This window comes from Platichthys flesus, chromosome 12, assembly GCF_949316205.1.
Source record: "Platichthys flesus chromosome 12, fPlaFle2.1, whole genome shotgun sequence".
Classification (NCBI taxonomy): Eukaryota; Metazoa; Chordata; class Actinopteri; order Pleuronectiformes; family Pleuronectidae; genus Platichthys; species Platichthys flesus.
Window position 1 is genome coordinate 7979443 of NC_084956.1, and position 117897 is coordinate 8097339.

The following is a 117897-nucleotide window of genomic DNA, read 5'->3' on the forward strand; positions in this document are numbered from 1 at the left end:
ACATTATGTTCCAGGCAATGCCACACAGTAGATTCCTACTCATGATGTGAGTTAATTCACTTAATATGTCTTTAATGGGGGGGAGGCTTTTCTTTGTATAAAATGGTTTCCACACTGACCATTATCTGAAATCAAGCCTAATGATGGCTCCAGTTTATGATAATGACCATTATCACACAGACCACCATCACGTCTGCCAAATGATCAAATGATCTTGCATTTCTTACTTGCACTATGAATTCGTTAGTCATGTAAATTTGAACCCTTGATGAAGCCCACCCCCCCCATTTCTCCTCACGCCCTCCTGTATATTATTAGACGTCTGATGCTGTTGTTCAGACCTTATATTGAACTAAGGCTGCTTCTGAAGTTGTTAACAGCATATAGAAGATCATCTCTGCCCTCATCAGCCCTTAATGGACCCAAAAGAGAAAGGGAAAAACAAGCAGGAACCTCGCAGCATCCTTAGTTAACATAGTCATCAGCTGCAGTATGTATAGGTAACGCTGAGGCAATAATAATAATTTGTAATAACACGCTGGCTCTCGGTGTCTGATGCCACATGAATCCTTTGAAGTGCAGACTGTTGATTACTGTAAATGAGAGCTGTTTCAGGGTGGATTGTGGGTAATTATATGCAGTGCACCCCAGGGAGCAGTGCGAGGACCCAGGGGACAGTGGTTCCACAGGAGAGTGAAGCACAGACAGAGCAACACATGCTGGGCCACCGATTCCCAGCATGAAACAAGTCAACAGGCCTGTCTTTTATTTCTAATGTCTGTGATTTACATGAAAGAACCACTGTCACCCAACCGCAACAGAGTGTTGTATACCGCGGTTTGATTGACAGGATTTCATATTTCACATGTCCCCGCCACCGCACCGCCACCCACCCCCTCACACCCACCCCTCCACTCGCTCCCTGAACAACTTGATGATGATTGCAGCATTATAACATAGAACATATTGTCAGTGAAGCCACTGTGAAATGTAACTCCTCTGTATTTAGCAAGTGATATATATACATATGTATGTAAGTGTGTGTGTGTGTGTGTGTGTGTGTAAAATGCAGATATGGGGTCTTTTAATAAAAGTGACATGCATGTTTTATTTATTAAAATTCTATTTATTTAATCAAATAAAGAACTTCTTAAGGGATGAAAAGTGCGCAAAAGTAATTTTCTTTAAAAAAACAAAAACATATTGTGATATCACAAAATAAAACCGTCTTTATACAAGATTCCTTCTGTGGAAATCTGTAAGTAGTTGGTTCTATATAACAGATAATTAACAATTACACAATTATAATAATATAAAATCCGTCCTCGTGGAATAAGTGGCAAATAAGCATTTTCCAGAATGTCCATACTACATTACAGTGTGTCATTGATTGTTTAAACAGCTTGTTTTTGCTAAATTCAGGGGTTAAAGTCCCCAATTTCTCCTAAGTACATATTTTCTTTAATTGTTCTTATCTGTCACATATACATTGAAAATTGAATTCAAATTAGGATGCAATGTGAGGCAAAGTTTCCAATCATGCTGGGAGCCCTGCAATCTCTTTCTCTTCACTTGAGCTCATTTCTCCACTAATGACTTTGCCCTCTGATGCAAGCCAAGGGATCATCAAAGGCCCTTGAAACAAAAAGGGAAATATAGCAATTACTGGGACTTTCATCGGCAAGAAAGAGATTAAAAACCCTGTGGTTGTATAAGCACCCGAGAAAGCAAACCGAGATCTGTTTCACTATTAAATGTATATTCAAGCACTTCACTGCAGACGTTACTCATCATCAACGTGCTCCTCTTCCTTTCGCCACCTTAATTCCTTTTTTCTTTTTTTTTTTTCCCAACGCATGATAATAGAATCAGATGTATTATGTATTACTAATCACATGATAAAGGCCTGTGGTGCTAGTAATGCATGTAGATTCCAAAATGCTGTGCATGTACAAGAAAAGTCATTGCCTTTTTAACAGTGGCCTGAGGGAATGGAATTGTCCCTTAGCCTCCATAACCATTGACACAAAAGGTCCCCAAACAATTTCAAATTACTGCTTTATTTCTCTCTCTTATATAATCCACCCACATTATTAAATCTACCACCTTCTGGGACTTTACTGATACAATAATATTACAGTGCTAAGATGTTTACATTCGAGACCGCTAGCTTTCCTTGTTATAAACATGTATGCCCTCAGGACTTGTACAATACGTATGCATACTACTTGGCCTAAATGAGGCGCGGGTCATTTTCTTTTTAGGAGGGGTCAATATTACCTCAAGCGGTAGGGGCCACGGCCGGCGCTGTAACCTGACTGAGCAGAAAATGGCTCCTGATCCTCACAGATGAGATCTATTATACATTAAACATGCTTGTAAATATTCACTAGTCAGACCATTCAAATGGAAAATATGGTTTAGGTCAAAGGTCTATGAAAATGTTGTCTCCAGAGGAGGTCCCCTTAGAATAGAGGCAATGATGATAACAGGGAGAAACACCCATAGGGGACTGGGGAGAACATTAAGAGTTGTTTTACATGTTTGACTGTGGGACAGCAATGATACCAGGGAGATAAATGATGGGCACTTATCAGACTGGACTGACCTAGAGTTATGAACCATGGCTAATGGAATGTAACACTCCCATCAATTATACACAGACGGGCTGATTTACAATGAATTAATGTCCAGTAAAGTTTTCTTTCAAGCATTTTATTAGCATGCAAAAATAAAAACAAACAATTAGACCACACAAATATTTGGAGCACACCCTGAACAGGTTGGCTTGCATTTTTTCAATATGACAATACTTATTGAAAGCTCTGAATAGCAAAGCACAAAAGGCACAATGTAATATGTGGACGTCAGTGTTATTAGTGCTTCGTCTCGCTGACAGGATCACATGGCTCGAAAATTATTTCATCATGTTCAAGTCCAACTGTGGGACTACGGTGTTATCTTCTATTTTTGTCTCTCTCGGCCGTATATTTCAGAGGCCAGGAACAATGTAGTCTGACAGACATATTCTTTATGAGGGGCTCGTGGTCTCTCTAATTTGACACAGTTGTCAGAGATAAAGCTCCTTAGAGAGTGTGGCCATGCTCTGGGTAAGAATGGGGATTAAATTAACACCCCCACCTTCACATCCTGTGACCCCAATACCGGAGAATAAAACATACATGGTGATTCACTTCAACACCCCACATCTCCCTTCCAACTTCATCACCGGATGCTTTTGATTTTTACTGCTAAATAAAACAATAAAGCACCGCCCTGCTCTCTAATGCTGAAATCAGAATTTACCAAGATTGTGCATTATATAAAATTAATAAAATTGCTAAAATATATATTTTTTTACAATTTATTTAAAATGTCATCAGCATTTGAATAAATAATGCTATTTGTCAACAAGCGTCTTTACTGTAAATGTGGCTGCTGAGAGTGAAATGACACCTCACACAGCCTACACAGTGTGACAATACACTCCCTCTCCTTGGTAGTTTCCTATCAAATGACCCGAGCACACAAAATCAAATCAACACTGGAATGGATCATATCAAATTCTAATGAAAACATAATGTGCTCTTAAAATGTGTGTCGGCCCGGCAGCCAGTCATCCAGAGAGTCTCCCCCAGATGACGTGATGAATAGGGAACACCGATCGAATATGCATCAAAGTCGAGCTCATGATTTATGTAATAGCAGTCACTTGGACACTGATTAGCTGCTCTGTCAAGCGTGTAATACGAGAGGCACAACCCCTGGTTTATCAGTCATTTATCTGAAGTGCGTCCTGATATTATCACTGGATCCTAATGTCATCATTATGCCGCACAGCATGTGCAGGCCAGTGTGTCATGGTGCCGGCGACACTGCCTGTCAGGAGTTCAAGCCTCTTCATTTGCAAAGTGCTCAGACATTCATAGCACAATGTCAACAGTAAAATAGAGAAGCCACATCATATCAGAGATGGAGGGACAGAGGCACAGAGGTGCACTAAATAAGTGGGCACAAGAGGGTACAGCCAAATTCTGTCACGTCTTTGCGGCGGCAGCATACGATGATCGGGCTAATTCTTTTGAGGGGAGTGGAATAACAAAGTGCCAAAGTAGAAAGAACTAAATAACAGGTTGCTTTTTTCCTGCCTCCTTCATGGTTGGATTTGGAGAAACAGACATAACATCTACTGTACACTGGGTACACACATTGAGAACACCCGGACCTCCTCCATGTGCAATATGAGGCCCACAGAGCCATTTCCACTGATTAAAATGCACACTCACACGCGGCACTGTGTGAGAGGCTGGTGGTGGTTCAGTCTGTCAGGACTTTCCTGCTCTCGTAGAGAATATCTGATATCATAAATGACTTCAACTCCTCCCACGCCAACTCCAGAGTGAGATTGCGAACACAGGAAAAGAGAGCAAGACACAGACAGGCGGTGTATGACTGAGCTGTGACAATCATGCATTACCGGACGGACAAAAAATGGCTAATAAACAATTCTGTCATTCTGACAAAAAAAGGTTGGGGGTTGTTATTCTCACAAACATCTGGCGCTGTACACTAAAAGGAAGCTGTGCAACGTATAAGTCTATCAACACCTCACACAAACAAAAATTATGAGGGAAACTGAAACAGGAAAAGGAGCTCTTTGAGTCTCAAACAAAAGATATCAGCCCGGCTGCCAGCACAGACAGGGCACCACACCTTGGCAATGATGCTGCTCACAATCAAAGGAACAGTCGTCATCAGTGGTGCCGTGTTTTTAAAGGATATCTTAAAAAGATTGAAAATATATGTCAGTATGGAAAACAATGAGCCTGGAACCTTTAGTATACTGAGTTATGTCATTCACACGCACTCCAGAGTGTTTATTTCACCACGGCACGGCCAAACTATTTCCTGTTTTTAAAATAAATTATTTGCACTCATCAGTATAAATATATATGACTGTACAAACAAAATGCAAAATGTGCAAAACAGCCTTGATGTGCCAGCCCTGATTAAAATGAATATTCACAAAAAATAAAGTATGAAAAGCAAAAGCTGTCTTTAAATGCATTTAGAATTGCACATGTGAGACTTATTTTCCTACTTGTAATAAAGCAAACACAAAAACATTCAATGTGACTGCCACATTCGATAATTGTCTGGCCACTGACTGCAGCATTAAAATGATTTCAAACAGTATGGCTCAGAAGATCCAGCAGAGGGGGCTGCTTACTGCAATCATATGCTGATTAATTGAGCTTGATTCTCCCCATGCTGGGAACATAAGTTGTCCCACACTGTAGGCTACATGTTGGTATGTGGGTAAAGGTTACGCGGCTTTATGGAAGTCACCTTTTACCACAGGTAGCCCTTCACATCATTTTTGATGAATATTAAGAAAACAGTGATTTTCTGATTATCCCTCATCAAGCCTATATCAAACTAGGTTATGTTCATTTTTATTAATTGTGCATGTTGCTCTCTAATTAGCTAATGAGAGACAAAAAGCAGGTTTAGAGCGGAAAAATGCAAATGACTCTTAGAAAATAGCACAAAAAAAGTAAATGGCAAGGCTGAGAATCATTCTTCATTGAAATGTCAGAGATAAATGGCTCAAATGTCACATCAATTAAAACGGGGGACAGTTAGTAGTTCATTAAAGAGAGAGCCATATTGCACCGTCGGGTACCGTTGCCAACCCTTACTATCTGGGGCAGACTGGCAGCGGGTCCAGATGGCACGGAAATCCTCACAGATTTCAAAATGGTCTCTGCAGGGGTGGCGTTTTCTCCCCCTCTCCCACCCTCACCGCTGAGATGGGGTGTGGGCCACAGGCCCACGCCGGCCTACACATTCCAAACGGAGGCATGCAGAGAGCTGAAGGCACCGCAGAAATAAAAAAATAAAGCAGTAGAGGACAACAGATACTTTTAAACAATACAAAAGAGGCCACACACGTGGTCCTAATGACTGAAATATGGGCTTCAACTGAATCTATGGCAGCTCCAGGCAAAACAAGGCAACTCCCTCTCCTGTAAACTGCAAACAACTCTAATGAATGGATTGTGCACTGACTCATAATAACACACTGACTGTATTAGCTGATAAAATGTTAGGGTCACTAGGTTTTTCTATTCACTAACATTATGCCTGGGACTGTTTCACTGGGATGTCGTCACCATGGAGATACAGAATTGGGTAAATGAATCACAATCTGCATTCTTGCATTTTTTGGACTATTGTAGAAATATGAAATAAAACAAATAAAACAAATATCTACATCCCCATCATTACCAGTGTTCTATGAAGTCCCACTGATGGACCAACATCCCAACATGAAACCGAGGAGACAAGTCTTCAGGGTCTGTCCCCAACAGGGGGCGGGGCAGAGACTCTCTATTGACCAATGGCGGAGCGAGAGCGGACTGGTCGGCCTCGCGATTGGCCGCCACGACCACGCTGTGTGTGGAAACAGGAAGAGGATCCGGTCACGTTTGTTTTGGCTGGAGGATGAAACGCGCATCGCACGGACACGATGGGAAGGACGTCACTGTAAGCTACAGAGCTAACACACGGTTTTAAAGTTCCTCTAACAACAGTTATCTTAAAGTAAAAACTATAAAAAGCGACCCGTATGACGTTAAAACACCGAAGCGGAAGTGTGTGGTTCTCCCTCTCGTGTGTTTTCGTACTTTCACCCACACTCTTACTATTAACCCTCATTTTTAACTTGCTTCAAAACACTTACACGCTCCGAAGGGTTTCGAACCAACGCGTGTCTGCGCTTCGGCTAAAATGTAAAAACAACAACACGATGATGACACATGTTGCGTTTGTCTCCACACCTGCGCTCCCTGCTCCATTAATCCCGCAGGTTTGACCAGGAACTAGTCTGACGAGAAACGAGTCACATGATTGACGAGCACGAGGCCGCTGCCAGTGTTGTTGTGTGTGTGTGTGTGTGTGTATGTGTGTTTTTTAAACAACGCACGAGCTGCTTATTGTTTGTTGATCCTCAGCGTGAAGAAGGAGCCGGCCCGGCTTCTGAACCAGACACTTTGCACTAGTTTACCGGGGAACTGCACCAAAACAAACCATGATGGCATTATTTGTAATCAGTGCAGAGGCTATTAGCCGGGGCCATTATTGCCAAAGTCCATTATTCCACGTATGAGTCTATTACCAGCTTGCTAAATGGCAGGCAAGTGTGTTGAGCGCTTATCCAAAGTGCACTGTACCATTGTTTGGCTCAGAAATTTTCTCGCCTTTATTGTCAGTTCAGGCAAACCCCCGATGAATACAGTGAGAGAGCTGCAAGACTAGAAACAAGAAAGTTGAAGGAGACGCATTTGTGATCGCACACCATGACAGATGTGGTGTGTGTGTGTGTGTGAGAGTGAGAGAGAAGAAGTGGTGGAGGTGGGGGGTAGCAACTGAAAGTCTAAATGAAACACTGTAAATGCATGACTACCATTTTATCACACAACCCCTTTGTTTAATCTAAAAATAAGTGTTATCCATTCTTAAATTAAAAAAAGTGCCACAAGACCACATTGTTCAATGGAGCATTTTTATTTTTATTTGTTGTTTTATCTTTCCAACAAAAATATTCTTAATTATAGGTTGTTATTTAAAAAGGCAGACTCAAACAGAAATGTCCGGGACAATTTCCTAAAGCTTAATATGATGTCTTTAAATCGCAAGAAAATTACTTGTTATATTTATTTTGGGTTGATATCCCCCCCAAAAAATAAATTATTACTCCTGAGACAAAGAGTGAATCCTCACGCTGGCGATGATTGAAAGAGGAAATGTTTAGTATAAACTCTCGGTAAAAAAACTGGAAGCAAATAGATGTGTTGATTAGTAAACTGATTAATTGTTTCAGGTGTAACAAATCTCCGGGACTGCGTCTAATGAGTGCTGCATGTTGAAGTACATTGTCAATTTCCTTCTGAGGTGTTTTCCTCATGTGGATAACCACAGGAAGTTTTGCCTCAAGAATCTTTTAGGCATAAATTATCAATATTAGGGAAGAATGACTGTGAAGTCTGTCAACATGCTGGAGCTGGAGTGTTGTTTCAAATGTGTAGCTTTTGTAATCAAAACTAGTCAAATTATGGATTTAATACTTAAATCTTTTTCATCTTATTTAAAGCTGAATGTGTTATGTTGATAGTACATAACAGCATGTTTAAAAAGATCAGTTTGGAGATGGGGAAACTCTATTGCACGTTTTTCACTATTATGTGATATTTCCTATACTAAAGAATTAAATGATTAATCAAGAAAACAATGTGCAGCTTAATTAATAATGAAAAACCATGGTTAGCTGTGGCTCTTCATATGTCTCAATTATTGTACAAACATACGTGTTAAAAAATTCATGAATGTGGATTTCAAGCACTATTAAAAATAATAAAAAAAAGAGAGATATTGTGTTTGTACCCTTTGGACACTTTTCAGATCAAGGTTCCATGAAGGAAAGGTTTCCTCGGTTGAAACTTACAATCAATGTGACCTTTATTTATTATAACCCCCATCTCTCAAAAACTCACATATAACATAGTCAATCATCTCTCCTTCCCTCAAAGTAAAAATAAAAAAGGAACTGCTGTCTGGTTATTGCCAGTATCCATCTCAGTCGTCAGAAAAGCTGCACGTTTTTGCTGTTGTTAAGGGCTGGAAACCAGAATCCCATCGGAGTTGCACCCTAAGGAACAAATTTAATGCTAGAAAAACATCCCGGCCATCAACCAAAAATGACGGATTGAAAATAATGTCGAGCTATCTTGGGAATCCCCCACCAGACAAGGGAACAGACTGCATTGTTTTTCTCATTTATGTGATATATAGAACAGAAAGAGGGGAAAAAATGGGCGATTTATTGGTTAGATAGGCGTATTCTTTTCCATGCACAAAAGAAATATTGGATAGTAATGTAGGGATCAAGTCACATCATGACATTGTTTGGAGGCTAGGTGTTCAAATATGTAAGTCATCATCCGTTGGTGGGCTGCTAGGTTTCCAATAGATCATTCAATGCAAATGTGTGTGGGAAATTGTGAAAGTTGCCACATGAATATGTCAATGAACACCGTGTAATTTGTGCTTCCTTAGCAGGGCAGCGCGATGAAGAAGCAGAGGGAGAGCCAGTGCACTCAGAAGACCATCTCATTGCTGAGCCCCCTGGGGACGATCCAAGTCAGTGGATGTGAGAATGGTGTGCACACCATCCAGATCCTAATGGATGTCGCACCTGCTGAAAGGTACTGTACAACAGCCGGGCTGGTGACGTGATAAACAAAGGTGTGAAATTTACAGGCAGACAGAATCCACTCCTGTGATGGAGTGCCACCATTCCTCATTGGAAGCAGGGCATTTTTGTAGATCCCACAAGAAATATCCCGGAGAAAGTTGGGCAAATATGAGCAGGCACTAGAAATATGAGGGGCACTAGAATACAGTTGGGCTGGAAATTAGATTTCTGATGGCATGTGGTTGTGATTCTTCCTGCAGTATATTTGAAATTTCAGAAAAATAACTTGTTTATTACCCACAAGGGAGTTGATTAGAGCTGATGTCTGTAGGGTCAGCAAAGGCCATGGGGAGCATGGACTGTTCCCTCCTGTTTATTTATGTTGCCTCAAAGTTGAATGCAGTAGTCTTGAGTGTCAAGCGACACTCAGAAATGTAATATGTGATTGCATTTCATGCCCTGCCCATCCCTCAAAATTGTTAGAATGCTGACAGTCTTACTGAAGCGATTGAAACTGATTAAACCCGGCATTAATAAGTACTTATTCCTTATTTTTACAGGTCCACATCCTACATCTCAGATTAGTTTTGATTAGATTGAAATTAAATATCCATGTATCGCAGATTTGCATTTGACAACCTTGAACGGTTTGGGAAATTAAACCATTTTCAAATGCAGCCGGATAGGAAGTTATCCTTTTGAAAATGTATGTTCAAATTCTAATTTATGTAAACCCATTAATGACCTTGTATATTATACCTCAACATGTGTTTCCTCCCTGACTGTCTGCTATTTCCTAAAATTCATCAAGCAGTAAAAACATTCCTCTTGTTGTTAATGAGTTGAAGTCTGAAAATTAATAATATGGAATTTTGATTATGGAAGATGTCCTGTAACCATGCGCAAGCACCTTTTTCCGTCTCCTCGTGAACAGGGTTTAATTTGTGTGTTCAGGTTCAGTAGGAATATGCAAATGAATTTAATGATTCGCATCACTAGATCATTTCTCAGTTTAATATCATTTGCGGTGTCGGTCATAAATGAAGCCTCGATCACATCGCGGCCCGTACGTTCTCGAAGGTGTGAGCGGGAAATTACTGAAGCAGATGTTGAGAATTTTTTTATCACAACCAGTTGAATACGGTGTCATTGTTGTAGGACAGGGGAACTAGAGCCACCTCAGATATACGGAGCAACGCAATGTAAACAGGCATTAAGGGAGGCGAGATAAAGTGACAAAATATGGGCTTATCTTTGCAACTGGCTTTACATGTAGATCTCACAAAAGCCTGCCTGTAGCGGTAATAGTTCAGATCAGCCATTTCCATTGATTTATTTATGACATACTAAACAAGGCTCTTTTCAGCTTTGGATGTGGGGTGGCACAGGCTTAGGAAGTCAGTGTGATAAATGATCTCTAAGAGCATATTTTGGATAAGGGAGATAGATAACGTCCATGCCTGGCATAACGTAACGGGAGACCCGGGGTAGATATTTGTGACCGAGCCAAAGCTTTACAGGCTCGTGTGACCGTGTTTGTTTTGCACAATTCACTATTGGCTGGCGTTTCTCAGCAGAAGCAGCAACAACAGCATTTGAGGCATTGATAGATAGTTATTGATAAGCACCATTATAGCTACATAAACGCCCTTGAAGTATTGCCTACGCACCATGACCGTCAGCTCTTTCTAATAGAAACGTCTCAAGCCCCTTTTGCTTCCTAACTGATCTTAGGAACATTTCCTGAAATCAACCTCCTCTGCCAGTCTAACGACAGCCCTGAAGGCACCATCAGATGAACAAATTCATTACATCTCAACAACCCCTGTTGGGGCCCTACGCACCAGCCTCCCTGTTAACCGCCTTTCCCCCCTCTTTAGTTTTTAGCATGGCCTCAGCGTTCACAGAAAAATGATACGCATTTTGTTTACAGGAGATTACTATTATCTGAAATATGATGCTTCTCGCCTCCTTCATACAGAGCACAGACACATAATACAGAGGAAATCATAGAGCACTTTTTTATTAGGGTGAAAAATGAAAAAAAGGGCTGGACTCCTGCCCCAAGACATTTTGTGAGCATATTATTTTACAATGCTTTGATCAATTTGTCTGTCAAGCTGGCTGAGATGTGGGGGAGCAGGAAAAAAGCAATTTAGCTTGTGAGGTCCTCAATAGAAATGTACTACAGGAGCCTGTGTATGACATGTTGCATTAGAACCTGACTAGCCTTTATTGCCTGATAATGTCGCGAGGCAATGCTGATATCAATCACCCTTTAACAGCCAGATGTGTTTTTATGAAAAGAAAAAAAAAATGCATGCAGCATTTCTTGGAAAATAATTGATTTAATTCTGAGCAGAGGGATTTCTACTTTTAACAACATCAAAATATTGTGTTGTGGGGAAAAAATAAAGAAAAACCGTGCCCAAAATGTGCTAGAAGCTAAAAATTGTTAAGAACAGACTCTTTGCATATGCTCCTATAGAAAATTGTAATTAATTTTACACGGATAAGCATTCTGTCTCATTTGCATATAAATATAAACAATATATTTGTGCATCTGAATTCCCAGCACACCCGAGTCACGTGAGCTGCCTAAAATCCTAAGTGGCTAAAACCAAAAATTATCATTATATTTCCCAGGCTATAAATCCCCCCTTTTTTTCTCTGACACAAAGCCTTATAAATCTGTGTCTGATTCTTCACAGTGCACATTGTTTTTAGTTAATGATTTTCATCTGTTTGTTGTTGCTGTGATAGCGGGGAAATGCACCATATGCTCCGGCAAAAGACAAATGATTAGCAAATGAAATTCTGGACAGCTGTCTGACTGAAAGTGTTTGGTTGATAGCATTCTGCTACCATAATTAGCTTAAGCTTTGGGTTAATTAACTTTCTACCTGGATATGCATAATAATAGCATTCTGCAGAAAGCCAAGGAGCTTTCAGTATCTCAGCAGCGAGGCATGGCGTTTTATTTTGTATTTCAGCTGCATATTTCAATTTCAAGAGGCGATTTAGCTCGGGAGCATCGTCAAATATTGTAGATTTGACTCCTCAAGCCAGATAATTCTGAAACAATAGGGGCGTATTATGTGGCAGAAATGCCATTTCTGAATGTAATTAAAGCGGATGAAAGCAATCACCAATTTTTAAACGCTTTTGTCTAGCACGAGGCCTACTTGTAAAAAAATACCCATCAAGAGGAGAAAGGAGGCAAGAGAACCCCCAAGTCCTTATATAAGAGGCCTTTGAGACTGAAGTGAAGTACAACAGTAATTAGTCTTTTGTATGAATTTGCTGGCCATGGTCATGATTAGTTAAGGATATGAGAGGACTGCAGGACTGCATTGCTCTTAAGGAGGAGGGTGTTAAAGTCTATTTATCACCAGTTATCCTCACAGCTTTCCATTATCACCGACAACACTGGATGGGGGCCTGAGAAAAGCCTAATTGTTCTGAGGTGGAGTGTTTTCGTGTCGAACCTGTCACCCCAGTCGCACTGGCATTCATAAGCAGCCAGACATTTTCCATATATCCAGTCCTAATACCCAAGCTGTCACAACAGCTTTTACACACTACTACCAGCGCTGGTGTGAAATATCTGAGGTGATGCATTTATCGTTTTTCTCACACTTGTGTAGTGTTGTGAATCAATGTCCTGGTTCACACTGAATAGCGGAATGGTAAATGTGTTCCCTGTTTGGGGCCTGTTTACATGATGTGCTCACACACCAGGAAACAACAACTTTTTTTTTTCCACCATTATAATTTCCCTCTGTCTTCCTCTCCGTCTCTCAGCCGTTCTCGCTCAGTGGGTGTGTTTATATTTAGTCTCACATGTAATTTTAATCAATTTAAATTATTGTGTTTCAAGATATATAGACACAACCGTGTGCTTAAGAAACTGCTTGCATTTGTAACTAAAATGCTTTGTCATACAAACAGTGCTCTGCTGAGATATTGAATGAAATCATCAATAAGGCAGGGAGAGACGTTTTGACGTGGTCCCTTTAGAAATGGTATGAATAATTCATTGTGTAATGATATTCAGATGATTTTTGTTCTATTTTTTACTGCGGCCTTAGAATATTGTTTTGCATGTTGTGAAGTGTAGTACTCAGCTGCGCATTCATTAAGGTGGTGCTCCCACTGGCCCTTGGACCCATCTGTGCTCTATGTTTATGCCTCCGTCTCTCGGGACCATCCCAATCAGCCTGCATGTGCCATTTCCTGTGTAAACCAACACCTGTGTAACACACTACCTGTAAACCGCCCATGTAGACGAGACACTGACATTCACTCAGATGAAAATCTGCAAATGTTGTGGTTTCCCAAGCAGACCCTCCAGGGTCAGGACAGGAGCCGAGCGAGAGTTAGCTCTCACTGTCGAGCCGCAGCCAAAAGCAGCTCCTGCACTTTCTGTTTTTTTCCTGTTGTTGTTTTAAAAAAAAAAATTCCTCCCTCCCTGCTGTCGACCGGGAAGTTTTTCAAGCACGAGGGTTGTGCTAGTTTGTTTTAGAACTTGATTGGATTCTATATCTGCAACATGCAGAAGTGTACAGTGTGTGACATACTAACGCAATATGCAGAGAGATGATTCTGCTCTGACATCTTGGAAGGGGAGTACGAGTCAATTATGCCCAAGTGTTGTTCTTGCTTATCTTCCTGCGGCACCAAACAAGGATTTAGTCAAGGATTTAGGGGTGAGGGGGCGGTGGTGGGGATCATGGTAAGCGGTTCACAACAAAACACTCAAAACTCCTGGGAGCGGGCACTGATTTAAAAATAAATTACAGAAGACGAAGCGCTAACACTCAAGGGCCCTCAGCAGTGCTGGCGTACACAGGTGAAGATTAGCCTCCTCGCTAATCAGAGGAACAAGGCAGTAATTTGCTCTGAACACAGACAGTAATTAGGACTTGGTGACACTGGATTCCCATAATGCCTTTGTGCTTGACGTGGTCAAATTTTGACAGAGGCTATCCATGCAGGGTCACTGTCCCCCCAGTCTCTCGGCCCTCTTCAGTCGAGGCTCTAAAAGGTCCCTGCAGTTACAGGCGATCCCTAATGTACTTTGTGCCTCCCTCACTGGCTCCTTACCATTCGGGTAATTGGAATCTCTTACTGTGGCACTTGAGAATAGGGGCTAAAAACGCTATTTGAAACTGCTCAGTAGTCTGTTGTAGATAAACATTGCTGCGTCGGGGTGTGGATACACTACATAATGGAGTAAGAGTTAAGGCTCTAGTAATACATGCCTTCACTGACTCCTGTGGCTAGCCAGTTGGGAGCAGACCTAATTGTTGTGTGCTTTGTTGCCTCCTGTACTGTGTTTTACCACCACCTTTATGTGTCGGAGTGAGTGTTGTGGCCTCTTCGGTGGACATTCGCTAATAAGAGTTGTTGGATATCTGGAGAGCAGGTTATACGGCCCAGTTGTTTTTATTTTGAAACTGCGGAGCACAAAAAAAAACACGTGCGCCCCACAACAGAATGAGAAGCATTCCTTACAGCTTACCACTCGGAAAGCTCTCCACTTTACTGCTGCAGTAGCTAGATAGGCATCTGAATGATCTTCAAACGGTTGAACAAGCCGCATTGAGCAAGTGGCTTACAATTGTATCACAGCCTTTGGCTCGGAGACCATCAGGATCTTGACATTCATAGAGACATGCTGTATTTTTTTCCCTTTTTAGACAGTCATTTTAGGCTTTTTTCATGCTCTCTTGAGTCTTTGACGTCTGCGAGTTAAGTATCTGGAGCTATAAGGCTGAGGAAAATATTGGACTGCTCTTGGCCTTTTCTATTTCATCCTCTGACCCGCCGTGTTACCCATGATCGGTGAAGGAGAACTCTGGCAGGCTGTGTCAAAAGTGACAGCCGATCGAGTCAGGATGAGCGCCATCACGCTTCACAGGATGGAGGCATGAGTTCTGAGTTTTTCCCCTTTTTTGTGCAATATACCATTACACCCTTCGCCAGATTCCTTTCAATTAGATCCTGTGCTTAACCTGTTCCATTCTTACGACTGCGGCTGATAGAAAAAGTCTCACTGAAGTCTTGTGCAAGCGCAGATACACAATATGTTAAAGAAAATTGACAAATTTAATGTCAGCTCTTCCTTTTTTCCCCCTTTGTCTCCTTTGATTGTTTCTTCCAGGTTGAATGAAATAACCTCCAACGTTATATAAATGCTCAATTCATTCTTTATATTAGAGTTGGAAAATAACTAGGACTCCAAATGACTCCCACTTTACGCTGCAATGATTTATGGTAATTGGAAATTGATTGTGACAGGAGCACAATATTAGAAATTTTCTCAAATCACAATCTTCTATCAAGGGAAATATTCTTTTTAGTGCAGCAGGTCCTGGCTACTTTGAAATTAGTTTCTTATTTCCTTACTTGTGATGAAATGTGATGAACTTCTGAAGGACATGGAAAAAAAAAAAAGTATGATTTTTTTTTAACCAGTCAAAAAAAATAAAGAATAAAGAAATTGTTTATTCAAACTTAAAATCTCTTGCGCCACATTGTTATTAAAAATCATGTTTATAGTCTCTGCTAATTATAATTCTTAGTTTTTATACAGGGGATGGCAGTTAACTTTAAGACAATATAAAGATCGTGCCTCCTCTGAGAGTTTCTTTGTAATTAGCTCCACATTTATTACACATCTCTAATCTCTCATTTGAAGGGCAGACTTTCCAATGTGCCAGTCTGGACTCTGGGAAGATTCATGTGATGCTGCTTGATTTGTGATTCACTGAAGCCTGAAGCGACTGGAAATGTTGCCAGTGCAGGAGCTACATCTCCACTGCCCTGCATGCTCTTTAAAAACAATCCCCCATCGCGGCTAGAGGTGACAGACTTCAGCCCGACTGATGTTGTTCCTCTTTTATTTATTTATTTCGGTTTTGTTTACTGGCCATAACATGTACTGCATTGCATTAACTTTTACTACTGTCAATGTTGTATCACTCAAAACACCTTTAAAGCAGGCGCATCCATATGGGGAGGGGGGTGAGGGGGGTTGAGGGAAAAATTAGCCATGGTGACAAGTCTGAAGTGTGAGCTGGAGGTCAAAGGTGCCAAGCCTTAAGCAAAGGTGCTCTAGCCTTTGTCCGGTAGATTGTAAGGGCCTGCGGGTCCAACAGGAACATTTCCACACACAATATCCCCGAGCTGTCAGTGTGCAGCGGCTGGAACATCCTCTCAGAGAGAAAGAGGGGGTGTGTGGGGGGGGTAGTGGGAGGAGGTGGAGGGAGGAGGCGCATTGGGGTGGAGGGGATGGGGTGGTGGTAGTGGGGAGGAGGGTCGGGCGGGGCGGCGGGGGGGGCAGAGAGGGAACAGTGGCCTGAAGATCCTTGCTGAGAGAAAGAGGGATGGGGGGATGGTGGGTGGGTGTCGGGGGTGTCGGTGGTGGGGAGCCAAAAGAGCTGGAGTGGGAGGATAGAGAAATAGAGAGGGGGTGGGGGGTGGTGGAAGAGGAGGGGAGGGATGGAAAAGGAGAGACAATGACAAGTAGGGGCTGGCTGGGCACTCACCCATGCCGACAGAGATTGCCATGAGCCATGGCCATTGTTTGAGCCGGTCTCAGCGCAGGACCCGCCAGTGGGTTTCCGAGTTTTCACCACTCAACTATAAACTGCTGCGCGGGTTTATTTAGAAATGAGAGTATTTACACCTTTCACTGTATTTACACCCACTGTTAAACGGCACCCGGGAGACTTCCATCGCGCCGCTACAAACTAGCGGGCAGAGCGGCTCTCTGAAAAACTGACCTGCTCAGTCATAACACTCCAGTAAACCTCAACTTCACATGTCCAATATAAAACGCTGCTCAAACTGTGACCTGCAGAAGTGTAAAAACACTTCAGGGCCGTGTTGTTACGGCGGGCAGGAGAGAGACGGTCTGTGTGTTTAACAAAGTAAATGTCCATTATTAATACCGTACAGGATAAGCCAATTTTGAAAAAGGGGCACTTAAATGGTGATATTATTTATTTATAAGTCCTGTACACCAGTTAATGGAATTGGCGGCCTGCTTTAGATCCACAACACAGCTTGAGGTCCACTTTGCAGTAATGCACATGCTAAGAGAAGACCTTCCCTGTTGGGTCTTTAAGTGTCAAATATGGGTCAGTCTGCTTGCATTGACCTGGGGGGTGGTCAGCAGCGGAGAGAAATTCAGCTGTTAAGTGATGCCAACTCAACCATCGGCAAATTCCTCCAAGCATCTACTCTTGCTAAGATGCGCGTCCAAGTGCAGAGCTTTGCTGGCCAGCACTGCTCTGGCCAAAAAATCCATTTATTCTTGTCATGAACTATAAACTAGACTCAAGCAGAGTTGAAACTGTTGTTAACGCTGTGCTCTTAACTTTTTTTTTTTTCTTTTTTTTTTTTTCTGGAAACAGCTGCAAGACTTTTGAAAAGTCTCTCACTCGTGTTTTTCCAGGAACTGGTTCTGCTTGTTTTAAGTTGGTTGAAATAAAGTGTTCTCGCTCGTCCTGTACGACTCGACGATGTTTTCTTTCATATTCTATCAAGCTGCACTTCGTATATATACATATATATATATATTTCTACTGTAAAAAAAAACGTCTGGATTAGTGTCTATTTTCTTGGACTTCTTTCTGTCTTTCATAGCTCTTGCATTCGTCACCACTGAGTGACAGGAGCGGAGCCAAAGTGCGTAACTTTAGATTTTAAGCACGTCTTGATTAAAAACTTTTGTGTCACTCAGAAAAATTATGTCATCTTGCATCTGTGTCACCCCGTGGCGTGTTATTACACTCTCGTGACACATTTTAGCGCCGTTCAACCAGGAATCGGGTATTATGATTGCTCCTCTGATCCCCACCTCACCTCCCCATCCTGCCTTGTATCCCTCACAGGAGCGCCGGGGCCCCCCTGAGCTGTGTGGTCAACGATAGCCCGGCAGAAACGAGCCCCGAGTTGCAGCGCGGCGTCGAATGGCTCCAGGCGTACTTCAGTGAGCCGCGGACCACTGGGAGGCTCCCGCTCCCTGCCTTTCACCACCCCGCCCTGCAAGGAGGTCTGTCATGGATAAATATTTGCAGAGCCATGACTGGGATCAGGCTTTCACTCTTAATTGTCAGTTACATCACTTACACTCACTGGCTCACTGTGTTATAATGAAGTATTTTATGGCTGAGAGAGAGACGGCGAGAGCGAGCGAGGGAGGGAGAGAGGGAAAGCGAGTGAGTGGGTGAGTGAAGGAGAGAGAGAACAGAACACAGAGCTGTAACTTGGTTCAGTAATCTGTGGCAGCTCTTACCACGCGTGTTAGTCTTGGCAAGCTTTTCCATGATTCTTGGCACATTCTTTGAAACTGATCGAATTCCACTCTTGACATTTTCAGACAGGAAGCTCTTTTTTTTTTTTCTAATGAGAACATGTGAATGGTGGTAAAGTTTGAATGAGCTTATTGTTGCCTTGACCAGTCACCTAGGGCGAGTAAAATGAAAGCAACCCCAAAAATTGACAATTAGTGTCCTTTCAACTGGAAGTGATTGAGGGCGCCGAGGAAAGAAACGAGGAATTAATTATCCCTCCAGTTTTTTTTTGTTTTTTTTTTCCGGAGACAAACAATAATCGCAGCCCGACAACTTCTTTTTCAATTTTTTCAAATCATAAAATGATCACGCTTGTGCCGTTTCACGAACAATTCCGGTCGGTTTCTTTGTCACGCCGAGACGTTCACCGCATCTTAACTTAAAGATTCTCACGCGTGCTCATTTAAAGTCAGCAGCACACCTACACAGGAAAGAAAATATACTCTAATATATGCATTTAACAATTGTGCTTCTCTTCCTCTGCAATCAGGCCTGAGCTGCTCTCTAATTTCATGCAGATCTGCAGTGCTTGAGTGATGGCATTTTCAATGAGCAGGTACTCCATCGAGACCCTGTATACAGCTATGAGTCCCACGCTCCCGCGAAGGCAATGCAGAAATACATCAGGACCAATTACGATATCAACTTTCAGTGTGATTCCCTTCGCCACCAAGTGCTTGTGTACCAGCCCCAGGCTCTTTCAAATCGCATCTCATCTGAAGTCTTTGGGGTTTTAATTAAATTTCAGGATAGATGGAATTCTTCATTAGTACCTGATCTGAATAGGTGATTGTGCTGTGTTCCACCTCTCTCCCTCGCCTGTTGTTTTGGGGCTCAGTAAATACAGGGTTTAGGCTTCGATTGCTCTCGGTAGTCAGAACCATAGGCCATGCCCGTATAAAAATGTTAAATGTGAGCATCAGGAGTATTTGTCTTGTGAGAGAGGAAAATAGAGGTTTTTTATCATTTTTTTTGCTTGTTGATTCACAAATATTAAGGATTCAGGTTTTTTTCTGTACAAATTCCGACTCGATCTCGTCTCCGGTGCCGCCGCTTGCCTGGGAACAAAATACAAGTTTAATCAGGTCATTACAATCTGTGACAAGCAACTTTTGTTTGCTCAGTTATCTTGTGGGAGAAGCGGAACGCGACAGCGCTCTCACAGCACTTGTCATGTTATATTGAGTTGTGACCTTCACTTGAAGTGTTGCCATGTTTATTTACACATTTCTGACAAAACAAGCCACTTTTCATATTAGCTGTCACAATATACCTGAGCAACAGAGGTGACATGAAAGGAGACGCGAGTTGCAGTTTTCTATACTGTCTGACTGATTGTCATGCGCGACATCACACGCAAGTTCGGTCGACAGGGGTAGAGGGATGGCGAGTGTCGTGCTCTGTGAACATGTGTATGTTTGTGTGCGTGTGCGTGCACTCACGTTATCCCCCCCCCCTTCAGAAAAACACAGACACCATTGTGAGTTCTTAAAACGATGCATATTCTTATCTCATTAATTATACATCCATATGTAACAGACGAGAGGATCTTAGTCTCGGTAAGCGGCACGGGGAATGTGCGGGGAGGGGGCCAGGCAAACGGGGGGGATGGGCGCTCTTCAAAGCCCAAATGACTGTGTTCCTGCAGGAGCCTGAACCTCCCCCTGTGCACAGCACAGGGCGAGATGAGACACTCACCAGGACTCGTCCCTGTGATGTGGAGAGGAATTAGGGAAATGAACGTTTTCAGAATATCGAATAATCAGAGAATCATCAGCACCCCGTCAGCCTTCAAAAGTATGGATCCCTCAAGACTCAAGAGACACTTTGACTGGGAGTCAAAGTCTTCCCTCCCATTAGACACAAAGGATAATGAGGTAGCTGTATTTCCACTATTGTCTTTTTATTCTCACAGCCATGTATGAGGTGACTGTCAGCTGGAAGTCATCTCTGCAAATCTATCATTAGCAGGGCTGATGGAATTCAGTTCACAGTTCTTTCTCTCGCTCTCTCTCTCTCTAACTCAAATTGCCCTCATATACCAAATTATGAGCAAATCCATCATACATGTCAATATTTCATAATCACTAGAACCGTTCGATTTTACTCCGGGTCAATCCATCTCTGCCGCTGCAGTGGCCCAATCACCTGGCCGCCTGCTGGGTAATGATCTGTGACACAATTATGGGATGTCTGTAAACATGTAAGTGGTTCCTCTCAACTTTTATTTAAACAATTGACATCACTGCAACCCGATCTAAAGAGGGTGCTGACCCCAGACACACAATATTAGGCTCTTTATGAAGTATGGGGCTCGGGGACTGCTCTCCAAATCATTGCTGGTCACCTCGAGTGACCCACATGAAGTCTCTGTCACTAACGCTGATGAGGGCAAAGTTCTTTGACCTCTGCGCGGGAGATGAAGGCGCCGACACTTGATTTGTCCAGAACTGTTGGAGATGTGAAATCTTCCAGGAGAAACAGCTGCTCGCGATTTGTAGAAGGTGCAAACGGCACCGCAGCTTGTTGCTCGGGCGGCTGGTGACACCAACTCTGGTTGTTTGTCAATAACGTGTTCATCAGCGGGGATTTGTCCTCAGCCATCGCCAGCCCACCCGTGACAAAGCGATATCAATGTGTACCCGCTGCACATCATGTGGCCAGATCCGAGCTTTATGAGGGTGAATAATGCATAAAAGAAATTTCAGGGGTGTATCTTACCTCCTCATAACATTAAGTCTGTCTGCGTAAGAGCCCGTCATCTCGTTGACAGCGTGATTATTACCTGAAAAATTATTAAACAGTACCTACGGGCCCTGTTCAAGACAAAGAACTCACATGGGTGTGCATCAATCAAATGTATCCCCTTTAGGTTTTACACTTATTCCCCCCAGTTTAGGCAAATTGCCTTGTTCGCGTGGCTTTGTGTAGCGGAGAGTGACTATAAGGTAGCGAGGGAGCCTGGGGAGCAAAGGATGTTCACTCTGTAGAAGAGAGACAGGGGTGTGACATGTTTTCACACAATGCCAATTTAGAGGGATTTCTCATAGATCACTTGTCATGTGCTCTCTTAGACCATATAAATGAGAGAGAATGGGAGATCACTAATTGAATTTTCATGACTGAGTACATGTATATACTGGAAGAAATTCACCCCCTCTTGATAACGAGACTATTGTTCCTTATCTTGCTCTCTGTGCTTTAAAAAAAAAGAGGGGAAGAAGATGTTGTTCGCTCGCTACATGAGCTCGGTGCATCGGTGTCTTAAGGTTTCGAGACGCTTCAAACACTTCTCCCCTTTTTCTTTGGCAATCAGACACAGAACAAACATGCCTCTCAGTCACTGCCTGGTAATCCAGAAAAAAAAGATAGTGCTAGTGCTAAAGTGCTAATGAAATCAAAGCCGTTAATGTGGTCGGTTAAGCTGCGGATGATTTGAAGAATTCTGCCATTTAAGTGAAGATGATATAATGAATCTACTCTGAATAGAAAGCAATTAAAAGGACAAATTGGTCTGATTAACCTCAAAGTCATCCCACTGCCACAAATGGTGTGCAACATTCAAATTATTATTATTAAAAATCTGGAGCAGATTTGCAGTCTTTTTGGCCTCTCTTAATCCCTTTAAATGAAGGAGCGAACTTTTTTAATTTTAGCTGTGACCTTTTCAAAGCATAACCTAGATTTGTCTGCCATAGAAATAATTTTCTCCCATCAGCTCCTGTAGCATGCTAATACTGGTTCCGAGGTCAAACCGGGGGACTTGGGTGCATTTGGTTGTTTAATGAGTATTGTAAAGAAGAGGGAAGACGGCACTCGTGCAGATCACCTCTGACGAAGCCCTGCACCTCAAACACGTGTTTGTGCATAATGGGAAAAAATTATGAAGTGGATCAAAATGTAGAGATGTGTCAAACTTGTTATGATTTAAAGTGAAAACACTGGTTTATTTCCGACGTGTATAATCCACCTCGCACTAAACTCGTGTCAGTCAGCCGTCTCTGTTTGATTAAACCAGGGGCGCTCGCCTGTTCTCTTCTCTCCTCCTGTCTCCCGCTCTTCCCCTCCATCCTCTGCTTTGTGGGGAAGACGCGTTCACCAGCCGCGTGCTGCACGTACTTCAGACGGATGTGAAGTTTGGAGAGACAGTCTCGTACCAACGCCTCGCCGAGATGGCGGGAAACCCCAGAGCGGCGCGAGCGGTGGGAGGGGCCATGAGGAGGAACCCGGTGAGTGTGCTTGACATTGATTGACAGGCTTCTCTGTTCCGAACTTGCCTTATGTTGGACAGGGAGGGTGATTATGTTTTAGTTTAATTTGATTTTAATGGTTACTGCGTCTTTATGGGTTGTGTGCATTAGTGGACAAACAGTGGAGCTGCCTATAGTCAGAAGTTAATTAGTAATTTAATATGCATAATAAATAAGGAATTTAATAAGACGCACAGGAGACACCATGAATGACTCACCTACAGTATTAAACATAGAGCTCCGACAATTAAGTGACTGGCTGAAAATTAATCTACTGGCATTTTTTTATATTAATAATTTGATTAAATACTTAAAAAAGTGAGGATTTGCTGCTTTTCTCTGTTTTATGTTAGTAAACGGAATCTTTTGATTTCAATTTGTTGGTGATAAAAAGAAGAACATTTCAGATTATCACCTCGGAAACTGTGATAGGTGTTTTTTTTATGTTTTATAAACCTAACAGTTAATTGAGTATGAAAATAGTCGTCAGTTACGGCTCATATGAAATAATCCTGCGATGTAAATTTTCATCTGCGAGCGAGACACAAAAAGTTGCAATAGATTTAAATGTCTTATGTCAAATATTTCTGCTTTAATTTCATATAAGTTTTGAAAATGGTGGATTGATCAAAGTACAGAAACAAATAAATAGTTATGAAATCTTTACTTTCTGTTATCAAATAATTACTCAACATCGAAACTACATCAAAAAATTATAATATATAGAAGAGAGGCACTCGATGCAAAAGACAAGTTGTGACATTTCCCATTAAAATGTGTTTTTAAGAGTCCTCCTCGGTGCAGTACATGTATTGTGAAGTGTAGGTGTTCGAATACGTGCGATGACGAAACCGACGCCTCCCGCTGAGAAGTGAAACTCTACCTCCAGCGTGATTTTAAGCCCACACCTTTTGTTCCCGTCCTCTCAGAGTCTTTACTGTAGATGTTCACTGCAAAGCTCTCCGATTCTTGCAGGAAACCCGGCCCGGCATCATTTTGCCCGTGAATCCACTGTGTACAAAATGGAGGGCTAGAGGGCAAGTGGTGTGTCTTCTTTTGATCACCCCCTTTGATCAAAGCCCGTTTAGCTCTGCCCATGTAGTGCTGTGGGCACCACCGTTGTGCTCTGTGAGGCAGAGGAGTCTCCTTGAACAGAAATGCAGCCAGTGAGATGTTCTCTCTCATATGTGCAGTGAAAGATCTTGTGTACCACCTCACACTCAGCCCTGTGTTTTCCCTTCCGACACCGCTTTGCGATTAAAGAAGGGAAGTAATTTATAATGACAGAGTGGGTTTATAACACAGAGTAGATACAGACAAACCAGAAAAATAGCAATTTGCTGCATGTTTTCCACACTAGCTTCTCAACCTACTTCATGCATTACATTAGCCATTGGCATTGCTTCTGGATGGCTGTCGAGTACTTCTCCGTCTTGTGTTTTACAGACATTTCTTTCCTTTCGTCAGGGAGGCTGGGAGCCTGAGCCCTCAGCTCCTGATACAGATCCAGAGTCAGATTGTCAGTGTCAATTACTTGTCAGAAGCGCTGCTCCGCTCGGGCTTCAGCTGTGAAAAGCTCAGTGTGTTCAATCGATCCTCTCCTCTCTGTGGCACTTCTTCTTCACCAGGATTTGAGTATTGATAAGCCTGGTGTAGTGCTCTTTTCCCCCCAAGTGAAGAGGCAGATCCGAAGGCCTTGAGGGTACCCAGCTCTCCCTCCAAACCCGGGGAACAGTATTGATCCGAATACTGGAGCAGTATTTCTCTGTCTGCAAGGTTAATCTGGGGCTCGGAAAGTTTTATTGCTGTTGATATGGGAGCGGGTTTAATGATGGATTTGAACTGAAACACACTGCACGCCCCAACTTTTCTCTCTAAAAGGCTGGAGGTGCCGCCATCGAGTCAGGATAACTCATTTAAATTGGAGAAATATCGTCACAATGCACAGGAACAAAATGAGGGAAACATTAAGAACATTTTACAAGAAGCATTTGCTGTGATTCTTTCCAACCGTTGCCGCTCTCCTTGTTCTGGATTCACAATGATCGAAGTGTTCTGGGCTTGCTTGTTTAATCTTTCTCCAGCCATTTAGTTTACAAAGAACTCGGGACCCCCCTGGCATTCGTCTGCAACAAGAGTAAACGCTCCACCGACTTCCTCTTTTTAATGATCACAGGGTTATCAGATCTTAATGTTGACACCCTCTCGATTGAATATTCATCCTGCTGGTGTTTTTGCCCATTAATTTTTGATTGCTTCTTTGCTTTACACTATTAAAGAGTAAAAAACATTTATACCCAAAGACTGAGCCATCACCCTGAATGTGGATTTGTGCAGGATCAAACCAGACACCTCTGGTGTGGCACTTTGTTTTCATGCAGTGCATGAACATAAAAAGCAGAGAATAAAAGTGCAGCTTCATATTTTCTGCATGTTAGTTACTTTTAAGTCACATCGTTTATGTGGTAAATCTAAGATATTGTCATACGTGTGTAGTTCCGCTGCCAGCATCTCCAGCTGCTGTGGTGCAGTGACAATAAACGTCAACCAGAGAATAAGACGGCAGTTGATTTTTAGAGTTCCAATAATATTTTTATTTTTCTACTGAGGCATCGTAACATATTTAAATGTATACACAAAAAAATGTCATAAATTGAAAAATAGTTGTTTTAATAAAAGCAAAATCAAACCATTTGAAAGAGTGTCCGAAAAACATTCTTGCATAATATTTGCTAAAGTTGCACATGTTTATTTCCTCAGAGCTGCATTCCTCTCCTGTCTGTTTGTGCATGTGCCAGGTTCCTCTCCTCATTCCCTGCCACAGAGTCATTTCGAGCAGTGGACAGAGTGGGCCGTACATGAGCGGCAAGGGCGACCATCTCAAACAATGGCTGCTCACCCATGAGAGGCAGAGAGGGGAAGGCTAAAGCATGACAGGCCAACTGTCCTTCATTCAGTCCACACTCACACACACACACACACACACACATGTTCTCACACAAGGCCAGTATTTTTTTTTTAGGAACACAAAACAGGTCCATAAAGTTTAGCGTGCTTGGCACACACTATGGAACAACTGGAGCTTGTTGTAAATATTCATTTTATACTCCTTTTTTTTTTTAAATCTAAGAATAGAGATGCTGCATTGTTAATGTGATACAGAGTTGTTGCAGAATTAGAATGTACAAAAATAACTTAAACAGAGAACAGTAGGAATTACAAACATATGCTCCCGTGGGTCTCTGTTGCCGTTTGCCAGATAGTGCTGGAATGGTTTTTCTAAAGAATTATTATTCCCTTAAAAATATGTCTCTTGCATTGTTGTTGTTGTTGTTTTTTTTTTTCCTAAGCAGAATTAGTCTTTGTACCTCTCGTTGGTTTTTTAATTTCCTGCCAAGTGAATGCTTTGTTCAACATCCAGTGATAAAGGCTCTGAATTTTACTGCTACAAAGCTTTGTAGTGAAGCATTTGTTTAGTCTTCATTTAGATCTCATTGTTTGCTCTCGCCTTATAAACCACCTAGAGAAGAGATGTCTTCTATGCATTGTATACTGTGCTTGTGATACAACAGACATGCTTAAATAAATACATCTCAAAATGACAAATCTTGGCTTTTCATCATTTTAATTGTATTTAATGTAAAAATTGATTTCATGTAGCGTTCCCTCACTTCTGCTCAAATTAATTATGCTGTATGTCTTCTCTCTCACTCTCTCTCTCTCTCTCTCTCTTTTCCCGCTGCAGCTCTGTATGTCAGAGCTCCTTCTTTTATTTCTGAGTGGTGTTTTCCATTAGAGGGCAGTACAGAACGGGAAAACAGAAATCAACATTTCAACCTTGAATTCATCCTGCACATTAAATCTGTAACTTAAATGTTTATTATGTTATGTTATTTCCATCACAGACGCTTTAAAAGGAAAAAAAATCCCTCTGGGATAAATTATTCGTTCTTAAAGAGACCATATGGAGAGGTCAGCGGTGGGAGCGTGTGTTTAGAAAAATCACTCACTTTAATTGAGTGTGTCCTGTTTTTTCATGTTCCTCATTTTCTCACAATTATCTGGTGTAAATTGACAGTTTAGTTTTTTTCTTCCCCCCAGAAATTCTCCATTCTCCTCACTGTCTGGTTCCAGAGTGACCCTTACTCGCCCATAGTTATTCCTCCTCTGTTCAGCCCAGGTAGCCTAATAATCCGCCCTCCAAAAATAACCCCGGCTCTAACCTTTCCCGAACCGATTCAAGTGGCCCGCTCGCTGAATACATTTGAACTTTGCTGCATTTTTGAATTTCTTATCCGATCAGCTCCGTGTGGCCGTCCTCGCCGGGCAGCTGGACTCACTTACTCTGCCACCGGAGCACGGTTCCAGCGTTCGGTGTCGAGGCAGCAGACAGGCAGATGAAGAATGAGACTCAGTCTGTGGTTTCACAGAGGGCTAATGATGCCTGTGGTGACTACAGGCTACAGTCAGCCCCCTAACGAAGGGAGCTGTGACACAGCCACAAGGGGTCCCATTTAAGCCGGGCGCACTCTGAAGTGCACTGTAAGCACCCTCCTTTTTTTTTTCCCCCCGCTCGTGGCTAAGTAAATTCTATGGAATGCTGTGAATTTAGCAACTAGACTACTGATGTCTGTGGAGATGTGCAGCTGATGCTACAAAAACAAGTCCGGCATCAAAGCGTCAGACGAGCTGCCAGTAATTGGCCGTGTAATTGCATAGGTACCCACGGAAACTCTTCAAATAATAACTCGCACTTTGTCTCTTCTCAATTTTGTTTTTTCTTTTACAATTTCATGGTGTTTTGGTATTTATCTGTATTAGTCGCCGTGTTATCGTTATGTGTGTATTATTTTTGTGGCTGTAATTTTACCGTGTGTACCACTTCCGTATCACGCCGGCTCAGAGATAAAAAAGGGAATTAGATGAAAAGAGGCTGAGACGATCTCATCATCCGCACTGTTAATCTCTGTGAAACCTTTAATTTTGGCCTAATATCAGCCTCCATTTCGAGGAGAGGGAGTACACGGGTGCGTGTGCGCGTGCACGTGCGAGTGTGAGAGCGGGGCATGTGGCCCATGCGTGTTGGTGTGTGCACATGTGTATGTCCATATGTGTGTGGGTGAAGTGGATGATATTGAGTCTGACTTCATAAATCACCCAGACACTGATAAACTCCCCATGCACCCACACACCGCTAATGGGCAACCCTTAAGGAGTGTGAGTGTCTCGTGCGGCGTTTGATTCAACATTTATTAACCCCCTCACACACTAACACACACACACACACCCCCACACACACTTTCTCTCATGTACTATACACACTCATTTGAGCCCCAGAAAGAGCGAGGATGTGGTTGGTGGCATTGGCAGCGTGAATGCAGGGTTCTGACCCGGCCGGGCCGTATTAATCATAGAGAAACAGCAGTAAGATACATTTTAGCTCGAGCAGCCGCAACAACAACCTCCGCATTTCCTAACATTAGTTTCCCTCTCGTAACTTATATCCTGTCTACAACTCCCCACTTCCCATCTCATATCCTGGCACCCCTCCTCATTACAGAGCAATTTTCTGCCCCCGCATCAAATCCAAACACTCTGCGAGCTTCCATCTCGTGCTCTTCACACACGTCGGCTCATGACTCTCCTGTTATGATCACCTGCGCCCCTCGGTACGGGTCTCCAGCTTAGTGGGGACCCTGCATGAGTTAATCCCGCGGTCACACCAGTGATTCATAAATAGCTGCTTCTTTGAAAAGTTTGCACAACAAAAAAAAATAAACAATAAGGGGGGGGGGAAACTTTTCGGAGCATATGAACTCAGCTGCGAGCCCTGCACGGCTGCTGGGAAGGCAGAGGAGTATCCGGCATGCAGATAGGCGGTGTCCAGCAGTCAGATAGACCCGGGGATAGATAGCTGGAGAGACAGACATTAGAGTGGGGCTTGGCTGCGCTATCGGGTTTCCTCCCCCTCTGTCTCTCTGCCGGGACAGCCTGGCCTCGGAGGCCCTGACACCGAGGCACCACGCAGCCAGCCGCGACAGCTGCCACAGCAGCATCTAATACCAACACACTCCACGCCACGCCGCCACTACAAAGAGGAATATCATTTCAAACATGGCATTCTTTGATGCTCCTGTAATGATCTCTGTGTTTTGAGAGAATAAGCGGGGCGGATGGAGGGATCTCGCGGTGCCTTTTTTTTATGTTTTGTTTCTTAAGAACAAAGGGACAACCCCCCCCCCCCCCCCCCCCCCCCCCTCTGCGCATAAGCAAGTTCAGGACAGTGATGATGAGACGGAGCAGGATTAAATGAGAAAGTAAGAGAAACACCGAGAGGTACCAGCATGTGGGCGTGTGTGCTTAGCAACCCTGTGTCGGTGTGTCATTGTAACCTTATGAACTCGAGTGCTGGTCCGGGGGTCTCTAATTAGGAACGGCTGATGAACGGCCATACATTACGTGAGGCGGGTGGTGTGGGGGGGGGTGGGGGGGGGGTGCCTGTGATTGTGTATCCCTGCGTGTGTATCAATCTGTGGCTATGTGCGGCCGGTTGTCAGCGAGGCAGGAGAGCGTCTCGGCCTGAGAGAGAAAGTGCAGGTCTAGCCTTGGTCATGTTGACGGAGGGGCGGCACTTCAGAGGCTCCAGGACCCCATGGCACCAGTCTCCCCAGTCCCCCCAGACAGACTGGGAGCATCTGGGCTCTGTCAGCGCCTCTGGCCCCCGCAGACTGCGATCTATATGACGAGGGAGAGGAGTGGACTGGATCAGGGAGAGAGGGGAAAATATGAGCCAGATTCCTCTGCCTGCCTCGTGCAAACGCATGCTTTGCCAGTTCGCGTATTTCACGTGTGTGTATGCGTGTGTGTGTCTGGTTGTATTAAGGCCTGATAACAGGTCACGGTGATTCATTTTGCATGATGGGAGATGGCGGGTTATTGATTAGCGACTGCCGTCGGAAGAACTCTCTCTGTAAAGTCTTCAATTAAGCATTAATTAAAAGTGTGCGGCTCAAAATATGCAAAGCCGGGTTCTGAGCGAAAACATGAAGATTGGACGGACAGATATCATTCCAGAGTTTCCTCGTGAAAAATGATTTGATCGAGCGCCGCCACACGGAAACCGATCCGCACACTTGCCAACACTAATTAATCCATACACTAAATCAGGAATACAAATTGTGGTCCCAATTTAACAAGGTCAGTCTTAACTTCTCCCTTTACACTTTATTTAACTGTGTAGGGGAAGGGGGGGGGGGGGGGTGGGTGGGAGAGAGAGAAAAAAAAAAGAAGCCCTATCAATGCGCTTCGCTTATTATGATTGACGATTGATGATTAAGTCCTCCAGCTGACACACACTACCAAAGCCGGTGAGTTGGAATTGGATGTGACACATACACAGTTCTGCGTGTTAGGTAATTCGTTGACGAGGGGCCAAATTCATTTATGGAACAGCGGTATTGGCAGGCATGGACACTCTCTGCAAAAACAACGATAATCACAGAGGTTTGGCGCGGCGTGACAAGGACTCTTCGGGGGAAAGGCCCTTACACGCCGCTTTGTTGGCCATTCCTCCCTAAGATGGAGGGAAGCACCCGCCGCCGGTCTTAAGATGAGAGTCGCTGGGATCCAGAGGAGGAGTGGAGGGGTTCCGTACGAGGGGTGGCCGGTGTCCAAAGGGCTCGAGTAGCATTTGCTGGACGGCATCGCTGGAATTACAATGTATGGAATGTGTAATTTTTTTTTTAAAGCATGTACATTTCGCTGCAGCTTTTCACCTTTTTTTTTTAGGGGGAAGCAATAAGTGATTATTTGTCCTTTTCCTGCGGAATGGATGAAATAAAAGCTCTGATAAATCCCCTGTAATGAAACATGAGGGGCACCCTGTCTCAAGCCATTTAATCTCTTTTCACATTCTCAATTTTTTTCTGCTAATGAGCCTTATTGACAATCAAACAGAAGCTGTCATCCCCCAGGATGCAACACTCCCAGCCCCTGCGTGTTTGTCATAGTGTCCTGGCAATCAGAGCTGCCGGCAAGACCAGGCTGGCAGTTAGTGGTTCTCACAGCAGCACTGCCTGAAAATGGCACACTTCCTGTAGAGTTGCAGCTGCCACCTCTGCTACTTCCATTACTTTCTATAGCATGCAGATGTTGTATCAACATTCCCTGCCAAGGGGACTGCAATAACTGTGAGATTCATGCCATGTTTCAGAGGCACGTCAATTTCTCAAGTGGCACAATTAAAGAGGGAAATACAGTACCAGGTTTTTCGCAGGCGCTGAAATCGGAAAAGGGCTTTTTCACTTCTTTTTTTTTTTTTTTCTTCCAAAGGGGGGGCTGTTTCGTAAGGGTTCAGAAATCCACCCGAATTTTACTGCCCTCTTCCTGAGTCGAGCTGTTCTGTGCGCCTTTGTGCGGCAGACCTGTCGTGACCCACAGCGGATATGGAAATGGGGCTAAGGTTTTATGGGCCAAACGGATTGGACACAGTCAAGCTCAGGGGGCATGAATATTGGATGTTATTTCTGCTCCCTTTTTATGTAATCCATTGCCAATACATTATTAATAGATGATATCATATCCAGAACTACTGGACAAAGCACTACAGAGCGGGTGCTATGAAAGGAGCTCTATGTGGTGGAGACTGTGGCAGAAAAATACAGTTCTGGTGATATTATTTTATCGCTGTGGACTAACACTCTCTGACTGGGCAATCCTCACGGTGTAGTGTTCTCGGGACAAAGCGAAGTTCACAGAGGGGAAAGACGGTGAATGCTGTATTTCCACCAGGGGTGAATCCCAGTATTTGTGGGTTTCGAGGTGCACTGAAACATTGATGAAGTATCGAATGACACCCAAATACAAGTTTAATGGATTTTAAAGCACCGAGATATCGCGGCTCATCCTTCTCGGCTGCGGTGAGTGAAGTGGAAATCTTTCCAAGGTTCTGGAGGTCTCGTTGCACACGGCAGACTCCCGGTGTGCGGTAGCAGGGGAGCAGCCTCTTATCTGGTGTACCAATTCACAGACAGGAGACTAATCTGGGACTTCTCTCTTTTTTTGAGGGGGGGGGGGGGGAGAGAGAGAAAAAAAAAGGTCAGATTCCCTGTTTTTGATTCAAATGCGAAATTGTTCAAAAAAGGTCAGATTCCCTCTTATTGATTCATGGTGAACTCAAAGTTATGATCTCTGGTTGCCAGTGAAGTTTTTATGAGTCACAGCAGCAGGATCCCACTCGTGTGTGTAAACTTCACGGGAGTTTTGCAGCTGCCTCTTTTCTCTTTTCTCTTTTTCTTCTCCTGCACAAGACACATCGCTCAGCGGTTACACAAAATCCTGTCTGTCCGAGAGCAAATCCCTTAAAAAGTACTTCTCAGCACTGCCCGTCGAGCCCACGAGATAAACCACGAATCCTCCTTTCAGTTCAACGGCCCCCGTCTTAAAACTGTACACAAGCTGGCACGCAGGTATTATCGCACGAGCATCAATTAAGGGTGAATGTATAAGTCCCCCCTCGACGGGAGTTACATAGGGAGGGGGGTGCGTAAGGTAATATTCTCCTTTTAAGGTCAGTTTGAATTGTTTTTCCTCATGGGAAACGGCAGATTGATAAAGAAGCAAACAAAAACCTCTTTTCTGAATGCTTGTCCTCCACGGCCTCAATGAAGGTTCCATTCCTTTATACCGTCCAGCCCAATTCCCAGCATGCACGGCCATTGTGGCTCTTTCAACTGGAGCTCTCCATTGACTGGCTCATTGTCCGGCTGCTCTTTTGTGCGCGCTATCACCGGAGCACAATCTTTCACCTGAACAGCACAGGAGCGCAGCCCTGGACATGCTCACGTGAAAGCCACCGATTCGCCCCCGCAGATGCCAGGTCACGCAATTAACACGGCACTAATGTTTATGGTGCATAAATATATATATATATATAGCAACTTAAAAAAAACAAGCAACATCTTTGCTGATGCTTCTCAATAACGGGGATATTAGTCATTCTCTGGCAGACGGCGAGATGTTCAATATCAGCGCCCGGGTCTTATATATTTTTTAGAGGAGTATTTTTTTTTGTTGAAATATAACAATGCACGAGCAGATGTTTGAAGCGTGGCCCTCGGCTACACAAGGCTAGTTAAGATCGATATTGCTTTCAATATTTCTTTCCTTTGACAGATAACCAGTACTGAGGGAAGTCTTGATAAGAGTGGCAACATATGGATGTGGCAAGCCTCGCTCTCTTTTGATTGCGCGACCCCCTGACCTTTGCCTGTGTCGGAGAGAGAGCGAGGCAGCCACATGGTACGGTGGGGGTCTGTCAGGCTCTGGTTATGGGGCATTATTGACCCAGGATTTATAAATATTTAATGCACACATTAAGATCATGGTGGAGGGTGGCCATTAGAGTTCTCCAATAAAGAGGCTCTCACGATGATTGAGTGGTGTGGCAGAGCTCGGGGGCCGCTCGTCGGGTACAGTGGAACTTGCTGAGACGATAAACTGCACCTCCAGCCTGGCTGCCAGGCTTCAGAGCTCTTAAACCTGGCAACAACTGAGCAAACTTGTCGTTTTTTTTATTGTACTTTTACCCTCAGAATATGATATCCTCTTTTTTTTTTCTCTCTCTCTCTCTCTCTCTCTCTCGCTCTCTCTCTCTCTCTCTCTCTCTCTCTCTGTGTGTCTGTTTTTGTTGTTTCTGCGACGAGAGGCAGTTTCCCTCGGTTTCATTTGCGGCGCGGTTAAGACTGAAATAAACTGCTGTTTGTCATTGAATAATGGCGCGGAAGGAGCAGTAAGCAAGGCGAGGGCGCCGAACCCGTGTATGTGCGTCTGAGCAGATAATACAATGTCAGGAAGCAGATGTGTGGCCATTGTTATCAGACACATTGGATTATCGAGGGAACAATTTCAAGCGCGGTGGGCGATCGCGGCTGGAAATTAAATCGCTCTTTTGAGTGTATCCGCCCTTTGCGCTATCAGCGGGGCTCGCCGGCTATCTCCCGCGCCGCGAGGTCCGTGCATGCCCGGCCGACATAATAAGCTGTGATATGTTGATTGCCACTCGGATCGGCTGCCGTTTAATTGTGCATTAAAGGCAGAGGTGGCCTCGGACAATGTTGCCTTGATGAGAAATTGACATTTTGTGACCTGCTCAGGATGCCAGATAAGATGCTCAGTTGTTTTTAAGGGGGGAACCACTATTCTTCCCTCAAACACTCCTCTCCTCCGGGTTGACCCACTTGATGAGTATAGATTTCACCGTGGGCCCCCCCCCCTTTCAGCGCTCAAACTATAAGAGGTTCAAAACGATACCAGCCCTTATAGACAAAGGATAACCTTGCTCTTTCGATGTATTGATTCTTTATTAACTAGGTGGCTTAATGCAATAAAATGAGGGATTTGAATGAGCCCCATTTGGGCCGCTTTGAATAAAACGCTGGCAATGTTTATGAATGACTGCGACGAGGCTTTGAAGCGCCACAGAGATGCTGATACAGAGACCAGGAGGAATATGCAACAGTGTCAGAGTGCTTTGTTGAAATAATGTGAGTGAAGAGCAGTTTTCATCTTTTATGGATGTTACACGTTTCCACAGGTTATCAAACAATTATCTCTATGGCAAAGTCATGATGGCAAACACGAGAACTTACAGGCGAATCACAGGTTAGTCCTCCCAAGTTTCTACTGTCCCTGTCCTGCTCGTCAGTTTGTCTGCCGGCCAAACGGCGCCGGAAACTGAAGAAAGTCCACAGTTGATGAGCTAGTGTGTTTTTACTGAAAATTTTAATAAAACATCACTTATTCATTTCTGTTTCCATTCCAAATGTTGACATTTTTAAATTTTCTTCCCTGTAAACACATGTAAGCTATGTGGCAGAGTCATAAGTGGTGAGTAAAAATGACTTCTATACATTCTACAAAACAGAAAAAAAAGTACAACCACAAATGGAGTGTTTTTTTTATCTCCAAGGTCGTCCCTCATGCACATTAGTCTCTATTGGATCTTAACAACTATCATATGGGTCACAAACAATTTATTTGACAATACAACCAACAAAGTTTTCTCCAAAATGGTCTGTATAGATAATTTAAAATCAATATAAAAATAAACAATGAAGTTTGACTTCCCCTTTAAAAAAAATGGACAGAGAGTCTTGACGGAGTAACACAAAATGTTTTGAGGATACACGTGAAATATATGCACATTGCATTTCATCAAATACAAAAAGAAAACAAATGAAGGCAACAGTTCTTGGCTGAATTATCTGTGCTGCATCACTATATTAAGGGCATGACGATTAATACATACATAATGAAAAGCAATATACAAAATTTCAGAGATAAATACATTATTTATAGTTGATATGTTACAAAATTTCCCTCAGTGAGCGCAAGTGTGTGTTGGAACGGAAATATGACAATGAATTACTACACTCCTACATTCTCGATGGATTTTTAAATTTTGTTTTTCAAATGTTTTTTTGTCGATCTAAAAGGAACATGAAAAAGACAGATGTATAAATATTTAGCACAAGTTTGGCAATATCACAATAGTCTACAATTTTTAACCACATATAAAACACATAAGGGAGTTGGAGCTAGAAGGGGGAGACTGCTCCTCATCAACAAGAAACAGACTTCACAGTAGCCTAGGAATGCATTAATATACAGTGCTAGCAAAAAAGTTGAAAAACATGGCAAAACACACTTGCTTAAAAGGAAGCTCTAGACATGGAAGTACATCATATTCATCAACAGAGCAGTGTTTTGTACACGTCAGTGTGCTTGTTGAATCAAAGTGGATTTTTTTTTTTGATTTTTTTTTTTTACTTTTGAAGATGATTTCTAGCTACAATAAATTACAAAATTTAAGTTAAAATGCAGGAATGAAACATGATACATCCTTACCCGCCCAGGCCCCATCCCCGTTTTTTACTTTTATTTTTTTTAACTCGTATTTGTTGTTCTTTGATGATCAATTTTTCTACATTATATATCTCATATATTTTTCCAGTTGTAATTCAAACTGTGTTGGCCCCTGTGAATTTTTCCTCACACGCAAAAATACAAAAAAAAAAGGTCACATTATAAAGACACACAACTGCTGTGAATCTATTAAAAGAGAGTTGAAACAGGAAAAAAAAGGAAAAAACAGAAACAATTTTTCTGAGGCAAAACAAGTCCATTGGCAAATGTACTGTACATCAGTGTTTTTACTTTACAACCAGATGGTGAGTCCACAGAGTCCCTTCCAGTATTGAATGTGTTGGATGATTGGACAGATCCGGGGGCCGAGGCCCGACAGGTATACAAAATAAACCCTTCTTCATCCCGCGTCCTCTTCAAGGGTGATACAACCGAGGGGGGGTGGTGGGGAATTACAGACGACAAAATAAAAAAAGCATCCCACAGAAAAAAAGTATTGTTCCTTGTGAAATCCTTTTGTTCTGTAGGTGGGGGGGGGGGGTGAAAGTCATTTAAAAGAAACCAAAAAATTCTTCACTTTTTTTTTTTTTTGTTCTTCTTCATCTTTAAAAAAACAAAAACAGAACGAGCGGTTTGACTATACATTACACCAGCGTTTTTTGTGGTGTGTTCAGAGGACAGGTTTGGGGGGCGGGGTGAGGGGAGGGGGGGGGGTGTCCTCTGAAGTGGTAGACTGGTGCTTGAGATGATGAAAGTGCATTTACATGGGAGGGACAACCAGGCCGGACATGGCTGCGGAGAAAGAGAAAGAGAGGCAACGTTAACTTATTGGGCTTAGAAAGCAAGGTTTGGATTAAAAAATTTGAACAATTTACAGCATGCATGGATGTGCTGTTGCATGTGTGTGTGTGTGTGTGTGTGTGTTGTTGTGTGTGTGCGTGTAGCTATGTGTGCGCAAGTCCAGCCACCTGACACCGAGCGCGTGAATGCATGCCTCAGTGTGGCTGTTTGCGTCTGTGCCTGTGAGTGTTTGCCGTGTCCACCAGCCGGCTGCCGCACATCCTCCCTAACAGGCCGAGTTTGAAAACCTCCCTCCTGCTCTGACATTTCAGCCCCCAGCACGCCACTCTTGCCATGTGTGATATTTCTCCTGGCGTTGGGGTAATGGCAAACAGTGGCCCAGACTCCCTGAGAGGCGGCCGTGGTGACGGCAGAGCAACAACACGGTCACTTCCCACAATGCCACAGTGCTCCGGCTACTCGACGCTCCTCAGATTCCTGCTCTCGCTGCCTGTTCCTCCCCTCGTCTCCTCGCCCCTCTCCCCCTGCACTACACCGCGCATTAGTCCCACACTCTCCTTTTTTCCCTGAGACGTGTCATTATCCGAGAGAGATTAGGCGAGATCAAAAGGTAGCTTCCGTTATTTTACCAGCACCATCTGCTTTCGGATATCATTAGCAACTGTACGTCACCCCGAGAGTTTATATATTCGGTATTTTCACACGTTTTAACAATTAGGCGACTAGTGAAGTGCTGGGATGATATATTACTATATTGCTCTGAGTATATTTGTAGAGTCATGGTTGAAACGCTTTTAAGTTTGCCAGCGCAGATGATGGCAAAGGCATTGCTCATTAATTTCCGCACAACATGTATTAATAAGTATGAACGTGTAGCAAGATGAACTTTAATTTCCCACTTCATTAAGCCCAATGTTATTAATCTTGGGGCACACACTACGGCTAAGCTTGTTTTCAAAGCAATCATGTTGGTCATGACACATGCACAAAACCTAATAAACATAATTACTAAAACAATTCTGGGAAGGTCTTTTTCCTGCGACATCAGAGATCATTTGTACGAAAGGGCAACAAGGAGGCACGTGTGTTTGCACAGATGTGAGACGAGGCTTGCAGTGCTGTATTCGTGTGTGTGTGTTGTGTTGTGTTGTGTGAAGACATGCTCTGTATGTGGTGCAGTGTGTGTGTGTGTGAGTGTGAAGTGAAAGGTGTAAATTGGCCTGTCAAAATGCATATATTTGTAATGATTAATCCCTCACCAAACCGGACAGAGGCCTGAGCAGCGGTATCTGACCAGTAGTCCGTGGGGAAGGGATGAGGGGGTGAGGGGGGCTCACCTTGCAGTCCGTTGCCGTTGGCACTGGTGCAGGAGGGGGGTGGGGAGGCCTGGGGTCGGACCACAGGGGCGAAGGCGCTCTTTTGTTTAACTGCGGAGACGACAGGGAGGGGAGAGAGAAGGAGGGGGGGAGAGAGTGAGAACGTGCTGTGAGTCCGGTGCTCGGGAGGGAGAGGGCAGTTAAGGTAAGGCTGGGATAGTATATCTGTCAGAGGGGCGGGGGGTGGGGGTGGGGGGTTGGGGTACACGATCAGTACTCACAGGCTCCTACCGTCAACACATCTTGTCCGGTTCACACAAATACAGGTGGCACACGTTGAAATACACATAAAAAAAAAACGAATACAACTTCCATCCCGGGCTACACACGTGTGTGTCCCACCAAGTACTAAAAAAAACAACAAGCCCCGGAGAATGAATAGTAATATATTATCTCCATCAATAACGTTATAACTCTGTCACAAGTGATTCATAGAAGAGAAAAACGAATGTGTGGAGCCGGAATTAAATCAGCAGCAGCTTAGTGCTACTACAGCGTGTGATAGTGGCAAGCTACTCACTTCCATATGGGGAGTTGGCAGAGGATCCGTTGAGGAACCCGGGGGAGCTTGGCACTCCCAGGTTCATGCCGGCATTGCCGTAGCCATTCATGCTGTTGCTGACGCTGTTGTAGCTCGACTGCTGCGGGGTGCTGCTGGAGATGTAGCCCCGGGGGGACACGCTGCTGGTGTTCCGGCTGTAGCCCACTGAATAACACGGGTGGGAAGAAGGAGAGGGAAGCTCATTCATACCAGTCGCTTTGCACAGTGTTTACCAGGGATTAGTCAGGAAACGATCATGGACATTTTTACTGCTGCAAAATGGGGACATTTTCCAATCGGCACATGATACCAGTTTAATAATAAAACATTTTGGCACTTAATTGGACCCTTAAACCCCCCATATTGCCAATGAGGAAGGGGGCTAATGTTCAAAAACCATATTTCTATCTTTTTCCAATTTTTTCCCCATTTTTAATGAGTGAAATTTAACTATTTCTCATTTAGCTTCAAACCCCTGAAGGACCCCCCCCCCCCCACCCCCCCCCCCCCCCCCGCAGGTCCCTGGACCCCACTCTGGAGAACCACTGAGTTATGGAGCCATACGCCTCTACGATCACATACCTTGGTCGTTCCCTTGTGACTCAGACACATTGACTGCGAGCTGGCTGCTGAAGGAGTTGACTCCCATCATGCCGTGGGAGGCTGTGTTGGCGATGCGAGGGGATCTGGTTGTGGTTGCGAGGAACGCTGTACAGGGCCTCGGCGATGTCAGCTGCCCTCTTCAGGATGATCTCCTGAGGTGCCGGGAGGAAAGCGGAGGTTTCTGTTATTTATGTTTCTTCGCTTTGATGCGCGGTTCACGGCTATACGGTTAACTCACAGCGCACGCGGCCCTGCATTGTTCCAGATATAGTGGTGAAAATACCCTTTGGTGATTCTACCAGGGAGTTTTCAATGGTTTTTCTTGTTTAGCAGAAGGTGTGGACACATACCTGATTGTTGTGGGGCATTCCATACAGGGCTTCAACAAGATCGGCCGCCCTCTTCAGTAGCACCTCCTGATGAGCAAAACAGGGAGAGCACATGTTAAGACCCGACCACATTACGTTTGTGACCCCCCCGGTTGTTGTTTACGATAACAAACAAATATCTAAACAACATCACACAGCAGGGCCGCGGCGATATTTCGAAATGTTTTGTATATTCAAGCGCCGCAATGAGAAGCCACCCGGATTTTTAGAGGCTGCGTTTTTACAGCGGCACCACTTTGCTCCTTCCAACCATGCAGAGCAGTGAATAATGTTCCCTATCTTAATTAAACTGGCATAGTCCTTTAAAAACAACACCTCACCCCTGATTTCTAGGCTTCACGTTTGCTCCGGAGTTCAGCGCCGAGTCCCCCTCTCCTCAGAACAATAAAGTGAATTAGCTCTGGGTTAATCTAGTTCTGTTGTAATGACATTAAGGAATTTTTCAATTAACCTCTTTGACTGGATGTTGCAAAGGACTTCACAAATGACTTCCCATCCAGCGAGAGCTGGGTGCTTGTGCCTTGGGGACACGGATGCTCAGGATGTGGTCTTATCCATGTCTGCATGCTTGCCCCCGCTTGACAATGCGGATTAGCTGTGTTGCTTTGGCTCTTAACACTGAAAATGAGTTGGCCCCAGATCCTGTTCCCCCCACTCTGTTCCAGGCTCTCGGCTAGGTGGGGTTTGGCCCGTTTGTGTGTCTTTATCTGCTCTTTGAATTCAGCACTTACAATTAAATCCCTCTCAAGCAAGCAGACTGCTCTCTTTGTTTTCTATAATACAGAAGGCAATATGCTCTATGAAAAACCCTCTCTTCCTGTTAGAGTGCGTTTAATCTGACAAAGGCAAGTTGCAGACATGGCTCTTGCGTGTGTTTTTTAAAATGCTTGCTTGTCACCTGCTGTAGAGCGGAGATTTGTCGACTGTGCTGTTAGAACCCCGGTTAAAAGCAATGCAAATCTGTCACCAGGAACATCTCAGATGGCGCTTGTTTTCTTCCCACATTCGCTGTGTTTTCTTTTGCGGGCCTCGGTAATTTGTCTGAAGTGTTCCATCACTTGGCAATAGCAGTGTGGGATTAAGACGGCAGCTGCCGTAAATGAATGTAAACACAGCCTTCGCGCCTTCAAACAGCGGCCTCCAAGACTTGGCCTGCGTTTCCAAGGCACGGCGTATGTAGTGTGTACGGAGCGTGTGTATGGGCCCTTTCATCCCGAGGAGCATATCTACCACAGCCCTTGATTTATCAAGATGAATCACTGTAGAAGCCACTTCCAGCGTATGCCATGCTCTCTTATAGAAACATATCGCTTAATCCACCCCACGTTACCGGATGGGTGGCTCTTAGAATGGGCATTTACCTCTGAAATTGGTGTGTATGCTCAACGTTGCATGCATCTAGTTTGCATACAAATAAAGAATTATGGTTGTCGTGCGGCAGGTAGACTAAATGAGAGGACCAGCTGTCTTGATGTGTTCTCATCAGGCAGAACAGATTTCTCTCTCTCTTGCTGAGTGAGATAAAGTGGTTTTCTTTCTTTTTGTCTGCAGTTAATAATTACCAATAATCTATTCTATCATATTTCAAGATCTCCTACATGGCTCTCAATTTTAAACAACAATTAAAGCAATTAAGACTGTCGCACTCGCGAGCCATGTTTCATTCTCTTTAAAACGTCCTCTCCCTCCTTGTCCATATGCTACTTTGCAGCAGTGACATAAGGACAGCTTGGGAAAAAAAAGGAGGAGAGGAGACGATATTGCCTCTCATCCTTAATCTGTCGTTTACCGCGTGGTGTCTTAACTAACCAAGCTGACTCGCAGGGCTATGCTTAAGTGGCAACCTAGTCATATCCGAGGATGATGAGAAGTGCTGCACCCAATCAAGGCAGAAGTTTGTTTTCTTCTGACGAAAGGCTTTCATGCGTGGCGGCTCATGCTGTGAATACGATTAACACGGAATAGTGTTCGGAGGGCATTTCCATGTAAATCTCAATACTGCTCCGGCATAAGTGTAATTGGCTTTCTTGTCATGGAGACATATCAGAACGCACCATGTTAAATTGAAACAATTAAAGGCCTCAAATGATTTCTGTTGTTCTGTGACAAATGCGTGACAGATTCTCCTGCTATTGTTTGGCTCGCTTTGCATAAAGGTCCCGTGTTCAACAACTGTTTAAACGGCGCCGCTCAGATGACAGATCACCTCAGATTTAGACGCCGTGTTACGTTATTGCAAACGGGGGGGGGGGGGGGGTGGAGAGAGAGAGAGAGAGAAAAGAAAAAAGCCTAACAAATGACGTGTTATGAAAAAAATATCCAACAATAATAACGACGTGGCCTGACTGTGATTCTTCAAACACTAGATTAACATGGATGTTGTATTTATATTATCACAGTTAATAAAAGGGGGCCTAGGTTATGTAGCTTGGAGTGCTAATGCCATTTTAAAACTGTAAGGCAATTACTCTGTTAGCTCTAGCCCGAGGTAATGAATGCATTTAGAAGCATAGGGCCATTAGATGAAGGTACTTCAAAGAGCACAGGAAGAGAGATTCATTTAAATACATGGGTAATTGCTTGACATGAACACATTTGTAATATTTTCTCCTTGTGGATTACACAAAGAATTGGAAAAGAATGGGCTTATGCTCATTTTGGGGGGCAAGAAAAGAATCCAAAGCAATCAGCTTAATAATAAAACAATATTGAGTTTCCACTTTTAATTTCATAATGAATCTAATTTGTTACAGAAGAGAGAAATTGAGTGTGATATAATGTGATATCCAGTCTATTTGTCCATTACTGCCAGAGGGCACAAAATGGTATTATAAATTGTCTTTTTTATATTATGAATAGAAAATTGTTTTATAACAAGATCTTAAAAAGGAGGGTGAATTCCAAAGTCTCTCTTCACTTAACGCGATGCCCGCAAACCAATCTCCCTTCTCATCACTTGACTGCTCACACTTATTACTTTCATATTCACCCTGGACTTTGCATTGAATTTTTATATCTCCACTCCTCCCACAGGGTCAGGCTGTCATCTGCGATGTTGTCTTAGAATTACGAGGTAAACTTCAATCAGAGGCAGCTTCCCCCCTTTTTTTCTCTGTGTAGCAACAATATTAGCGTGCATCCCTTGCTATCCATGAGCACTCCCATATTGGCTTTCTGTCTCCTCACAATTACCACGTGTCTTACTGGTCCCAGGGAGAAGGCTGGTGGAAATCAATAGCGCAGTAATATTATCAACTGAAGGGTGAAGTCATGGGAGGGAGGGAGGGAGGGACGGGGGGGGGGGGTAGAGGCGGTGAGTGGGCCCGGTGTCGATTTGCCTTTCCGCTAATGCACACCGCGCGTCCTCCAGCTTTATCTTCTTTTTATAGAGTCTCCCTGCCTCACCTGCACCCTTGTAATGGCTGTTCTCTATATGCTGTTTTCTGTTCTCATTCCAAATGTACATGCCGGCCCGCTGCACGCCGCGGGCTGTTTTATTGGGAATGTGCTTTTGACCCCGGGAGCTGACCCTCAGATGGCAAGCTTAACAATGACGAATCACTTGGTGGGATCATTTACATGCCCCCTGAACCCCATATTTGGGTCCATTAGAGAGCAAATCAAATATTTATGTTGTTTATTGGAAGTGCAGGGTTTCATCTCACTCTGTGATTGTTTCATGCAAAGGCTGGGAGAGCGTGCTATATTAAGTATACGCACACCCAGGAAACTAATCTCGGGTTCGGTGTCAAAATCTGTCTCGCGGCCAACACCGCGGCGTAACCGGGGGAGGGGGGGGGGGGGGGGTGGGGGGTAAAAGTCGGGGCTTTCTCTCGCGACAGAGCCGTGTTTAACATTGTTGTTCTCTTTTGTTTCACAGATGTGGATTTTTTTTCCGCAAAGACGCTCTGACTTCATATAACGTAGAAATAGTGCGTCTAGATTGACCAGTGACGCCCGCGGAGATAGAGGAAGCCGTGTGGATATTAAAGGTAAGTGTACTCAGTTGAAATTAGAGTAACATTTCATGTCTGGGTGTTGTTTCCTGTCTCCACGGGGATTGAGTCTAATTGAAACACTTCATATACCGAACCAGGGACTGGCTGTGATGTTCCATTTCTCCACGTTGCCTTGGTCAAACATCTATAGCCACCGCACAGTCTGTTCTTTATTAAATTGTCCATTGGACCTTAATGATATTGCTGTGTTGCATGCTGGGATTTAATAGATAAGGTCTTTAAAGGTTTTTACAATATTATTAAAGCTCCGAGGTGGCCGCCACTTTACTGCATGCCGTGGGGTTCCGAACGCACTAATCAGTCATATTATTACACCTCACACATCTGGAATGTCACTCACCCAAATGGTTACTGGCAGGGTGGCAATTAGTGAAAACACACAGATAGATTTTATCAATAGGAAATGAAAAGAGCGAGGGAATCAAAGGGAATGATGAAAAGAGTCAAAGAATCAAAGAGTTTCTGCAGTGGAAGGAAATAATAACAATGGAAAAGGAGAAGAAGAAGAAGAAGAAGAAGAAGAAGAAGAAGAAGAAGAAGAAGAAGAAGAAAAAAAGAAAAACCTGTGCACCTCATTTTCATGCTCCAGCATTTCAATATGGCAGCCTATTTGTGTGCCACACCGGCGTGTCTCGAACTGATGAGGCTTTCAACTCCCTCACCCAGGTTCAAAAGAAAACAATAAGAAAGCCAAAGCATAATAACAGGCAGTCTTTGTCTATTAGCCGCGGTAAGACGAGGGGGTTTACGGCACAGGGTTCTGTAAACAAAAGATTAAACCAAATCGAGCTGCAGAAAATGAAAGGAAAACATGAGTGGGGTAATGAGGGCGCAGACGTCGTTTCTGACCAGATTACCATCTCCACAGACTACTGGAGAGGAAAACGCCTGATTGAGCTATTTTACCACACAGAGAGTTTACGCCTCTCCCTGCACACAATCCCAATACCATTACCACGCTGGTTAGCCGGTAAGCCACATATGTGAAGCAAAGCTGTTACGGTTTGGGGTCACAGTGCTCCGTGTCGCTGGTGATGTTTTGTGTATTTGTCACATTGAGAGTATTAAAGCCTCAGACAGCTCTGTCTCTCTCTTTCTTTTTCTTTTTTCTCTCTCTCTCTCTCTCTCTCTCTCTCTCTCTCTCTCTCTCTCTGTGCTGCGGGGACAGTGTACCCACCTTTGGTAACCTCTCAGGATCGCCGGGGTGTCTGGGGATGACCTTCTGCAGCCTCTGGAAGCCGTAGTCGATGGTCGGCTCATTCAGGGCTGAAAGAAAGCAAAAGGTAGGAAGAGGATTGGAAACGTTTCCTGAGTATTTTGGAAGAACCTGATTGAGAGACCTGACTTTAAAGGAGAGGAGTCATTTCTGGATGCCTCATTTCCAAAGAATCCTCGGGGGCGAGACAAGGTTTCATGAAACACCGGTGGCTCCGCGGGGGGGGCAGGCGATAGAAAATGACACGGGATCCTCTGACACTTGTGTCACCGAGTGCTATTCCATTAACAGCCATGATGGCCTACATCAGCCTGAGAATCGTTCGCAGGGACCCTCCCCCTTTTTATCTGCTTGGGAATATTGACTAAAAGCAAACTACATAGCAGGGGTCTTTTAATCTAACAGAGCTTTAATAATCTGTGAAAGGCTGTCCACACATTGATCTAGTGTAGGTTGCTGTCATTTCACCCGTCTGCACCGACTGTACTGCAACACTGGGCCCGTGAAATACGGCAACAGATCCCATGCAGCCATTAATCTCTCCCACCCCTCAAATAGTAATCTGGGGCACGAGGCATATTGGGCGATGAATCAGAGGCACAAAGTAAATGAATCATAACCCAGACTTTGGTGAGAGCAGGGGCATTTTATGTCTGACAGTCCTAATGGGTAATTGAAGGCTTCCTTACAGCTCCGCCTGATTCTAAACAATCATGTGTACACTCATAGGCAGGACGAGGCGAGGGCGGGCGGGAGGGATGGAGGGAGGGCAGGGGGGAGAGACGGAGGGGAGGAGGAGGAGGAGGAGGAGAGAGCGGTGTAAAGGGGGAAGGAACGACTTAATAGAGAACATCACTTCTCAATGTAGATATCATTTTCAGGAGAGTAACTCCGCCGAGCAAGGCGCTTCATAAATCAATGGCTTTCTATGGAGACTAATAAGAGCTGCCTGCCTCTATTCATTGTTCAGCCTGTAATTTGGCCCATCACTCATTACTCAGCATGTAATTTCAGCATTAACACCGCACAGCTCGCTGAACCTGCTGAACACCAGCGAACGTGAAAGCAAGCGAACGCCCCCCCCCCCACCCCGCACTCGCACACAGGCAGGGCCACTGGAGCACAGGACGGGCAGTCGCAGCCGGAAAATGAACATTTACGTTTCTCAGTCTTTCTTTTGTTCCCTCTCATCTAAATACACACATCGGGCATGCTCTCACACACACACACACACACACACACACACACAGGCTGTACCTACTCATGCATGCATGCAGCCCACACACTTTACACGTGCACCACTTTTGCCGAAACCCGAATACAGTAATTGCCAGCTCGACCGTGATCAAATGGAGCAATTATGTGTTCAAGCATGGACAATGCAGGGTGGCTAATCGATACCGAGGATCTGGCTCCTCGCAAATACAGCGGTACTCGGCCCCGCTACTCCCGGCACACCTGAATAAACACCACGCCACAACATACACTGCTGGAAATCTGATTTGACATGTCATCATGCGTCCCCGAAAAAACGACAAAAGGTCTGCTTCGGAATGTGGTGGTGGTGGGTGGTGGTGGGGGGGGGGGGGGGGCGCCATCTTCTCCTTAATAAAGGATTGATCTGCCGTATTGATCGTACATGACAAGGCTGTAGCGAGGAATTTGCCCCCTTTCTTTTGTTATTTCCACCTCCTTCCTTATCTATGCACTGTGGCAGACTCATACATGTGTACACACCGGAGCATGCATATTGGCGCCCGTGTGTGTGTGTGTGTGTAAAGTGCACGTGCCCGGCTGTGAGAGTGTATGTGCATGTCAGCCCCCTGCCAGACCCCGCTGCTCAGTGTGATGTAAATTGTGTATGTGTAAAAAGCACTCCATAATCAGGCCATCCATCATCAGAGGCTGTCAGTGGGCTCTCTTAGGGTGATACATCACGCTCTCCTGTCCTCTGCCTCAGCTGGGGCCTACACAACCCGCCAGGCATGCTGGGAACACAGCCGGAGAGGCGTACAGTACAGGACGACACCGGGGTCGGGAGAGGTGCCGTGTCTGATGGGCCCCCTCCGATGATAATGACGCCCGACTGTAAATGGAGACCCGTGAAATAATTATCAATGTGATTCGGAGGGTAGGATATCCCGTGGTCTTAAAGTTTAGGGTTTAATTCATCAGTGTTTGTGAAGTTCCAATGTTGTGTTCAGTGTTTGCATGTGGGAAATGAAGTGAACAAATATGTTATTCCCTCGATCTGGGTTTTAAAAACACGGCTCAGGGTTCTGCAGCCGCCGGCCAAGCGCCGGGCATGATCTCCACATGTCCACATGTCGCCGTCTCATCTATCATGGAGATGATCTTTGTAACAACCCCGGCGTAATGAAATTGGTGACACAGGCCGCCATCTGCTATTGATTTCATGCAAATGCTTTTGACAGCTGATGGAGACTTGCATTAGCGCTAAACGGTGCTGTCAGCTGATGAGTTGACAGTTTTGTAGTCGTGGCATGTACACCGGTGCAGACAGACACAGACAATGTCAATAATCCTGTAAGAGCCGCTGATGATATATACTGAGCACTTATATTCAATCCGGACAATAAATTGCGTTATGTGTGTATTCATCGCGTCGCTCCGCACATTTTTTACTCGCGAGCAAAAGATTTCCTTTCACCCCCTCGGAGCTTTTACAAGAATCATTGGGACGACTCCTCTTACGCCACACACAGTGACAGTCCCGTCCCCCCCCCTCCCAACCCACCCGCCCACCCACACACTTTTTTTTTATTTCGCTCTCACCTCCTCGCCCCGTGTCTTTTTTTAATCTTTGCCACATCATTATGTCCCGACTTCACACCCTGTCGTAAACTTTACTCTCCTCTAAAGATGTAACGGGCGAATCCAGCCCCGCGATGCACTTGCACGCCAAAATTAGTTTGGCCCTCTCCCTGTCCTCCCGACACAATACGGTGAAAGGGAGAGAGCGAGGGGAGGGGGGAGGGAGGGTGTGGAGGGAGTGTACACCCCCCCTCCCATCCCCTCACATTACCCCTCCTGTAAGGGTTCTCAGACGCTGCATGGTAACATGAAACCCTCCACACACATCCCATAAATCCTGCGCAGGGTGGGGAGTCTAGCCGAGGGGAGGGAAGAGGGACAGGGGAAGGTGGAGTGAAGGGGGGGGGGGGGAGTGGGGGGGGGGGGTGACTGGGAGGAGGTATGATGGGGTGGGGGGTCGCTGGCACGTTCCAGTCACGCCCGCTTCCCGGCCCGCGGCCAATCAATACCACTTTCCTGTTTTAGAGGCGGGTAATTATGAGGTGGAGAGATTGTGTGACCTCTCACCCCTGCTGCATTACTCGCCTGATATTAAGATAAATTGCCTGATTTTGGGTAAACATATGCTGCAATTCAAACTGTCAGCACTGGTTTGCTCAGGGATAATTTGTATTGATCTCCTGGCTTCTTCCCCATTTTGCTTACTGACCTCATGGATAATTAGAGAAAAAGAGACACAGGGAGGTAAGGCAGGGCTTGCATCTGAATACTTTGCAGGAGGGATGAAGAGCACATGCGAGGAGGGGGGGAGCGGAGGGAACATTATGGACTAATAGAATTTTCATTTTCTCTCATCTTCTGCTCAGATTTAGACAGGTTACATGTTTTGTTCAATTACGTTATTATTATGTCTCTTTTTCCCACTGCTTGTGTTACATTCACAGAGACGTAATCGCCCGTAGATTTGTTTTTTCCGTGCTCTGATTTCCGAGATGATTAGAATTTAACAAAAGCGACGAGAGAAACAAAGTGGCAGCACATATGTTCCAGATTTAAACAGCAAAAGAATTGTGTCCACACATGAGCGGAATTAACACGATAGGTGACAAAGAAACAGACCTGCTGGAGGGTCGGACGCTTTTTTTTTTACATGAAAGAATGAGGGGGGGAAAACATATTTTATGAATATTTCAGTAATTTTCTCACTCTTGAGAGTGAATGATCATGTTTCAGAATATGAAGAAATGTAATGCATGCCTCGGTGTGCAGCTGTGACCGTATCACTTCCAATTTTGAATATGGCGCATGCGCCCCAGCGCTCGTGGCAGGGCTTCAGTGGAATTCCTCGGCCTGGAATGTGCACTTCCCAGTCTTATTTTGATCTGACGCCTTAATCTGCCCGGCCTTTCATGCCCCTCACACATTTTCCCTGAGAGCCCCTTTAGCCGCCTCAGTCCAGCCACTTTACTTAAAATGTAGAGTGGATGGCGTGTACATGGCATCTGAGTGGGGTCTGTTGCTCCTTCTCCGTGTTCCCTAGAAATAGGACATGAGTAACCGCTCTGCAGGAACAGTGTAACATGGCCGACGTTGGCAGCCAGAAGTGCTTACACGGCGATACACTGCTGTGTGCCCTGGGTCTATATGGAAGTGGATTGAACTGGCGTATTGACTTACAGTATCGGGGTATAAACATGGGGAAATGTTTGAGCAAAGCAGTAAATTTAAGGGAAATTGTTCCTTGTTAAGTCGGTGAGGCTGAATGGAGGCTTGCACCAGAGTACTAGCATTCCTGCCAGCCATTACAGCTTATTACGATAACTCTATCTTTCCAGGAGATAAAAACCTAGCCTTGTTGCCATTTGCCAGCTATTACTTTCGCTAATTATACTTAACTGCTTCGAGCTTATCTCCACTCCTCCTACACCATTGAGCAGTTATTTTTTTCTTCCCCCTTAACACAAATTAGAGGTGGAGTGGGAGTTGGAAAAGGGGGAGACAGATAAACAGCACAGGCAGAAGTTCATTTAAGTGTTATTGCATTTGTGACTTGTCAAACAGTCGAGCTGAGGCCTCCTAGGCACCTGCAGTCGGTTAGACGGATGCGGTTCAGAGCCGTATCAACACACGTAATGACCTCATCTGGCGGCTGCTCAGCGCTGGAGACACAGAGAGAGCAAACCTCTGTCACCGCAAGGAGTTAAAACTGAACCCTGTGCACACGAGAAGGTGAAGAGCTCGGACGTCATGCTACAGCTGCGCGGTGTGGAAACGTTCCAGTTGCGGCTGAGAGAATAGAAAACACGCATGCAGATGTAGAGACCATCTTTACACTCGAAAAATAAAACCAAACCAAGCCAAATTGGAATTTTCACAGCAAACCCACGCAAAGCAAACCTCATCTGTTTCGACACTGACCATATCATCTCCATCCACTGCAGCCAGTTACCGCTGAGTGGTTCCATCTCCATCCAGTCTCAAGATGAACAGGAAATTAAAATTTGCAGTTAGGATAGATCAATGGGGACAGATCAATGATCATTGAAATTTCATGAACTTTGAGCCAATACAGATGAAAAAAAAAAAGAAGAAAAGAATCGAGACAGTTACAGTCTCCGGCAGATATTGCTCCTGCAACAGATAAAATGTAATTAACACGGTTAAAAGGGAGCAATGGTACAGATTGCAGGATCCATAATTTCAGCCTCCCTTCATGTGGGCTGTATTATTAGAAAGGGCCAGAGACACCTGTTCAATCCTCTTAGATGACATCTCAAGTATGTGTGCCACTTCTCGAAGGACGCCGGCGGACTTTCACACATTACCAGCCACCAGAAATCAAATGGGTTCCCTTCACAGCTGATTGCAAGCGCAAATTAATATTGTAAAATGAAGATCAATACATGGACGGGGCGCGGATCGATGGCGGCTAAATTACGGCCGCGTTTTCCCCCTCATTCAAGATGAGTTGTGTTTTCCTCTCAAAGTCAATACCGCGCTGCCTCCCTCATTCATTTCTCAATAAACTTGCCGATGAATTTCAATCAAAATGCGGCAGCGCGCGGGGGGGGGCGAGGGGGGAGTGGAATTCTTTTAAAGCCTGTTGGATGTGGATCGTACTGAAAATGGGGCAAGAAGAGGAGGAAGGGAAAAGAGGAGGGGGGGGGGGGAAATACTCGTCTATCAAGAGCCCCCCCCCCCACCCACCTCCCTGCCGCCTGTGTCTATCTGTCCTGTGGCAGAGGACTGATGCTGGGACTTAGTGGGGACAATCCATTTTAAGAGCCATTACAAAACGGACCTCTCACAATACTGTGGGACCAAAAAGGGGGTCCAATTAAAATTAAATCAATGAATACCATTCCTTACTGGGAGAGGAGGGAAGGGAGAAAAAAAACCACTTGCGTACTTTCATTTTTCTTCTGAAATTTACCCACAATATATTTCACAGAGATATGTAATAGGGGGGGGGATACTACATGCTCAACTGCAAGTACTTATTTCAATCAATTTCCTGGAGCTGGATTTCACAGGTCACTTGCTGATAACACGCTGTGGAATAATGCCACAGCGTGCCTCTCAAAGCCTACCTGACAAGCTGCCTGACAGTGGGGGAGTGCGAGCACGTGTCACGTCAGCCCTCTAAATGGACACGAGGACCTTCCTCCGTGGAAGCTTGTCGCGCTCCACACTCGCTCCAGCAAGGCCTTCAAACCGGGGCCCATCTAACTTGGCAACGAGTGTCTGCTCCCACTCCCGCCGAGCTGGTGCTAAATACCAGGGTTGTAATGAGACGGGCAGGTATGAGGATATGGCGAGTGGATAACATGCTTTGACACATGCTAAAACTGTTGTGCCAACTGGTTACAACCCACTTGACTGTGGCGATGACATTTGTAAATGCCTATGTCATCTCTTCTTATTGTAGCACTTCATACTGCAGGGGGGGATTCTCTGTTTTGAATCTGCAGATAAAGTAAAATTGGTTTCTAAAACCTCTTTTACACCAAAATTAGTGGGTGTGTGAGTGTTTTTTAAACAGAAATAAAATTGCAAAATTGTTTGACCTTTTTCCCATTACCAGTCGGTTCTGTTGTATGCCCAGGTGTCGTTTCCGAATTGGACCAGAAGCAGATTTTAACCTGTTGCCTACAGATCGTGTCCATTCCCATTACACATCAAAGCCAGCTATTAGTGCATGTCAGTGAGTTTTTTGACCAATAGGAAAAGGCCTGAATCTGAATTGCCGTGTTTCGAACTTTAAGGGATTTCCAGCTTGTGTTCAGTATCTGGTTTGTCTTTGCGAGTCCTCGTCTATGATCTGTTTACATACCTCCTTGAATGCCTTTCATTATAGCCTATCTTTGCTGTTGGCCACACCCCAATCGCTGACCAGCGACCAGTGGAGTACCACACCCAACCCTGCAGGACAGGAAATGAAAAGGAAGCATTCCATCTGATCTGCTTCTGAGTCTGGGACTTCAAAGTGACGGCAGGGCGGGGAGGAGACCTTGGTCCAGGCCCGACTTACAGGCCGAGCAGCGCAGGGCCCGATCTGATGGGACCCGATAAAGACGTCTATGTTTGTTTATTTTATTTTTACATTTTTTCTTTGGAAGAGGAGGGTCCAAAACTACAAAACATGTTTTTCCTCTTTCTAACAGTGGGACAGGATGTGAGTTTAATTTTCCATCTGGGAATTACCACTACTCATATCCATGTTGTGCTGTTGAAAAAAACGGTTGCCAGTTTGGATTTGTACAAAGACAGATACATTTACAAAATAAGTAATTGTAGTCGAAGCGTAACTAAAAAAAGAAACCTTCCCCCTGCCCTCTCATCATCTTCCTTTTCCATCCCTTACCGGACTGACATTTCTTGATCTCCAGCAGTATTGAGTGAAGCACACATGACCTCTTTGTCCTTATGTTGATGAATGACTGCCTCATACCCATTTTGTCAGATTTTGGTGCAGTGGAGTCGATAGCGTCACCTTGACGGGGGAAACTTTGTGATCCATCAGCCCTCAAGGCTGTCTGGCCTCAACTACGGCCTGGCAAGAGCAGCTCCCTGTATGGGGCATTCTGCAGCGTCCAAAATCCTTCACCCAGTGTGCCGCTGCTCATGTGAGGTCGAACGCACGGCTCTTATTACTGCCGCTTTACAGTGAGGACAGGAAGGGAAAAAAGGAAAAACACTTGACTTGTACTAATAGCCGAGAAGCCATGCTGGTCAACAAAGGTCTGAAGACGAAGCACCCTGTCAGTGCCCAGCTTGGGAAATTAGCAAATAATGTTCCCTTCCCCCTGACAAATGTGTGACAGCTCGCCTTCGCCAATCATTCTCTCCTAACGTTATGATGCATGTCCTGGATCCCCACTGGAGGATACAGGCGAAGTTTACTGACCCTCAATTTACCCATGACAAATGGGGTCCCGGTAAATGTGCGTTTTCTGGGGCGCGGAAGGGGTTCATTTTAAGCAATCCTGGTTATGTGGATGTCACTGATTAGGATAAATAGTGGCTGAGTGTGTTAGGGCTGCTTGCAGAACCATATTACCAAGGGCCTGCATCGTTGCCCCTGGAGGGGAGCTCTCGTGGAAACTAGGAAACCAACAGCTCTGATGCAATTAGGAGCTTAAATTGGATAAATTGTACGGTCAAAGTTTTTATTTATGATTTACTCTTTCATAGACTGCTGTGACTATGCAGCAAAAAAAAAAAGGTTAGGAGGCTGCAAATGAGGGTGAAAATGGAGACTTTTCCCTTTAAAGGATATCTGATAAATCCGGCATGTGCTGTTTGCAGGGCTTAATAAAGCATAAAGTATAATAAAGTATTGACTCAGTTCAGCCTGGACTTTCTTCCTTTGATTTTCTACAACCTTGCTGACAGTTGGTTCTACCAGTCCTGTCCGGACCAATGGATAACCAATACATGGATTAGACAGAGGACAAGCTAGCAACCTCCAAGGGACAGCACTTTGTTGCAAGGTAAAAAGGTAAAGACTGTAAAAAAAAGCAAAAGAAATAGCTGACATGTCGTTCCTTTAAAAAAAATGTGGCAATTAAAGTACAGATATAGGCTGTTTGGAGCAGTCAGTAAAGTACAGCCTAGTAAAGTTTTATATGTTATATCTGTTGGTCACATTACTGGTTTAAACGTTCAATAGTCAATGGCTACAGGATCATTTGACGTACGCCTCTCTTTCTGAGAATGGATTGTGAGTTTTGGAGCCGTTCCAGGGTGCTAACCCGAATGAGGACGTGTCCCACCGCTGCTCGAATCGACTGCAGTCTCCTCTGTGTTGACTCTTGGTAATTTGTGATAATTTCTTAAATTGACCGAGGTAAATCTCCACAATTAGGGTGGTGGTGCAAGAAGAGTCAACATGAAAAAAAAATGGAAAAAGTGGGGTCTAAAAAGGCCCTCCCCTCGAGCCGCGCTCTCAAGACACGCTTGAAGCCATGAGCTTTGATAACTAAACCTTTGATATGCACATGTTGCTCTCCAATATGACACTCGGTGCCTCGCAGGCGGCACCATGGCGCTGCATGCCCTTTTTTCCAGCCCATGTAATTTGCTATTGTAACTCCAGGTCATTTTCAAATGCCATTTGTTCAAGTGCTGTATCACAGGCAGAAACGCTCCGGTTGGAAATGAGCTGTTTCACTCTTAAATACCTGATCCACTCAATGTCTGCACTCACTGCTTCAGCCCATTCCCTCTTTTTAATGTGTGAGAGAAGTAGCTAACATCCTTTCACGTAGCAATTACTGTACATATGGAACTCGGCGATACCCAATTCTGCCGTTATGCATTCTGCTCTCTTTAACGGCCTCTCTCTCTCTCTCTCTCTCTCTCTCGAGCGTCAACCCCTCGTACAATCAGGGTGAGCCACACAGGGAATAGCAGAGCAGAGGAGACGGACCTGTCTATTGGTGACTTTCTCTTTTAATTCACCGCACTAATCAATTGTACCACCGTTGCCTCCAGGGGTAATTGTATCTTTATACTAACTGGAAGTGAGTAGGAACCCGGGCAAGACAGAGAGGAAGAATTGGGGGGTGGGATCAGCGGAGATAGAGAGAAGGGGACACGTTTCCCCAGTAAAAACCTGATGGTAATCATCCCAATCCGCTTAGCCTCTGTGACTAATGGGGTCTGTTCTTAAGGGACCTGGCACTTTCACCAGGGTGCTATAGAAGCCATTAATGTCTTAACTTATACACCTTCTCAGGGCTGTGCAGTAACACATGTACTCACACACGCACGCACGCAGGCTGAGCGCACACACTTCCCGTCCCTCTCGCTCGCTCACACAAACAGACACACATGCACTTAACGCAGCCACACACTACACTCCTGTTTCATTATCCCGGTGCCTTGTTGGCCTCTGCTCTGCTCCTGCAAGGGAGGTTAAATGCAGGAGAGCTGGGCCAGACTGCACGGTTGGAGGAGAAGGGGACGGATGGCTGGGGGGGGTAGCGGTGGAGGTTTGGGGAGCAAGAGAAAGGGGGGACTTGATGAGAAACAGCTGCCCCAGGACGGAGGGGTCTGGACTTTTTCTTTTTTTTTGAGGGGCTGGGGCTGGAGGGGGGGGGGGGGGGGGGTGGGGGGCTGCTGAGCCCTCACTTTGCAATTCTGAGGTGCTCAAGGCCACGGCTGCGCTGGAGGCCTGGGGGAAGCGGGGGTGCCCCGTTTCACTCTGCCCATCAGGGCTGGAACAGACAGAGGCTTCCAGGTCAGACAGGCTCTGACCCCCGCGACCTCTGTCTCCTCACCAATGATGACAGATAAGACCACCACTTCCTTCTGTTAGCCAAGATAATCAGATCCCTTACTTAAAGTGTGACACACACACACCCTCCCTCACACCACACACACATCTTTGTCGCCTCCACTTTCCTTTGCCTATGAATAACTTTGCCCACACCCGTGCCACTTAACTTAGGTATTACTTTTCTAATCTGATTCGTAAAAGAAAAAAAAAGAAACGAAACCACATGTTGCCTCAGAAGATCTGCAAATTAGCAGAAAGCATTATCTATCTCACAACAGGGCAGATTAAGAAACTTGGCAGAACGAGTTATCCTGACAGCTTGAGTTTAACAGAGCTTGGCAGCGCCCTTGTACGATGGCAGGTCAGAGGGGGATCGAGTTGCACTTGTAGGAGCCCCTCCGCGAAAACACGTCTCTCGCTAGCCGTGCAGATCTCACACATTTAGCATTCAGCAAGCAAGGGCGCTGGTTAGTCCATTAATAGCGCCTGGACTTTGGGGCTGAGGGCTCCATCAGACGGGAGGGTTGGGGGGAGAAGAGGGAGCCTGTAGAAAAGAGAAAGGTTTTTTTTTTTTGGACTCACCAGTGTAGACAAATCTCCCAGGGGCACCTTTGCAGAACTGCTTGGACTTGTAGGACAGCGTGACTTCCACAACACCGGGGATGTGCCGAGGTGGAGTCTGGACGCGGATGGCGTGGGGAGTTATGAGCTGGATTACAGAGGGAAGAGGAGCAGAGAAATAATGAGCCTTCTGCAAAGGGTTAGCCGTTATCAAGAAAGTTTGTCTCCGCAGTTTTGACAGTTTTTTTTGAATCACTAATTTTCATCCTACCTCACTCCATACGAGCATGGTGCCGAACACGACTTGTAGGCCATCAAAGAAGTTGTCCCCTATGATGATGACAGTGGCTCCTCCAGTGGTCCATCCCTCACTTGGGCTGATTGCCTTGATGCACGGGGTGGCTGCTTATCCAAGACAAAGAGAAGAGTCTATTCAGCACCCAGACTTCAACATTCGGGGCCATGTCTCTTTCTACACAGACACATTGCAGCATCACCTCCTCCACATTCAGCCCACCATGTCTCTCTCACAAAGTCATATCATGGAAATTGCCCCCTGGTAAAAAAAAAAAAAAATGATGGATTTGTCCTTTAAGGCATGAGAATCAAAATCATTTATCAGCGCGCTGGAGTGGTGTAGTTAAGCAGACCCTTCAAATGGTCCACTTCACAAAGGCTAAACGCCGGGCTCGCCAGGAAAATGATTTGATGGAGCAAATTATGTGTCAGGGCAAATGTAGCTATCAGAATTGATTAAGCATGCACCGGCATGTACAGTAAAAATTTCAAAGTTGAACACATCTTAAATGAGTCAAGGATACAGGCTGTTAAAGTGGAAATGACAAGCTAAAGCTTTGCCGGTGCATGTTATTTCATTACCTTTGTTCTGCATATGCTGTACAGTGCCGACACAGCGACTGTAGTCTCAGGTTTCATAACGTGAAATGCACTCATGAATTATTCAGTTTGTTGGGCTTTTTTTTTCCTTCTTTTTTCTTTTTGTGATCGATTCAATCCATTCCGTATTGTTTATTACAATGCTTTTCATCTGGCATGACTTCTGCAACGTCGCTCTGCCATTCATCAACAGCCTGGGTTGTTATTATAATCTAATTTGAGTGATCTGGGGCCTCACGTTCACTGTCATTTGATGCATTACCTTAATATGGTGTTCAGCACAACACCGTGTTTACAACAGAAATAGCATGACAGCCCGCCATAAAATAGCAATATCAAATTTAATCTATTTCCATCAATATCTTTTAACACACTATGAATTGTGCATGTTTTTTCCCTGCACCGGCAAAATGTGAGCAACTATTCTGGCAAGTTCCTTTTCACCTTACAAGCTCACTTCTACACCTCTATTATCCTTTCCATCCAGTAAGTAAATCACAGTGGGCCATTGTTGTATGAATCACCTCAGACAAGACATCTCCCTTTGTTTGCCTTGCTGTTGGGTCTGTTCAGGTCATGTTTGCTCTCTCTCCCTGCCCGTAAAGTGCACACACACACACTCTCACACACACACACATTGGTACTACAGGGAATCTGACTTTAACAGGCGCTGTTGACTTCATGCTAATCACCTCGTACAGATTTTCATTTGTGAGGCCTGGAGGAGTGACATTTGCTTTCCTTAATTGCGAAGCAGAGCGTCTGAAAGAGGACCAACCCTCCATGGGCATGCCGGGCCCCCTCTAAGGGCCTGACCTTCATCAGTGCGGACGATTACAGCAAATAATTCACCCTTCAAAATTACTGTAAACAAATTGACTTTGGGGATGAGAGAGCGAGGGGGGGCAGGAAGGGGGAGGAGGAGGAGGAGGAGGAGGAGGCAAGAAGAGGGCCTGATGGCGTCGGCGACTGTTGGGGGGCAGCTGCGGCCTGAAACCTCCGACAAGCATCCACAATCACACACGGGCGCACACAGACACACACACACACACACACACACACACACACACACATGCACCACCTCGGAAATCCCAGTGCCCCCCTCCCACACACAGAAAGACCCATGGAGAGGCAGCAACTGAGGCCCTAAGCCGTCCACCCTTCTGCCTGGAAATTTGCATATGTCTCAATGCACAGACAGAGAGGGGAGCATGTGCTGAATGGGGACCGTGGAGAAGTGGATTACACAGTCAGCACAGGCGATCTGATGACAGACACGCACAATGCCCCCTCAGCAGATGATAGGCATCATGAGGACGGATGAGGATGCAAAGAGTCGGGCCCGGCCTGCTCTGCGTGTTGCATCACTGAGTCTACGCAAACCGTGGTCCACGGACGATTTGGGGATTCATATGTCATGTTTCTCTTCTGTGACGACGTGTTCTTCTTATCTATTTGTCTGCGGGCGTGAGTTTATCTCTAGGTCGTCAAATGCCGTGTAATGACCCGGGGCAGCTGATCTGTGATCTGTCCTAATCTTTCTCCCCTCCGGTTAGGGTTGGTTGTAGAGGACGTCAAAACTGATCTGAGATCTGAGCAGAGGAGGTCCCGGCTCTAGTATTGTGACACTCAAACAGGTCTGATGTGGCCCCGCGAAGCCGTCCTTTGTTCTGCCTGCTGAAATGTGTTGTAATTGTGCTGTGGGATGTCCAGATGGTCGGTTGATAGTGCAGCTGATGGGATTATACCTTTTACCTCTCCCTGGGCCATCTGTTCCCTTTGACTCGCTCTCTCTCTCTCTCTCTCTCTCTCGCTCTCACTGCCTCTCGCTCACTCTCAACCTCTCTCGCTCCTAGTCTCCCCTTCTCTTTCTCCTTTCCTCCTCTCCTTTTCCCCCCTTCTCTCCTCCCTCTCTTTCTTCCTCTTAGGCCCAGCAGTCTGGATTCACTTGTCTTTATTGCATAAACCCTAACAGCATTACAGCCACTTGGCATGCAAATGAGGCAGGCGCTGCAGGCTCTATGCTGAGTCTCCTATATTGTCTGGGGCTCTATAATGGTGGAACTGAGCTAAGGAACGTGTGTGTGTGTGTGACAGTGAGAATGAGAGAGGGAGAGAGAGGCGTGTGTGTGCCGCTGCTGTGCCGTTTGTGTGTGTGGGGGGTGATGCTGCGTGTGTGTGAAAGACTCGACTATTTGTGAGCATGTTTATGCACCTTTGAGCCTGAATCTATACATGTTTGAGTGACAGGCAGCCACAAAGCACGTCCGTGTCTGAATGCATAATATGCTTGTTGTGTGACAATCCACACAAGTGAACAAAAATGTCACATGGTGGGGATTCAGGGGTCTGTCATCCGAGGGGGGCTGTCCCGCCTGCGCACCAATAGGGGGCAGCACGTCTTGATCAATGCAAGGCAAGCGGGGGGGGGGGGCTGCAAGTGCAGTGAAAGCTGAGAGGAAGGATGCCTCAGTCAGTCAGTCACATATCTGAGGCTTCTCGCCCGGTGAACTCCTGAAGGAAGAATGTGTTGCTAATTTAAAGCACGCCGTCCGTCTGCCGGCGAGTTGTCAGAGCGCTGCACGCAGGAAGAGGCTGCCATCACTTTGTTTTTAGTGAGCGGCCCTTCCTCGCGTGTCACACCTCTGTTTATTAAAAGGTGAATCAAACAAAGCGAGCGATCGCCGTTGATGCATGTTAAATTAGTTACGGAGCCGGAGTCACGGAGGGAGGCGGGGGGAGGAAAACAAAAAAAAAAAAGAGGCTTTAGCAGAGGGAAGGTGTTTTAAAGTTATCAGACAAAGACATGTTCAACTGGGCGGTTGACAATAGCGTCTTTTTCTGGCTTTACGGGGGCGTCACTCGGCTGCTTTGAAGAGTGTGGTGAGGAGAGGAAGAAAAGGATGGGTTGGGGTAACCTGTAAAGAACACAGGCACACACACACACACACACACACACGTACATTGACACACACATACACCAAACACTGACGGTCTCGTGGGAGCGGGGGAACATGGAGGCGAGGGCTCAACCTCTTTAATTGCTCTCCTCATTAAGAAACTGGTTGCTAGGCGATCCACACCTATCGTGTCATAAACGTGAAACACACAAACAGAACGTCAGCGAACATAATGACTTCGGTGCTCCGGGCAGGACTTTAATTATTTGATTTTGTTCTCCAGTAGAGGAGTCATTAATAAAGACAAAAACAAATAGATTAGCTTTTCCCCCCACTAGGACTAGAGAGCACTGAGATATATTAATTGTCTAGTCGTGTAATTTTTTTCCCTTTTTTTTTTTATTAGTCGTTGTTGTATTAAACATTACATTTGCTTTTGGTGATAGAACCATTAATGCCCATTAATGTGGAGAGAAGCTTGTTTTAGTCAGTGGTGTATATAAACTGTTTGCCCAGCCATAATTGGCTCTTGAAATCTGAAGATAAGCAATTTGCACAATTGGCCCAAGTCAGTTCTTTCCTTCTTATTCTTTTTCTTTTTTTCCAACCGTCTTTCAGCTGCGTGTGCTCCCATCTGTGAGCGGAGGCCACCAGGGTCACAGGGTTATGTTTGGCGCATTTTACTTTTTGGATTTCCCATGGTTTGGTGGTCCGTCTTTTCTCTCTTTTTTGGCTGAGCAGGCAATCAGTCTATCATATGGAATCAGTTGGAGGAAAAACAGTAAGTTCTGTTTTTTCTCATAGCGCCCCCCCCCCCCCCCCCCCCCCCCCCCCCCCCACCCCCCCCCCCAATCCCTCCACCTACACACACACACACACACACACACCATCAACCCACCCTTCCACACTCCACCCCCCTCCTCCCTGTCTCTCGTTCTCCTTCCTCCCCCTGTTTCAGCTCTCTCACAGCTAACACTGCAGAGCCAATGACAGGAAATTGACCTCACAGCCAAATTCTTGAGCAATTTGATCATGTTTCACAGCGGCTTTTAGGACAAATGTAGGTGCATTAGCAGACTGGAAGTGGTTTATATATTTTTTTAAATCACAAATCAGAGCGTTATCATCACCATCATTAGCGATATCGAAATGATTCTGAGGAATGCATACTCTTTCCAGTCAAGAAAAAAGGGACAGCAAGCATGAGAGAGGCAAAAAGCAACTTAGAAAGTATTTAAACAATGAGAGTGATGGAGGAACAAAAGAGTAGAAGGAACTAGAGGCAGCTATGGTAGGCATTTGGTTTTTTAAAAAAAAGTTACAAAATATGGGATGTCTGAGAGGAGCTAAAAGAAAAGGAGCGTGGCAAATCATAAGATTTAAAAATGTGCCTACCATACTCCAGATAAGGAGGCGTACCTTCTGAAGGGTCGAGTCTGCGAGCCCTTCGCCCGTGCTTGGAGTTGTTGTGTACGAACATGTTGTCGGAGACAGCCAGGACGTGGCCGTCCACATTGACGGTCGTCGATACGACAACCTGCAACAAGAGTGAAGGTGAAGATTGTGATTAAGCATGTCGTAAAATAGAAAACACACAACACCACCAGACATAGAGTTGCACAGATATCCCAACTGGTGTGCGGGGGGGGGGTACAGAGGAGCTTTGTGCGGTTGTGTCCAGATGCGTCTGTGCACTATCGATCCCTATTGTCAAACCCCTCGTGGAGTGGTTGTTCTCTTTGGACATATCGCATTACAGTTACCCTGCTTCTCGGCCATTTTGTTTTTGCTTTCCAGCGCTGCGCATTTGTGTACAGCTAATTGACTGTTCAATCGCTAAAATACCATTTCCGTTAAACCCACTCTACCAACTGTCGTCCTCGCTGAGTCTCAGAGTTATTGATCAGGCTCGTCCGTCTCTTTGAGGACGGAAGGCCTCCCTTTTAAAATATTACTGGGAGTCATTACCAGCTGCGCCGTATTCCATCCCCTTCACTCAACAAACATTTTACCAGGATCCGATTCCAAGCCACACTCCATATTTCATAATGCTTATTTTTGTTGTTGTTTTTTTGCGGGGCCGCCACATCTCCACACAGTGAGCCGGCGTGTGAATGGCCAGAGTGTTTCAGAGCCGAAACAGAGAGCCCCTCTCAGGTCTGCTTCGCCGGTGAGTGACCTCGGTGTAGCAGTGGAATTTAGGGGGGGCGCTTTTTTTTTTTTTCTTTGGTTGGTTTGGGAAGGGTGTGTGGGGGGGGGGAACTCGGGGGGTAGAGAAGGGGAAGTGAAAGAGCTCCATTCTTGTGAACAGGTTCAGAGCTGGGCCAAGCTGAGGATGATGGATTGGGCCCTCTCTGGCCTCCAGCTGGTTTTTGGGGGTAATAAGTGGAGTGGAAGGCATGCAGAATACACAGCCCTGGCCAGAGAAACACCTATGCTGGAGCATCTGGGAAATCTATTTGGAAGGGAAAAAAACGGCTTACTAACTGTTGGACTGCAGACAACGGATATTCGTCAGCGAAAAGGGAAAAATCTGGTAGTTTTAATGTGAATGTTTTAGCTAAACAACGGGGGGGGGGGGGGGGGGGGGGGGGGTGGAAAAAAAAGTCAGATGCTACAACTTAGTTCTGGCATTCCTTCTGACACATGGGAGCGAGAGGTGAGAGAGCCCCTTGGTGGCTGTCACGCATCACTCCACATTCACCCTGAGGGGGAGATGTGCTGCGGAGGCAGGGGAGGTCTGATGGTGGTGACATCAGGAGGGGACACCCCTGTCTTGTCTGTTTCATGTCTGGGCTTCCTCCTGGTGGAAGGAGGCCTGGCTCGCGTGTGTCCATCACAGACGCAGCGCTGTCAGTGACGGACGCCCTCCCATAGTTTGTCGGTATCCTGATTGGACAAATCACACTAAACTCTCCCTCTCTCACCTTGACCCAGCGGGGGCCACTTGCGGTGAAAATGTCTCGGGCAGGGGCTGGATGGTTGGTTGGATAAATGGATCAGCGCGGGGTGGGGGGAGGGGGGTGGGGGTGGGGGGGGTCAATAATTTCAAGGCTCAACTACTTGACACATTAGAAGCGGGTGGGTTAAAGAAGCAGTAAAAGTGTTCAGCGGTCATGTCCTCTCGGTGTAAATCGCCGAGGTTTGCGAGGCCCGCAAGTAATGATGGTTTTCAGATGGCTCACGATGGGTTTTCCCTGGCTATACCGAGAAATGCGTGTGTGGACTTTAAGTGTATGCATGTGTGGGTAAGAATGAGTGAGGGGATATAGACAAAGCAAATACAAGCGCTGCTAGCGTGTATGTGCATGCATCCATATGTGTGTGTGTGTGTGTGTGTCTCGTGTGTGTGCGTGCCGGCGCATATGTGTGTATAAGAAGGTATGCGTTTCCGCTGCCAGACAGATTCTGAGTTAACACTGTTGTTACATGTGGTTGGATCGTCCTCCCCTCTGCGCTCAGGCTCGGAAAGCTGTCAGGCACACAATTGATGGCACTCTTAAATCCTATATCCTTATTTGTGTCAGATGCTACTCCCTAATAAATATTCTGTCCAGAGCGCACAGGACAGGAAAAAAAATCCCTCGCTTTCCCACTTTCCCCGGTTTTTGCCTCCTTACGTGCCAATAATACAATCGTATACATATGTGAATGTGCGTTGAGCTGACTTAGTGAAGGGCAGTTGTTCATTTATACACCTGTGCATGTCTGTGTGTGTGTGTGTTTCTGCAATAAACAGACAGCAAAAGACAGATGTGTGAAATAGATTTCAGTCACCTGGAATCTGCGCATATCTCGTGGATTCCCTGCATTCTTCAGACAGTTCTGATTGCACTTGAGGAAGAACTTTAGGAAGAATCTGGAAGAGAGGACACAAAGCAAGAGGGGAAAAAAACACGTTAATTACACCTTTTTAAAGCCTAATTGTTATAGACAGATTATTCAAATAACATCTCCTCCACACAGTGATCCATCCACGCACTCAGTCAGAAACAGAACGTGACGTTACACCGTTTCGGTTTGGGGACGTCGCGCTGCTTAATATTCCTTCAAAAATCAGGAGCATCAGTCTCTTTGTCACCTCATCCCCTCACCTGAGTTCACGGGTCTTTCCCAACACCCATCTGCCACTAACATACAGGAAGTCACTTGATATTCCACCCACCTCTTTAATCCCAGGACACCCCCTGTGCAATTAAAGTTCTCCTGTTCAATAGGGAAGCAAATGAGGCCCACCTGTGACCAGGTCTTGTTTGAAGAGCATCAGGGATAAAGGACCTAACAAGGTGAGAGCGCGCCACAAAACTTATAGTCCTGTCAGGCAATTAGGCGGACACTCCTGGGACTGCCGTATGCCACACACACACTGACACGCATACACACACCCGTGCACTTGTGGGTGGGTGAGGCAATTATGCCACAAATTACAACCTGGCTAATCGTCTCTGAACAAATGTCACGTCTGAGTGAGATCTGGGCTTGGTTAGTTTGTGAGCTGCCTCTCTCAGCCCGCCTTTTCCCAGGTCTCGCTAAATCTACCGATAAACGCCCCGGATCGAGGGCTGCACGTGCGCTGTGGCCTCGCAGACATAAAATAGTTAAAGAGAGGAGGATTAACAACAAGGCCCCGAAAAAAGAAAAATTGTCTCAGATGTTGCCTATTGTGTAAAAATCTTACACAACCACCCAGAGTAAACAATGAAATCGACTTGTTGTTCCTGCAAATTCTCCCCGAAGAATCATGACTGATTGTTCCTTTGCTTTCTCTGATTCATTATAAATACCAGGCAGTTGTATTTATTTTTTCATCACATTGCACTAGCATTACTGTATGTGCAACACTGTGGTCTCCATTGTGAGGCGAACTTGGCTCGCTGAATCACAGCAGCTCATTGGATTACCATAGATTGCACCATAGATTGCACGGCCATTTCATTCAGCTAAATACAGTGGCTTGTGTGGCCTGCCTGCGAGGACGCTCGCACAACACTTAAGACTTTCCCGTTCACCCAGTGGGATCCTGGCCAGGCCATAAATCAGAGTCTGGACTGACCCCTCTAACCCCGGCCACATTAACACATGCACTGGTCACTTGGAAGCGTTCTTCGATAGACTCCTATACCTTGGGCTCCACCGAGGGCCCAGGAGGGAGCGGAGAGGTGAGAAAATATTTTCACTCCACATCCGAGGAGCTTTGGCTCGGACATCAATAAAAGGCGTTTTAACCCATGCCAGAATGCTGATTGCCTGTCGGTGTGCGGCGAGGCCATAAAAAACCTGACTTGTCATTAGTGCATTTCGCTTGATTGTGTTCACTGTGTTTTTCGGGTTGCATCTGTTGGCTGATCATCAAAATGACCATTATGTACTCTAATTCCCTGACCCTGTTTTTATTTCCCCAAAGAGTCATAATGTAGAGCAGCAGACATCTGCGGAAAGCAGACCTGAAATACGACTTTTATTTGTCTGTCGCCTCTCATACAGATTGGGTACGGCCAGTGTGTGTGTGTGTGTGTGTGTGTGTGTGTGTGTGTGTGTGCACGTACATCCACACACTGGGGGGGGCGTGCGTGCGTGTGTGAGTCTGTGTATGTACACGCGTCGCCCATTGGTAGACAATTTACTGTATGTCAAAACAAGAGATGGAATACATTTCCCAGGCAATACGTGGACTTCATAAAAGAAAGGCATTACTTCCAGAGTTAGTCTTGTGTCTCCTCTCAGACACTTTAAAGCTTTTACACACTGCTCCCCCACCGCAGTGAAACCAAAAGTTAAGAAACAATAAACACGAGAAGCCGAGTGCCCACGCCATCATAAAGCAGCTCCTTTATGTTTACTGTTATGAAAGCAATTAAGCGCACTTTCTCCGCTAAAAAGATAAGCTTAATTTTCATAGTCCACAACAGTGGCGGTGCTGTAGCATCCATTACATTTGAGTTGGTTAAGATTCTCCATGAGCACGGTGCAAATTGGTCCTTGGTGAAAAGGAGAGCAATTAAGACAAGGCCCCTCTCTCTCTGTTTTACTTCTTAAATATCTACAGAAGTTTGCGCTGGTGTTTTGGCACGCACGGAGACAAAAGGAGGTTGTTTAATTGTTTTTTAATGGGATATCAAGTCGTCGCTGCCATTAGATGTTGGCAATGGAGGGCAAAGGGGGATAGAGAGAAAGAATGAACTGCAATTAGGTTTGATTAAAGCTATCCTTCTCAATAATCAGCTGTTCTGACAGGACAGGGGGACCCTGGTGGCCGCTGAGATGGAGGAAGGTGTTGAGTGATATTAAGGCCAATGAAGGGGATATTAACATGGCTAATTAAAGCTCTTCCAAAGCCGGGAGAGGAGGCTCTCAGTGGACCGCACTGGATGAAATAATCGGCCAAGGCAGCTATCAGTTGGAGGAGAGAGAGAGAGGGGGAGAGAAAGGAGGGTGAGGGAGGGGTGGGGTGTAGTCCATCTGAGGGAATGGGGGAGTGGAGGGAGGGATAGTAGGAGGCGTAAAGGAAAACTATGAAGTGTGAAGAAAGACAAAGAGGAAGACATCGACAGGCATATAGAGAGAGAGACTTCCAGGGCAGCCGCGGGAAGCTCATTTTGACATCAACCCTTTCTGTCTGCGTGCCCGAAGTCTGCCAGTATAACTAAGACCTGACACAACGGCTTTTATCTCCGACAGCTCGTCATACAGGTCCACAAATCAACGCTAAAACCATCCGGCTCATGCCCCGGTCCGTGGCAATTAATATACGATTCTGCCGTGGTACCTCCATGCTCGCCCACTGCCGAAGCTACTAATCATGCCATAATGATTTCTCTCCCTCTGGTCAAAGGGGAAATAGATTGTCTCTTTAGTAATGCAGCAGGCTCTGCGCCTTCCACTCCCTGGCTTCACAGACCCGGTAATTGAGGAGAAAAAGGCCGACTTTGGCACTTTGACTGATTTGAGGGCTGCTAGACCCTCTTATCTTTACTCTGATCATTTTAGGCTGACACTCAAAGGAAGACCCATCGCCCTAATTCTAGCTCACCCTCTCCCGTCATCAAACGGAGGGGGAACAGAAAAAAAAGAAGAGAGAGAGAGAGAGAGAGGGAAAAAAACAAACAGGCGAGGTGAGGAAGGCCCTCTCTCATTTAAATGGCCAACTTAATTGCCCGGGTTGATGTCACTCATGCATAAATGTCCATCCCTTTGATTTGAGTGAAGAGGGCAAATAAGGATAATGTTGTATTATTAAGAAGGCTCCATCGACACTGGAGGCTAGCTGGCCTGTCAAGTCCACTCCTGTTTTATCCATTCATTTTTTTGAATTTTATTATTTTTAATGACTTGTAATAAAAGAGTTAAAAGATTTTCACTTTTTGAAATACCTTCATGTGAGTGTATTTTTGTGTTCCTTAATAGCACACCTTGTTCGTATTGTACAAAAGGGCTCCCCAACATTTGTTTAGGCCGTTACACAATACACTGACAGATGGCCACAGTATCCGTAAGAGTCAGGTATTGACAAGTCTAAGCTCCTGATTGGTGCCCCGGCACTAATGACTAGCATGCAGTGTCCACAGCCGGCAGCCATGACAGTGAGGTCATCCGTTGCGGGGCGGTGAGTATCGATCACCAACCAGCTCCAGCCCATCAGGCCCCAGCTGCTTCCCAGACTCAATGGGCCCCTGTTATAGGAGCCCTGTAAGAAACGGCTCCCAACACCAGACTACAATCTGCTGACACCAGATCTCTACGCTGAGATAGTAGTACACGGGTCAATAGCATATCGGATTTCCAAAACGCTGGGGTCTTAATGTCAAGCCTCCTGCCTCCCCTACCTACTGCTCCAGTTATTAGGCACTCCACTGAACTGCATTCAGATCCCTGTTGTGACAAGGCTGAGCAGGTAAAATGAGAAATAGAGACACTTATAGATCTTAATCTTCCACGTACACTTATTTATGCAACTGAGTGGGCTCGCGTATATGTGCCGGTGAAGTCCCTGGGAGGCCGAAGCCGAGCCGCCCCGGCCGCTGCCGCCGTACTCTGGTCCGCCGCTGTCTTCTCTCGTCAAGCAGAGCTGTTTTTCTCGCCTTAGCCGAAGTAAACCACAGCACATTAACAATATTTGCTCTACCCCTGTACAAGCACCGAGGGACCAGACCCACAGATCCTATCACTTCTTTATCAGGGAACAAGTGCCTCCCTATCCAACCTTATTGGGTTTGGGAGATTAACCCCTTCCACTCACGGGCTCCTGCCCATTTCCTCCGAGAGCGAGCAAGGCAGATGTCACTGTGATTATTAGTGTTCGACATCAAATATCCCAACTACATGTCTGGCAGAATTTATTGAGTATTTCCAAGGCCTATATTTTGTTTTTATTTCCTTATTTTTCCAGCTGCTATTGTCATTTCATTTTGTTGTTTCATATTTCATATTTTTGTTAGCGGTGGTTGAGTGTGTGTGAGTGTGTGTTGCGGAGGTGTCACAAATAATTCATGTGCTTCCTCTGCACCCTAAGATGTAGCTGTGTCCCTCCATTCATCCCTCTTTACCCTCTCCTCCACCATCCCCCCCTTTCTCTCTAATGGGCAGAGTGGCATTGACATTATTTCACTTGAGGATCCCTCACTCTGTCAATCCCTCTTCATTTACTCCATGGCTACAGGACTCATTATGGTATCTCTTCCTCCTCCTCCTCCTCTCTCTTGTACTCTCACTCATTCTCCTCACCTCCTGTCTCGCTCGCTCTCTCCCTCTCTCTCTCTCTCTCTCTCCGGACACTGTTAGTTTCTTACTTAAGAGAATCGCTCGTCTTCACAAATGGTTTCACGTCAAACCCACTCCTAGCTAGCCCCCACTGACTCCCTTCAGGCCTTGGCACAGGTTTACTGTAACAGATTAGACGAAGACTCTGAGCTCCTGCTAACTATCCATCACTTGCTAACGGTGGACTAGGGCTGTATGCGTTATGCAGCTTGTAGCTCCAGCCCGCCACATACTGCATGTTTAGCCCCGAGCTTTCTCTCTGCCTCTCCCATCCCCTCACATCCAGATACTGCTGCGGCTGTGTGCTGTTGCACGCTGTTCTTTGTTTTACTCCGAATACGGCTCTTTCTCTACCAGGACTTTGAACACAATATAATAAGACACCAAACATAAATAATTCTGCGTTGTTTTGTCTCGCGCAGGCCCCGTTGTAAAGAGCGAATCAAACACGGGGGTTGCCGCTGCAGAGCCAAGCATCATCTACATCCAAACTGGAGTTCATAAATATTATTGAATCATCAGCGGCACCATAAAACTCATATGATGATCATTGCTGATAATGGCCATGACAGTCTCAACGATGTCAGTCATCAGGGCTGCTGACATTACGAAAATAATCACGTACATCAACAATACGGTTCCTCGGGAATATTTACTCTGCTCGCCAGCTGGACGGCAGAGGGCTATCTCCAGGTTGTTTTTGCGCAGGAGGAGAAATATGGTGCTTTGATTACTGGTCAGCACTGGAGCTTGGGGCCTTGAGGAAATACCAGTCAGCACCTCCCTGCACTAGTGAGATGGAAGATAAGCATATGTCGGAGTTACTGGCGAGGGTGAATAGTTGTATTTAGGGTGTTGGACGTGGGGTTCCTGGAGGCCCCGGAGCTACAATGAGAGCCATACAGCGCTGTCTCACTCCCGTGGCACCTTGGAGTGATCAGACCCAGGCAGGACGCAAAGGAACGCAGGGAAGGCCAGCAGGGGGGCTTTGACCGTTTACCGACAGCCATGCTGGATCTAGCGGGCCGGTGGGGGCTTATTTGCATGTGTGTGTGTGTTACCCATAGGTCTGTGAATCTGTGGTTTTGCTCTCTGTCCATGCATGCTCAAATGTATGTGTGTATTTCTACATCATATTATTACTAATGTATAATACATACATCTAAAGTGGCTGTCAGGACTGGTCAGTCATCATAAAACATGAGGCAACCACTCTGACATGGCCGCCACATTAACGTGTTCTCAGAAGTGGGGGGGAGAAAGAGGGGAAAAGAAACACCCACTGTGGACTGTCATGTAGGCGGGGGGGGGGGGGGGGATAGAGACAGAAAGACAGAGAGCAGGTCGGTGCTTAAAGCTAACAGGTAACCTTTCTGTGCACCTAGGACAAAGGCAGGGGGAAAAAGAAAATGTCAAATTAAGAGAGGCCAGGCAGAGAGACGTGGCTGCCATATTTGTGTGAAAGCCCAGTGCTGTTGGCAGCAGAGATGGCTGCTTTCTGATTCATCTGGGGCCGTATGGCAAAGCTTTGTCAGTCTGTGCGAGGTATAAATAATTCAGGGTGAGAGATGGCAATTACAGGGCCCTGCACAACCAAAATGAATATTTTATAAGGACTAAAACTGCCCTGGAATGAATCACACACATGGAGTCACACACACATACACACACTCTCTCTCACACACACACACACACACATACACACACAAGCATAAGTGAATGTGTGCACACACACACACAAAGGTAGCACATATGAACCCTTAGCATTGCTGTTGTATTGTTGACAATATAACTATTATATAAACCCCTGCATTGTGGGTTAATAATTTTTAATATGCTTGCATGTGCAGTTCCTCACAATATGTGGTTAAGGGTGAGCGAGTGTGTGCGATGTCTTGTTCTGTTTTGTTATTCTCTTGTCGGGGGGGAAATGCATTTCATAATACATTTAACAAATAAACCCACATGTGATCTTATTTAACTATGAAGTGGACCATATGAGATCCATCAGGAGAAAATAAAATTAAAAGCAGAAAAAGAGTTGTCAAAATATAGGAAAGATTTTCACAAAAAGAAGTCCCCAGAGACTTTGGAGCTTTACTTTTGACCCTGTAAATATGGTCTTTGTGTGGGAGCAAGGAGGGTGGGGGCAAAATGCTAATGGGAAAAGATTAAACCCAAAAGCCGCCTGGAGCATTTACCTCTAAAGGGTTTTGTCTGTCAGGTTTCCTGCAAAACTCTGTCTTTATAATTCTGAGACAAAAAATAACATTGTTCCCTGGTCCTGAGGAGCGCTGTGGCTCGGTTGAATGGCCATTGTGTGCGCCAAGCTAATGATACCTTAGCTTTTGTGCGAGGGAGGCCAGGTAGGTCTGTGACATCAGCGCCACACAAGTGCCTCTCTGTCCGGATGTTTAGGGAAGGATTTCGTCCGCGGTGGGAAAACGGGTACCGAGAATAAACAGGTCCTGTTTTTGTAGCCGCTTTTTTGAACCCCTCTTACTGAGGTGGCCTGAGAAAAAAATATGCATTTGAAAAAAAAGCGGTTTTTATTCTAAATCATCACTGCTCCTTTTATTAAATTATATGATTATATCATATATACTCGTCTCTGGGAGATCTTCCTCTGCAGAGACTGATGTAATTTATTCCCTCTTCTTTTTTTTTTTCTTCTTCCTCTTTCTTTATTTCAGCAGTGAGTGTAGGTGTTTTATTTGTCAGTCCAAAGGGAAGATGGCAACCCTCTGAGGGAGAGGGAGAGACCCCAAGCATGAAGACACAGATCACATGTGTTGGAAAAAAAAGTGACAGCGAGGCAAATGCTAAGAGAAAGCTGCTTCCTTACCGAACCGCACACTGTTAGCGATACAGCTAGCTGTTGTGAAGGCAGCTGACAAACCCGCAGCGTGGCATGTCTCGCCCCGTTTGTGCGTTTTTCAAAGAGTGTGATTTGCAAATAACATGAGTCTCTGGGCATAGACCGGGCATGTAAGTACGGTGAATAAAGCCCCCCCCCGCTCTGCCGAGGGAAACCCTGACTTGTCAGCTCAGTTCTTTGTCAGGATCCTGACAGATAAATAGACAGTGTTTTTGCCGCTCGCTCCTCCTGCCTTATGTACACAGGAGCGTGTGTCTGCCTCCACGTACAGGTTGACTTGCTTTAGGGGAGGTATCTGTTGAAAGACGCCCCGCCGCTTCTCGGGGCAATGACTGAAAATATTGTGGGGCCACTTCAGACGGCCCCTCAAACAACAAACAATGGGGGTTGATGTGTAACCAGATAAAGCGCAGATCGAATGGCTGGGTCTAAGCACCACTACAGGGCTTATTTTTCATGCAAATTACTACTAATGAGCTTCCTGAAATCTGACTAATTATATCAAAGTGATTTCTTTAATTAGTTTGTAATAATTCCTCGCATAAACATCATAGTAAACAGATTAAGCTATATAAAAATATCAATTTGTCACACTTTATACGAGATGCTGTGTGGCGGACGCTAATCTTGCCACTCCAAAATGCCAGAGCAAACATTTATTGAAGAATTAAATATGTACTTGGGGAATGTTTGGTAACAGTCTAGAATGTATATATCATATAAGCGTATATATATATATATATATAAATATTTTACCTATTATGCACAATTACAGCTCTAGCATAGACGGGAGAACTTAATGACTTAATTGGTGCGCAACCGTCATGTTAATAATTCAGTATTGTAATATAAAATACAATGTATAATTCTATGATTAAAAGTTATAAATTAGCGTGTGACTATCTAAGTCAAACAGAGCTCGTGTTTTTGTAATCCGACATCAGCGATAACGCCGCTGAGTGACTGGAAGTACTCCACGTCAGGCCCAAACACCTTTTTGAAAAATAACAGACAACTTCAGAACAGATAAGACGTTGCATTTATCTTCCACTTTGCACCTCCTGTTAATCCAACATTTTCTCAAACCCCTGAAGAGCAAAAATATCTAATATACTACAAGTCACAGGAGAACTCATACGACCACCGATCTTTCTGATACCCTCAATCTGCACTGAGATGGATTAAACATTCAATTTGTTACTCGCCAGACTACCACCTAGGTTCACCACTTACCATACAAATGGAAAACACGCTAGTAATCTATTAGCCTGCCCGGCCTGACACTGTATTATGTTGTATTTGTATTATATTTACTTCAGGGAAATTACGATTCAAGTCATATTTATCTTCATGTGGAAATGTGTGTCTAAATGGAAATCACCTATAGTGTGAGGGTGGATGCAGAGCAATACTAATGTGATCCATGAACCGTGCGATTTAGTCACCCTCTATGGATGCACTATGGGCTGATTCTACATATCAAACATGCTCTCCCCCTGTTAAAGCCCGTACCCAGAGCCCCCGATGCTGTTTGATAATTATTACGCTTACATTACAACACAAGACCTTGCCTGTGGAGCTGGAAGAGCCACCCCCCCTCCGCCCCCTTCCCCTATAAACACACACACACACCCACACGCGCGCACGCACACATGCATTCGCGCACACCCTTTGTCATATACAGTAGTAAACAGCTTCCCAGTAAGCTGTTTGCACTTCACTGCCCGCTCTAGGAAATAAAAACAAAGAGCAAATTGGGGGTTTTGCGTCTCAGTGAATAAATAAGGCTGTTTTACTCACAGAATCCATTACCTTTTAAAACATGTGCCTAATGCGTTGAGCCTTTTCATTTTACAAACAAAGCCTAAATTAGGAATTAAACACATTCGTATTTAGATAACGGCATTAGCTTTATGACATCAATGTGGAAAAGTTGGACAGCATCCATATCGTTCCCATGCTTCCATTGTTACGTTAAATTGCAATATTAATCCTGGCTCAAACCGAGGTACTGTAGCTTTTATGCGAGCGCACTTGAATTATGCTATTGAAGTAATTGATAGTGATTCAGTCATTGAAGGTACTAATCCCATGATTCAGTTCATCTCTCTCAGTGCCATTTACCTCCAGATGTTGAGAGTTTGGAGGTAATCAATAAAGAGGGAATAAAGATTGGCATTCACAATACTCCCCTTGACAAGCTCCAGCCGAATGTTTGTCAAGCAAATTAAACACACTTAGACTTTTCACCTGCTCCTACAACGACACCACATATGGCCGTGAAGTTAAAAATAAGAATCTGTGCATACATTACCATGCATAATGCACAACTCCCTCCATTTAATATGCAAATTTTGTAAAATATTACTGAATACCTTCTGTTCGGAATGAATAAATTTGAATTGCAATTAGAATAATCTTGTATAATTAATGAAAACTGTCAATTTTGGTTCCGAAGTAATTTGATTAGCATGTTGATAGGACACTTATCAAGTTCAGTAAACTGTTAGATTAAGAAGATGAAAAAAAAAAGAAAGATTCTAAGGATATTTTTCTCAACGGCTCTGACATTTTCCCTTGGCATTGTAAACAAAGACAGTAGCTGGCAAACTTCCTGAATCGAGGGGCGAGGGAGGGAGGGTGGAGAAACAGAAAGGGAGAACTGGAGACGAGGACGGAGATAGAGAGCCTCTCGAGATAATCTGCGAATCTCAGTCCGCAGATGAAAAGGAGTCTATCGTCGAGGCTCCTGAGTGAGCCACTCATCTCTGCCCTCTGCTCTCCAGCTAAGCCCAACTTTATGGGATTTATCTCGTGAACCATTTGTAGTTCTCACATCACATGATGAGTTAAAAACAGCACACGGCTTTTTTCTAAATGTTTCGAGGCTATAAATATGGAGCTCTCCGCTGAAAACCCGCAGACAACTGATCCCAGTCTGCAATTCATCTGAGAGTAGCTATCTATTAGCGATCAACAAATTGATGTAACGCCATTGTTGTACTGTATAAAACAGAACCATCTGCACTGTCTACAGATGAACAGAGCCGGTGACCTCCTTTCCCCCTCTCTTTCTCTGCTCATTAGCTACCCTGAACCTCTTTCTCTCCTGCTTTCAGTTTTCCAAACCCCCAAATGAGACCTAAATCGCTCGCAATACAGGTTAGCTCGAGGAAGGGGGGGGCAAACATCTGTCGCGCTAGGTACCCGCACGCAGCTCGGGGTATCTCCTGCGAGGAACTTTGGGGATGTTTAATTCATAAACGCTGTCATCCATGTAAACCTCCTGATTTCATAATGACTAACTCTTGGTGGTTTAATTAATTTAATAATGCCTTTCAGAAGCCATAAATGAAAGGGTCTCTGAAGTGGTGCATTAATTAGCCGGCGCCGACGCTAGCCCTGTCAGACTGGTGGCTGTCAAAAAGCGGGGCAAGGCGGAGGATGGGCACAGCTGCTGTCCCCGGGTCAGAGGTCATGCCAATCACGCTCCTCACCACACTTAATGACTCATAATTTGTGTCTCGTATACACATGTATTAGGGTCAACCTGTGGTCATGTCCATATTTCTCTCCCCCCTGCTAGACTACATGAAAATAACTGGAGGGGCGACAAGCTAGTTACATTCCCAGTAATAAGCTGTGGCATGGCCACATTATGGAGCTACTTGTATTTACATGGCAACCACCCCAGAAGATGCAATCCATCAGAGCCTCGCTTCTACCTTTTAATAACGCAGATGTCGTTACCGTCTGCGCCGCTCGCTTTAATTACAAACGTTACGGCTCCGTCGCTCACAAGGTTAGAACATATAATAGATCAAACTTCATTAAAAGTCCCGGCAACTCGACGCATGAGCGCACAAAATCATCACAGAACCAAACCAGATTATATTCCAAACTAACTCCACGCATCTCATAAGGAGGTTGTTTTCCTTTCCCATATTTCATAAATATGAACCAAGGAGGTTTGTGTCTGTGCCTGTCCATTTATTACCATAAAAATCAGCTGACTGAAGTATCTCACTATCTGTGGAGGCAATTAACTGTTTTGAGAGAATGCGTAATACGGGACTTTGTAATGGTATCATTTGGAGTCAAGGCACAGATGCGCCGTGCGGAGCCATACTGTAATTAGAGAGAAACGCTGTACAGGTTTTCCACTAATTAGCAAATTATGCTGAAAATAGCATCAAGCTAATTAACAGTTATTATGGCATTTTTGAAAGTATGACTTTAATTAGCAAAGTCCTGACGCAGGCAATTTCAAACTCGTCTCCTGGAAGATGAGGGGGAAAAAAAAGGAAAAGAAAAAACATGGGGCATGATCAAGAAGATACCCAGATTATTATGATGCCATCAAAAACTAAAGGAAGGGGAGAGGAAAAAAAAACACAGGAGGTGGAAAAAAGAGAGACTGAGCGAGGGAAGGGAGGAGGAGGCAGAGGAGGACCGGGGGGGGGGGGGGGGGGGTAAAGCTTTTGTGTGTTGTGTCTGAATCTCCATCCAAATGAGGGGACATGTGTGCCGTGCCACGTTGCCAAGAGGAGCCCTGAGCCGTGTGCCCAGTGTCAGGTGGCAGCGGCTCACCCCTCAGCTACCAGGCGAAGACGAGAGTGAGCTCAGCTGGTGCCCACAGCCACTCACTTATTCTACTCCGCTGCACATTAAAGGAGCCCTCGAGTGGAGCCAAGCAACGCCAGCCAGCCAACCTGACAACAACACTCCTCCTCCTCCTCCTCCTCATTTCCAACAGTTCCTCTTAGCACTTCCAGGGACCCACCTTGGACCTAATGATGGACGCTGACAGCGGATAACCTGGAAGAATTCCGCTTCCTCGTGGTCAAATTCAAAAAGACACCTCTCCATAATTTTGGAAAACGCTGGGTTTTGGAGGAATACTCTTTCATTAGCATCACAATTGTTGATACTAGTGAGCATCGGGGAAGTGTTTCATGGAAAATGGGTTTTTTGAAAGGCCTCTGTGCCGAACCTTTTGAAGGGAGGAAGTGTCACCAGTGGAAGTGGGGAAAAGAGTAAAAGAGGAGTGGAAGAGATGGAGGACGAGAGGAAAGAAGGAGAGGGGTGGACTGAAGGGTCTTTGAAGGCCCAGTGTGCGAGAGAGAACAGAAGTGTGCCTAGCCCCAGGCAGCCTACGGCTCAGGCCCATTAGCTAGACTGACCTTGCCCGCGCCTTTGTCTTTGTGCTCTCCTCCCGCTGCTTCCCCTTCTCAAGCATTCCCTTTTTGTTGTCTCCGAGCGAGATTGGGAAGGGGGCCATATCTTTCAGCTTTCTAAACCTCCCAACCCCCCCCCCCCCCCCCCCCCCATACCACTCCAACACACTGCCCCCCGACACACACACACACACACCCCCCACGTCTTGCCTGGAGCTCGTGCCCCAGAGGGTTCAGCGCAGTGACACCCCTAGCCGGTGGCCACCTCTGCCCCCGACGAGAACTTGGCTGGAGTGGTCAGTGCCCCGGAAGACCCCCAGAGAAAAGGCAACATATCAGGGAGCCCAAAAGCATGGCGCATGTAGGCCTCGCGAGCGTGCACCCACTCTGGGCAGCCTGCCTCTTTATTGCCTGCCTCTCATTTGAGAGGATGGAGCCTGGCTGCCAAGTTTTGACACCGCCACATATGGCCTCCTCCATCAATCGGACTAATCAAGCATCAAGGGGAGGCAGGACCAGCTTAATTGCCAGCCAGATATAGCTGCTCTCACTTGACGTGCAACCTGAAATAGAAACAGGTCTGAGGAGACATGACAGAAGATAAATGAATACGGCCATTGTTCTAGTAATTATATCAATATGCACTTCTTTACACTTAAGGTCCTTGCGCACCAAGTCCGTATTTCTCGTACGCCTTTTTTTAATCGATCATCCGATAAATATCGTCTCAAACAGCGATCGGACCGTTGTATTATTTTTTGTACTGTCCGAAAATTGTCAGTAGGAGATAAAATGGACTCGAGCACCGAGGAGGATTTTGTGGTCCTCCCACTTCTTGCATTGGGTCAATCCAAACCCGAGAAGCCGTCAGGAACAAGGAGAATTTCATCTTCTGATCAACGAGCAGCGAAAATTATCCCGATCGCTTCCAAGTCTTTTCCAGGATGTCAGCGGTCCAGGTCGAGAAGCTACCGGCTCTCAGACCACGTATCAAAAAGACGAAAAAAAAACAAATTTTCTGTGATCCAACTGATCCCGGACAGTTCAGACAACTCTCTGGAAGATCTTTGACAGATGCGGAAAAAAACGCAGCCAATCAAACCTGTTCCGAAAACTTTAATGACTTAAAGTTTTCGGAACAGGTTTGAAGTCCGTGTGTGAATGTGAAAAATATGGACTTGGTGCACAAAGACCTTTATTCTCCTACTGTGCTCTACCAAACTATGAGTGTTCTTGCCTCGATGTGACAAATCAACACTATTGCAAATATTGCCTTAATATAGCATCATCCACTCATTAAAATGTGGATTATGTTCACATTTGTAATTTTTGATACCCCAGGACAGAGAAGTGTACAGTAAGTTTTTTTTTTCCCATGCCGGCTGCACCGCTCGGCTCCTCCAGAGTCCTCGAGGCGTTCTGTCTGCCTCTGCCTGCCTCTCTCAACTTCCTGTTTCCCTGCACCCCCCACTGGGGCAGCAGCCACGGAATAACTTAGCACACGGAATGAGGAGGCGAGATCAACAGCAGCGATCCATTCATCTCGAGTTTCTCCTGTCACTCTCTCTTTCCGTTTGTAAACACTGAGGGTCTGTGGTCAGAATGGCCTTTTGTCCACCGTGTTTTTCCCTGCGTCCCTCTCTCATTCACTTCAAAAGGTAACAAGTGACAGATGTCTGTCTTCGCCGCGGTCTTAAACGCCGAGGCTCCGCGATAGCATCTGGGCTGAATGTCAAACTGTGAATCTTCCCGGAGAATGTACTGTGGTTATGCCAAGCTCATTGTTATTAATGTCAGGGACACTGCCTACAGAAGTATTTAAGATACTCCCCGTAGTTCACAGCAGGGTGAGCGTCGGAGGGGAGGCGCGTGGGGGGGGCATGTATGTAAAAATGATGGACAACGATTATTAGAAAAAAATATCAAAATTGAAAGAATAACAACAAAAGGACAAAAGTAAATGGATGAATGGCTCAATTAGATCCATCACAATATTTCCTGGTGGGCGTGCGACTTCCCGAAGAATCTGACTCTACATGAATCAATTTAGCCACAGGAGATGACAAAAGAAATAACCAAAAGGGGCGAAATGGAATATATAATAATATGGTAAAGGGAAATAAAACACATAAAAGTGGCAAAGGTGCTGGCGTTTCCATCTTGTAATCACAGCACGGTGTTGTGTTTATTTAACTTCCTCGTCTCCATCGCTGCCTCCTTTTGGTATTTACATGTTTAATTGAGAAGTGTGCTGCCGGGTTTCTTCTGCCCATCTGCTGAGTCCCTTCCTCTTATCAGACTCATTCCTCAAACTGACAGCTCTCCCTTTCTGCATATCTCTCTTTCACTCCCCGTGCCACTACACTGCTAACTCTCTCTCTCTCTCTCTCCCTCCTCCCTGCGCCTCTTCAATCTGTCAGGGCCAAAGATGAGCAATGACAATGCATTTTCCCCTCAAATCAAACCAATAAGTAGAAATATCCTCCAGCAGCGTCGCGAGCAAATTCTCTACCGGGGGTATCGCATCATGAAATTCAGTTTTTTTTTCCGAATCCAGTTTTTTTTCTTCTTTTTTTTTACCCCCCACGTCTAAATCACCGCCTGTCAGACGCAACATGTGTGTCATTGTATCCCCATCAGCGTGTTTCATTGTACACACTACCACCTCTGAAGAGCTGCCTCTTATCAGTCGAGTGTCAGAGAGCCCCCAGCACCGCCACCTCCTCCCCGCTGCCTTTCTAAATGCTTTTCTATTAAGAGCAGTGTTGTGTCCCTGTGATAGCGGCAGCCTCTCCACTTCATCATTCATAATCCCAATGGGCATCAATGGACTCTATAGCCTTGCCATCCACACCAAAGGCTTTGTCATTCAGCGCAAATGAAAACAACCTAAATGAGAGTGAGAATCAGAGGAATTCGCCTCGAAGGCCCAATAGGGCCCGGGCACTCCAGTCATGAATAGTCCACTTCACAGTGATGCCTCACGTGTTCAGAGTGGGGTAATGGTTCATTGTAATTCTTCCTGAATGGCATTAACACGTAGAAGGTATTTCAAGTGCTTTGTCAACTTGTAGTCAAGCATCTCGTCTATTAAACCGTCATTATATTTCAGATTTGAGTGAACTGCATGGTTTGACACAGAAAAAAAAAAAGGACAGATTCAATTCCCCCGACGTAGACAGAGTGCTCTGGAAATCAAGGAATATGACTTGAACGTGAAAACAAGCATGAACCAAAAATGTCCACGCTCTACATCATAGCGACGACATAGGCGAACTTTCACCAGCTCCAGAAAGTCTGAAATGATGTTCCCGCCCTTCGCAGCATGCAGAAGTCCCGCTGGGGGCCTCAATGTGATCAGCAGCATCCCCACCACGTCTCCTCATTATTGAGTAAATAGGTTTGGGCATGTCCTCAGTAAACAAAGCCAAGACTGACAGTTAAGGGAGAGAGGGGAGTGGGAGGCAGCCTCGTTCCCAATTAGAGTCGCCTCAGGCAAAACTTTAAAGAGGAGATCAATCCTACAGATCGCTAAACTGATCCTGTCACAGGCTGGGGATATTTAAACCGCGGTGTAGAGCGGAGCGGCGCGGGGCAGTTCTCAGTACAGTTTGACTGTGTGTGCTAATGACTTGGGGGTAGGTTCTCTCACCAGGACACACACCCCACAGCGAGGCGGCCGTGATTGACGGGTGAAATCGGACCTCAGCTGCAGTTCCCGGCACTGTAGGGGCCAGATGGGGAAATAGTGATTTGCGTTTTTTAGTATGCAGCTCCTGCACTTACGGATATTCCCTAATTGTCTCCCTTACTTACCTGTGAGGCTGTTTCCCATCACAGATGCAGAGTACATTTCAAATTAACCCTGGCTGTTTTGATTTGATTTTTTTTTCTCGCTCACCCGACACCTTTGAAGCCGACTTATTAAAAATGTGCGAGTAGGGCTCATCCCTGTCCATCTCCAGCAGGTAGAAAAAAAAAGTTAGTTCTCACTGATGGTGAGACGCGAGAATAAAAGGGAGCAACACGCGGGGAATGAAGAGTGGTCCGGGTGACGCCTGAGTTTAATCGCAATGTCAATGGACGACGTCCTGCCAAAGCAGCAGATACTGTATCTGTGACTACAAGTGAGTGGCTGGCACACTGCAACTCCCAGGCACACATGGGTAATGTGTAATGAGCTACCGAGCTCTATGCAACTGCAGAGGAACTGAACATTTAAATGAGCGAATGATGCATTATGTATACCAGCGAGGTTCCTGTGCAGGAATTAATCATGATCATAAAAGCCAACGACAGAACAACATACTCAGGCCCCCCTGCAAAATTGTTGTGATCTAATGCAAAACAAATTCATTTTTCATGCCATTAAAGATAAAGAAAATCTTAAAAGGTTTGGTTTTGCTTGTCTGCGTCTCTTATTGAGAGTCATTCACTTTCAACTTTATTTGCGGATTATTGCAAATCCCCGGTACAAATCATATCATGAAATCATGTAGCTGGGACATTGGATGTGTTCTGCTAATGCTCAAGGAAGATCCCCTGAGGGAGCCATTGAGTGGGGGAGAAGGGAGAGAAGGGAGAGCGGCGGATAGAGGGAGAGAAAGTGGAGGAGAGGTGGAGAGCGAGCTACAGGATGGGGAAAGGAGGGAAGGGCGGGAAAGAAAGACAGAGAGGAGGGGAGGGCGGCAGCAGTCAAGCTGCACTTTATCCTGACAGATCTCCTTTACACACTAATTTCCTTGTTAAAGAAGAGAAAATGGCACTCAATCCGGAGAAATCCTTTTCTCCCGGAGCAGGCCTGTCAGCTGAGGGATGAGTGGATACAAGCAGAGCTTTCCTCCTCAGGCTAGCTCCCCCTGGCACACAGCAGCCGGGCCACAGCTCACAGCCGAGCTCTCTATCTATAGCCATAATTAATACACCATCGGAATATAATGAGCCATACCATGATACATGAATTCCAGTCGACAGCAGTCATTTCACAGCTTTCTGCAAAATCAAACCCAAAGTGAATTGATTTCTCGATCATGTCATCTCCATCACAAGTGGCAGTCTAATCGTGTACACACATTTCATGCTCAGTCGCTGTTTATAAAACATTCCCCATGACAAAATAGAACCCCACCCCCCCTCACCCGCCCTCCATTCACAGTTTTCCGCGAGAGCGATAAAATCCGACGATCTCTCGCGGCAACATATTTATCGCTGAATTTGTAATTCACCAAAGTGTATTAGCTCGGATTTGAAGAAGGGGCAGCAGAGAAAAGCCTCTTTTATTTTAAGTCGGCGGTGTTAGCTGTTCAGTCTGGATGTTCTCATCTCCCCAGATTACTATTCGCAGGGTGTGTGTCAGGACTACTTTTCAGAAATCTCGGTAACAATTCAGATGCGATCGATAAGGAGTGACAGTTTATTCTAAGGCTTAGCACGGGGGCCAAGAAAAGAACGACTGAAGCATCAAGTTTAGAGGAATGAATTTGTTTTGTATTTGATTTTTCCATTAAATTTATCACCACTTTAACTCTCCCCTCTTTTTTCCCACCCCTCTCCTTCTCACTCTCTCCCTCGCTCTGTCACTCACTTCAACAACAAGGCTGTAAACGGCTGTCAGTTTCTCATCTGTGATTTCCATGTCTTCACTTTCATCCATTTTTGATTGCTTCACACCCTTTACCTATGATGCTTTTAGTGCTCATCTGTGACCTTGTGAGACGATGGGGAAAATTATAAAATACATTTTCGGTGGCGGAGTGCCGATGCCCTTTATAACACTTCATCATATCTGCAGTGGGCAGAAAATAGTTGAGACACATTTGCTAACGAAAACTGCCCGACGCCGGGGTTTGGCGCAAAAAACCATATGGTAAATCTATTACCACTTTGTCAAGAGAAGCCACTTGAGGTTTCCCACAGTGTAGCAGCAGACAAAGTGGGAAATGGTAACCCTGAAACGACTGCTGTCCGATTCCCCCTTATTAAAGTGTTTTCAAAATCTACCCTCTTTTCCGGATTTAAGGGTCATTGAGAAAAGCCAATCAGAGGGACAGGCCAGTCAGAAAGCCAGCGGCGTGAGCAGGACAGGAACCAGCTGATGAAATTCATCCATACTTCTCACTTATGATGACATGATTGATTTTCCCTCAGAGTGCTCAAATGTAGGATTGTCTTCCCACCCCCATCTCCTCCTCCATCCCGCCTCAATCTGCCCACCCACCCGCCAAGCCAGCAGCTAATGGATAAAGCCTCTGTCTGTCTCAGGCACGGCGGAGAGTTGACGAGTGGAAGAACAACTGCAACGAATGAAGGGTGAAATCTGAGAGTGCAATTTTCCGTCTGTCAATCTCCCTTCAAGAGAACAAGTTGACCACCAATCAGCGGAGTCGATTCGGGCGCTGGCGGTGGATGGGAGCCCTCTGAGTGACAGCGTCATGTCACTACATTAACACGCCAATGAAAGACGTAAAAAGGAATTTTTTTGAAGAGGCCGGTCAGTTATTCGATTTCCGGCTGTGTGTGTGTGTCTGAGGAAGGCGGGGGGGGGGGACCATATTTTTCCGCCTTAACAAATGAACAAAGTGACAGGTTAATGCATAACACAGCGCTATATAATTCATGCTTCTGAATTTGGGAGACTCCTATCATCCACTCGGTGCTTCAAAATACAACCAATTAAACTTTACTTAATTATTAAAGGTAGAAAGTGAGGGAGAAACATGCCTTAAAAACTCCTGCTTGCAGTCAATTACGATAAAACTTTAATGAGGCTGGATAGAGAGCCATAAAAACTGATAGCCCCTCCGTCATGAATTATATATCCATATCGATTTTGTTTCTTTGCTATAAGAATTGCAGGTAATCGTATGTTACCACATGTAAAGTGCACTTCCCCAGCGAGGATAAATATTAACTATCAAATATATATGAGGTGTGTGTGCATTTATGACCGGGCTCATGTAGAAAATGAAGAGCAGGGATGTCGAGGCGAGGGCCATTGGGAATGGATGAAGGGTGCCATATCTGACAGTAAGAGAGACCCTTAGCGGGGCTGGCTTGATATGTTACCTAGTTAGCGTCACAGAGAGAGGAATAAATAGTTCTTTATTATTTGTGGTTGCCATCATGTCTCTCCTAATAGACAGGCTATACTGAGTTTAAACCACATTATCCTCTGCGAGACCATCGCAATTACTCTTGAGAGCCGGGTCTGATGTGTGGATAAGGCAGGTCGCCCATGTCTTAATGAACACAAACAATGTGAAATGGAGGAAGGAGCAGTGGGGGGAAAGATAATGGCAGGGGAGGGCTTGTTTTAATAGAGACAGCACTAAGTTGTTTGCTATGATCTATGCCAAGTCGGAGAATGCTGAAAACCCCCAATGTTAGTTTGTGGAGATCTTTTTTTTCATGATCCTATTACCCAATCAATCCACACCCTTTTGTCTGCATTCTGCCAGAGAGCAGCGGGAGCAAATCCTGTTTGGAGCATCTCCGCTTGTGGACTTTGTGCGTGTCTCGCTGTCATTGTCACACGGTCCTGCCTCGTCGGACACCAGCGGAGGTTAAAGGGCACCAAACTGGATCACCGCGACACCCGGCGCGAGCGTTATCCCCGGCACAAATGGCTCAGTGCTGGGTTAATTGATAAACTGCCGCTCCACTTCATTAGTCAGACAGACCGGGCTTAACGAACGAACACAGAGAGAGTGTCACTCTGAATATGTTAATCATGACTGGCCATTATGGGGCTCTTCCCTCTACCTTCTTGTCTCAATCGCTGGTGAACTACAAAGACGAGGGGGACTCACTTCAACCTCCGTGTACGCTTGAATCGAGCAAGGCTATTTATCAGTGACAAAAGAAAGAACACCGAAGACAGACAGACGCAAGAGTGGTCCTTGGTGTTATTGAATATAAATATATAATAACCATGTAAAAAATGCATCATTTGGCCTTTTCACAAAGGCAGTTGTAATATAGCGCTAGGTGAGCACTGTACTTGACGTACACACTGGAGGTGAGGGTGTCAGGGGAGAGCTCGCTGGAGCGAGAGGAGGTTTTATTGTTGCCCAGCCCTTCCGCTTAAGTGCACATGGCTGGGAGGAAGCCGGGACCTCCAGCTCTGACCTCTGCGCATGTATATTTAATAGGCCATCAGTTGGCCGGGGCAGCGCTCTGATCAGGATTCAGAGAGGGGCTTTGAACACCCCTGTGTATTCCTGAGCGTGCAGCCTCAAGCTGCTCTCCCCAGCTGTGTCAATCCGACAGCACTGTTACAGGCACCCAGACAAGGCGCTGGGCACTCCACTGCTACCGCCTAATGACTACAGAAGAAGAAAAAAAAAGAAAAAAAAAGCACAACAAAAACAATAACATTTGGCGTTTGGAGCTATGCTACCATCTAATGAGTGGTTTTTAAAAACTGGAATATTACGGCAGCTGATTTGGTGGAGGGTGTGTGGGATGTGTTTGGATTACATCAACTTCACTATACGATGCTATGTTCCCCTTAATAATAACAAAAAGGCAATCTCACGGTGACTGCACTACACACGCCGGTAACGCTTGCGGAAACAAGACGGCAAACAGAGCAGTGCCACTCGCGTGTCTTTTCTCCTAACAAGGTATCACTACTCTTTGAATCAAAACGGCTCTGTGTGTGTGTGTGTGTGTGAGCGTATGAATGTCACAGTGCACGTGTGTGTGTGTGAGTGTGTGTTTGTGTGAGGGCAGCTTAACGAGGGTGGTTCATTTGACAGGCAATTAGTTTGCGGAGCTGCTATTGACAGCCCCTGTGCTTGTGTTTGTTCAACAGCTCTGGGTGAGTTCCACGCTCCCTGGGCTACGTGACAAAGCACCTCCGACAGGGAGCTCCTGATCTCCACCGAGGCTCGGAGGCTCGCACTGTGAGGGGGGGGGGGTGGATATGTGACAGCCAGGCAGGGAGAAGAGAGGAGAGAGAGACGGGGGGAGATATACAAAACCCACAAGGGTCTATTAGGGGGTTGTTGCAAGTTAATGTAGCTACAACACACTTTTTGTGTCGTATTTTGAAAGGCCTGAGCAATGATGTTGTCATTTGTTGTTTGATTGCGGGGATAGCGGAGGGTAATCTTAGGAGACACCCGGGCTCTCACACTACATGCACACACATAAAAATGCAGAGAGCGAGGAGACAAGGAGGTGGGGGGAAAGCTAGAGGGAGATGGAGGAGAGGAAAAATATAACAAGATCCAAACACTCTTTTATCCTTGAAAATCCCATATTCTAATGCAGGGGCCCATCCCTCTTTTAGTTGCAACCGTTTCGTTTGTAGAGCCGAGCTCCAATCAATATCATTATTTTCACAGAGGATCGAAGCGCCTTCACCGAGTTAATGGGGGATTGAGGTGGTAAACGTTTACCCTCTCACTGTCAGCAGAGCACTGGTCCATAGTGGGCCCAGATGACAGCGCTGGCCCCGCTGTGGACACACTGTGTGGAGATGTCCTGTGGGTAGACAGGCTGCATGGACTGTCAACCGCCTGCCATGCCCTAGATGGCCTAACATATCAGCCACTTGAGTTAGAGCAGCAGCATGGGCTTTGACTTCTGCTGGAGCTAACAGAAACAAAACCGGCCAGTGCTGGCAGCCCTGTGCTGCTCTGCTTGACAATGTTATTGTTGGTGCAGGGAAGAAATTGGAAATACACCCTGTTATTAAGTAAAATATGAAATAACATGCTGCAACATCATAATAAAATAAAACGGCTTTCGGTCAATGTTGGCCGTCGTCGCCCTGTGGATCAGCTGCTCTGTCGGATGTTTGAGAAATTAAGACTAATCTGCAGCTGGCAACAGCAAATAAAATGCTCTTGTATAGCAGCATATGCTAAATAGCTCTTCAAGCACGCAGATGCATTGCTGTAAAATACTTCTGTCTGCGTATCTGCATCTCCCAGATGGGTCCCAAGCTGTGCCAAACTGCATCTCATCAGCTGCTGTGAACTATGGCATCACGTGACCGCGGCAGATATGCGGAGTCCCATTCTGTCTCGCCTTGGCACAACATGGTCAAGCGATGCATCATCAGGAAGCGCCGCACTTTGTCAAAACGGAGGTACCGAGCCCAGAGGGGAGGCGGGGGAGAGGGAGAGAGAGAGGAGTGGCCGTTCTGCTCCGGGGTGCCGAAAGTTCTGTTCAATAAACAGGAGAAGGGAACAAGACTCTTGTCCAATTTCCCCCGTTTTCTCACTTTGGAAAAAAGACTAATCAGCAGAGTTCGAGTTAGTTTGGGTTTGCACAAGGGTGTGACTAAGGGGTAAGAGATTTCATGGGACGTTGCCCCATGAATCATTGAGTTATTGGTTTCCGCCCTATTTTAATCGCTGGCGGGCCCAAGCCAAAAAATCTCAGAGGATTCCGAAGAGCTCTTTTCTCCACCATTCAGCAGAATGGAATTTGGTCTGCAAGTGCCTCACGTCATTCGAGGCGTCCTTCACAGTTTCAGGGGCCCTAATTCAAACCACATGGAGGCCAGCGTCCGGTTACGGACCTCTGCTCAAAAAAAAAAAGAAAAAGAAGGACACGTTCCCATTGGCTGCTCCGGGATGGGAAATGGGGTGTCTTGATGGAAAAAGATAACAAACACATCTAAGTAGGAGTCACAACACAGCCAAAGCACACACACATTCACATGCATAAATATACATACACATGTACATACACGAGGACATACACAAATATACACGCGTATACACGAATACACACGGGCTGAGAAACATACACTTACGGGCCTGCAAGAGCTGTTTGCTTGACATGATGGAAGAATGAGTAGCAGGCCCTGTAATATTGCTCCTATTCTTCATTGACAAGCTGATATATTTTTGCTGTTCCCAACTGACTTTGCAGCGCTGAACTCCATTTATGAATTATCTGACATATTTCCTGCTATTTTTTTGACAGCAGTACTCAGAGGAAATTTCAAGGCACCTTTCTCCTGACAAGTAGAAATATCAATATTTGAATAAATTGCAGATTTGGATCTCCTCACATGGATGCTCTCCAGCAAGAGAGAGAGCGCGAGTGTGTGTGTGTGTGTGTGATTGCACGTGTATGTGTGGGTTTGTGTGTGAGTGAAGTGAATGGGAAGGGGTTTGTTTCATTCTGTTACCACGGTCTTATCCCCCTGAGCCCGCAGGCAGAAATCTGTATGCAGCATTTCATTAGGAGGGAGCTCGACTGAGTGACATGTGAAGCACACCTCGCCGTCGACCTGATGAAGTTTACTTCTCTCAAACGACAAAAAGCCACTTTGTAGACTAGCCCTTTTTTTTTCCCACAGAGGAAGAGAAGGGGGTGATGGCTGAGCACCAATAAAAGAATCATGAATGTTGTTTCACAGAATGACAGGCCTATCTGTGCACAAATATTTCTCTCCGAGAGAAATGTAAGCTTCAGAGATCTTTTTTTCCCCTCTTCTCCTTTTTAAAGCGGATTTGACTTGATAGAACTGACAGTGTTCAAAAATGTGATCACCTAAAATCTGAGCCTTGTAGAAAACAGATGACACGAGACACGAAACGAAAGAGTCGGTTCTTATCTTGCAAAAGTGGCGAGCAAAGTAGCATCTCACCCAGTGAACTAAATCATTTACAAACAAATACACCATTGTCCTACAACCTTGATAAATACACCGTCTCTGTCTGAGGGGTCAATGTCAAGCATCTATAACACTCAGCACTGTCTTCTTAAAGCTCCCGGTGTTACGTATGAGAGACTTCTGCCTATCTGTCTCACTCTGTTTAGCTGCAGTAGCTGCCATGCTGTCTGCATGTCTGCTGCTGCCGCTGATAGATCACTCTCCTGCCTACCTCTTCAACCTCACCCCCACCACCGCCACCGCCACTCCTCCCCTCTGCACCCTACCGTCATTTCAGGGAGCCTGAGAAATGGCTAAGCCATGTGAGGTTACTCAGGTACCACAAAGGCTGCGACCCCGCGACCCCCAGCGCCGACCTTCCTGACCTGAATGTCATACTTTCTCCCTCTCCAACAGAAAACAAAAACAAATCTTATCATGCGCCTCCACGGCTCTGAGGGGGGGGGGGGGGGGGGGGGGAACAGAAAGCCCTTATATCAATGTGGTGCTTTGACAATCATCTATCCACATGACCTGTGATTTCTCCGACAGGGTCTGCTTGACACTTACAACAGAGAGGTGACGGCGCACAGGTTGTCCATCTCTCGCCTCGTCTGCCCTTATCTCCTCTCTTCTCCATCGCTCCCCTCACTCCTCCTTGTGTGCACAACTTAATAAGCAAGCAAGGGGTAGATTCCCATTATGGAAACCCTGGAAAATGGCCCGGACATTTCCCCCCATATCTGGGATCTCCATCTGGAGAAGGCACTCGCGCTCTCACTGCCCCCCTCGTCCAATCTCTGTGTGTGTTCTGGTGATCCTCCACTGCAGAGATGGCTTTCACTCTCCACTGGCTACAATGAGATTGGCCCACCAGGTTGACTCTATTCGATTCGACAACCCATTTCAATAACGTAACAAAACAGAACAGAGTGGTGATGTTGAATAAAAGATTTTTGAGGAGTGCCCAGGGAGAGAGATGGGTATCTTCAATTATCTAAAGGTGTAAGATTTTTTCAAGCATTTTAGCCGAAACTTGCATTTAGCCAGACATAATATAAAATAATCTGTTTAGCGATGATTTAATAACGGCCTGCAATCTGGTTAGGTTCCCCCCTCGGTGTTATTTTGATCTGCATGTCTGATTCACTGCTCCGACATCAGTTATTCATAACGAGAGTATATGGTTAACAGACTAATAAAGATTACACTGAGGTCAGCAAGTCACTAATCCCCGGCATTATTAGTAAAAACAAAACCTACAGCTTTACGGCATCCACCTCATCACATCTGAGTGCCTGTGCACGTGCACAGGGTCCGAACATAATATGGTGTGATTCAAACCATACAATGAGAAGAGAAAATAAATATGCTAAGAGCAGCGAGGGTGGACCGGGCCAGGCCTCTGCGGACCTATGTCATCACTCCCTCTGGTCTCAGCAGTGCTCCCCACCCGAGCGGAGGGCTCAATGATTACGGAGGCTCAGCTTCCCTCTAAGAAAGCAAACCGGAGCTGCAGTCCAAACAAGGCCAAGCCAGCAGCGAGGGAGCACTGCTACACCAGGCGGCTCGGGTTTACCGTCGCCTCCGACCTGGCTGGCCCCCGGGCTTGCATTAGTCCCCCAGCCCAGCCTCTCTAGGACAAACAAACAACCACCACTTACACAGTCAGGGACGAGCAGCGAGGCAGGGAGAGCCGGTGCCACCAGCACTGTGCGGAGGGGAACCTGACCCAATTGGATTTGCTTTATCACCCCCGTATAATGACTCCCAGACTGGTGTGTTCCAGTGGTAGAAAATAAAAGATTACCAAAAAAAATCTGCCTGGCTGCCATTGTGAGTTTGGCCCAAAATGGGCAGCTCCCCCTAAAACAGATGGGGAGGCATCTCAAAAATGTTCTCTGCCTCTGGGGACATGTGGTTTTCCCCATCATTATATAACTGTAAACTCCTGGATGTCAGAGATTGGGGATAATAACTTTCAGATGTTGGCAGTCCGGGCCAAAGCTGGGACCTGCTGGATGGGAACGGTTATTTGGCAGAGGGGAGGAAGTCTGAGAGATTAAGACTAAGATGTGACGGAGAGAAAAGTGGATCTGGACAGGAGCTTGAATGGGTCGCCTTATTCTTCTTTCTTTTTTTTCGGGTGTTCGCCGATGGTACCGGGCCCCCGATAATGGCCGTGTGGGAGGCACGGGCGCGGCAAAGTGTGTGCACGTGTGTGTGTGTGTGTGTGTGTGCGAGCGAGCGACACAAATTAATATCAAAAACACAGGAAATCATGTCATCGTGTTAACACGGCGAAATCAAACTGAAGTGCTCGGGCTTGATCCACCACTTTCAGCGTTCCATTTCAATTTTCAGACAGATTTGATATGACAGCTTTAGCACTCCCCGTTGCAGTGCAGATGTGCCACTAATTCACAAACAGACACACCTCCTTCAATAAATGAGTCCTTATAGAAGTGTCATCCCGTTAAACCATTTTTATTGGTTTGTCTCACACGGCGGGACAGGATCATTGCTCACTGCGGACGTGGTCGCTGGTTCGCCGCCGTGGTCAAGGTTTGGTCACTTAAACGCGCTGTCCTCTAATGAAATGAAGCATCTCCTCACAGGCTTTCTCACACATTGCAGCTGGTCACCGTGTGGTTAAGAAAACAAACCTTTTTTTCTCCTCCTCTTTATAATTTTTTTTTTTTTTCCTCGCTTTTGCTTTAAAGTATCGATCGCGGTGCTGAACAAGCAGAGGAGTGTTTTTTATTGTAAATCAATACTGATCGATCGGCAGCCTGGGTGTTGAATATGGATCAATATCACACCGGGCAGTGGAGGAGATCTGATTTCAATTGGCAAAAGAAGCCCACAGCAGGTTTCCATCAAGCGGTAATTCAAGACATGGGAACATAAGTCAGATGGATTGATATAGACTAGCCAGGACCTTTCTTGCCACTGAACCAGCACAAGGAAATTTCTGTCATATATCATTAACGCAGTTGGGGCAGGCAGTAAAAAAAAAAAAAGAGGGGGAGCCGAGTACCTCGGTGACCCTCAATGAAGAGCAATGGTCAAACATTGAATAAATACTCCATTATTAGCGTGAGTCTTGTGTTTTTTTTTTTAGATGTGAAAAAAAAAACCCACCAGAATAAAAAAAGTCAAACCAACACAAACACTAAAATAGACGCTGGGGCTGCGCACACACAGGCACCGCGGTGTGGTCATGTTCTGCAGAACTTCTGGAACTGATTATGCGGAGGTCAGCTCCAGACTCATACTGTAAAAGCTGTTATTCATTTGCTGAACAAATGTCCCGGAGAAAACCGGTGAATGGTGAAATATTTTTATTACGCTTATCATGCAGTCTGTCTTCATTAAACTCGCACATTTGGTTCAATTCAAGCAGCCCCCACAACATTCACGATATAATTTAACGGCGCACACGTCGCCAAAGTGCATCGAGCATGTGTGTATGTTAAAAAAAAAATATACAATAACTCGGGTCGCCCCCTTCATTCATCACTTGTTTGTGATTCCTGAACAGAGGGGCACTGTTCCAAATGACAGCGTTGTAAAACAATAAAAACAGAGCTATAGTTAGAAATAACTTGTCACTTTTAATAAATGACACTGGTTCAGGGCTCTTTCTCTGGGGCTTCTCGTCCGATACATCCCAGGCACCCCTGGGGCCAACAGAGCAGCCAGCAGACCAGCTCGTTTCCCCGAGGTAACTGATGACCCTCTCCCCGAAATTCCCGCATCTTTGTCCTGTGACCTCACACCAGTGGGAGCAGGACCATGTCCGATGAAATCTTCAGACTGCTTCCCATCCTAATCTCGCCCGTGTCACACTACAAATTGCTACATTCAGAAAATGGAAATAGATGGAGGTGGAGACGGAGGGAGGGACTGACAGAGGGGCTGGGGAGAAAGGGAAGGATGGGAAGGGGGGAGTGGAGGAGTGTGCATCGACATCCAGTCCCCTAAGAAAAATACTGGAGGAAAGAACGACTCGGGAGATCCCGACAAGGAATCACATCTCAGCGAACATATTGATCTGATTTACAAAACCTCCACTCTAATGCGAAACAAATGGCGTGGGCGTGAACTGGTACTTAACCATAAAACCCCAGCATTACTCCGTCTCCGATGAAATACCACATATATCCCTCACCAGGGCCTAATGTGCTGTTTTACGGCCAGATACGACTGAGGTTGACCCAACAGTTTGTTTGACAATTAGGGGAAACCTAATAAGGATTGAATGGGAGTGAGAACATGCCAAGAGAAAGAAAGGATACCCTTTTTCACCGGGAGAAATGGCTAAAACAACACGGGTCTGAGTGACCTAAATGTGATTCACAGGATCCGGAGCCGCTCGACAAAGCAACTCGCGTCATTAATGCTTCAGGAAACCAAACAGCGTCTTGAGAAACAGCCACAAAGTTTAATTATAAAAGAGAGCTGCTAAATATTTGACAAAGAGTGGCGTGTTTTATTTACCTCGGGTTTAATTTCAATAATGTAAGGTTTGCTCGGCGGTGGCTCATTGCAGCGGCGTGTCGGGGGAAAGTGAATAAATCTCAAAAGATTGTTTTCTTTCATAATATCCAAATAAATCACTTGCGTTGCCCCACAGTCACATTAACGCAGCTCTAAACCCAAGTGTGACTACGACTGAAGATAGTCAACTTCACCAACATATAAAAACACACCCCCCAAAAAAAAAAAATTTGATAACCTTCGCTTATTTCTCTTCAGCATATGTGTGTGTCTGTGTGTGTGTGTGTGTGTGTGTGTGTGTGCAACTGTGTGTATATATATACAAGGTCCAGTGTTGCTCTTGGCCCGGCATTCATCCCATCACCCCAGCTCTGGCCTTGTTTCTGTCAGCAGTGAACCAGGGGAGTAAAAAGAGTGGTGGGGGGAGAGGAGAAGGAGAAGGAAGAGAAGGAAAAAAGAGGGAAAGGGAAGGGGGGGGTGGTGACGGGGGGGGGGGGGGGGGGGGAGGGGTTGTCTCCATGGACAGATGGACTGCTCTTTCTCAACACATGTGGAACCATGTTTCGTCTTTCACTGCCGTCAAGCTGGAGCCGAATCCGTCGCTCTGTTGGCCCGCGCCACTCTTTCGTACTGCACACCTCTCTCTTTAGCAAAGCACACACACACACACACACACACACACACACGCACACACACACCGCACACAAACATCTCCGTCTTTCTCTGCACACATGTTAAAGTCATCACCCCTGCTCAGCGCTAGTAAAACACAACACCCCCGGCTTCTCTGCTGTTGTCAAGTCTTGCCATTAGCTGATGCCACTGGGGAATCCTACCCCAGTGAGGTGGGTCTCCCCCGGGAGCGTCAGGCACCACGTTACGTTCAGCCGCCACTCATGTGAACCCAAACATGTGAGCATAATTTGGAAAATATCATTTATACTGTGCGTCGCTGTACGTGTCTTGACATTTACAAACTGCGATAAAACCGACACGAGGGAGGAGGGAATAGAAAACAGGGCGAGAATAATTTGAGGTAATGTTTTGCTTAGTGAACAGTATTACCCAACGCTGGATGTCGGAGCACTGGGAAGGAGGTTCTGGCTCCGAGGGCTGCAGAGAGGGTCTGGGTTTCATTTTTCAGCAAGTGCAAGCCAAGGGGAGAGCTGCCAAGTACAGCTTTCGCTCTCAACACTTCCTGCTCTTCCTCCGCTGGCCCGGGAGGAGACAGGCTTCACTCAAACATCATGTCGGTTTAGGCAGAGGGGTGGCCAGTTTATTCTCCCATTTCTCAATGGGCGTCAAAAAAAACTCACATCTGTCTTGTGAGTTACAGCGGCCAGGGGGGGAAGTGGAAACGCCACGATTGACACATTGTTGAGCCACAAATTAAAGGTGTGGTGCACGCATGGGTAAATACGGGGGGGGAAAGGAACATTTCCTATTCAAGTTACCAGCTTTAATTGACTCACTAAAGCCTGGAGAACCAGTGCAGCACCAGTTCCCTCAGCGGAAACCAGCGTGGAAAAAAAAATCCAGAAGAAGCACCTGCAGCAATCAACTCTCAATCACAACAACAGTGGCCCCGTCCACAACGGCGTTTTCATTATGGATGGCGAGAGCACAATGCCAGATTAACACTACCTACTGAGTGCCATCTTAATTGCCCCGCTGCAGATGCGGTGAAAACATGTCATTTAGGTACTCCATAAACAGACTTGTGCTCGCAGGTTATGGAGACAGCCGCTCGGCAGAAACACACCCTTCTTCTCCGATGCTGATGTGCAATTAAAATGGTTTTAGAAATCCTCTTTGACAGTCCAGGGCTTAGCCAAAAATGTAAATGACATTAAAGGAGACAATGAATTTAATTTTGTTTAATGTCCCCTTTCACTGATTCTCATTTACATCACATTTCCACATAAAGGGCTGACCTTATAAATACTGGCATTTGTTCAGCTTTTGGAGGTAATCACGCTTTTGCAAAAACCAGATGGGAGCGCACACATTTTCCGATTTGTTTCTCAGAAGGCCGGGGGAACCACACGCGCGGGCGTTCTAAGGCGGGCCGCCTTTTGTTTCTGGTAAACAACTTGACAACAAGTCAAGTGCACTCTGGGAAATGACCTCGTAGGTGTTCCGCAAATGAACGATAACGCGCGGTCGTTTGGAAAATACAGGCGCGCTAATGAGGGACATAACGGAAAGCTAAGCAAAATTTACATTAGGCCAAAATTTAATTGCATTAACACACGAACAGGTGCGGTGAGGCCTTTATAAATGAGCTAAATGAATAAAAGCCTCCCACAGCACAGCCATGTGTGCTGACCAAAAAAAAGAGACAAGGGGAAAAAAGAAAATAAGGGGAAAAACAAGTCAATGTCATGAATTATTCAGTGGCTGGGCTGCACTCCAAAGGTCACTGCTCTTTGACCTTTGTGACAGGAAGTGAAAGGGAGCGCCGCGGCCGCAGGAATAAATGGAGCTGACATGTTTAGATCTGGTCCGGAATCTGAATGGCGTGGGTAAATTGACACGGGATGTTAAACCGCATGAACATACATTAAATTCAAAATTCATACGCGGGGGAAAGAATGCACACGCTGATAACTCATTCCCTCCGTGTGGCCGTCGCAGTTCTGCTTGCATCAATTGTCCCCGGCTTTTCCCCGAGTACAAAAACGTGACCTCTGAACCCCCCCCCCCCCCCCCCCCCCCGACGCACAGAACGAGTCGTTCTCCCTCCACTTCCAACAACATGCGCCGTCTTATTACAAAATCCATGCGCGAGCCCCGCACGAATGTATCTAATCTTTCACACTGGAGAAGACAAAGTCAATACGCGAGAGAGTGGAGACAGATACCAGACAAGTAGAGTCATCAGAAATTGAGTTATGTTTGACTATACACACACTACATGCACTGTAAATGGGGAAAGCGTCTAATCAGATATCGGTGCCTCATTACTATAATTCTAAAGACTCAAATCTACCGACTGAATAAACCTGCATCCCCCCACTTACTTTAAGGCACCATTAAGTTATAAATGTGACATCTGTAGCACTGCTGGATTTATACAGGGGGGGGGGGGGGAGATGATTACACTGAACTGCAAAGTGCTGCGGTCACAGCAACAGTCGCACAAAAAATTACTGCTTCCTTTTTACTAGCGTGAGCGGCAATAGACTTTGACGCTTTTAATCGGGTTTGATGTGGGAAGAGAGAATAGCGTTCGCTCGCGCTACTGAAGATTTACTTTCATGCAAATGCACTTAATGCAGAATACACCGACTTCCTTAACAGATAGTGAAATTTGAGTCCCAACACATATCAAGGCGCCCGAAAGAACGCAGCAGAACGAGGGACTTTCTGCGTCCAAAAAACCAGACTGAATAATGCAGGGACATCAAATGTAAGTGCTGAAATATTTAAAGACCAAGCAGTGCTGAAACTTTGTGACAGCTGTTGGGCCTATATCTAACCAACTTACTTTTTACTTTTTTTTTTTTACTTTTTTCTAAGCGAATCCTTCCTCTTCAAAAAATCTGAGTGAAAATCTGTAGCAAAACTCTGAGAGAGAAAATAGGGTAAACAGATGTCTGGCTTGACCGCAGGAAAATAGGACACATTTGGAATGATAAGTTTCCCAAACTCCGGTGGATATGCCAGATCCATGGGAACGCCAGTTAATGTCTCGCTAGGTGCCAGCTAGCTGTGCGCGCTCTCCCCTCTTGCCATCTGGGAAAAATGTTTGCAGCGCAACGAACGCCATCAATGATTCACTCCAAATCTGTTTCTTAAGGTTTTTCGACCATGCTACTGTTTCTCCAGGAAACTGTGGCAGTGCTAGTCCCCGGTTCTCGCTCTGTAATTGCAGACAGATGAGACGGGCCTGATTCAACAATCAAACCTCTCCTCGAGGTTTATGTCACTCAACTATGTTCTTCTCGATTGGAAATAATCAGTTGCTGCCAGCAGTGACCGCAGTACAGGTGCCTGTAATGATGTGCATGAGGAAATGACAGATGTAACCGAAATGGCTGTAAAACATGGAAGCTCTAACTAAAAGCTCAACCCGTGTGCACAGCGGGACACACTCGGGTAATTGCAGTAAATAATCTTACGCAGCAAAAAAAAAAAAGAAGCCTGCACCGTGCCCTGGTGGTGTCCGTAACTCACGCTAAACCCTGCAACCTCTCACAGGCACCCCCCCCTTCTCCGCGAGCCCCCTCCAGCCACTGGGAACCTGTGTGGGTCTGCCGGGGTGAGCTGACGGGCTCATAGTTACGACATGGAGACAATGGGAGGGTCTAATGAGGAACATATGCTTTTGTGTTTCAACAGAGCCGCTCATTGTGCAAGGAAAGGGATACTCCACTCCTATTCAGGCTCGTCACAATGAAAATCCGAGCCCTCCCTGAGCCGGTTGAGCTTACAATATCCATCCGCTTCTTTTTATCCCTTGCTCTCTTTTTTTTTCCCACCCCTCTATCTTGACTTTAATTCTCCGTGCATTCATTTTTTGCTTATTGGACTTATGTTACATGTTTTGTGTCCCGGCGCATTGAAGAACGATGGTGTGTGAAACCCTGGGCAGCAAAGAGGCCGCCGAGCGACACAAAGCAAAACATGAAAGCAGCGGAAATTGGGCGTCTCAAGTTATATGTTAATATTCGCACTTCACTGATAAATGCACCTGACTGATAAATTAAGCAGCCCACTTGGCACCAGATCAAACAGACAAAGAATCCTCTAACCTTACATGGTCTAAACACATCAGTACTTTTTTCTTCCTTACAGGCACTGGGACTGTCACGAGGAGTAAGAACAGTCAGCCGGAGCAGCAGCACGAGCAAAATACAAGCAGCATGCGTGAGGACGTGCGTGAGGACGTGTGTGCGTCAGGCTGTCTGCGTGTCGGTGCCCCTCGCCCGTGTGTGTGTGTGTGTGTGTGTATCTGCATTTATCTACGTGTGTGTCTGTGTGAGTTTGAGTTCAGACAGCAGTAGCTCTGGTAATCCATCCAGGCTCCCAGGGCAGCCAGCTCCTACTTCCTGATGCATGAGAAGCCGCTGGAGTGGAGTGGCAGCAACAACTGCTCAGCCCTATTTGATTACTAATAAGAGAGTTGTCCCCTCTGTCAGATACCAGGCATTCTCCACTAAGCAAACAGTGATTCCGGCTAGTCAAACATTAGCATTGCTGTCTCTCCCTACTACGTGGTGAGAGTTACATTGAGATCGAGGCTCAAACGAAGCCCCCTACCTCGCTCCCTTATATCCAACGCACACACGTGCACACACATGCACACACGTGCACGCACATCCACGCCCGCCTAAATATATTCACACTGACCCGGACGTATAGTTTCGCCGTGTGAGAAAAATGTCAATGCCTGAAAAAGAAAAACCATTTATTCTCCCTCTTTAGAAAGTGATGAAGCCAATATAAATGTGGCAGATGTAACTTTCCTGAAGGTGCCGACACAAAACAGGCCCCCATAAAATGTTTATCCCCTCTAAAGCGCAACTTTAATGGCGTCAAGCTCACAGCGAAGGAAACAGTCAATGGAAAAAACAAGTATTGACAGTGTGAAGCGTCACTGTCGTAAACAAAGAGAGGGAGCCAGCCAAATAAATCGGAAGTTGCCTAAGCTAATTGGGCGTATTCCCAGCATGATCCTCCAGTGATTGAGCCACCTGTGATTGAACAAACCCCATCCAGGTGGTGACCGCCCCTCGGTGCACAGGTACCTGGGAACGACGCCCCTCCGCCGCTCACACAGGCTCACCCCTCGGTTCCCACACTGAGGGCCGCGGGAGGACGCAAGTCAGCCCAACTGGGCCGTCTGGCACACCGGGAGGGGAAGCATTGGTGCACCAGCTCACCCATGTGCCCGCTCGGGGATGTCACTCACACCATCACTCGTTCATCCACCTCATTCCCCTCGTTCACAAACACAGAAGAAGAAGAAGAAGAAGAAGAGGGAGCTGCTCAGTAGCCGCCTTACCTGTCAATGATCACAGGGTCTGATGGAGTCTCGTTCCTGTTTCCACAGCTTTTCTTGTCACAGCATCGGCTATAGGAAGACAAGACATATGTGTGAGTCATGTGTGTGCGTGTGTGTGTGTCTGTGTGAGGGAGAACAAGCAATACTTATACTGCTAAATAAATAAAAATAAATAAATAATGCACGCAAAAACCACATACATTTATGAAGTGGCTCGGAGTGGTTTTTGATATCGGGGAACAAAATTGCCATGAGATTTCCTTCACTCAATCTATCCATTCCATTGATGCTGATGGCTGATAAAAATGGTGAAAACAACATGTTGTGTTGTTTGGCTTAGTGTTGGAGGGGAGGGGAGTGGGGATTGGGCCAGGAGGCAGGGGAGTCACTTTTCACAGCTTCAGCTTTTGTTTACCTCTAATTGCCAAGCTGCTATTTCTGAGGGAGATGCAAGGTGCCACCCTCAACCAATATTTCGGCGGGGCATTTATCAATTATGGCCTCAAAAGCACTAATCTATCTTCCAGCACATGTTTCAAGCATCTCCTCCCCGAGCCTATAGCTAGCTGCCTTTTCCCTTCTTTGATTAGAAGTTGAGTCAAAACCGCACGAAATAATAAACAAATACATCATCCCGGGCTTCAACGTGAAATGAAAACATATAAACATGTGAGAATAGGACTGATTTATGCCATATGGTGCCGAAAGGAAAACAAAGATTTTTGTGCAAAGCTACTGTCAGTCAACCGCGTGCTATTTAAATATGTGTGATTTACATGACTTTCCAGCAGCAGCAATAAAGATGTGTTTTACAGCGAAGGTGCCGCAAAGTATTAGAGCAAATATATAATTCAAAGCCTGCTGTTGTACAAGCAGGGGGAAAAACAAGACAAGATTAAATGATTATTCTTATTATAACTGCCCTTATTATGTATATCCACTTATCTGATAATAGGCAGCAGTTAAAGTACTTCTTTATTCAGCAGCAAAACACACTTCCTCTCGGCACAAAAATATATATATATTACCTCCAGAGCGCAAGCATATTCAACGTGTCACAAATAAGTGATGGATGCATGTATAAATTGAGCGTGAGTGATGAGTTTATGCATGGAAAAAGACAAATCATTCTCAGCTCTCATGCTGCACTTGCTCTCAGCCAGTAACTTGAACAATGCACCGGTGCAACAAAGGAGAGGTTAACCGACAGTATCCGAATTCAATGTTCACAAAGCTCATGCTGAGCTCGACAATAACAACAAAAGGCGTTTTTCCTTTTGGTATCAATGACACCGCTGAATAGCAGCGCAATACGAGAGCTTGAGATGTATGTGGTTAAATGACGCTAAAAGGCTCGCTGATCATTGTTGACAGGTGGGATCAACCGAGAACCGGCTCTCAAATTAGAAGAAAAAAAGGAAAAAGCTGATATACATGACATGCAACGTCTATGCATAACTTAACAGGGAGCACATTGTCTCTGGCAGGCATCAGTGATGACACGCGGTTCTTGAAATGTGCGAGAGATAAATGCGGTGAGAATTAAAAAACATAACTTATGTACTGTGTCACTGGCTGTTTATTATACATGCAGTGTCCCTTCACCGGAGGAGACAGTCAGTACGTTCTCACTGTCACATTCAGATTCATATCAAAGTTGAATCTCAGCAAATCAAAAGTTAGAAATGACAGCAGCTCTCTCTCTGTCTCTCTCTCTGGCTGTCAATGTGTGTGTGTCTATGTGTGTGTGTGTGTGTGTGTTAAGTGTGTGTGTGTGTGGGTGGACCACAGGACAGCCTGGATTGCTGCATCACATCATGAGTGTCAAACCGTCTACTTATTGAATGGGATGGAATTACTTTTAGCCTGGATGTGCAAAATGGACAGAGCACAACAACAACAACAAAAAGATAGAATACAAATAAATAAATAAAAAAACGCTTACCTGCACATAATTTCATGAGTGAGAAGAACTCTGCACATTTCTGGATTCTTGTCTTGTCCCTCATAAATGATGGCCTTTGAAAAGAAATGAGAAGGGGGATAAAAAAAATAAAAAATAAATCAAGTGAGAACACAGTCATCTCTTAAACACATGTTAGTTCCCATGAATTCACAAATAATTAGTCGAACACAGCTGCTGTTTCTGAACACCACCAAAAAAAAAAAGAATGATAAATCAGGGCAGGAATAAACATGATGTTAGGACAACATAATATATTAGATGAGTCCTGAGTAAGAATGTGGTTAAGATCATCATATTAATTTATACCCACATCAATTATCTCCTCAAATAAACAATTACAACAATAATTACAATGGTAACAGCAGCAGCAATAATTTTTGTGGCACTGATAATAAATAAATGTGTATTAAAAAAATATCACGAGAATAAAAGGACTTGTGATGGCATTGATTGCAATAATTATAAATTGTAATATATTTTTTTTTATTTTATTAATCTGGATAATATCCCGTGGCTCACACAGGCAGACAGGGAGGTTTTCATAAGGAGAGATCCAATAGAAGTGTCATCAATATGCTTATAATCTGGGGATATTTGGGGGAAAGTGTTAATGGGCAATCTGTTGTTTATTTTGAGCCGCTAACAATGATCTTTCTGTGGATAAAAAGCGGTGTCTGGCGGTACGGTTGAGTAATTTTTGAGCATTGGCTGAAACAGATGGCGTGGAGCTATCAGTTCTGCCGCTCTTCTCTCTCTCTCTCCCTCCCTCGCTCCCTCCCTCCTTCTCCCATGTCTAAGGATAGACTCTTTACCTCCCCTCGCACTGAGCCGGCTCCCAGCACAGCCTCCCAGTATTGACTAAATACTTAAGGAAATAAAAACAGGGACAAATAACAAATAAACAAATAAAAGTGGCGCGTTTGTTTGTGTTCTCGCTGCCACTAATAAATCCTATAATTATTTTATTTATATTTTGAGTTGCTGGCACGCTTCGGGCCAATGTGGGATGAGAAAGTGACACATCTGAACCAGGTCGCATTGCTCCGATTAAAAAAAAAAAAAAAAAAGGAAATCTGTTCCACTTGAACCGTTGTGTGTTTTTTTTTTTTTTATTCCTTTTTTCTTTTTTTCTAGGAACAGGGCGATTATCTATATTGGTTTGATTTATGTCGCCATTTGCAGCTGTAGAAACAGAAATCCATAAATTGCTTGTTCTGCATCATTGACTCGGATCATTCGCACAGGAATGTGACCAGTGGCCCAGGCTGCACGGCTCTATCCCGGGGAGCCTCTGCACGAACCCTCCGCTGGAATAAATTCCTATTTCCCCCTCGTTAGAATTCACTTTAAATGTTTATTATTAAAAAGCAACAATAAAAAATATATTAGCCCGGGCTCCGGGGTCAGTTTGCATGTTTGTGAGGAGGCTGAGCTAATAAAAAAAAACATATCAATATTCATATTTATATATTACATTTTACGCATAATTTTCCAAATCATCTTTAGAAGCGTCGCTGACCTCTGACTCTTCGCAGGAAAAAGTCAAATCAGATCATATGGAGCAGACGTAGCGTTCAATTTTTAATGTTGGACAAACTGAGCTTACAAAGAAGCCCCAACTCGAGCAGAGTAGAATTGACTTTGCAATCTCGCAATTTGATATGACCCAACGTAAACAGCCGGACCGGAGCCTGTCTCCTCTGCGTCCCAGCGACAATTACATTTTTAACTGCAGGTTATTTATTTTTATTTGTGTTTGTTCTGTGTCTGCATCTCAGCGGTGTGATGACAATTTTATCAACGGGCGTGTGTTTGGAGTTTAGCTTCTTTCTTTTTTTGCACAAGTGAATCGTGCATGTGAGCAGAGTTGCACGGTGCGTTTAAAGTGCACAGTAGCAGCTTACCTGCTTCGTCATGGAATCGATTAACCGTATGTAAAGATCCTGTTCTGTTCTGACGCCTGGAGAGAGAGAGGGAGAGAGAGAGAGGAGGAGACGAGGAGAGGAAATAGAAAACAGGAGCACTTGAGAATTTTGAGGAATTACAGGCAATGAATTAAAATAGCAGAGAAAGCACTCGGAAGAAAAATAAAAAGTTTGGCAACACAATACAAAATATAGAGTTCAGTCTTATTGCATTTGCAGAATTATCAGACGGTGTGATTAATATAATAATAATATTTTTCAGTGGCAATATTATTCTGAGGTTAATACATATTTATTAGAGGTGGCGTTGAGCATGCAGGTGAACTAACGGTGTTTGCAGGAAATATGATGGACACTTGAACTCACCATTGCTGTACAATAACTGTAGTTTGTAATGAATCCCATTGTTAGTTTTTTCACTGGTCGGTTCCTGCAGAAGACAAACAGTTTGTCAAATAAAAATCAACATCAACAACTGTGTGTGTCACTAGCACGTGTCTGGGTGTTTGGAAATGTATATTTTTTTATTTATTGTTGCAAAAAGACGAGGAACACCTTAAGCTGTTTAAAACGACTGTCATCAATGAATTGACTGTTTTCTCTCTCTCTCTGTTTTTTTCTTCTTCTTTAAATAAATCAATATTACACGTGACTCCCCCTCAATAACCCGTTGCCATTTCACTGAGCTTTACAATGTTTAGGAAATGCATGTGCTGATTATGTTTCTTGCAGGTAAGGCTCGCGTGTGTTTTCTGAAATAATGCCCCGCTTACTTTGTCCTTCTCCACAAAGTCCACAAAAGCTGTCCTTTCGATCTCCACGGGCTGACCCTGCCTGTCATACAGCGCCAGGACGAAATGGAAAAAATTGGATTTTCTGAGGTTGGACGGGGGCTGCTTTTCATAATGTGCCCGTGCCAAGCCGACACCGCTGCGGGGAGAAAACAAGAGACCATGTCGGTTAAGCACCGGACACCGGGGATAGCTGCTGAGGTGATGCAGGGAGAGAAGCTGAAGGAAAACATTGCAGATGCAGAAGCACGTTGTCGGGGTTGGGGATGGAGTGGGGAGGGTGGGTAAGGGAGAGGAGAAGAAGAGATTTCTTGATTTGTCACAATAATGGGTAATCTCATGTAATGAAAGAAGGGGAAAAAGCCGAAGGGGGGGCATTTATTGGGAGACCGTAATTGATACAGAGTATTCAGGGGATTGAGGGGTCGATATGATGAGGAGGGAATGCGTGAGAAAAATCAGATGCTTTTGGCATGCGTACCTTTGGGCGGCTGTGTTCGCGTCCACCACCCCAGCTGTGTGCATCCAGGAGCGGACTGAGTTCAGTCCACCCAGCGGTTCCTCCTTCATCGTCGTCCCACCGCGCGGTATAGTTTCCTGAATCCCAAACATTTAGGACAATCTGCGTGCAAAAGGCGAGCCTCCTGCGAAAAATTAGCGGAAAATAAACGTCCAAGCGTGTTTATCCTTCAGGGTCGCTTCTTCTTTTTCTCTGTGGTGCGCGTCGCTGTTGTCACGGGATAAGCAGCCGAGCCGATTCACACTTGCGAGGGACAAACCCGGTCCACAGGTCTTGCCTCCCTCTTCAGTCCGTCCGATGTGAACAATTCTCAAAGTGCTGCACTTAGTTAGAGCGATATCCACAGACTGCAAAAGTGAATTGTTCAATAGACAAGGTTCTTTCTCTTTCTCTTTTTTTTTTTTTTTGCTAGTGTTCCTCTTTGCTTTGTTTTTTTTAAAAAGGTCTTTTCTCTTCTGGCTTTTTTTTTTTTCGTGCTATTCACAGAAAAATCGATGGCAGTTGTTGGTGCGCGCGGGTGATGATGCTGCTGCTCTCAAAGTGCCCACATCCCTGAAGCACCCGCATCCAAAACCTTCAGGACTTCTTGTTGAGTTTAAAAAAAAAAACCCCACTCCTGCAGAAAAGGTGCTGCTTGCTGCCGCTGCTGCTGCTTCTCCGCAAGACAAACACGGGCGAAGGCTGATCACCAGTGGAGGTGTTCCTCGTACACAGGAGAGGTGGATAAGGGGCCCTTTCGCGTCGTGCAGGATGGATGGGAACATGCAAAACTAAGCCCTCTTTCCCCGAGGACTGAAATCTTTCCCGGGAGCCAAAACTCTAGACCCACGGGAGAGGCGCTGTCAGAGAGTGACGCGGCCGGGGGCGTGGCTTTGCCCATATTTGGCGCGCTGACGCTTCCTGTCGGGCAAGCGCTGCTCCGCGGCGCGCGCTCAGCCCCAAACAGCCGCAGCTCGGCTGCACTCACTCGCTCCACTTTCCCTCTTGCTTAGGCCCTATATGTGGTGAGTTTTGATTTTTTTTAACAATATGGGAAAATCGGCTGTAACCATCGCACATAACGAGGAAGGAGAAGAAAAAAAAAAGAATAATATACATGATAGTAATAATAATTTAAAATTCAAAGATTATTGCTGATTGGATTTTTTTTTAAGCTGGCCTGATGATTTGCAATTTCCGTGATTAGCCGCGTTGATATATTTATTCGATTACATCTGTTATTACTTGTTTGTTCACTCATGTATCGAAAGCATCACTTGGCACACACGCCATAAATCACATTTCAATAGCGGCACATCTTCATTTTTTTTTATATATATATCTTTTTTTTAAATCGTGCACTTTTAACTCCATGCACGCTGAAGCCTCTTCATTTTCATTTTTTATATTTGTCTGTGATTAAATGTGATTCACATCAGGCGGATTTCTGCCATCAGACGTGATTATTCATCTATTAATTCTCGTCAACTTTGCACCGGGCGTTTATCAATGACTTCCACTTGTTTCGTGGCTGTGAAACCGCGGAGCTGCTTGTTTTATTTATGTTCTGCATGAAACATAAAGAGTTGGAGGAATCAGGGGGTTTAATTTCGCGGCGTCCATATTATTGACGTGAGGAGTGATCAGTCACTCACTGAACATGAAGTCACATCTTCTGACCTCTTTAAACAACAGAGTCATTACATGTCTATCATGACATTAAACAAACTTGCAGGGAAAAGCTTGTGTGTCTTCTTTATTTCATGCACGTCCTATGTGTGTATATATTTAAAAAAAAATCTGCAATAATCAGAAACATGTTAATCATTTTTAAAGAGCCAACTGATGCCTTACATGTCCGACTCTGTCCGAGAGGGACAAGCAGGCAATCCGGTTCATTAGTGGTGAAAAGGAGGAGAGGATGGAGGGAGAGAGGGGAGGAGGGTGCGAGGAAGAGAGATGTGTGCTATATCCTGAGCAATCTATCTAGCTGGTGCTGAGGGTTAATAGCTGCTGCCAAAGATAAGTGAATTATAAGCTGTTGCTTTCACCTCTACACAATCTATTGCCAAATTGCCCAGTCACAAAATGAGGGTGAGGATTATTTTTTAACTTTTTTTTTATATATTTTAAGAAAAATAAAAGTTTTAATTTTAAGGGAAATAAACAAATAAGAGGCAAAACTCAAAATAGGCCTCTGTTAAATAATTATCTTTATCCTTTTTATATTTAAGCAAGGGACATTCATGTTTTTAATGTTTTTGTCTGTTCTGCAGAGATTGTAAATATCTGTTTTGCACAGAACTGCACCCTGCTTTTTTTATTTTTTGCACTGTTTCAAGTCGCTTATTAGAACTTAACCCCTGATTACACGCACCAAGGCGATTTAAATCTGATTATCAAATTAGGAGACTTTGAGACAAATCCTCTTAGATCTGATACTGTTGACTGGAGAGGGAAAATGGATCCCCACACCCGTCACGTAGGTAACGATGCTGTCCTGAAAGGGAGTTTTAAACCGTATTTGACAACAAATGCAGCTGCCCCGCTATTTCAGAAGATATTAGAGAGAAAATGAATGCAAATCTGTGTGCAGGGGCCATCTGGACGTGGAGAGAGGGAGTCAGCTGCTGCGCACACTGAGGCGCGGAGCCTGAATCCGTCTCAGCTCATTCTGTGGGATCATCTGCGTGGTGGGCTTACACCGTGGAAAATGCGCTCTCCATCATTAGGTGAAATGTTAGCATCAAAATAAAAGGAGACGCTGATCCCCGTTGGTTTTAGTGACCGCGTGCGTGGGGGACTTTCGCACGCGCGCGGAATTAGGGGATCTCATAGACACATTTTCCTATTTATCACTTTTTTTTCCTCTCATGAAAACCTTGTTTCTCAGGAGGTAAGTGATGGGTGACAGGCAGGGAAACAAGTGCAGACTGCTTTCGCCTGATCTGTGCGTCTTTACGCGCGGTGCGCACTGGGCTCAGCGCTCGTTTAAATGACCGGTTGATGACACAGGGGCCTGTTATCTCATGCCTCTATTCAGTGGCCACAATGACTGAACCCCCAAAGATTTGGGCCTGTCCAGCGATATAAAAACCCAAACTCCTCGGGACGCGTGGCTCCCAATAAAAATGTAGTACACGGTGACTTAAAGACCTCCCGTCTCGACGGAACGAGCCTCCTCCGTATTGAGGGTGACGTCTTCTTTTTTGTGTGAATTTACGGGGCGAGGCCCTCATGATCTCCTTAAATTTGCATGTAAATGGCGACATCAGCCTACACGCGTGCCAGGGGCCAGCGGGCCTCCCAGATGTCAAGGCAAAGTCAATCAGCCGGCCGCTGCCCAGCTGTCCATCGATGCACTTTGCTGGGACAAACACTTTCATTATATGCTCACCTGCATTGTTTCCTAATGGATTGATTGGCAAAAAAAAGAGAAGAAAAGAATAAAGAAAAAGGAGCAGAAACCTTATTAGCAGCCACCTCGCAAGTTTATTCGCTCACGGCTTTATCACAGAGGCTTGTTTTAAAGTGATCTTTTTCTCGATGAAATATTAATCAAATACGCCTACAGTTACGCATCATTTCAAATTCCATATGGAACAAATAGGCAGACAGCCCACTTATTGTTTACTGCGACTCACGCAACGTTGTAAATTCTATTGTTTGTGCACCTTTGAAACTTGGGAGAAGGTGGCTGAACTTAAAATGTTATTTATTCATGTGTGTTTTTTGTTTATGTGACATGTGCGATAACGTGCAGCAAAAATACGATGTGAGAGAAAAACAGCCTTTGTTTCTTAATTCTTGTCACTTGTAGCTGCATTTCAAAATCAAACATATGGTTGTGTTTTAATATTTTCTATGGTTTTTCTTATAAGTTGGATAAAATAGAAAATATTAAAAAATGTGTCGGATTTTCTGAAATTAAATTAATGTGAAAATTGTCTCCCTTTTCCAATAAAAGCCCACCTTGCAAACTTTTGTTTCCACGCGCTGCTTTATACACTACTGGGCCTAATAAATGCACGTCCGGAATTCGATATGACACATTCAAATATCACATTAAAACACACTTAACACTTCATTTTTTTAATTATAGGAGTAAAACACAAACGGCCACGAGTGATGAGATCAATCATGGGGGCTGCTCGTGTCAGCTCCTGGTTGTGGAGCTGATAGACGGACAGCGCCCCTCGTTGGTTACACTTGAGATCATTGTGGCGATGTGAGGCAGCTGTGGCTAAACATGGCTAAATCACAGCATAGGGTTTGTCCAACACCCACTGAATGCACCCTTTACCCCCATGAAGCCCCAGTAGAAAAATATATTTTCCAATTGTTTGTATTTGCAGAATTAATTATCTCAAATAATTAAAATACATATTTGCAAGGGGTGTTCTAAAAACCAAAAAAAGCGCACACAGGAATAGAAAATTAAATTAGATTTAATAAAAAAATACATATTTATCAAGATGAAATATTAAGGGCATGAGTGCACGTTGGTGTTTTATATTCACCTGCACAAAATAAATAAATGTATTATAATTATAATTATTATTAATAATATTGTTATTATTATTCTTGTTTGGAGTCCACTCTTTTCGGAGCGTTTATTGTGGGCTGCATGATAAACAGAATAACAATTCCGCCCCAGCCATAATATACGACACGCAGCTGCTGTGACCTCACATTTCGTCACTAACTTCTGAGTGCTCATGTTAATTGTGTGCAGTGGTGAGTTCTGTCAAGGGCATTGCCCGTGCGCACAATTTGCATTTCCATTCTGCTGTGGAAATGATGAGAGAGTTTCTGCGCCGGTTTAGAGCCTCGCGGCGCAGTCTGTGGGCGAATTACATTTAAAGAAGGCGAGAGAAATTAAATAAGAAACCGAGACCACTTCAGGGCTATTAACATCTAAAATATCCCCTGGAAATTTAGACCAAAATACACATGACCAAATACCCAGGGTACCTTTCGCTCCCATGCAGCAGCAGCCCCCCGTCTCGATTGTGTCCATCACTGTTTTGTGGGCCCATCAGAAATTCTGTATTTAAGAGGAAGTTATCGCGCCGCCTGCACATTTCTCAGTGGCGCTGATGGAAGCGAGGTGAATTTGATTATTCAGCCCTGAATCGCAGCATATTAACTCATAATGTGGACGCCCAGACTCCACAGAGAAGGAAAGAAAATATCTGCCTCCGAAAGGTCATTCACACATCTCATCAGTGGGCATGACGCGGGCACATGTTGCATCCTGCGAAGACGTGGCCTCCAAAAAAGAGGGGAAAAAAACCGGAGTCATCAGTTTTAACCTTGGGTCCGGCGGAGGGCGTGCGTGTGCGTGTGCACGAGGGCTGCAGCCTTTTTTTTTTGCCTCAGCACTCAGGAGAACTTCAATTTGCCCCGTTGACCCCAGTGATGCCAGTTCAACTGCATGGAGCCCCACTGCCCCACCTGCAGGGGAACTCTCAAGTCACATTAAAATGTATATTTCCAACATGTTGCATCAGTGCCTCTAATTTCCTTCCACAGGGATTGAGCCATCGTCAAGGAGATGCAGATTTCCTGGCAAGGTGTCTGGTGCTGAATGTGAGCAGTGCGAGTGCAACCCACTTCCAACTCTGCATTTTGATTTTAGCCAGAGATCCCTATTAATGTTGAACCGTGCTACTATTAACAGAAATGTTAATTATGATGTCAAGACGGAGAGAGTCAAGGTGAAAGCTGCACAGCAATTCGCTAAAAATAATCCACGCCAGCTCCGGTACAGTGTGATCCTGCAGAGGAGTGTTACTGGCAGGGGACCTTTTTGCTGCAACAAAGAGGTGGAAAAGAGGAAGTAAATGAATTAGAGTACAAGCCAGATTTTGTCTTTGTTTCATCCACGCTGGTCCTGTCCCTATTTTTCTCCAACCTCTCCCTCTTCTCCTTGCCACTGGAAGTGCTGCAAATTGTATAATGCTGCTCTTTGTTCTACAGAGTCAAGCCACATGAATAGCCGTCCCGAGCACACACAAAAACACACTGACAAACTGATCATCTTAAAAAAGCAACGCCCTGGTGCTCACTTGGCCTACTTTCCACGGCAGCGCTGGGACGTGGGAAGAGGAGTAGAATTCAGGGGAGGATGTTCCCTGCACGCTGGGAAACATTCAGTATAGCAAGTGTGATGCACACAAACATAGCCTTTGCATTGTCAACCTTAGACCGCATTCGCCCCAGATAACTAGTCCCCCTGTGCTAGAGACTATTCTCTTTGACTTTGCAATTGAAATCCTGAGAAGATTATGCCAGAGCTAAAAGAGGCAAACTCCAGGGTGGGATTTCAATTGTCAATTCCTGTTGGATTTCAGAGCATTATGACATATAGTGCACCATCTGCTACCCTTCCTGGGACTGGGTCTGCGTCTGCACAAGTGGAGCCTATTGACGTGAATATCATTATACGACTGTGGCTCTGAATGGACGGCCATATTCAATCACCAATATTGGTTCCCTCACACACACACTCGTTAATGCAGATGTATGACTAAGCACATGTCACAGAACTCCGGGGTAATTAGGATGGTGCAGGAAAGTAACCGCTCCTAACTTTAGCTAAACAGACTTCCCCAAGCCGCAGATAATCTGGGGCTTCTATGTACACCGCCTAACCAAATGTCGACATCTGTGAGGGTGTGCATAAAGAAAAGCTCCTCAGAGAAACGGGGGGGATAATAATCTTAGTTCCCCTCACCTTCAGCTCACCCATAGGGGTTTAAAGGGGAGATGAAGAAATCCTATGCAAACACGCCGAGTCAAATTTTCCCTTGGAATGTGACGTGGAGGCAAAGGGCAACTTGGTGCATCACTAATGTGGGTCTTTTATTTTTTTCCAGTGCCCCTGGATGTAAACAATTGATGTATTCAGTCCGAGGCTTGAGAAGTGACTCACAGTGCACACTTAGTGCGTTTGAACATGTTGTTCATCCGTGACTGTGTGTTTGGTGCATAGGTGAAGAGCCCCGAGAAGTCAACACAAAGCTTGTACACAATCAGAATCGCTGTACCCGGTAGCTTCCACGAAAGTGAGTTTTGCTCTCCCGAGAAACAGACAAAGTTTGAGCATCTGTTCCATCATGTAGTCTTTGTTGAGAAATTAAATATTGAACTGATCTAGTGTACCATGAATGTTTCACTCACATAGTGATTAGACAGACTGGAGAGGCAAGACATCCCAGCACTTTACACTCGGCTTTAATATATCGTATTTGTTGCTCTCGCCCTTTAAGTGTTTCATACGTTGTTGTCGTACGAAATGGTTTTTAATGTCGCTGCAATTAGACTCAACATGCATGTGTAACCCTGGTACACATCCAAGCAAATTTACACGTGTGCACAAACACAATCATCCACTGTACACAATGAGCATTACGAGTGCAGTCCACCTGATGGTGCACATCAATATAATTGGAAAAAAAAAGATGAAATTAGAGTTTTGATTTTTATGATTCAATTATCGGCATTACTTTTTTTTACACTTTTATTATCTTATGCATGTATTGAAAAGGGGGGCCGATTTAGATTGTGTTGTTTGCCGTTAAAAATGCATCTCAGAATAAAGGAGGTCTCCTCTCTTACTCCATCGTCCTTTGTGTCTCCGGAGAGAGCATTTAATGATTCTTTCTTTTGCTTTCGCTTTTTTTGACGTTAACATTTCAGATTAGAAGAGCAGACGGAGGTAACATGCGAGTCAAGAGAAGGAAACGGTATCATCACAGAGATCATAAAATGGTGTCGTGAGTAGTCTTTTGTCCGGGACCATAGGAGAGTTCTGTTGCTAAAGGGAAGGACAAAAGCACAAGGCGCCACGGGTATAAGGTTCCCCCGAGCAACAATGCCGAAAGTTTCAACTTGCAGCACATGGGTGTAACTTTAACTGGAATACGGGGGATCAAAGACCCGCAAACAAAGTGGGTGGAAATGCTGGAGGAGTGTCTGTGCTCGAGTGAAGGACAGGTTCACTTGAGAGAAAGCAGGGGGAGACCATTTATGGAACAGGCGAGGCAATCAGGGCTAATTACTGCGCCTGTGTTTCGTGAACTCAAATGGCAGTGGGATTCAATTAACCCAACTGATATGTGTTTCCACTTTTTGTTCACATCATAAATAAAATCACCTTGACGAGAAAAACCTCATCATATACAAAGCAAATCAAAGGGAAGTTCATTTAAAAGATTGAACAGATAGATTTAAAAAATCATGTCGATGCTCCACACACGGTAACACAATGGATTTTGTCTCAAACATTCATTCCGTGCTCTCGTCTGCGCCTGTCATCCTTCAGAGAGACGGAGAATTATTCAGCTCTGCTTCTTTAAATAAGAAACGCAGCCTTGAAATTTGTGAGGCTTACGGCAACTCATCAGGTTAGATCAGTACAATGCGGATGTGTAACCTTTACACTGCAGTTGAACCTGCACATACAAGTGTTATGAAGGGTCCCTGTGGCACTGTGCTCTTCTGACACGGATTTGAAGACTTGCCACTTTATTAGCTGCTAAGCCCCCAATACTTGTTCTATATAGTGGAGGCCTATGTTATGAGCTCGGGATCTCATTGTCGTTATTAGAGGAAGAGTCTGCGGCACTCTCTCGTTTCCCCCCCCGAGACAATAGCCTGACTGTTTGAAGGGAGGCTACAAGTGCAATTTAACCCATCTTATTTACAATATGATCTGTTACAAGGACATCATGGCTGCGAGGAGTCACTTCTAATACAGTATATCCCCTCAATGTGATTCCTCTCTGTCTCCATTGATTCTGGAGGGTACAGGGTTTTTTTTTTTCCCCTCCGAAGTTCACTTAAGCCTTTAAAGGAAATTCTCTGCATCTGTCAAGTCAGAGAATTCATGGAGATAAAGTGAAAACGTTGGTAATCCGCACTATTCCCATTCTGTTCTCATATACGTGTCCCTTCCCCTTGCAGAAGTTGAAACAATTGCTTTGTGTTTAAAGGTCAAAATAGTTAATTAATAAATGCATATGGGGTTCCTCGTGATGCCATCGACATCAGCTCAGGGAAAACAAGCTGTTTGTGATCATCCCTTCTGTCAGCAGCACACACTCATCCTCCAAAATTGAAATCATCCCCTGGCGTTGAATAATAAGTGCCATAGTGCCATCTAGTGCACACATATGCACACTGAAGAAGCAGCCTCCTGTATATCAGATACACACACTGTGTCTTACATATGAGGGTATACGGGGCTTACTAGAGAGCTACAACTGACATAGAAGTAATAAAAAAAACAGTAAAGGACAGTGCACTATTTACACTCATCACTTGGGCACTTCAGTGTGAGGTTTAACTACACCGGATGACCACACGGAAAATTTCCACTCAAGGGGGAAATAAACAAGGAGGCAAAGGTTTGTCTTCCGAGCAGGTCTCTGACAACCCTCGGCTGTGGGAAGCCGCGAGGATAATCTCCCTCACACAACGTCGAAGGCTGTGCATGCAAATGATGCCGTGCCATCTAAATTACAAAGACGTACACAGACCTCAAGTCATCGGGCCTCATATCTCACTCATCGGGGCTCCTGGCGCTTAATTTGCCAGAGGATGCTATAGAAACAACAGAACAGAAATAATAAGAAAAAAAACACATAGGCCAAAACAAGAGTCTTGAATAATTGATTGTGTTTGTCTTTGCTGCTTGTGTGTGTGTGTGTGTGTGTGTGTGTGTGTGTGTGTGTGTGTGTGTGTGTGTGTGTGTGTGTGTGCGTGTGTGTGTGTGTGTGTGTGTTTGTGTCTATGTGTGTGTGAGTGTTTGTTTGTTTGTGTGAGTTAAGACCAAGGGTCTGGACAGAGCTTATGCCCCTGAGCAGAGCAGACACATCCACTGGCCAATGGTTTGTGTTAAAAGCTATCTGATGGGGGGTAGGGTATGTTTGTGTGTGTGTGTGTGTGTGTGTGTTTGTGTTTGCAGGGGGGTGTATTTATGTGCACGCCTCTGTGTGTAAATCCAACCTGAAACACGTAGATGAGGTCATTATCAAACAGAAACTTGAACGTGATGAACTCACGGTAAAAATCTGGCTTTAGTTGCATGAGGGTGAAACAAAGGAAAGATTTCCAGGATAACAAACGCTTGTTGTCTAATGGCTGAGGAATAGGTGTGCTGTAAGATGTTAAAAAGTCAATATACCTTGATTTTGTCTGTGCTGGTAATGAGCCATGTTTTCTGGGGGAAATGGCTGCTTCTCCGGAGGCACCGTGTCTACTGAATGTGGCCCTGATCCTGGATAAAACAGAAGGCTCACCAATCAATCTCTCCAGGTTGCCCACAGCCAGAGAAAGCAGCTGCACCACATGTTTGCCTTGCGCGATAGCGACAAGTTAACATACGGGCAGCACAGTAACCATCCACAAGCAGCCTCTAGCTGTCTTATAATGAATTCCCACAGGGATGGGGAACTATCAGAGTCAGTGGTGTTACTGGAGGCTCGGAATAAAGTCAACACCTCTCCTTATACCTGATGAAGCTACGGCAAAGCACCACACACACTCACTCGACACAGGCTTGTGTTAAATATGAAAAATGTAATGTATACAACCATTTGGCTGTGTAGTTTATTAAATCACACATTAGGCCTAAGACCCAGGTTTCTCCTTCACATTATCATGTTGAACACAGTTTCTTTTGTTTTTAATTGTATACTATTAGTTAACACAGAAATGTACAATAACATATCGTTGAATAAAAACATAAAATTGACAAACACCAGGTCCATGTCCTACTTTTTTAATTTGTCAAATAGCATCTACACTGTCTCATCATTTTGTTCCACTTACAGGCTGAAGCTCCAAAGTATAAACCACTGTAAACCCATTTGTCGCTGTGTGTAAATACACTCATGTAGAAGTCAATGGTGTTTTAAAGGGCTCTTACAATAATGACGGTTTCACAAAACACTTGTAAGCCATCGATTTTAATTTAAGGTTACGTTTCCACGTATTTAACAACAAATTGGATCAATATACAAGCTTATTAGGGCGTTTAAAGTCACAATTCAACACTATCAATCATTTAAAAACATATTCCTCTGCATGCTTGTTCTTATCTAGGAATAGTCCTACACCAAACAACTTACGTACCAATACTTCAGGCACAACTTACCCACCTTTATATATGTACAGTATATACACATAGTAGAGTATAGATCTATAGATATACTGTAGTCTTGCTCACCTCCAGGCCTCTGCTCTGCCTCTCCCCAAGGGACGCTGAGTGAGTGATGAGGGGGATGTGGAGCCTGGGAGATACCGGAGAGAAGGTTTTGGTGAGATTTGGTCCCGCTCTTTCAAACAACATCCTTATTCTCTTTATTTGCCACCTCCAGGACAATCTGCAGACTCAGAGAACAAATAACAAATGTACATAACACCGTACATCAGTACGAGGTTTTGATCCAGTGCTTGGTTTAAAGTATTATTTGTTGATGAACGCTTTTCAGGTCACTGTGGTGTTAAAAGATAAGATGAATAAGATGAAATAAGCAGCTGCACAAATATAGGATGTAATTTGACTTTTTGTTGGAAGTAACAGCCTCTTCAAACATGCACTGCAGCGTTTCTGCTTATTTTATTTCATTTACTGAAATGTGCCCCAGATATTAAACATTCTCACACTTCATCAGAATTTGCGTTTTTATTATTTTGCAATGTGACTTTATTTATTTGCACAATCGGCCCCTGTGGGTTATTCATCTCCTCCCAGTTCTTGACAACTCCCCCCCTTCAGGGAGCGCTGTTTACACAAAAATAAGCACAAGACTTAAAGCAGCAAGCACGGCATTAACATCTATTTTTGAATGTTTATTTTCTGCCAAAAAAGTATGTGTACGTGTAGTATGCATACTATTTAAAAAAGAAAATTGCGAGCAGCGCATTCTTCAAAGTTTGTTCTCTAATTTAATAATACTCAACATGAAATGAAAACGAGAAATAGACAGACAGAGAGACAGAGAGACAGGGAGATAGATAGATAGATAGATAGATAGATAGATAGATAGATAGATAGATAGATAGATAGATAGATAGATAGATAGATAGATAGAAACATAGATAGACAGACAGACAGACAGACAGACATATAGATAGATAGATAGATAGATAGATAGATAGATAGATAGATAGATAGATAGATAGATAGATAGATAGATAGATAGATAGATAGATAGATAGATAGATAGATAGATAGATAGAAACATAGATAGACAGACAGACAGACAGACAGACATATAGATAGATAGATAGATAGATAGATAGATAGATAGATAGATAGATAGATAGATAGATAGATAGATAGATAGATAGAAAGAAACATAGATAGACAGACAGACAGACAGACATATAGATAGATAGATAGATAGATAGATAGATAGATAGATAGATAGATAGATAGATAGATAGATAGATAGATAGATAGATAGATAGATAGATAGATAGATAGATAGATAGATAGATAGATAGATAGATAGATAGAAAGAAACATAGATAGACAGACAGACAGACAGACATATAGATAGATAGATAGATAGATAGATAGATAGATAGATAGATAGATAGATAGATAGATAGATAGATAGATAGATAGATAGATAGATAGATAAATAGATAGATAGATAGATAGATAGATAGATAGAAAGAAACATAGATAGACAGACAGACATATAGATAGATAGATAGATAGATAGATAGATAGATAGATAGATAGATAGATAGATAGATAGATAGATAGATAGATAGATAGATAGATAGATAGATAGATAGATAGATAGACAGATAGATAGAAAGATAGATAGATAGATAGATAGATAGATAGATAGATAGATAGATAGATAGATAGATAGATGTGTACATACATAGAAAAGGAACAAACCCCATTACATTCAATCTCAATTACAAGAGGTCTCAGATGACCAATGAATAAGTTATTTTATATGCAGCCCATTCCTCTTATAGACCTGTACACGATATAAGGTTAAAGAAATGAATTGCTGTTGAAGTCTTATTCCTTACATGTCAAAATGTCCAAACTCTGAAACTAAATAGTTATATTTTAACTTGTATACGATACTTGTGATGAATCAGACTTTATAGACAAATTGACGAAATGGGTAGACACTACAACAAGCATCTGGCAGTACTGTGAAATGTCAAAAAGGAAATTTATGATCCCATTTTGGAATGTTACAATAGAGATTGTGCCCTGGAGTTTATTCCTTAACCCGGAATAATTTTTGTTTAGATGAATTCATAGGTCTTACCCTGTAAGTTCTTTCCTTGGAAGATATAAACAAGATATCAAATCAAACTGTTCTTTTTGTTAAAATTCAGAGGAAAACGTTTCACATTTGTATTGGAACTGTTCTCAAAGAGAAAAGTTTGGGTCAGTCAAGCTTGGCTTGTTCCAAACCTTCTTCTTTACAGTTTTTTCTTATAGCTATAGGGATTCCTCACCCGGGAATTTAGATGCACTCAGTATCTTCTCACCATTCTCCGATGGAGGGATGGGTGAAGTGTTTCAGTCCACAAAACACTTTGGACGTTTCAGGGTTGAGTGCATAGTCGTCTCCCTAATGTTTATTTTAAATATGAGACGTACATATGTGTTTTCTATCCTTTGTGGTGTATTTTATGTTTTGGATTCTGTCTTTAAACTGTGATCTCAGCAGGAAGTACCGCTTGTTTCTAACAGAAGAGCAACACACAGTGAACATGAGCCAGCGACACATATAACAATAATGATCTTCATCGCTCTCTCCACTAGATGTCACCCTACGACCACACAAAACAAAGCTTGGGTGCCTCTATATTTTAAAGGGGTTAAGACTCACTTCACGTACGAGAGCCACAATCACAAACCATTTTTTTTTTAAATACAAAATTAAGTTCGATCAAGCCTCTAAATTGTAGTAAACATAAGTTCATCCCTACACAGACCTCATCAGTCATCCATATGATACAGATCCCATGTATGACACTTAACTGACCTATAAACACGAGACAAACAGGAGGTTCCATTGCTTGTGTGTTTTTGTTTGTCCTGGATTTATTGTGTTACAG

The 117897-nt window shown here is 44.9% G+C and overlaps 2 protein-coding genes across 4 annotated transcripts; one reads left to right on the forward strand and one right to left on the reverse strand.

Annotated features, from left to right (window-relative positions):
• The first annotated feature begins 6473 nt into the window (after positions 1 to 6473).
• Positions 6474 to 26471, forward strand: mgmt (O-6-methylguanine-DNA methyltransferase). 3 transcript variants are annotated; one of them, XM_062401181.1, is made up of 5 exons: positions 6474 to 6549; positions 9118 to 9266; positions 18160 to 18320; positions 22711 to 22850; positions 25632 to 26471. In XM_062401181.1, exons 1-5 carry the CDS (start codon positions 6508 to 6510, stop codon positions 25731 to 25733), a joined length of 594 nt encoding a protein of 197 aa, XP_062257165.1. In that variant the 5' UTR covers positions 6474 to 6507; the 3' UTR covers positions 25734 to 26471. The 3 variants fall into 3 exon arrangements, with proteins under 3 accessions (XP_062257165.1, XP_062257163.1, XP_062257164.1); XM_062401179.1 differs by having other exon boundaries at positions 25670 to 26471; XM_062401180.1 differs by having other exon boundaries at positions 9121 to 9266; positions 25670 to 26471.
• Positions 26472 to 34425: 7954 nt separating this feature from the next.
• On the reverse strand, positions 34426 to 104574 carry ebf3b (EBF transcription factor 3b). The gene is given in 17 exon segments (XM_062401509.1): positions 34426 to 36587; positions 37856 to 38023; positions 38493 to 38678; positions 39096 to 39189; positions 39191 to 39268; positions 39467 to 39532; positions 44702 to 44790; positions 55881 to 56007; positions 56131 to 56261; positions 61076 to 61193; positions 63434 to 63515; positions 98602 to 98670; positions 100547 to 100620; positions 102472 to 102527; positions 102859 to 102922; positions 103266 to 103422; positions 103765 to 104574. Coding segments are annotated over 17 exon segments (1722 nt in total). The 5' UTR covers positions 103896 to 104574; the 3' UTR covers positions 34426 to 36555.
• Between the last annotated feature and the right edge of the window lie 13323 nt (positions 104575 to 117897).

What these genes read in the sequence shown, in the direction of transcription:
- mgmt (XM_062401179.1), top strand. Translation starts at nt 6,508, where the DNA reads ATGAAACGCGCATCGCACGGACACGATGGGAAGGACGTCACT. An exon ending in ACGATGGGAAGGACGTCACT is followed by an intron (nt 6,550 to 9,117) that starts GTAAGCTACAGA and finishes GTGCTTCCTTAG; the next exon opens with CAGGGCAGCGCGATGAAGAA. An exon ending in CCACCCCGCCCTGCAAGGAG is followed by an intron (nt 18,321 to 22,710) that starts GTCTGTCATGGA and finishes TTTGTGGGGAAG; the next exon opens with ACGCGTTCACCAGCCGCGTG.